Source organism: Podarcis liolepis, assembly GCF_965112155.1.
Source record: "Podarcis liolepis genome assembly, chromosome: 13".
NCBI lineage: Eukaryota > Metazoa > Chordata > Lepidosauria > Squamata > Lacertidae > Podarcis > Podarcis liolepis.
This window is the reverse complement of record NC_139573.1, coordinates 36,742,325-36,886,017: the sequence shown is the minus strand read 5'-3', so window position 1 is coordinate 36,886,017 and position 143,693 is coordinate 36,742,325. Positions and strand designations below refer to the sequence as shown.

General features: G+C 46.7%; 2 protein-coding genes across 7 annotated transcripts; both read left to right on the top strand.

The window, feature by feature from the left end:
- Positions 1–30,898: 30,898 nt before the first annotated feature.
- On the top strand, positions 30,899–122,518 carry MEOX1 (mesenchyme homeobox 1). Of its 2 annotated transcripts, XR_014518152.1 has the most exons (4): positions 30,899–31,641; positions 39,563–39,759; positions 42,109–44,183; positions 122,507–122,518. XR_014518152.1 is itself a non-coding variant. In XM_083470276.1 (3 exons), the coding sequence occupies exons 1-3, from the start codon at positions 31,188–31,190 to the stop codon at positions 42,229–42,231; spliced, it is 774 nt and encodes a 257-aa protein (XP_083326402.1). In that variant the 5' UTR covers positions 30,899–31,187; the 3' UTR covers positions 42,232–45,077. The 2 variants fall into 2 exon arrangements, 1 of the variants encoding a protein (XP_083326402.1); XM_083470276.1 differs by lacking the exon at positions 122,507–122,518 and having other exon boundaries at positions 42,109–45,077.
- Positions 102,872–142,150, top strand: ETV4 (ETS variant transcription factor 4). 5 transcript variants are annotated; one of them, XM_083470026.1, is made up of 13 exons: positions 102,872–103,129; positions 104,226–104,327; positions 104,477–104,573; positions 107,041–107,088; positions 122,722–122,775; positions 124,153–124,276; positions 125,367–125,441; positions 127,626–127,876; positions 135,603–135,677; positions 136,529–136,597; positions 139,340–139,509; positions 140,583–140,684; positions 141,615–142,150. In XM_083470026.1, exons 2-13 carry the CDS (start codon positions 104,268–104,270, stop codon positions 141,828–141,830), a joined length of 1,341 nt encoding a protein of 446 aa, XP_083326152.1. In that variant the 5' UTR covers positions 102,872–103,129; positions 104,226–104,267; the 3' UTR covers positions 141,831–142,150. The 5 variants fall into 5 exon arrangements, with proteins under 5 accessions (XP_083326152.1, XP_083326150.1, XP_083326151.1 ...); XM_083470024.1 differs by having other exon boundaries at positions 124,150–124,276; XM_083470025.1 differs by lacking the exon at positions 102,872–103,129 and adding an exon at positions 103,623–103,643 and having other exon boundaries at positions 124,150–124,276.
- The last annotated feature ends 1,543 nt before the right edge of the window (positions 142,151–143,693 follow it).

Here is a 143,693-nt window from a genome sequence, read left to right as displayed (position 1 = left end):
CCAATAACAACCCCCTCCAAAAGCCAAATTTTAAAAGGGAATGTTGGATGTTGATCAGGTCAACCAAGGCCTGGCGCCTAAAGGTGTGTGATGAAGGTGCCAGGCGAACTTCCCTGGGGAGAGCATTCCACAGATGGGGAGCCACTGCAGAGAAGGCCCAGTTCTTGGGTTGCCACTCTCTGGACGTCTGGAGGAGGGGGCACACAAAGGAGGGCCTCAGAAGGTGGTTTCAGGGTCCAGGTAGGTTCATATGGAAAGAGGCGGTCCTTGAGGCATTGCGGTCATGAGCCGTTTATTGCTTGACCAAGGTTGAGAAAGTGGACTGAAAGGAGATGATTAAATCATTCATGTATGCAACAACAGCAGCCAGAATCCTATATGTGCAGAAATGGAAAGAAGGGGAAAGTCCCATCCAAGGAAAAATGGCTTTTAAAACTAATGGACTATGCAGAAATGTCAAAGTTGAGAACCAGACTAAGGACAGATCTACACTCATTTTTTTTATCGTTAAGGAAGCGTTAAGGAATGGTATAGATAGGGTTGCCTTATTTCGAAAAGGCCGCTTTTTGGAAATTGCCCCCGGACATCAAACCCGCCTTTGAAATCCCGGTAATGTCTGGGAAAATCTGGACGTATGGGAGCCCTAAGATAACCATATGGACACACGAAGTTCTGCTTTTCACATTCAGAATGCACTATTAAAATGTGATACTGGAGGGTGCTGCAGAACAACCAGCAACCAGCAGTAGGGAGACAGCCATTTTGATGGAAAAACCCCCAAAGGTAAGAAACACTTTATTTTACCATTATGCCTTGTGATGCTTTAGAGCAGCGGTTCTCAACCTGTGGGTCCCCAGATGTTGTTGGACTACAACTCCCATCATCCCTGAGCTCTGGCCTTGCTAGCTAGGAGTGATGGGAGTTGTGGTTCAACAACATCTGGGGACCCACAGGTTGAGAAAGGCTGCTTTAGAGCGATATATCTAATATCGTTCTAATAACGTTAAATAGGCCCATGTAGATCCAAGGCATGAACTTTTTATTGAAGGGTGGACTACTTGAGAAAGTTATCATAGTCAAATGAAATCGCAGGCAGGATTCAAAATATTAGCAGCGGAAGGGAAAGGATTATAATTGTAACAGAGGAAATATGTATTAGATAAAAGTTATGCTATGTGATGCAGTAGGAAAAGGATGGGAATGAAAACACCTGGGTGGTGAGGCTAGGAAGCCAAATTGTTAGTGGAAATAAGCATTGAAGCCAAAGTTAATTTGTTTAGGAGTCTCCCTACCTGTGGATCCTAGCAATGGACATTCAGACATGCAGGTCGGCCGAGTGGGTAGATGACGAGACTCTTAATCTCAGGGTCATGGGTTCAAGCCCAACGTTGGGCAAAAAGATTCCTGCTTCGCAGGGGGTTGGACTAGATGACCGTTGGCGTTCCCTTCCAACTCTACAATGCTATGGCTCTATGAAGCATCCTGCCTCTCTATCTGTGTTCCTAAGGTCCAGGAAATAGGTAGCACACATTGGAAAAGTAGTACAGTGGTACCTCGGGTTACAGACGCTTCAGGTTACATACGCTTCAGGTTACAGACTCCGCTAACCCAGAAATAGTACATCGGGTTAAGAACTTTGCTTCAGAATGAGAACAGAAATCATGCTCCAGCGGCGCAGCAGCAGCAGGAGGCCCCATTAGCTAAAGTGGTGCTTCAGGTTAAGAACAGTTTCAGGTTAAAAACGGACCTCCGGAACGAATTAAGCACTTAACCCGAGGTACCACTGTATCTCCTAGGACCATAAAGATGTTACAGCACACTTTGGTTAGCACACTTGCTCCTCTGAAGTTCAGAAGCAACTTTCTCCAAGGTGGAGAAGGCAGCAGACGCCGTTCTTTGTCTCCCTGTTTTATCCTCACGTTGATCCTGCGATCCTAAATTAAACTAAGAGATGGTTCCTGGACCAAAAACACCCAGGGAGTTCTGTGCTAGATCTTCACGCCTGTTTTATGGTGCGTGGGTGATGGAAAAAAAGAGGACTGTGTTGTGTCTCTGATTTTTGTGCACAGATTCTCTTTCCGAAATCGAGACCGCTGGGTCATGCATACATTACGTTCTGCCCTTTATTCCCAGTTTTTCCTCCCATTTGCCTGTTCTGCTTTTCCATCCACACTGCAAAATCCATTCCTCAGAAACCCAGCGCCACGTTCTTTTGAAACTTCTGATTTTTTTTGGTCTTCTTCCTTGAGGCCATCCACGAGGCCCACAATGTAGCTGGAAATAGACACCTCTTCTCTAACCGCTGGCAGTCCCAAACCATGCGCCTGTCAAACCCCAAATTACAGGGTTTGGCTGCTGTGGGCCTCCATCTGCGGCTTTGCAAGCAGGATTTGCCACCAATGCGAAGTGCTCTCCTGACTTGCCTTTGCATATATGCAATCACAGGAAATATTTCGCCGGTCTCTCATTGTCCAGGCCTGCCAAGTGGAGGAAACCAATGGGATGCACTTAAACACCTCCTGTTGACCACACAGGCTTTCTACCCCATGACCCAAGAAGATGACAACACAGCCAATGAGCTTCCTAGAACCAGGTGCCCTGCTGAAGGAAGTGCTTATACAGTGGTAGCTTGGGTTAAGTACTTAATTCGTTCCGGAGGTCCGTTCTTAACCTGAAACTGTTCTTAACCTGAAGCACCACTTTAGCTAATGGGGCCTCCTGCTGCTGCCACACCGCCAGAGCACGATTTCTGTTCTCATCCTGAAGCAAAGTTCTTAACCTGAAGCACTATTTCTGGGTTAGTGGAGTCTGTAACCTGAAGTGTCTGTAGCCTGAAGCGTATGCAACCTGAGGTACAATCCAGCTGGAGAGCTTTGCCTGGCCTTACCTCAGGCATAGGCAAACTCAGCCCTCCAGATGTTCTGGGACTACAACTCCCATCATCCCTGACCACTGGTCCTGTTAGCTAGGGATGATGGGAGTTGTAGTCCCAAAACATCTGACAGGCCGAGTTTGCCTATGCCAGCCTTACCTGCTCGCACCTGGTGAAGCGGCCTTAGATGGGAATCTGCCTTCCCATTAACAAAGGTATTTGGACTAGGGATGGGGAGAAATTTGATCCAATCCACGTTTAAAGCTGAATTGCATGTTCTCCAACAGTTCTCTGATGGAAATAAGGACATCCTATTTCAGGCATAGGCAAACTCGGCCCTCCAGATGTTTTGAGACTACAATTCCCATCATCCCTGACCACTGGTCCTGTTAGCTAGGGATGATGGGAGATGTAGTCCCAAAACATCTGGAGGGTGGAGTTTGCCTATTTCATACCCTCCACCATTTCTCCAATGAAAAATAGAGTCACCCCCTCCAACATTTCTCTGATAAAAATAGGGACGTCCTATTCCATATCCTTCAACACTTCTCTGATGAAAATAGGGATATCCTAAGAAAAAGCGGGACATTCTGGGTTCAAATCAGAAACTGGGATGGCTTCTGTAAATCCGGGATGGTCCCTGGAAAATAGGGGTGCTTGGCGGGTCTGGAATTGATCAAATCCACACTTTTCCAAACAGAATGGGAACTGAAACACAACCATCTTTCAAAATTCACACTTATTTGAATTTTGAGCATATCTCCCACTCTTACATATTAACCTTATCTGAGACTAAGTCCCGTTGAATTCAGTGAGACTTGCTTCCAACTGGAAATGCATAGGATTTGACTGCAAATCTGTTTCACTTGAGTCCCATTGAAATCAACAGGTCAAGTATATCCCATAGATTTCAGCTGGAATGAAACATAACCATCAGTATGGATCAAACCCATAGGAAGAGGGCATGCAGAGTTTCTTGCCGAATGTGAAACATCAGATTGTCTGAACAGATCTAGAACTCAGCCTGGCCTGCACATATTAGAATCATAGAATCATAGAATCATAGAGTTGGAAGAGACCACAAGGGCCATCGAGTCCAACCCCCTGCCAAGCAGGAAACACAATCAGAGCACTCCTGACATATGGTTGTCAAGCCTCTGCTTAAAGACCTCCAAAGGAGGAGACTCCACCACACTCCTTGGCAGCAAATTCCACTGTCGAACAGCTCTTACTGTCAGGAAGTTCTTCCTAATGTTTAGGTGGAATCTTCTTTCTTGTAGTTTGGATCCATTGCTCCGTGTCCGCTTCTCTGGAGCAGCAGAAAACAACCTTTCTCCCTCCTCTATGTGACATCCTTTTATATATTTGAACATGGCTATCATATCACCCCTTAACCTTATTAGTAGAAGATGGTGGTAGAACGGATTCTACGACTTCAAACTATAGGTGTGAGGTGTTTCTTATTTGATCCCAGAATGTCCCGCTTTTCCTTAGGACGTCCCTATTTTCATCGGAGAAATGTTGGAGGCTGTGGAGTTATGCAATCCCGGAGCCAAGGAGTTACTTTAGTTTAGTCTAGTTACTTTAAACAACCTTTAGAAGGCAGCCCTGTATGGGGAAGTTTGATAAGGTTTGACATTTTATTATGTTTTTATATATGTTGGAAGCGACCCAGAGTGGCTGGGGCAACCCAGTCAGATGGGCTGGGTATAATAATAATAATAATAATAATAATAATAATAATAATAATACAGTGGTACCTCAGGTACTTAATTCCTCAGGTACTTAATACCTCAGGTATTAATACCTCAGGTACTTAAGTACTTAATTCATTTCGGAGGCCCGTTCTTAACCTGAAACTGTTCTTAACCTGAAGCACCACTTTAGCTAATGGGGCCTCCTGCTGCCGCTGCGCCGCCCAAGCACAATTTCTGTTCTTTTCCTGAAGCAAAGTTCTTAACCCAAGGTAATATTTCTGGGTTAGCAGAGTCTGTAACCTGAAGCATATGTAACCTGAAGCGTATGTAACCCATGGTATCACTGTAATGGAAAAGGAAGACCCTTTTTTCATCAGAGGAAGGTTGGAGGGTATGGCGTAAATTGGAGTTTTCATGAGGACGAAGCAGCTTTTAACTGGATCAAATAGCTGACCCCACAAACAGCAAGATAAATCGTCTCCTCTCCTGTCCACTGAAGTGAAATACCGCCATCTAGAGCCTACATTCTGTAACATCCAAAGGAAGCTATTCACCGGCACAGAGGCAAGGGGAATCCATTGCTTTTAGTTACTACAGTTGTACCTTGGTTCTCAAACTTAATCCGTTCCGGAAGTCCGTTCCAAAACCAAAGCGTTCCAAAACCAAGGCATGCTTTCCCATAGAAAGTAATGCAAAATAGATTAATCCATTCCAAACTTTTAAAAACAACCCCTAAAGCAGGTTTTCACATGAATTTTACTATCTAACCAGACCATTGATCCATAAAATGAATGCAATAAACAATGTAGTGCAGTCACACAGTCTATGAATCAGTAGTTGAACTGGGTTCCACACAGTCACAAAAACAAAAAACACAAAAGCCACAGAAATAAAAACACAAAATAAATAGCAAAAACAGACAGACCTCAGCGCAACACTCAAATTGGAAGCGTAACACTCAAAACGGAGCATGTTCAGCTTCTGAAAAAAGTTTGCAAACCAGAACACTTACTTCCGGGTTTGCAGTGTTTGAGTTCCAAGTTGTTTGAGTACCAAGGAGTTTGAGAACCAAGGTACCCCTGTACTGCCTTTTCAATGTCTCCCCTTCATAGCTTTCAGTACCAAAGTGGGTTAGGACTACAGTGGCACCTCGGGTTAAGAACTTAATTCGTTCTGGAGGTCCGTTCTTAACCTGAAACTGTTCTTAACCTGAAGCACCACTTTAGCTAATGGGGCCTCCCGCTGCCACTGCGCCGCTGCTGCACAATTTCTGTTCTCATCCTGAAGCAAAGTTCTTTACCCGAGGTACTATTTCTGGGTTAGTGGAGTCTGTAACCTGAATCGTCTGTAACCTGAAGCGTCTGTAACCTGAGGTACCACTGTATGTCCAAATAGAAACCGTGTTAAATACACATAACTATCCCTGCAGTCATCTGTGGCCATGATATGGTTATGCAAATTTTAAAAAAGGGCATTTTTGTATCCAGGGTGGACTTAAAATTCATGAACTCCCTCCCTTGCCCCTGCTCAGCCAAGACACCCCAGAAATTCAGTAAGGAGCACCCAATCTCTTTGAAAACTGCATATGCAACAGGCATAGTAGCTAAACGTATAACACAGGATTTACTCCTGGATCAAACTGCCCTTTACATAGAAAAACATTCTTGATCTCCCAACTTAAAAAAGAAAGAAAGAAAGAAAGAAAGAAAGAAAGAAAGAAAGAAGGAAAGAGGGAAGGAAGGAATGCAGACATCTCTGGTGGTGGCAGACAGTTTCCCTGGACCACTAGCAGAGGGGGAAATGGATGTTTAACCATCTCCCAGTAAAAACCACTGCCATTGTCTTTCCCTCCAGTTTGGGGGGAGGGAGATTATCCTCCCCTTTCCCCACTGTCCCTGCTGCAATTGCAAATACAGTGGTGCCCCGCAAGACGAATGCCTCGCAAGACGGAAAACCCGTTAGACGAAAGGGTTTTCCGTTTTGGAGGTGCTTCGCAAAACGAATTTCCTATGGGCTTGCTTCGCAAGACGACAATGTCTTGCGAGTTCCTGCTGGGTTTTTTTCCTCCCCCCCCCCTTAGCTGCTAAGCCGCTTATCAGCTGATCCGATCAGCAGATAAGCCGCTAAAAGCCGCTAAAAGCCGCTAATAGCGCTAATCCGCTAATCCGTCAATGGGCTTGCTTCGCAAGACAAAAAAACCGCTAGACGAAGAGAATCACAGAACGGATTATTTTCATCTTGCGAGGCACCACTGTAAACTCCCTGCCATCTTGCTCCAGCAAACTGCCTTTTGGTTAAACAAAAGATGAAGAAACACCAGCATCCTCAGGGAGATTCAGTAGCCAGTTTTCTGCATGAAGCGCAGTTTGGCCACAAGCATTCTGTTATGAGAAAAACTGTTCCCTTTCCCTTATGGGGTATTCCGGAGCCCGTACAGAGTCCTTAAGTAGGTTCCCTATAGGTAGGAGAAAACAACAGAGGCTAACCAGAATATATTGAGAAGCAAAGCGGCTAGTAAGCCTGATTTTTATTAAATGAACTGTTGCAATGGGGACCCCACTCCCCACACGCAGGACGGAGGAGGGACCCTGAACATTGGTGCGCAAGCCCTTATATAGACTTTTGAAATTGCCCACCCTGTAGCCCAAGACCAACCCCCAAAACATCATACATGCAACACAGAAGGAGGCGGTCTACAGCAGAAATCCTGTCTGCCAGGATACCTGATAATGGTCACTGATGGCATTACCTGGGCAGCCGGATCATTCTTTTGTGTTAATACTTTAGATCCTGAGTCCAGGTCACAGGCTCACCCTATTCATACACAAATACGCCCTTTAAGGTAGGATTTGCAAGCAAAAAGACAATGGGAAGACTTTCCCCATTTGCCTCCCTTACTGCAGAGGAATATCTGAGGTCATTGGGAGCGTCAAAATGGCTTTAGGATTGCTCTCCCATTCTATTTCAGACACGTGGTTCATGTATTTAGATATGTGTGCATTTATGAATATTTATTCTATATTTGAGACTTGAAAATTCTTATAACATTATTATTACATTTGTATATCACCCTTCATCTGTTGCAGTTATCTAACTGAGACATTACCAGAGCATAGACCATGGGTAGGCAAACTAAGGCCTGGGGGCCAGATCCGGCCCAATCGCCTTCTAAATCTGGCCCACAGATGGTCCAGGAATCAGAGTATTTTTACATGAGTAGAATGTGTCTTTTTATTGAAAATGCATCTCTGGGTTATTTGTGGGGCATAGGAATATGTTCATTATTATTTTTCCCAAAATATAGTCCAGCCCTGAAATATACTCAGAGTCGAGAGTGGATTTCATGTTCTTTATTCAGCTCATAGTGGTGAGGAGGAATGGAAGTTCCCCCAAAGTATCTGCTTTATATACATTATTTACACAATGGGCTGCACGTGATTGGCTAATTCTGGAATTCTCCTGTAAGCCAATCAGGTTGTGGATTCACTTCTATCTGGAGCTGGATTGGGTGGCTCCTGCAGACCAATCTTATTGCTGCATTGTTCTAGGACCAATCAGACTGCTGCATTCTGAATCCTATTGTTCTAGGACCAATCAGACTGCTGCATTTTGGATCCTATTCAACTCAGTACATAACAGGCTCCCCCACAAGGTCTGAGGGACAGTGGACCGGCCCCCTGCTGAAAAGGTTTGCTGACCCCTGGCATAGACAATAGATAGGGCAGAGCTTCCCAAACTTTTCATGTCGGTGACACACTTTTTAGACATTAGGTGTGTGTGCATTTATGAATATTCTATACTTGAGACCTTGAAATTCTTATAACAGTCCCACAGGGAGAATCCTGCAACCGAATCGGTAGCAGCCAGTGCACATTCAGACAGTTAGGCAGGAAGGTCAATGGTGGGGGGAGCCAGAGCCAAAGGCGGCTAGAGCACCGGTGGGCCCAGCCCATTGCTTGAGAAACAATGTGCTAGTGAAAATGTAAGAATTAGAGACATGCCGACTTGACTGCTCTGCTTTGCAGAGCCAGCACTGTTACTGGTGAAGTATGGCACCCATGTTACAGCTACAGGAAAGCAGTCTTTCAGCATGATGGCACCCACACTTGGGAGCTCTGCCTATTGACATCAGGTAGGAAATCAATCTTTGGAACTCCCTGCCTATTGACACCAGGAAGACATTTTCACTGGGTTCTTTTTTGGTGCCTGCTCAAAACATTTTTGTTTTTCAAGCAGAATTTGACAGAAGCAACCCTCGAGTACCGCGTTTGACAGCAAACATGACTATTCATTTATTTTTTAGCTGGGGCAATTAGAATTAGATCTACCATCTGACTAACCTGTTTGATGCTGTCAGAGCTGCTCTCAGATCCTAGCTCACAGAGGATCACGCTAGCCAGCGTTCACTTTATAAAAGTCTTTATTGATTTACAGTTTCCATTTCCAAGCTGCAGCGTGCAGCTCTACGTCTTATAAGCTAGACCGGCGAAGCTCCGTCTGAGTCTCCGCCCCTTGTACACCAACTTAATACCCTAGCCTTACTCCACCTTTTCCGCCTGACCGTTCTCCTCTGGGTCCCTCTGTCCCCCGTGGTCTCTTCCTTCCTGGACTCTTCTGACGCTCTGTTGGTGACGCTGGCCCCGATTTCCAACTGCTGCCCTCTGAACCCTCTCTGGACCCTTCTTCCTGGGGTGTCCCCCTAAGCTCCCCCCTTGCTCTGGCCACTGGCGCTCCTTTCTGTGAATCTTCTGATTCACTGGACAGGCTCGGAGATCTCGGGTCGTCGTCGTCACTCATCTTTTCTTCGGACTCCTCCCCCTCGCTCTCTGTTTCCTCCCTTGCCCTCGCCTCTGCTCCTGAACCCCTGACAGATGCCTAGTAAAGAAAGCCCAGGGATGAGGGTGGCGCTGTGGGTTAAACCACAGAGCCTAGGACTTGCCGATCAGAAGGTTGGCAGTTCGAATCCCCGCAATGGGGCAAGCTCCCATTGCTCTGTCCCTGCTGCTGCCAAGCTAGCAGTTCAAAAGCATGTCAAAGTGCAAGTAGATAAAAATAGGTACTGCTCCGGCGGGAAGGTAAACGGTGTTTCCGCGCGCTGCTCTGGTTCGCCAGAAGCGGCTTAGTCATGCTGGCCACATGACCCGGAAGCTGCACGCCGGCTCCCTCGGCCATTAGAGCGAGATGAGCGCCGCAACCCCAGAGTCGGCCACGACTGGACCTAATGGTCAGGGGTCCCTTTACCTTTACCTTTAAAGAAAGCACACTCGTCCATATGTTGTTGTTTTTTGTGGTCAAGGACAGTTATTCACTCTTTTATTTGTATCGTTGTGAACTTTCAGAACGCATTTTGTCTAGTCAACCCTCTAGCTATATCTGTATTTTATTGTATCTGATTCCTTTGCTACAGTGTGCAGCAGACGCAAATAAAGATTTTATCTCTCTCAAACATTTTTGTTTAGGCAAGTCTATCCAGCCACATCAATGCCAAGGAGCTTTAATCTTTTTTATTGTTAATTTTAATGACCTTTAAATGTTTTAAATCGGTTTTTAAACTGTTGTTATTGATGATTTTAATATTTCTTGTAAACCACTTGGAGGTTTTACAACAATCAAGTGGCATATACATTTTGTGAAATAAAATGAAAGTTTCCCCTCTCATTTTTTCCATAGAGAAGTGCGGTATCTGTCCTAGATTAGAAAACCATTTACTGAGAGCACAAAGCAGTCTCTTGATGAAATTGCCTTCTTTATCCTTCTTCTTTATCCTTTTCTGTGTGTGTGTGTGTGGAGGGGAGAATCAAGATAATTATTCCACACTATCTAGGATGCTGTAAATCATCTCTATGCTCACAAAGCAATCCAATTATTATCCAACATTTTCTCTTAATTTTCTCAAGTATCTTCAGTGGCACAAATGCACAAAGCCTCTGACCGGTCTACAGGCAAATTAGTAAATTGCCTTTATAAAATTTGTGCAAATTTAATCAGCTCTGGGGAGAGAAAAGCTGTTTTATACCAGGCGGCATATGGAGGCAGTGTGGTGTAGTGGTTCGGGTGTCGGACTAGGACCTGTGGAAACTACACACATATTTTAAAAATGCTGTGAAAATGCTTTTTTAAAAAAGTTTTGAAAAATACATTGAGTTTTGTGTAGCTCACAGTTGCCATCTAGTGTCACATTTGTACATTGCACGTTGTTGTTGTTGTGTCATTTAGTCGTGTCCGACTCTTCATGACCCCATGGACACCTGGCACCCCTGTCTTCCACTGCCTCCCACAGCTTGGTCAAATTCATGTTCATAGCTTCGAGAACATTGTCCAATCATCTCGTCCTCTGTCGTCCCCTTCTCCTTGTGCCCTCCATCTTTCCCAACATCAGGATCTTTTCCAGGGAGTCTTCTCTTCTTATGAGGTGGCCTCAGCTTCAGGATCTGTCCTTCCAGTGAGCACTCAGGGCTGATTTCCTTCAGAATGGAGAGGTTTGATCTTCTTGTAGTCCATGGGACTCTCAAGAGTCTCCTCCAGCACCATAATTCAAAAGCATCAATTCTTCGGCGATCAGCCTTCTTTATGGTCCAGCTCTCACTTCCATACATCACTACTGGGAGAACCATGGCTTTAACTATACGGACCTTTGTTGGCAAGGTGATGTCTCTGCTTTTTAAGATGCTGTCTAGGTTTGCCATTGCCTTTCTCCCAAGAAGCAGGCATCTTTTAATTTCGTGACTGCTGTCACCATCTGCAGCGATCATAGAGCCCAAGAAAGTAAAATCTCTCACTGCTTCCATTTCTTCCCCTTCTTTTTGGCAGGAGGTGATGGGCCCAGTGGCCATGATCTTCGTTTTGTTGATGTTGAGCTTCAGACCAAATTTTGCGCTCTCCTCTTTCACCCTCATTAAAAGGTTATTTGCACCTTAGAGCACATTTAAAACATTTTATTTGCAGCTTTGTAGCTGAAGACCAGGGTTTGAATCCTCACTCAGTCATGAAGTTCACTGGGTGGCTTTTTTGAACTGCTGACCCAGAGGAGGACTTGCGGGAGTAGTTTGGCGCAGGGATACTGAAGAAGAGCGATCAGTTCTGATGCTTTATTAAAGAAAGGTGTAGACTTACAGCCTGCCAGGTCTCCTAGGCTTTGCAGATGCAAGACAGGCACCGCAGCAAGGAGAAGGCTTGTCTGCACTCAAGCAAACATTTGCACATTCTTTGTACACAAAGCAGCATACGTTACTTTGCCCAGGACTTCCTTTCACTCCACCTGCCAAGATGAGGGCATAGGATTTACATATAAGCTAAAAAGCCACTCTCTTGGGGCCCCACAAAAAATGTAAAGGAAAAAAACACCTGGATGAACATTTCCAAAATATAAGATAAAAAACAAATAAAATAAAGCCTACATACAGCAACAGTGTTTTGTGTTGTGTAGTGGTGTAGGATGCGGGTGGCACTATGGGTTAAACCACAGAGCCTAGGACTTGCCGATCAGAAGGTCGGCGGTTCGAATCCCCGCGACGGTGTGAGCTCCCATTGCTCAGTCCCTGCTCCTGCCAACCTAGCAGTTCGAAAGTACGTCAAAGTGCAAGTAGATAAATAGGTACTGCTCCAGCGGGAAGGTAAACAGCGTTTCCGTGCACTGCTCTGGTTCGCCAGAAGCGGCTTAGTCATGCTGGCCACATGACCCGGAAGCTGTACGCCCGCCTCAGCCAATAAAGCGAGATGAGCGCCACAACCCCAGAGTCGGTCACGACTGGACCTAATGGTCAGGGGTCCCTTTACCTTTACCTTTAGTGGTACCTTGGTTATCAAACTTAATCCATTCTGGAAGTCTGTTTGTTGTTGACAAAGGACAGCTGGACATATAAAGGGCCCCATTACCTTCAGTAGCTTAGGGTTAACCTAAATCCAGCCCTGGTGGCAATGCCCAAATCTTACAGTTTCCCTTTTCAGGGCTCAGAGCACGTTTCTCCCTTGCATATTGAGGAAAGCATCCACACACAAAAATGTGCACATTAGTGCAAAATCAACTTGGCAAAATGAGAAAAGCTAGGAAGTGGAAGGGGGCAAGCAGAATATAAAATGGAAGAATGGTATAAAGTGTTCTGGGAAATAGCTATTCACGATAAATTAACATGTGCCATTAAGGTAAGACGGGGAATATGCAGGAGAAATGATTTTGGGGAGATATGGAAGGCTTTTGTAGGATTTGCACTGTTAAAACGGAAAGGGCCAAACCATCGCAATAGGTGTTGAAATTCTGGGAGGTTGGATAGTTACAATGGAATGGTCTTGGGGGTGGGGTGCACATTTTTATTCCTTCTTATTTATGATTGTTACTTTGCCAAAACAAAATAATAAAATAAAACATGGAAAAGGGGAAAAAATGAGAAAGTGAGAGAGACCGACATTGACAGGTCCTTCCATCCCTGTGTCTGTGTAAAATGCAGAAGATTGCTCTGTAAGCCTGGACTTCCAAAACCCAATTGCTTTTAAAATCCTTTTCCCAAGCAAAGCCTCTCTAACACCCCCCTTGACATTCCTTGGATGACCTGCCCGGGCTGGAACACCCAGGTTTTCCTCAAGTTTCATTGTAGGCGAAGCTCGCTGGCAACTCTAGATCTTTCCCAGCCCACGGCCTGAGATCCTTTAACGGGAGGCAGTGCCAGAACTCCCAGTCTGGGACTTGGAATTGCAGAGCCAAGCCACAGAACATTTGCTCTGCTGCTGATCCATAGGGACCCACCTCCAGGCCCTTTAAAGTCTCCCATCACTTCACCCATAAGCAGATAGCAGTCGAGCATGAGACTATTAATCTCAGGGTCGTGGGTTCAAGCCCTATGTTGAACAAAAGATTCCTGCAGCGGGTTGGGCTAGATGACCCTAAGAATCAGGAAAGCAGGCTAGACTTTTAAAAAGTCACATTCATCTCTTCTGGGTTTCGCCGCTCACGCATGCGCAGACGCTCAAAAGGACATCACGCGCATGCGCGGAAGCGGCGCGCACGCACAGAAGCGTGTTACTTTCGCTTCAGGATGCGAATGGGGCTCCGGAACGGATCCCATTCGCATCCAGAGGTACCACTGTACATCATTTTAAAAAATAAAAGAGAATTCTCAAACAGGCCAAAGCATTCTAAAAGCAGTCACAACCGTTCTTGGTCTCTCTCTCTGAGAGACAATGGAGTGTGCCCTCTGGGAGCCAAGTCAAACCCACTGCATTAGCAGCACCGAAAGGACCTCTCCAAGGCACAAGCCTAGGCAGGGTGTGTGGACAACAACAAGACCTTCCTCTCGGCCTCGCTGACATGGTCCAAAGGAAAGCAGAGCAATACGTTTGGCACCAGGTTGGTTGCAGGAGTTGCCGGAAGGAGGCCTACAAGGCGCCATCCAACCAACTTAGGGACTCCACTCTGGATCTGAGTAGAGTTAACTCCTTAGCCTTTTCTTCTCATGAAGACATCCCACAAGGCAGCAGAGGTTTAGGATCAGAGTTTCACTTCAGATAAGTGCTGGAGATGCAATGAGGTTGAGGGAACGTTCTTTCATATGAAGTGGACCTGCAAAAGGGTAAAAGAGTATTGGGAAATGATCCATAATGAATTGAAAAAAATGTTTAAAAGTACTTGTCAGGGAACTGACATCAGAGGCACGGGAGAAGGAGAGGGTCTTTGATTCTGCAGGAGAAGGTCCCAGCGCTAGGGGGAGACTCAGCTGGGAAGAAGGGGAAGAGAATGAGTGTAACACCAGGGATCAGGGAGAGCAACGGGACAGGGAGGTGCAGGGGCTCCAGGACTCTGGAAGTTAGCGAAGTTAGCGAGGAGAGCCCAAGCACCCCGCTGCCCACGCCCACCCTGCGCAGGAGACTCCCGCGCAGTGAGAGGCGGAGACGATTAGGCGTCAAACAACTCTTATGTTGGCAACGCTTTAAGAAACGCCCACAGACAGATTCTACGAGTGACTAAGGGCAGCCACGCTGAGATGGGCTGTGCAGTCCGGAGGGTTTAACCAGGCAATCTAATGCTCAAACGGAGCAGGATTACGCACGAGTAACTCCCAACCACTACAGTACTTTTCCAAAACAAAACAAAACAAAACAGAGGCCGTTTTGTTGGGGATAATTCAGACTGAAATTTACAAGTGTCAAAAAAGGTTATTTATGTATGCCACTACTGCGGCCTGTGTTGTGTTAGGCCCCCAAATGGAAAAGGAGTGAGGTCCCAACCAAAGAAGAATGGCAACTTAAACTGATTGAATATGTGCAGCTTGTGGACCTAACGTATAGAATAAGAGAACAAGAAGAACATGCATTTGAAGAAGATTGGAAAATGTTTTTTGACTGTATGGGGGGTGGGAATTGTGTACACTTGAAAACGTTGGCAGCATTAAGATAAATTCAACAGTGTAAACAAGTTTTGATGGATGTAATAATGGAATACTGAATGGTATAGTTTATGTAAAATATGCAGGGATTTATGATATGCAAAATAAACCATGGGAAGAGAAGGAGGGAAGTAATTGATATTTCAAGGTTGCTTAAATGAATATTGTAAAACAGAACATTTAATAAAAATTACACACACAATTTTATTTATACCCCGCCCTTCCCAGTTTAAAAACCAGGCTCAGGGCGGCGAACAGCAAATATAAAACATTGATTAAAATGCAACTTAAAAACAGCATAAAACAGCATAGAATACAACATAAAATGCAGCATCAATATCAATAAAATTCAAAAATTCAGGGGTCATTATTTTTTTTTGAGGGGGGAACCCCAGTCAGTCAAATTGAGCCCCCCTGACGATCGTTAGCGTTTTCTATGGGGAGGAGGTTTGGAGGCCAAAGCGATTGGGGTTTATGCGTGAGGCAGTCACATCCATTATCTTCATATCTCCACATTAGACATTTCATTATGTCTGTCCTTTTACTCTCTCTCTCGCTCTCCCCTCTCTGCTCAGAAACACGGGGATAATGATTTCTCTGAAGTGATGGCTTTAATGGAAGTGACCCATATGTCTCATTAATCAAGTTAACATCATTCTGTTAAAAAAAATAAAAATCTGGGTTCGGTTTGCCAATGTTATGATCTTCTTTTCAGATGTATTTTTAGCAAATGTTCCAACCATTACAAAAAAAAGAAAGAGGGGGGAGGGAGAGGAAACATCCACCACATTTTTATTTTCCATCTCCCTTGCTTGAGTCTCTTTGATACAAATAGTTCAGTTTTTCCTGCCCTCTACAGCTCTGTAACAAGAGAATTGTGGGCGCAGGAACCTGTTTGGTCTCTTGTAAAAGGTCAAGGTCAAGGACCCCTGGACGGTTACGTCCAGTCAAAGGCAACTATAGGGTTGCGGCGCTCATTTCGCATTTAGGTCGAGGGAGCCGGCATTTGTCCACAGACAGCTTTTCGAGTCATGCAGCCAGCTTCTGGCACAACAAGACACCGTGACGGAAACCAGAGTGCAAGGAAACATCGTTTACCTTCCCGCCACAGTGGTTACCTATTTATCTACTTGCACTGGTGTGCTTTCGAACTGCTAGGTTGGCAGGAGCAGGGACCGAGCAACGGGAGCTCACCCCGTCGTGGGGATTTGAACTGCTGACCTTCCGATCGGCAAGCCCTAGGCTCAGTGGTTTAGACCACAGTGCCACCCGCGTCCCTTGGCCTCTTGTACGCACCAAGGAACCCCCCGTGGTGAGGGGGAAGGGAAGCTGCTCTTCTGCACAGCCTGGATAGCTCAGTTGGTTAGAGTATGGTGCTGGCAATGCGAATGTTGCAAGTTCGATCCTCGCACGGGATGGCTGCATTGCAAGGGAGTTGGGCTAGACAATTCTCTTCCAACTCTACAGTTCTGCGATTCCAAGAGCTGCCACACGGCAAAATCATTGAGTGGGGTTCATCTGCATAGCGGTACCAGGTTACAGGATGCTGCCCACGTGACAGGGTTCGGATAGCCAGAGAGAGAGGCAACGCCGTGTGCAGAAATCCGGCTTGTATTTCCTGGCTTAGGGCAAATGGAGTAAGAGGAGACAAAGAAGGTTGGCATGTTGCAGGCAGGTGTGGCATGAGTGCATGGAATCCTTTTTTAAAATAATAATAATTTTTGTTTTGTTTTTGTTTTACAAGTTTATAATTATAATCATACCACATCAAATCCATGATTAAGATATTCCTCCGAATCTCTGGGCTTCCCTGCTTCCCCTCCGTAGGTTCTGTCATCACCCTTTTTCTGCTGCATCTTTTTCCAATAACCCAAATATTATTTTTTTTTGTAATCCCATTACAGTGGTACCTCAGGTTAAGAACTTAATTTGTTCTGGAGGTCTGTTCTTAACCTGAAACTGTTCTTCACCTGAAGCACCACGTTAGCTAATGGGGCCTCCTGCTGCTGCTGTGCCGCACAAATTCTGTTCTCATCCTGAAGCTAAGTTCTTAACCTGAGGTACTATTTCTGGGTTAGCGGAGTCTGTAACCTGAAGCGTATGTAACCTGAGGTACCACTGTATGTCCATAGTTCTCGTAACATTACAAGTGTTATTGCAGACCTGCTAATGTTTTCGACTGCTTGCAGTGGTCTTCTAGGTAAGTTACAATTTTTTCCCCATTCTGTATTAGAGTTTTGGTTTTCCTGGTTTCTGAGCTTTCTGGTCCGTTTTGCCATTTTGAGAGCATGGACCACATCAGTGAGTCCGAGAGGGGTGTCTTGTCGTCTGGGCAGCCCAGGACCTCCAGACACACTGGCCAGACTTGCGCCCTGGGGAGGTCACTATTAACATAGCAAGAGCAATGCAGGAGGCAGCAGTTATGAGTTACTGGTTTCTGCAGCTGTGGCAGACGCCGTGATTCTCCAGCCATTTCATTGCACCTCCAGAAGTGCACTCCATTGTTTCTCGAGACTGGCAGATGCCAACTGGGCCGGATTTAGGTTTGGTGAGGCCCTAAACTTCTGAAGTTAATATGGCCTCTTATATGTCCAGCTGTCCTTTGTCAACAACAAATTGTCGTTGTTTTTTGTGTTGAATATACAGTGGTACCTCGGGTTAAGTACTTAATTCGTTCCGGAGGTCCGTTCTTAACCTGAAACTGTTCTTAACCTGAAGCACCACTTTAGCTAATGGGGCCTCCCGCTGCCGCCCTGCCGCCGGAGCCCAATTTCTGTTCTCATCCTGAAGCAAAGTTCTTAACCTGAAGCACTATTTCTGGGTTAGCGGAGTGTGTAACCTGAAGCGTATGTAACCTGAAGCGTATGTAACCCGAGGTACCACTGTATGATGTATTGTAATTTATGGACCTAGTAGGTATCTAAAGCCATTTGCACATAACAAAATATGTATTTTATCAAAGTAATTGTTGAACTGAAATACAATTAAGAAGAAGTATTTTAATAGTGAAATAATTATTAAGTTCTAACTTAAAACAATTGGGGGCCCATTACTTACATCATAGGAGCCTACACAACACAAAACAGAAACTGGGACGGCTACTGTAAATCTGGGGCTGTCCCAGGAAAATTGGGACACTTGGACAATCTGGAGTTGACCAAGGATGAATCCAACCTGTAGGTCAAAAAATGTCACCTACAAACACACCTTAGAAGACTGAATCTGAACGCTTCGTTGCAAAATGATTTTGGGAGAAAATGATGGTTTCCCATCCCACTCTGTCTCACACTGACTGAACTAAATTGAAACCCCCCTCACTCCCCCCCCCAGTCCACCAGACATTGCCTCCCTGCCTAGACGGTCAGATGCACAAAGGAGTTCAGCTGTTTTGTCTTGAGTCACCAAAGTCTGGAAATCTTCCCCACATGCAGAAAAAGAAATACAATAATAATCTCAGCCCCTCCTCCCACAATTACAGAATAGGACAGAGTCACTCAGTATTAAGAGTGCATTTTGAAATCTGATAGCGGTTGACTAAGCCAGGGGAGAACAGGAGGCCTTTTGGGCTGCAAGACAAAAACCATTATAAAATCCAACAGCTGGGAGGTGAAGTCAGACAAAAATGAGCCCTGAAATAAACCCCACTTCCTGGTGGAGGAGAATACATACGCTCTGGAGCGTCTTACTTAAGGAAAGAGCGAGGGGGCGGGGGGAATATGCACGCCACCGGCCAATTTTTACATGACTCGCACCTGAAAGACTGCAAATGGAAGCTTAAGCAGTCCACACTCCATCCTGTGTCCTGTTTGGCTTAATACCTTCGTTTCTGCACTTCCTAGGCCTCCCTCCCCAGACTGATTTTTTGTGTGTATGTGGGTGTATTGTGCAATATGCCATTGGCTGTGTACACCCCAAAGTTTTAAGTGCATGTGGGTCACGCAGATCCAATTTCTCCATGTGCAGATCCGGCCGAACACAAATGCTTTCAGTTGCCCCGGTGTTTTCCATCCAAACCATAGCTGTCAACCTTCCCTTTTTTTTGCGGGAAATTCCCTTATTCCAACGCCATTTCCCGCTGCTTCCTGCTGCTATACTGGATTGTTAGATATCCCGTAGACTGTCCCCGGAACAGGTGAGGCTGCTGATCCCTTAATTTCGAGGCTGCTGATCCCTTATTTTCAAATCTGATGGTTGACAGCTATGATCCAAACCTGTGGGTAGTGCTTAAATGGGAAGTATTCACACTGCACACTGTTACCCCCAATCAGTTAGTACTCCCTGAGTTTTGAAGCCTAAGGTGAATTGTGGGCATGCACACAAATATTTGTTTACCTGTGTGCATGGCAATTTTTTTTAAAACTGTGATACCAAGCTTTCCACTATACCTGGGATGCGAGTGGCGCTGCGGTCTAAACCACTGAGCCTCTTGGGCTTGCTGATCAGAAGGTCAGTGGTTTGAAACCCCGTGATGGGGCGAGCTCCTGTTGCTCTGTCCCAGCTCCTGCCAACCTAGCAGTTCGAAAGCACGCCAGTGCAAGTAGATAAATAGGTACCACTGTGGCGGGAAGGTAAACGGTGTTTCCGTGCGCTCTGGTTTCTGTCACGGTGTCCTGTTGCACCAGAAGCGGTTTAGTCCTGCTGGCCCCATGACCCAGAATGCTGTCTAGCGTACTTTCGAACTGCTAGGTTGGCAGGAGCTGGGACAGAGAAACGGAAGCTCATCCAGTTGCGGGGGTTCAAACTGCCAACCTTCTGATCAGCAAAGCCTAAGAGGCTCAGTGGTTTAGACCACAGTGCCACCTGCATCCCATTTTATTGTGCTATAGCACAACACAAGCAGGGCAAAACAAGCAAGCAACCAGAGGATTTGTGGTATGAAAAGTTACATGATTTCAGCAGGAAGCTGATTTCAGCGATTGAAAATGAAGCAGTACGTCTGCCCCAGAGCTTTTGCAGGAGAAAAACTTCTTAGAAGCGGGACTGTGCATGACGGCACCAATACCATCATAGCCACAGATTATCATGGATGTGCAAGGAAAAAGAAATTTGGAAGTGCCCTTGGTATGTATCATCAGTGGCGTAGCGTGGGGGGTGCAGGGGGGGCCGGCCGCACCGGGCGCAACATCTGGGGGTGGGAGCGCTCGCACTCGCAGCTCTCTGCCCCTACCTGGCTCACTCACTCTCTCTCACTGCAGTGCTGGCTGTGCGAATCCGATCCGAGCCGCTGGGTCGCCGCCCACTGTGGAGGGGGTGGGTGCCAGGCGTGCGGTGCGGAGAGAGAGCGAGGGACTATCTGGGGGAGGGACAGTGCAGCGGCCGCCCAGCGCAGCGCTGAGTGCGGGAGAGAACCACACCAGACCAGACCAGGCACCAGCAAGAAGAAGCTGGCAGCGGCGGCCGGTTAGGGGTTAGGGGGCGCAAATTACTTGCCTTGCCCCGGGTTAGGGGGCGCAAATTACTTGCCTTGCCCCGGGTGCTGACAACCCACGCTACGCCGCTGTGTATCATGACCAGGAGTGGCAAACCAGGCAACTGTTTAGGGTACCAAAATCCTAGGGATGCCTAACTTGGCTGCATCATATGAAAGTTGGATTGATTGTATCTGCATTTTACTTTTTAAACTTTGCACGCAAGCCACCTTGCATAATCATCATGAAAAGAGGATAGTGATTTGCATGTATATGTATAGACACACACTTCATACCCTCCAACATTTCTGTGCTAAAATAGGGGTGCCCTATTTAATAATAATAATAATAATAATAATAATAATAATAATAATAATAATACCTTGTCCATCTGACTGGGTTGCCCCAGCCACTCTGGGCAGCTTCCAACATATATAAAAACGGAATAAAACACTAAACATTAAAAAGCTTCCCTATACAGGGCTGCCTTCAGATGTCTTCTAAAGGTTGTATAGTTACTTATCTCCTTGACTCCATACCTTCCAACATTTCTCCAATGAAAATAGGGATATCTTAAGGAAAAGTGGGGCGTTCAGAAACTGGGATGGCTTCTGTAAATCCAGGACTATCCCAGGAAAATAGGGACATTTGGAGGGTCTGCACACTTGTAAATATCACCATTATTTAAACAGAAATATAATGCATTCCATCATAGTGGGGAAGACGCCAGTGGACTCGAGTGCTCAGCTTGCAGAACTGGTGCTTCAAACTTCTGGTGGGCAACTTCTGAGCACCTGCTCTCTCCATTGTAGTTCCTTATACAGTGGTGCCTCGCAAGACGAAATTAATTTGTTCCATGAGTTTTTTCGTCTAGCGAATTTTTCGTCTTGCGAAGCACGGTGTCGGAAAAGTTTTGGAAAAGCTTCAAAAATCACCAAAAACTCAAAAAAGGCTACCACACCGCGTTCTATGAGTTGCTCCTCGAAGTCAAGTCGCAACTGTATTAATGGTGTTAAGAAAAAGGAAACAAACTTGCAAAAAACGCAAGACGTTTTCGTCTTGCGAAGCAAGCCCATAGGGAAATTCGTCTTGCGAAGCAGCTCAAAAACCGCAAAACCCTTTCGTCTAGCGAGTTTTTCGTCTTGCGAGGCATTCGTCTTGCGGGGCACCACTGTACAGTGGTACCTTGGGTTAACTACTTAATTCATTCTAGAGGTCCGTTCTTAACCTGAAACTGTTCTTAACCTGCAGCACCACTTTAGCTAATGGGGCCTCCCGCTGCCGCCATGCCGCCGGAGCATGATTTCTGTTCTCATCCTGAAGCAAAGTTCTTAACCCAAGGTACTATTTCTGGGTTAGCGGAGTCTGTAACCTGAAGCGTATGTAACCTGAAGCATCTGTAACCCGAGGTACCACTGTATTTAAACCAATTTGGGACTAGACAGCCCTTCAAACAGAAAAATAAGGAGTGTCCTCCTTTATAAAGGAGTGCCCTCTTGCAGGAATCTCAACTAAGGCATCCGTGACAGACAGCCATTTGATACCTTTAAAACAGAGGAAGCTAGGGGACAAGGGCAGATTGGAAATGAAGTAGAATGTCTACCCCAAAACCTTTTGCAGGTACAAACAGTATACCTGAAGGAGCGTCTCCACCCCATCATTCAGCCCGGACACTGAAGTCGAGCTCCGAGGGCCTTCTGGCGGTTCCCTCCCTGCGAGAAGTGAGGTTGCAGGGAACCAGGCAGAGGGCCTTCTCAGTGGTGGCACCCATCCTGTGGAATGCCCTCCTGCCAGATGTCAAGGAAATAAACAACTATCTCACATTTGGGAGACATCTGAAGGCTATATAGGGAAGTTTTTAATGTTTGATGTTTAATTATGTGTTTAATATTCTGTTGTGAGCCGCCCATAGCGGCTGGGGAAACCCAGCCAGATGGGCGGGGTATAAATAATAATAAATTATTATTATTATTATTATTTGCATGTGACCGCCCCAATAGCGTCCTGAGCACAAATCATCACAAATGCACAATAACAAAGGATGCCTGGAAATATCCTTGTTTCTTTGCTCTCTGTTCTCCAGCGAAGAAGACCCTCTCATGAACCTAAACTGTATTTCCATGTTTCCTGTGACTTTGGGGGTGTGGGAGGAGTGGAGAGAGAAAGGGAATTATAAACCCAAGCACATTTCATCAGCGTCGGAAGCAGTAATCCTGTGCGATAAGACGCACTGCCATAAAATTAGCAATATAGAAATATGATGTCAGAAAACTTAACAAGAGCCAAAGAGATCAGCTTGGGGTTGGAAGGGAAAGCAGGCGAGGATCCGGTTGTGGATGGACTTGGGAAACGGAGCGTTATTCTTTTCTAAGAAAATGTGGGGTTCTGGAGTGCTGAACATGCTGGGGGGAAGAAAGAATATTCAGGATCTCCCAGAATCTGAAAAGCAGCCTTTTATAAACTCACTCCGTCGCCTTAAACAGGACATTCCCATTTTCAGTGCCACCCCATCTGTCAAATGTTGATGATGCTACTGACTTACCTTGCAGGGTTGCTAAGAGGGTTGAAACAAGATATAGTTGTATCTCAGAAGTCGAATGGAATCTGTTCCGGAAGTCCGTTCGGTTTCCAAAACATTTGAAAACCAAAGCGCAGCTTCTGATTGGCCGCAGGAAGCTCCTGCAGCCAGTCGGAAGCCCAGTCAGATGTTCAGCTTCCAAAAGAATGTTCGAAAACTGGAACAGTCACTTCCGGGTTTCGATCGTTTGGGAGCTGAAACGTTTGAGAACTAGGCTGTTCGAAAACCAAGGTACGGCTGTAATGCCCAGGAACCACTTGGAAGATTTCAAAGCATTCTGTAAATGCTGAAGTATTGATACTGAGAAATGCTGCCTACAGCTGAAAACGCTGGCAGCATGACGATAAATTCGGCAGTGTAAATAAGTTCTGGTGGATGTAATAATGGAGTACTGAATGGTTTAGTTTACGTAAAATATGCAGGGATTTATGATACGTAAAATGAACCATGGAAAGAGAAGAAGGGAAGTCACTGATATCTTAAGGATGTAGAAATGGGTGCTTTAAATTGTAAAACAGAAAATGTAATAAAAATTTTATTTATATATATATATATATAACTTAATTAAGTAATTAAGTACTTAACCTGAGTGGTACCTCAGGTTAAGTACTTAATTCGTTCCAGAGATCCGTTCTTAACCTGAAACTGTTCTTAACCTGAGGTACCACTTTAGCTAATGGGGCCTCCTGCTGCTGCCGCACGATTTCTGTTCTCATCCTGAAGCAAAGTTCTTAACCTGAAGCACTATTTCTGGGTTAGCAGAGTCTGTAACCTGAAGCGTATGTAACCTGAAGTGTATGTAACCTGAGGTACCACTGTGTGTGTGTGTGTGTGTGTGTATATATATATATATGATACTGAGAAATGCTAACAAGTGGCAGGGACACAGGGAGCTGCGATATACTGAGTTAGCCAGGCGCCAGCAAACTTTTTCAGCAGGGGGCCGGTCCACTGTCCCTCAGACCTTGTGGGGGGCCGGACTATATTTTGAAGGGGGGGGGGGAAACGAACGAATTCCTATGCCCCACAAATAACCCAGAGATGCATTTTAAATAAATGCACACATTCAACTCATGTAAAAACATGCTGATTCCCGGACCGTCCGCAGGCTGCATTGAGAAGGCAATTGGGCCGAATTTGGCCCCCGGGCCTTAGTTTGCCCACCCGTGAGTTAGACCATTGGTCCATCAAGATCAGTACTGTCTACACTGATTGGCAGCATAACTCTGAGTTTTCATACAGGGGACCCTCCCAGCCCTGCCTGGGATGGAGCCAAGGGCCTTCGATACCCAAAGCAGGTGCTCTACTAACTGAGCCCTGGAAAGAAACCGCAAAGGGGCATTCCTCTTCCCTTTGCTGTGAGCTTTGCCTACTAACAGAAAAGCAAAACAAACCTTAAAGGGCAAGCTTTGTCACATACAAACACACAGGGAACGCCAAGCCAGGATCTGGCGTTCACGCTTGACCAGAAGAACGACTTCCATCTGTCCTGCCGTGAACGCGGGAGATGGTGACTTTTCGGAGGTTAAAGGTGTCTATCTCTTAATGACAAATTGCTTTGCGCGAGTAAGGAGGAGAGGGGGAGGCCGTTTCTCCCTCCTGCCCCCCAACCACCCCCCAGAGAAAAGCGCTGCCCCCCTGCAGAGGAGATGCCTGACAACAACAGCTGTGGAAGGGGTCATGGCCGGAAGGGGTCACGGGTTCCCATTACTGAAGAATGTGAACTGCCCTGTGTAGCCCTAAAGAGAAGCATAGGGCGGCAGAGGACATGTGTGTTTGTGTTTTCTGTGGAATGGCGTTTGCTCTGATTCAGGGGTAAACAGTGAGTTTTCCCAGGGAAAGAAGCAGGGAGAACACATACCCTCCAACATTTCTCTGATGAAAAACCTCTTGGACCAGAGGCGTCGTCTTCGCAAGGTGATCGAGGGGCCCCAGTGTGATGTCCTGATGTTAAGCGATGTTCTGATGCTGTGTGCGCTGTGCCAGTTTTACGTACAGTGGTACCTCAGGTTACATACGCTTCAGCTTACAGACTCCTCTAACCCAGAAATAGTGCTTCAGGTTAAGAACTTTGCTTCAGGATGAGAACAGAAATTGTGCTCCGGCGGCGCGGCGGCAGTGGGAGGCCCCATTAGCTAAAGTGGTGCTTCAGGTTAAGAACAGTTTCAGCTTAAGAACGAACCTCTGGAACGAATTAAGTACTTAACCCGAGGTACCACTGTATAAGCTAAACAAGCTATAGCTGAGGGCCCCACTGTCTTGGAGGCCCACAAAAAAATTAAAGGAAAAAAACACCTGGATGTACATTTCCAAAATGTAAGATAAAAAACAAATAAGATAAAACCTACATACATCAGCTGTGTTGTGTGTTGTGTAGGCTCCTATTTGATATGTGCAAATAGCTTTAGATACCTATTAGGCCTCATCAAATTACCATATAGCATATATTCAACACCAAAAGAGTGACAATTTGTTGTTGACAAAGGACAGCTGGACATATAATGGGCCCCATTACCTTCAGTAGCTTAGGGCCTCATCAAACCTAAATCCGGCCCTGTGTGTATGCAACATCTGAGGAGCCGGGTGGGTGGGCGTGGAGCTGAACGCCCTCTGAACATTGAGGAGGCCTGGCCCCTCCAAAAACACATTGGGGGGCCAAAAGTGCCTCGGCACCTAGGAGTTGGCACAGACATCTCAGACCTTTGCCTAGAAAGCATGGGCAAAGCGGGAGAAAATACAGGTCAAGCAGCAGGGTGGACGAGCCTGATGTTGCATCAAAGCAAGCACTATACCGCATGTTCCAGTACATTTCTGCTTCACTTTTCTTACAGCAAAAAATCCCAATCAACTATCGTCATCCTCCTGGCGTTGCAGCGATAAAAGTGCTAGCACATTTGCAAAGCTAAGCAGGGTCCGGTATGGTTTCAAATTGGATGGGCGACATCCTGTTGAGATTGCTGCTTTGCGGGGGGGGGGGGTGTTTGGATTGGATGACCCTTGGGGTCCCTTCCAAGTTACAGAGTCATAGAGTTGGAAGAGTATGTGATTAAATACCACCCACAAATAGCGACAATCTGGAAGTGCCCTTATTCTCTCTGTGTGATTAAGCCCCTGCATTCAACACCCTCTTGTAATACAGATAATGTTTGTCCCGGGGTGGCCATAGGGCTCAGTTAGCCCTTTTTAAAAAACAACAACAAAATAATTGTTATTTGATTTTACAAGTATAGTCATACCTCGGGTTACAGACGCTTCGGGTTGCACGATTTTGGGTTGCGCACTGTGCTGAACCCGGAAGTACCGGAACGGGTTACTTCCGGGTTTCGGCACTTGCGCATGCGCAGAAGCGCTAAATCGCACTTTGCACATGCACAGAAGCACCGAATCACAACTTGCGCATGCGCAGATGCGGCGCTGCGGGTTGCGGACGCTGCGGGTTGCGAACGTGCTTCCTGCATGGATCACGTTCGCAACCCGAGCGTCCACTGTATAGAATTATAACAATACAAAAAACATATCTGTATTTAGAGATTTCTCCGAATCTCTGGACTTCCCACCTTCTCCTCCATGGGTCCTATTGTTAACTTTTTCAACTGCATATTATTTAGTAATCCATATTTTATGTCTCTCCATTTTGCCCATAGTATTTGCTACGTTACAAGCGTTATTGCAATCCTCCTAATCTTTCCTTCCATCTGCTTACAGTGGTCTCCCAGGCAGTGGCGTAGCATGGGTTGTCAGCACCCGGGGCAAGGCAAGTAATTTGCGCCCCCTAACCTGTGGATTTGCGCCCCCTAACCCTAACCCCCAGAAGTTGCGCCCGGTGCGGCCGACCCCCCCTGCACCCTCCACGCTACGCCACTGCTCCCAGGTAAATTATAAATTTCCCCCCATTCTTTATTAAAGTTTTGGTCTTCTTGGTTCATGAGCTTTCCAATCAGTTTTGCCATTTCGGCGTAGTGCGTCAGCTTGGTTTTCCATTCCTCTCTGGTAGGGACCTTGTCTTCTTTCCATCTCTGGGCAAGTAGCATCCGCACGGCTGTCGTCGCATACATAAAAAATATTTCCTGCTTTGGAATCTCAGTCCGTACAATCAGTTAGCCTTTTTGTGTGTGCAACCCGGGCCATGGAGAAGCTTATTCTCCTAATTTCTGCACACCAAGGCCTTGGAGATCGTCTTGTCTAGATCCCTGCCCGATGCAAGGATATTGACAAAGTCTTGGGAGGTGTGTTTTGCTGGTCAGTGGGCAAGCCTATTAAGGATTGGTTTTTGCTGGTCAGGGAAGAGGTGACTCACGTCAAAGATCCTTCCCAGGGGCAGAGGTCAGGCGATGAGCTCCTGGTTCCTTTCAGATCCATTAATCTCGTTTGGATGGCTAGCAAGAGCGGATAATTCAGGGCACCTCAGTCGGCAGGGCATGAGACTCTTGATCTCAGGGTCGTGGGTTTGAGCCCCATTTTGGGTGAAAGATTCTTGCATTTGTCCTAGATGCCCATCGTGGTCCCTTCCAACTCTGCAATTCTATGAGATTCTATCATTCTTCCCTTGTTCTTGACTCCACTTCTTGGATTGCCCCGGGGCTCTCCTCGCCCCAACCTCCTCTTCTAAGCCCCTGTTTACAAAAACAGACACGACCTCATAAATCAACTATCGATGTCTTGCCAGTGGGAACCATTTGGCGTGAGAATCCCAACAGAGAAGGAAAACAGGTTGTGTGAGGTTTATTTATTTTTTATTTTTTTATTTTCAGGTTCAGCCACAGAGGGCTCAGCTTGGGACTACAGTGGAACCTTGGGTTACATACGCTTCAGGTTATAGATGCTTCAGGTTACAGACTCCGCTAACCCGGAAATAATACCTCAGGTCAAGAACTTTGCTTCAGGATGAGAACAGAAATCGTGCTCCGGCGGTGTGGCGGCAGCGGGAGGCCCCATTTGCTGAAGTGGTGCTTCAGGTTAAGAACAGTTTCAGGTTAAGAACGGACCTCCAGACCTCCAAATAAAAAGTACTTAACCCGAGGTACCATTGTACAACTTTTACGCTGCAGATTGAATATTGCGGAAGGCAGAGAGGTCAGCGGTCACTAGAAGAATCAGGGAAGAGTTGTGGTCCCCTGCTTGCTGCCTTTGTGATTTTACTTGGGTAGCATTGCTGTTTGATTGCTCTTGCAGGATCAATCCTTCCCCTGCCCTCCCAGTTTTGAGAATGTTCTCTCCAAAGGGATATGAAAAGAGTTCATATAACACTTGTAGGGAGGGTTGCTAAATTCTGATTTTAAAACCCCCAAAAACGGGCTCTCCAAGCAGGGACAGGAGCTAGAGCTACATTTAAATTGGACATTACTGGCTTTAGGATGAGGACAAGCAGTTTAAAAAATACTTCTCCATATAATTTTCAGCAATAACACACATCATTATGCAAGCTTTACCCCCGCAGGTACATTTTTATACATACAGTGGTACCTCGGGTTACAGACGCTTCAGGTTACAGACTCCGCTAACCCAGAAATATTACCTCAGGTTACTTTGCTTCAGGATGAGAACAGAAATCGTGAAGTGGCGGTGCGGCGGCAGCAGGAGGCCCCATTAGCTAATGTGGTACTTCAGGTTAAGAACATTTTCAGGTTAAGAACGGACCTCCAGAATGAATTAAGTTCTTAACCCGAGGTACCACTGAATTGCTTGGGTGGAGAATCGGACTGCGAAATTTGGAGAAGTGAATTTCAACGGGTGGCTGTGTTTCAGTGTTTGCATACTGGTTTTAGGAAGTGTGAATTATGTAGGTTTGCCTTGAAATGTGAAATAAATCAAATTTCTCCCCAGTCCCTAGATGGAAACAACATTTCCCCAGTACAGTTAGCATCTGACGGGACATAGTTTTATAGCTCAGGCTCATGAAATATTGGCTAGCGGTCAACCTTAATCCGCAAGTGATTTGCACAATATTCAGTTTCCAGAAAGCGAGATGTTGCGTCTCAAATGTACCTAGAAGCTCATATGAAATATTGTATTCTGCGCATGCTCAGGAGCTAGGGTGGCACAATGGCTCAGTGCGTAAACAGAAGGTTGGTGGTTTGAGTCCACCCAGGAACAGCTGTGGGCAGGAATACTGCATTGCATGGGGTTAGTGTATAAGGTGATGTTTTTTCATAAATCTCTTTATTCAAAAATTGGGGGTTGTCTTACATATGGATGGTGAATCCATAGGGGTTCAGTTTCGGGTCTCGGGCTCTTGAAATATGGCGACCTCCACAAACCCAACAACTTTGAACTTTGGCCAACTTCCCTCAAAAAAGCTCAACAGCTCTGGGCGACCTCCCTACAAAAAGCTCGACGTTGTTCCGTTTGATGTTTAAAATATTGATTTCTTAAATTTGGGTTTAAAAAAAATAGGGGCCCGTCTTATACAAGGGGGCATCTTATATACAGAAAAATACGGTATATCTAAATTTGCACCTATTTAAGGTAGCATATGCAAATTACATGCAAATCTCAGTCCCATTTCGTCCTCTTGTTTGGAGACGCATAAGTGACTACCCTAACAGAAGCTCTTTTCTTTGTGTGATTACATTAGATTTTGTAAGGCCAAACTGTAGCACTGCCGGCAAATGCTGGGGGACTGAGCCCTCAATCCAAGTATATCCCGCATTCATTTGAACAAAGCCGCAATACTTCCAGGCTTATGAATTCAACTCAGGGCTCTTAGCGAAAGAATATGAGTTCAAGGGTTTATGGATGCTTTAATGAATGCTTCTGGTTTGGGTAATGGTATGACAAAGGATTCAATAAAACAGTTATCCAGTACAGAAACATCCACTGAATTTAAAATGCCTTTGTAAGATAACCAGAAAAGAAACTTAAGCATATATATATATATAGGATGTCTGGACGATTAAGTCCAGTCAAAGGCGACTATGGGGTTGTGGCTCTCATCTCGCTTTCAGGCTGAGAGAGCCGGCGTTTGTCCACAGACAGCTTTCTAGGTCATGTGGCCAGCAGGACTAAACCACTTCTGGTGCAACAGAACACCATGACGGAAGCCAGAGCTCACGGAAACGCCATTTACCTTTCCGCCACAGTGGTACCTATTTATCTACTTGTACTGGCATGCTTTTGAACTGCTAGGTTGACAGGAGCTGGGACAGAGCAACGGGAGCTCACTCCATTGCAGGGATTCGAACCACCAACCTTCTGATCAGCAAGCCGAAGAGGCTCAGTGGTTTAGACCACAGCGCCACCCGCGTCCCTTTTTGGCAAGTATATAGGCTGCACACACACAATACCTTTAAAGGGAATTTGAAACACATTTCCGCCCTCAAAGAATTCTGGGTACTGTAGTTTCTTAAGGGTTGCTGGACATTGTGACTCTATGGGAGGTAAACTACGGTGCCCAGAATTCTTTGAAGGAAAGCAAGTGCTTCATACTCAGCTGGAGCCATCACGGCTAGCAGTCCTTGTTAGCCCAAACCCTCCGTGTAGCAATTAAATTTACAAAGCAACTCAGGATTTCCGCTCTGCAGCTTTGCTTAGACCACTCCTGCAGTCTTTGCGCTTCACTCTCCGCATAAGCTTTCAAACTTTTAGGTCACGCCTTGAATTTTTAAATATCTCCCCTCTTTACCTGACTTCTCCTTCTTATCTTGTCCCCCTTTGGACTGGCTCGTGGATCCTTTTCTGAAAATGGAAGACGAAGGGTTTTCTTTACCAGGGCAATAAAAATAACTCCAGTGTGTGAGAAGGAAACATTAAACCCTCCTTTTGTGTGCGTGTGTACATTTCTCTCCCGCCCCCTCTACAAAAAAAAAAAAAAGTGGAGACAATGTTTCTTTAAAAGTCTCCATCTGCAGTTCCCATTAGATGCGCCTCTAAGGTTTCGGGTGATTAATAGCTTGCATGCTTGGCTTGGGTTGGAGGGGTTGTGCATGCAGGTTAAGTCCTCCCCCTCGCTCCTCTCTCACATTTCCCTTCCTAAGCTTGTCACTCACACCCCAGCAAAGTATTTAAAAAGTGTTTTCTGGGCTTCAGCACTTCACAGCAAGGAAGCTTCGGGCTTCAAACGCAACAGATGTGAAGTTTCTCCTGTGAAAGCTATGGAGAATTCTGCAGGGTTTCCCCTCACCGGCAAAGCCATGGCGGCGAGCTGGAGAGCTGTCTAGCTGCAGAGGACCGGTTTCTTTTCCTGGGCAGAAAGTTAGACCATCGGGCTCCCTTTGCAACTGCGTTTGAAGAGCATCTCAAGAAACAAGGCACTCCTAGATGGATCCACCTGCTGCCAGTAGTTGCATGAGAAGCTCTCACCCGACCAATGCGCTCTGGGGCTGCCTGCGAAACCAGCATGCCGAAGGTGGAGGGACCGTTGGGCCACACCATTACCCACAAGCCCCCTTTTCGTTCCACCACAAACCGGACTTTGGCATCTACTCGGACTTCTCCAACTCCTGCCTGGCTGCAGCCCCCCAGAGCCTTCCCCGCGACGAGCGAGCTTTCGACGAGCACCACTCTTCCTTCCAGCACCCAGTGTGGCATTTTGCAGCCGCCGAAGGCAGGCGACGTTTGGCGGCTGAATTGGCTTTGGTCTCTGGAGAGCCAGAGGGCAGCAGCCCAAATGTGGTGGATGGCGCCATTGGCACGAGCGAAGACTACGTCCTGGCAGGGAACGTGGTGAGCGAAACGGAAAAGAAGACATCCAGAAGGAAAAAAGGGAGCGCAGGTAAGGTGGCGTTTAAGAAGCCTAGACTGGTAGAGTTATGTTTCCTCTGAAGGGGCAGGTTCATAGCTTGAGGGGTACTCCTGGGTCCTTTGCTGTTGCTCGAGGCTCAGGTGGCCTGGAGCGCCTTCGGCTGGTGGCCCAGTTATGCCCCTATCTGGACTTTGTTTGTTTGCTTAGTCGCATCCGACTCTTCGTGACCCCATGGACCAGAGCACACCAGGCACTCCTGTCTTCCACAGCCTCCTGCAGTTTGGTCAAACTCATGTTGGTAGCTTTGAGAACACTGTCCAACCATCTCGTCCTTGTCGTCCCCTTCTCCTTGTGCCCTTCATCTTTCCCAACATCTTTTCCAGGGAGTCTTCTCTTCTTCTGAGGTGGCCAAAGTATTGGAGCCTCAGCTTCAGGATCTGCCTATCTGGACAGGGATAGCCTAACTACTGCTGTCTGTGCTCTGGTAACCTCAAGGTTAGATTACTGCAGTGCGTTATACGTAGGGCTGCCTCTGAAGACGGTTTGGAAACTTCAGCTGGTGCAGAATTCACCGGCCAGGTTGCTCACCGGAGCAAGATGGTTTGAGCATATTACACCGATCCTGGTCTGACTGCCCTGGCTACCAATTAGTTTCCGGGCCAAATTCAAAGTGCTGGTTTTGACCTACAAAGCCTTAAATGGCTCAGGACCGCAATACCTCAAGGACTGCCTCTTTCCATATGAACCTACCCAGACCCTGAGGTCACCTTCTGAGGCCCTCCTTCGTGTGAAGAAGGCTCTTCTTCGAGAGGTATGGAGGGCAGCAACACGAAAACGGGGCCTACTCTGCAGTGGCTCCCCATCTGTGGAATTCTCTCCCCAGGGAGGTTCACCTGGCGCCTTCATTATACACCTTTAGGCACCAGGCAAAAACGTTCCTTTTTAACCAGGCCTTTGGTTGATCCAATTTACATCCTATGCCCTTTTAAAATGTGGCTCTTGGGGGGGGCATTATTGGGTTATTGTTTTTATTTTGAGTTTATATATTGTGATCTGTTTTGTGAACCGCCCTGACACCTCCAGGTATAGGGCAGTATATTAATAATAATAATAATAATAATAATAGTTGGAAGGGACCCAATGGTCATCTAGTCCAACCCCCTGCAATGCAGGAAACTCAGATAAAGCATCCATGACAGATGGCCACCCGACCTCTGCTTAAAAATTTCCAAGGAAGCAGCCCCCAAATATATAAATACCAGTATCTATGTGTGAGTCCAGTTATGCATCACAGAAAAATGTGGACCACAAAAAGACACAGATTTGCATAATTTACATGCATTTGCTAGTTTATATGTAGAGATGCGAATTTAGAAATGATTACTGTGATTTGAATAGAAATACATCTCACCCTGGCAGAGAAGACAGTGACCCCATCTGCCTGCTCCATCTGCTGTCCACCTCAACCCACAAACAGAGGAATTTGCCTCATACTGTCAGACCACTGGTCCATCTAGATCAGTACTGTATACAGCGTTTCAGACTTGGGGTCTCTCCCAGCCTTTCCTGGAGAGACCAGGGATCGAACCTGCGGCCTTCTGCTTGCAAAGGTGTGTGATCTGCCACTGAGCTACACCCGTTCCTCTGATTTCCCTTCCTGTAGTTCTTTATCTTTAAGGTGCCCTTGGACTGGACGGTCCTTCAAAGAGAGGGCTGTTCTCTGTGAAGTAGGACACATGGCCACTCTAGTATCTATTACTGATTTGTTTTCATCTGGTCCAGGAACCTTCCTTTCAAAAATAAAATAAAAGTTATTTTAATCCATTTTTGCCTTTAACGATTACCATCGCAAATGAATCATAATCATAAACAAATAGGCTTCTCTGAATCCCCTGACTCCCTTCCACCCCTTGTTACTCTTTTCCAACTGCATCTTATAATGTTCTCTATATTTTCTTAGTACTCCATTCTCACCATAGTTCTCGCTACATTGCAAGTGTTTTCTAAAATCCTGCCAGTGTATTTAATTGTTTACACAGTGTTCTTTTAAACACCATATTTTTCGCTCTATAAGATGCACCAGACCACAAGACGCACCTAGTTTTTGGAGGAGGAAAACAAGAAAACAAATATTCTGAATCTCAGAAGCCAGAACAGCAAGCGGGATCACTGCGCGGTGAAAGCAGCAATCCCTCTTGCTGTTCTGGCTTCTGGGATAGCTGCGCAGCCTGCATTCGCTCCATAAGACGCACACACATTTCCCCTTACTTTTTAGGAGGGAAAAAGTGAGTCTTATAGAGCAAAAATACGGTAACTTATAAATTTTCCCCCATTCTTTATTAAACTTGTTATCTTCTTGATTTTTGATCTTCCCGGTCATTTTCGCCACTTCGGCATAGTCCATCATCTTTGTCATTCTTCTCTTGTAGATACTTTATCTTCCTTCTATCTTTGGGCAGAAACCTTCCAAACAGTTTGGAATGTAGACAAAAAACTCTCTGGCATATTAATCATGGTGATGGTGAAAGGAAACAAGACATCATAGAACAAAGATTAAGCAAAACAAGTGGTGGGAAATGCACTGAAATGAATTCCAAGGTGGGGAATCCTGCAGTCCTTCAGATTTTGCCGGACTCCAACTCCCATCATTCCTGACTGCAGCTGATGGGAGCTGGAGTCCAAGAATGTCTTGAGGGCTCCAGGTTCCCCCAGCCCTGGCTCACCATGGAACTACAAGATTTCAACAGGCCCATCTAAAAGCCAGTCATAAGAGGAGGTGGACTAACGAGCGTCTTGGGGGAAAGGGAATTCCACAATGTGGACCCCTACATAGCTGTCAATGTTTCCCTTTTTTAAAGGGAAATTCCCTTATTCCGAATAGGATTCCTCGCAAGAAAAGGGAAACGTTGACAGCTATGGTCCCCTACAGAAAAGGGCTCTTTCTGGCAGCCCAGCCAGCCAATTGGATGGCAATGGGAAGCAGAGCAAGGCCTGCAGTGTCCAATGGACCACAAGGGGTGGGCCGGTTCCTGTGAGAGAAGGTAGCCCTGCCCGGCTTTGGACTGGTGTTGATATTGAGTCAAAGCGACCGGGCACCTCTTCGCGACAAACTGAAACAATTCTGAAATGGATTTCAAATGTGATGGCTTCTCTCCCACTAAGAGTCTTGGAAAGTGTAACTCTGAGATTATGCTCAGGTGTCCTTTCTAGAAGGTTCTAGAAAGGCGAATCTTCCTCTGTGAAATAGCTGCCATTGCAGATGTTGTTTCACATCGTGGAGATGATTGCAACTCCAGATTTTGCAGACAGCCATAATAAAGCACAGAGTTCGGTGTATGAGCCAAAGGAGCAAGGAAGGAAGGCAGGCGCTTGGATTATCTAAAATAAAAACATCCCTGATTCCTTCTGGAGATGAGAGTGTGACCATCTCCAGCCTGCAGTCATTACAAATAAGCTTCCCAGGTTGCAACTCAAAGGTGGTGTGTAACGTCCTTTAAATGTCACATGTTTTCAGGAGACCATGCAACCTTGGCTGCCCCTCCCCTCTTTTCCCATTGGTCTCCTTCCTTGCCTACTTCCTGTGACTCCTTTGGGATGGAATCAGATTCCCGCTTGCTATAGCAGGCCCAGGAAGAACGTGGGCAAGGGGACTAATGGCTGAGGAACCAGGTGCTGCTGGACTACAAGTCTCATCTTCGCTGACCATTGGCCATGCTAGCTGGGGCTGATGGGAATTGGAGTCCATCAACATCTGGAGGGCTGCAAAGCTTCCCCATCCCTGGGATAATGCATCAGCAGGACCAACAGCTGCACCATCCTACAAAGCCTCATGAATCATCCCCACCGGAATATGAGACATCCCTAGACCACAACTTGGCAACTCTAGTTACAGTACTCAACGCACACAGATAGATGCTGAGGTTTGAGCATGCCTTGAAAACATGCCTTCTGGCCTGGAAGTTCTGCCAGGCAGGTCAGGCAAAATGCTCAAGCAATGCATTAGATGCCCTATCAGAATTGCGTAGGTCTGTTGAATGACGGCATCTGTCTTAGCTACATGGACAACCACACCTTGCCCCATAGCCTTTGAAACAATGCACAAGGAAGCACACGTCTAGCTTCGAGGCAAGGAACCTGGTTCTTTCAGGGCAGAGAAGACATTATCTCTTCTGCTGGCATCCAGTGAAGGCCCTGCAGAGCTGCTGCCAGTCAGAATAGGTGCTATAGGGAAGGGCTGGCATGAGCCTTGGGGAGCCCTGGCACGACCCGTTGGCATTGCTGCCTCCATGGCATTACCACCCTCTCACGCCATCATAAAAACACAGGACAAACTCTTCTCTCCCCTAATAAGCAAAAGCTCTTTGAGGTGAATTTTCATTACTCTGGGAGAATAACACCAGGAAACTAAAGATAATAACAATCACCACATCATAGTGGTAATAAAATAACAGCTTAAGACAGTGGTTCTCAACGGGTGTGGCATACCACACCGATGGCCAGAGAGGATGGCAAGTGTGGCAGGAAAATTCATCAATATTATATTTTGGGAATGATTCATGTTCTTACGTGGCTGTGTTGTTTTATACAGTGGTACCACGGGTTACAGACGCTTCAGGTTACAGACTCTGCTATCCCAGAAATAGTACCTTGGGTTAAGAACTTTGCTTCAGGATGAGAACAGAAATCGTGCGGTGGCAGTGGGAGGCCCCATTAGCTAAAGTGGTACCTCAGGTTAAGAACAGTTTCAGGTTAAGAACAATTTAAGTTCTTAAGCCAAGGTACCACTGTAGTTTCTGGGTGTCCCACGATCATATTATAAAGTTGTTGTGTTCCAGCACATGCTAAGAGTTGCTTCTTTTTGTTTCCCAAAAAGAAAACTGGCGTGCTGTGAGCAAATGTTTATTCTGAAAATGTGGGCCAGAGAAAAAAAAGTTTGAGAACCACTGGTTTAAGACAACAAATCTGAGTAGGCTTAGAGAAGTTCTACGAGCAGGTAAATTTATTTTTCTCTAGCAGTAAAAATAGCAGCTGGTTGTGTGTGTGTGTGTGTGTGCCGGAAAGAAGTCAGAGAAATGCTACAGGAAGGAAGGGGAACCAGTGGCGTAGCGTGGGGGGTGCAGGGGGGCCCGGCTGCACCGGGCGCAACATCTGGGGGTTAGGGTTAGGGGGTGCAAATCCACGGGTTAGGGGGTGCAAATTACTTGCCTTGCCCCGGGTGCTGACAACCCACGCTACGCCACTGAGGGGAACCTATTTTCTCAGGTTCTGTTGCTCCAGTTCAATTCAGACCCTGGCCTCCTGGCAATGCACAGACACCTGATTTAAAACAGAGTATCAGGAGACCCAAACGTTAATCCTTGATCCAATCATGGGTTTCCCACACCAAATGTAGTCAGAACCCAATATGCCCTCACAAATGAGAAGTGGCTCAGGAATCTTGCAGTGGCAGGTGACTGATGTCCCCACAGTGCCCTGGACCAGTGCAGGATTTGGGCATTGCGGGGCTGTTCCAATGAATGGAATGGGTGGGGGCAGATTATCCATCACTTTTGTTGATGCTACTGCTGCTCACGGCCACCATCACTGTTGGGAAGCCTGTTTGCTTCAGTGGGGTGGGGTGGTCACCGTGGAAAGGCTGGGGCCTCCCTCACACCCGGCACTGTCCGTGAATTAGGTCTGGTATAAGGCAGCGTTCTTTGTTCCTTCCTAAATTCAATCCTTCCTCCTGGACGGAAAACACATGCAGTCATTTTCAGGGGATTTGGAGGCTAGATAGCATGAGCGGTGGTATCGTTTAATCCAGACCTGTACTGCGGGCCAGGAAAATACAGCCAGCAGCTCCCTGTGAGGCCCAAAAATGTTGCGGCTGAGAGGACGGTTTAGGCAGAAATCCCAGCCCAGGACCTGCATTATGTTAGAGGAGTGTTCTGCAGACAAGAGCGTCGCTTGACACTGAACTTGCTTTTGGGTCTCCCCATGGCATCTGCTTGGCTCTAGATCAGCGGTTCTTAACCTGTGGGTCCCCAGATGTTGTTGGACTACAACTCCCATCATCCCGGAGCTCTGGCCTTGCTAGCTAGGAGTGATGGGAGTTGCAGTCCAACAACATCTGGGGACCCAGAGGTTGAGAAAGGCTGCTCTAAATGGACCATTGGCTTGATCTAGCAGGCTTTTCTCATGGTTGAGTTTGAGTTTGAGACCGATCCTGTTCTGGACACTGAGATTTGGTTCTGTGGGATGGGTTGAATAGGTAGGAGAGGATATATGAATTGCAGTTTATCCCTCCAAGCACCCTCGTGTGTTGGGTTGATCAGACTTTCAAAATCCTGTCCTTGGCAGCAAAACCAGAAGCCTAGGAATTAGGCTGCAAAGCCTCCTTTGAGCAAATCTAGCTACAAAGCAAGCTGGCTTCCCCCTCCTCACAAAGCTTGAGAATGAATTAGGCAACAATCTGGGGAACAAGTTCAAAAATAAGATTTGCTTGCTCTATAATGATGCATTGGTCCACAGCAAAGGCAGCAGTAAAAACTATGCAGGCAAAATACTTACATTTGCAGCATAACCAGTCGTAGTATTTGCCTATCAGCAATACAGCTCTGTGGATTTAACCCCTTCTTATGCTAACTAGCAAGAATACGCATTCTTGCTCGTTAGCGTAAGGTTTGGCTGCTAATCTCCCTCAGGTTCTGGAATATGTGCAATCCTGATGATGAAGAAAATGTATTGAGCCATAGAAGAGGGCCCTTCCCTCATCACCAAACATACCAGAGTGAATTCCCCATACGAGAGCCGCATACTGGGGGACTGAGAAAGTGGACTACTAAACCCACCTTCATCCCGTTCTTTAACCATCTTGATTTGTGAATGCTGGCTAAGACAGGAATGAGGAACCTGTGTCTGGACTATAAATGCCATCATCCCTGGCCACTGGCCATGCTGGCTGGAGCTGATGGCATGTTAAGCCTGTTAAATTCGATAGGACTACTCTGGGTAAAATTTAGCTGCATGCTACTCCCTGTTTTCCACCTAGAGACCCTACCAATGAACTGGGAATGCTTGATCTTTGCATTTCTTTCATTATTTAATAATGTATTTATTGGATCTGTATGCTGCCCTTCATCTGGAGATCACAGGGTGGTTCACAGCATAAAAATACAAAACGAGAACACAAAATACATAATAAAAACAAGAACAGAAACCAACAAATATCCCCCACACAAATACATGTAAAATGACATAGAAGGTTAATTGGCCAAAGGCCTGTTTATAGGGAAACGTTTTCACCTGGTGCCTAAAGATATGTAATGAAGGCGCCAGGCGAGCCTCTCTAGGGAGAGCATCCCACAAATGGGGAGCCACTGCAGAAAAGGTCCATTCTTGTGTTGCCGCCCTTCAGACCTCTCGTGGAGGAGGCATATGAAGGAGGGCCTCAGGTGATGGTCACAGGGTTTGGGTCGGTTCATATGGAGAGAGGCAGTCCTTCAGGTGTTGCGGTTCTTGAGCCATGCCAATTCTCTTTCCTCTAAAAGGTAAAGGTACCTCCTGACCCTTAGGTCCAGTTGTGGATGACTCTGGGGTTCCACGCTCATCTCACTTTACTGGCTGAGGGAGCCGGCATTTGTCCGCAGACAGCTTCCGGGTCATGTGGCCAGCATGACTAAGCTGCTTCTGGCGAACCAGAGCGGCACACAGAAACGCCATTTACCTTCCCGCCGGAGTGGTACCTATTTATCTACTTGCACTTTGATGTGCTTTTGAACTGCTCGGTTGGCAGGAGCAGGGACTGAGCAACGGGAGCTCACCCTGTCACAGGGATTCGAACTGCTGACCTTCCGATCGGCAAGACCTAGGCTCTGTGGTTTAGACCACAGCGCCACCCACGTCCCTCTCTTTCCCCTAGTAGGCTCACTTTGCTTCCACAAGGAATGTTTCTGTCCTTTCCCTCTTCCAGAAAGCCAGGACACAGGTGGCGGGGGCAGCAGCAGCAGCACAAAAGCAGAAGTCAGCAGCTCCAAAGCAAGGAAGGAACGCACCGCCTTCACCAAGGACCAGTTGCGGGAGCTGGAGGAGGAATTTGCACACCACAACTACCTGACGAGGCTCCGGAGATACGAGATTGCGGTCAACCTCGACTTGACGGAAAGACAGGTGAAGCTCCTCTACTCCAGCAGCCCTTTGAGGCTGGGTAGCCTCGTCTCCAGCTTGGGCAACAATGCCTGGAGACAATGGTGGAGAGAAGAGGGAAAATATTGGGTGAATGTTCATTTGCTACCTGCTCAAGTACAGTGGTACCTCAGGTTAAGAACTTAATTCATTCCGGAGGTCCGTTCTAGATATAGGGTGCCTACATTCTGCATGTGCAAATGGCTTTAGATACCTATTAGGGTCCATAAATTACCATATAGCATATACAGTGTGCTCGGAAGTGTACTGGATGTTTAAACAAGTACAATGGTACCTTGGGTTAAGAACTTAATTCGTTCCGGAGGTCCGTTCTTAACCTGAAACTGTTCTTAACCTGAGACACCACTTTAGCTAATGGGGCCTCCCACTGCCACTGTGCCACTGGAGCATGATTTCTGTTCTCATCCTGAAGCAAAGTTCTTAACCCAAGGTACTATTCCCAGGTTAGCGGAGTCTGTAACCTGAAGCGTCTGTAACCTGAAGGGCCTGTAACCCAAGGTACCACTGTACACTGATTCATTTACCAAACAAAAAACAAAAAACTGCACAATCTCAAGGCCTATTCACCCAACACAACACCTTATTAATAATAATAATAATAATAATACCACACCCACCTGGCTGGGTTTCCCCAGCCACCCTGGGCGGCTCCCAACAGAATATTTTAAAAAGCGACAAAACATCAAACATTAAAAACTTCCCTAAAAAGGGCTGCCTTCAGATGTCTTCTAAAAGTCAGGTAGTTGTTTATTTCCTTGACATCTGATGGGAGGGCGTTTCACAGGGCAGGTGCCGCTACCAAGACGGCCCTCTGCCTGGTTCCTTGTAACCTCACTTCTCGCAGGGAGGGAACGGCCAGAAGGTCCTTGGAGCTGGACTTCAGTGTTGGGGCTGAACGATGGGGGTGGAGACGCTCCTCCAGGTATACTGGGCTGAGGCCATTTAGGGCTTTAAAGGTCAGCACCAACACTTTGAATTGTGCTTGGAAACATACTGGGAGCCAATGTAGGTCTTTCAAGACCGGTGTTATATGGTCTCGGCGGCCACTCCTATGTAGAATCACAGAGCTGAAAATGGGAACGTGAATTTCAGGTCTGCTCTTTTTCTCATTTCACCAGCCTTAAACTCAGTTCTCCACATTTGCATCTTACTCGGGGTTCAGTTCCCAGTGTTCCACATATTCACAAAAACGGCATGTACCCAAAGTCTTTGAGCTGCCCCCAAGGCTAGTGGCTGAGGGGAAGAGAGGGAATCCTCAGTGCTTCCAAGCTCTCTGCCTTGTTTGCATTTACAGTGGTACCTCCAGTTGCAGACGGGATCCGTTCCAGAGGTCCGGTCGGATCCTGAGGTTTCTGCAACCTGAGGACCGCTTCTGCGCATGCGCAGACTGCTTCTGCACATGCACGCCCGGCGAAACCCAGTAAAATACTTCTGGGTTTGCCGCGCGTGCATCCCGAAGTTTACAGAACCAGAGGGTTTTGTAAATGGAGGTATGACTGTAATTGGCACAATTACAACCAGTCTGTCTTCAACTGTGTATGATTGAAATGGCGCAAGTTAAACAAGTGTACAGTGGTACCTCAGGTTAAGTACTTAATTCGTTCTGGAGGTCCGTTCTTAACCTGAAACTGTTCTTAACCTGAGGTACCACTTTAGCTAATGGGGCCTCTTGCTGCCGCTGCGCCGCCAGAGCATGATTTCTTTTCTCATCCTGAAGCAAAGTTCTTAACCTGAGATACTATTTCTGGGTTAGCGGAGTCTGTAACCCTGAAGTGTATGTAACCTGAAGTGTATGTAACCTGAAGTGTATGTAACCCAAGGTACCACTGTAAATTCAACAACTATTCAGTGCAGATTTCTCTCAATACGAACATTCTTGCAAGCAATTTCCCTTAATGTGATGCATGATTTATATTCACTAATACAGTGGTACCTTGGTAGTCAAACGGCTTGGCTCCCAAACAAATTGGCTCCCAAACACCGCAGACCCAGAATTGCGAACATTTTCTGGAAGCCGGACGTCCGAACGCGGCTTCCAATTGAGTGCAGGAAGTTCCTGCAGCCAATTGGAAGCCGTGCCTTGGTTTTTGAACCTTTTCGGGAGTCGAATGGACTCCCAGAACGATTAAATTCAAGAAGCAAGGTACCACTGTACATGCAGTCTTATGCACACTCGACCCTAGCAGGTGCAAATTTTGGGGGGGACATGTGGGTAGAGAACCGCGTTGCAAAATTCGGAAAAGTGTGAATTTGCAAGGGCTGTGTTTTGCATGCGTGTAAGCTCACCTTAAGCCTCTCCCTCTTCTTGCACAGGTCAAAGTGTGGTTTCAGAACCGCAGGATGAAATGGAAACGTGTGAAAGGTGGGCAGCCGGTGTCACCCCAGGAGCACAGCCTGGAAGACATGGACTCAGCTGCTTCTCCAAGCTCAGAGTAGCCCTGTACACAGTGTCTCAGAAGGCCTGGACCAATCTCTTGGCATCATCACAGCCCAGATCGTCTGCTCTCTCCCTAAGACTTTGCAAGAGTTGGCTGAAGAAGGAGCAGTTTCGGAAGAGACTTGGCCTTGCTTTCCCAGGTAGATCTGGGCTCTCTCCTTCCCTCTTATGTCTGACGGAATTGCTTTTCACAAGCCACCAACAAGGGAAATCAAGGCATGGATGGCATCCCAATCATTCTAAGACTGCAGACATGACACTGTTAGAACCATGAAGCGAGCATGTACGTTGTGTTTGCTCCCAACTTAGCATCCCTCTCCAGGATCACATTCTGGAAAACAGCAACAAGCCGACGTTTCGAGTTTGCAGCAGAAGCAGGCTAGACCACCCAGGAGGTCACCGAAAAAATCTTACAGCCGGTCTCTCAAGCTCCCCAGAAGAAAAAGTGTGCATATAGAATTGCCTTAGGCAGTTTCAAATCCCACTGCGAAGTGTTATAGATCGCCCCAGTACTATATTATCTTCCGCCATTAAAAGAAATAAAATGATCAGTCCTTGCCAAGGGCTGGACAAGAATCTGCACTCCCAGAATGTGTCAAGAATTGCCACTTTCTTGCCTATGATTAATAGGCTGCTTTGTTGCTTGGAAGCGTGTGCTGTGAATTTTGATCCCTGCTGCTCACCACACCTCCCTGCAAAAACCACTTGAAGAGCTCAGATCTCTCTCAGTAATTACGGGGCAGCTTCAGTGGTACCTTGGTTCTCAAACTTAATCTGTTCCGGAAGTCCATTCCAAAACCAAAGCGTTCCAAAACCAAGGCACACTTCCCCATAGAAAGTAATGCAAACGGTTTAATCCGTTCCAGACTTTTAAAAACAACCCCTAAAATAGCAATTTAACATGAATTTTACTATCTAATGAGACCATTGATCCATAAAATGAAAGCAATAATCAATGTGCTTTACTATAAAATAAGATGGTATTGTAGATGATAAAAAATAAAATTATTATTTTTTCTTACCTGCACTGATGATAGTCATTGTTTGGATGGGGGGGGGCTTTTATCCATTTCCGCAGCCATACATTCAATCAATCAATCAATCAATCAATCAATCAATCAATCAGTAGCTGAACTGGGTTCCACACAGTCACAAAAACAAATTAACCGAAAAAGCCTCAAAAACAAGAAACACAAAACAAATAGCAAAAACAAACGCGCCAAACTTAATCCGTCCCGGAAGTCCGTTTGATTTCCGAAATGTTTGAAAACCAAGGTGAAGCTTCTGATTGGTGCAGGCACCCCGGAAACAACAGCCAACAGTGTTTGGACATTCCGCTTCTGAAAAATGTTCGTTAAACCGGAACACTTACTTCCGGGTTTTCGGTGTTTGGGAACCAAGGCGTTTGAGAACCAAGGTACCACTGTACTTGATTGTGCAACAGTTCTGCAGATTTGGGGGACTTTGCATTTTGATTCCTTCTCTTGGTGGTCCTGTCCTTTCCCTGCTTCTAACATAAAACTGACGTCTATATACAGGAACTGAGATGGCACTGTACTGATAAATTATAAAAAGGAGGATTGGGTTTGTTCATAGGTGTCTGTAGCCTGCTTCTGTTTGTGACATGAGCTGGCCAGTGCGGGGGTCCCTCTAGGCTGGTGTTTTACCGCGGTTGTATTCTGCAATACATTTCTGACACAAGGATAGTGTGCTACACAATCACAGAATTGCCAACCTGGAAGGGGTCCCAAAGGTCATCTAGGCCAACCCCCTGCACTGCAGGAAATTGCAGCTAATGAGCGGTGGGTTTATTCTGCTCTAGTTTGTTCCGGCGATGCTTCCCCAATGCTATGATGCTATCCCTGTCCGGAAGGGGCTATAGGGCAACAAAAGCGGAAGAAAAAGTAAACTAGAAAGTTTGCGGTGTTAAAAGTTGTGGGATTTCCGCAGTGTGACTGCCCAGTGCTGGATTTACGTATAAGCTAAGCAAGCTATAGCTTAGGGCCCCACTCTCTTGGGGACCCCCCCAAAAATTAAAGGAAAAACAACTGGATGTACATTTCCAAAATATAAGATAAAAAACAAATCAAATAAAACCGACATACAGCAACAGTGTTTTGTGTTGTGTAGGCTCCTGTGATGTAAGTAATGGACCCCGCCTGTTAGCCTGCTCCCTAAAATACCACTGGTTTGCTCATTTCTAACAGCGACAATTTGTTGTTGACAAAGGACAGCTGGACATATAAAGGGCCCCATTACCTTCAGTAGCTTAGGGCCTCATCAAACCTAAATCTGGCCCTGTGACTGCCCCAAAACTTGTGCCCAAACAGTATTGAAAGCAGGATTGTGTGTAATAATAGCATCGTGCACGCAGATCACGAGTGCACCGTAAAAAGGATGTCTGGAGGGGCCCTGGCTATTTCTGGTGCAGAGAACTTGTCTCATCTTTGAATTTGTCGTACCATTTGCTGATTCGGATGCTGCTTTAGTCTTGCCACATAACAGATCGCTTTGTCGCACCTCCACCAGTCTGCTTGTCGGAAGGCTTAAAAATAAAATAAAATAAAACCTAGCTTGCTGGCCACAGGGGACCACCGGAGAGAGCAAACCTGACCATCTGCAGCTCGCTCTGTTGCTTGCATGGCATCGGAAAACCAGAACCGTCCCTGGTCAACGTCAGCCAGGGGTAGGTACGTGTTGTGCACAGAAGGAACAGCAGGAAAGTGCTTAGTCGGCAAATAGCGTGGGATGACTCATGCAAGCAGAGATGGGATTGGGAAGCCAATAAGCCCCAAGGGTCACTGCTAGCTTGACCCAGGAGGAAATTACTTCCTGACCACAGAAGCATGTCAGCCCTGGAGCATGAGCAAAGCAAATGGGGGGGGGGAGGAAATGTAATGGGGTGAGTGCTCTGCGTACTACCAAAACCTGTCTCTTGTTGTAGCGGCCACAGGATGCTCCGGGGGTAGTCAAGGTGGTGCCCTCCATATACTATAATAATAATAATAATAATTTGTTATTTATACCCCGCCCATCTGGGTGGGTTTCCCCAGCCACTCTGGGTGGCTTCCAACAGAATGTTAAAATACAATAATCTATTAAACATTAAAAGCTTCCCTAAACAGGGCTGCCTTCAGATGTCTTCTAAAAGTCTGGTAGTTGTTTTTCTCCTTGACATCTAGTGGGAGGGCGTTCCACAGGACGGGTGCCACTACCGAGAAGGCTCTCTGCCTGGTTCCCTGTAACTTGGCTTCTTGCAGTGACGGAACTGCCAGAAGTCCCTCAGAGCTGGACCTCAGTGTCCGGGCAGAACGATGGGGGTGGAGACGCTCCTTCAGGTATACTGGGCAGAGGCCGTTTAGGGCTTTAAAGGTCAGCAGCAACACTTTGAATTGTGCTCGGAAACATACTGGGAGCCAATGTAGGTCTTTCAAGACCAGTGTTATGTGGTCTCGGCGGCTGCTCCCAGTCACCAGTCTAGCTGCTGCATTCTGGATTAGTTGTAGTTTCCAGGTCACCTTCAAAGGTAGCCCCACGTAGAGCGCATTGCAGTAGTCCAAGTGAGAGATAACCAGAGCATGCACTCCAAGTCCCACCAGCCTTTAGCCAGCGCAGCTGTAAATGCAATAAAACACAATATATCCCACCTTTCCCCACAAGGAGCTTAAGGTGGCGTACAAAGAATTGCAGGGGGACCCGGAGGGTCATCCAGACTGACCCCCTGCAATGCAGGAGTCTTGGCTCATTCCTGGCGCTCCTCCTGCAATCCCCACAACAACCTTGTGAGGTGGGTCAGGCTGAGAGGCCAGGACTGGCTCAAGGTCACCCAGTGAGTTTCAGGGCCAAGTGGAGATTTGAACCCTGATCTTCCACGGTCTTTGTCTGACACGCCAAACACTACACTGTGATGGGAATTTTGAGGTCTTAGATGTATGTTAAATGTTCATAAGTGTACCAAGCAAACACGTACATAGATATAATAATAATAATAATAAATTTTATTTATATCCCGCCCTCCCCAGCCGAAGCCGGGCTCAGGGCGGCTAACAACAATAAAATAGTGCAACATTATAAAAACATCATAAGAATTAATTAAAATCAAAATTGATGGCAACCATAAACTAAAGTATTGTAAAGATTGCCAAAGGAGGGAGTCAGGCTGTGCCCTAACCAAAGGCCTGGTGGAACAGCTCTGTCTTGCAGGCCCTGCGGAAAGATGTCAAGTCCTGCAGGGCCCTTGTCTCTTGTGACAGAGCGTTCCACCAGGTTGGAGCCGCAGCCGAAAAAGCCCTGGCTCTAGTTGAGGCCAGCCTAACCTCTCTGTGGCCTGGGACCTTCAAGATGTTTTTATTTGAGGACCGTAAGTTCCTCTGTGGGGCATACCAGGAGAGGCGGTCCCGTAGATACGAGGGTCCTAGGCCGTGTAGGGCTTTGAAGGTTAAAACCAGCACCTTAAACCTGATCCTGTACTCCACCGGGAGCCAGTGCAGCTGGTATAGCACCGGATGAATGTGATCCCGCAGCGAAGACCCCGTAAGGAGTCTCGCTGCGGCATTCTGCACCCGCTGGAGTTTCTGGGTCAGTCTCAAGGGCAGCCCCACGTAGAGCGAGTTACAATAATCCAGTCTGGAGGTGACCGTCGCGTGGATCACAGTGGCTAGGTCAGGGCGAGAGAGGTAAGGAGCCAAGCTTGGCGGAGATGAAAAAATGCCGCCTTTGTTATAGCTGCAATCTGCGCCTCCATGGAGAGGGAGGTATCAAAGATTACACCCAAACTCTTAATGGACGGTGCTGGCACTAATTGCACCCCTGCAAGAGATGGGAGTTGCCCCCTCAATCCCATATCGTCCCGTCCCAGCCAGAGGACCTCATAAACCACATGTCTGAAAACCCCACAGGAAAAAAGTCCTGAACAAATTGACCTCAATTATTTCTCTGCAAGGTCCAAGTAGGAAACTTCCCCATTGTCTTTTTCCTTCACAAATCCTGTCTTAAGGGCACATTTAAAATATGAATTGGGACACGGGTGGCGCTGTGGGTTAAACCACAGAGGCTAGGGCTTGCTGATCAGAAGGTCGGTGGTTCAAATCCCCGTGATGGGGTGAGCTCCCGTTGCTCAGTCCCTGCTCCTGCCAACCTAGCACGTCAAAGTGCAAGTAGATAAATAGGTACCACTCCGACGGGAAGGTAAACGGCGTTTCTGTGTGATGCTCTGGTTTGCCAGAACCGGCTTAGTCATGCTGGACACATGACCCGGAAGCTGTACACCAGCTCCCTCAGCCAATAAAGTGAGATGAGCGCCGCAACCCCAGAGTCGTCCGCGACTGGACCTAATGCTCAGGGGGTATCTTTACCCTTTACCTTTAAGATATGAATAGGGTGTGAGCCTGTGACCTGACCCAGGAGCTAAGTATTTATCATTACAAAAGACTGGTCAGGCTCCCCAGGCAATCCAATCAAGTAAGCAGGGTATCCAATCAAGTAACCTGCTGGACAGGAGATAAACAACATTCAAATTTCTGTTTTAGACCACTTTTTCTGTGATGTAGGAATCTGGGGGGTGGTCCTTGGTTACACCCCTTCTGTGATGTATGTATGATGTATGGAGGGGTGGTCTTGAACTCCAGGGCAGGGAATTAAAAATGTCTATGCATGCCATTGTTCTGGGTTCCTCTTCCCACCTGCGGGTGGTGAGTGAGGACCTTGTTGCAACAGATCAATAAAGATCAGGCTTACTAGCTGCTTTGCTTCTCAATATTCTCTGGTTGGCCTCTGTTATTTTCTCCTACCAATAGGGAACCTATGTAAGTACTCTATATGGGGTCTTGGATACCCCATAAGGGAAAAGGGGCGGATTTTGTTTACAACAACACCATGCTGGCTCTCAGAGGTACATCATTACCTGGAGGGCACCACGTTGGCAACCTCTGCTCTAAAGGAAAGCGAGGGGGTGGAATGCAAGGGCATAATCTGAGCCAGAGCTCATCCCCATCTTCTGTTTTCAGGCTGGGACTGAGCCCTGAGAACTTCGCATTACTGCCAGTTCGACAATTGAAAAGCGACTCTGCCAATTTTTCTTCGATCCTTTGCCCAATAGGCAAGAACGCTTCACAGGAAGCCTCCGCCCCCGTCTATTATTATTTTGTTTCCTCCATTTGCTTCCAAGCAGGTCCACAGTGCCAGCAGGAGGAGAGTCCCAGAGGCTGGTTGCGGTTTGAGCTCCAGCCCCTCACTTTTGAAAGCACAAGTGAAGTCCTGGGAGCATCGCTTTAGCTGCATCTCTCTGCCTGTGTGAGTTTGAGCCCAGCTTCCTTGGGGATATTCCAGGCCTGCTCCCATAGTTTTCTTCTTTTAGGCTGCTGGAGATGTGAGGGAAAGCATGCATATGCAAGGTTCTGGCCAATCGCTCACTAAGGGACAAATCCTATCTCTCCACCACCATCCCAGACTGGGGGGGATTTATTGTCGCTGATGGATCTGCAGCCCTGCCATGCCTGGGGTGGAAAGGTGGAAGCCACATCTGGCACAGAGATCAGTCCATGTGACAGCAGCAGGACTATCTCAGGAGTCAATGGATCCTAGACCAGCTCAATCCTGGACTCAGCTACGTTAGTAAAAAAAAAAAAAAGAGGCAGTGTTTTGAATGCATTATGAACATTCAACACCAGATGGTGCTGGAGGGCAAAAAGAAATTCTTTGCCATTTTCCATAGTGGTTTTTTGTTTGTTATTAAAATTTGATTTATGACTTATTTATAGTGGGGGTTTCCTCCTGCGTGCAGATCCACCCCCTGTCTCCAGCAATAATAGGGATAAAGAAACCAAAAGAGATCGCAGCTGAGACACCAAGCCCCAGAACTTAACTACAGAATGGCAGGAGTGCCTCTGAACATATACAGAGTGCCTTTCGTCTTCCACCCCACCATCCATTATCCACTTAATATAACTAGAATGGTAATAATAATTTTAACATTGGTAAACTAAAGGCAGCTTCTCCTTTTATCATCCCAAATAACAATTGATTTAATTTGAAGCATTTTATCTTGCCAGATAAACTTTGACATTAACCTTTGCCCTTTTAAAAACCTGAACAGTATTTAATATATGATGATAGATTTTTTTAAAAAAGACAATCTCTGTAACATAAAGATTTGCTTTGGCATCGACACCAAACTGCACCACTGAAATTTAATAATAATAATTTCCCTATTTTTTCTGTTAGAGAATATCTCTCCTAATAACCATTCATAATTGTTCTTACATACATAATTCAAGATTTTTTTTTAACCCTATCCCCAGCTATTCCACTGGCTTGCTCCTGTCCCTCCAGTAAACCAAGGTATAACCAATTTCTTCTTTTAGCTGTTCTTGTTGAATTTATTTTTATTCCCAAAATTTTTGGTGGCCTTTTGGCCTTTAACAACAACAGCAGCAATGTACCGCTATCCATTTAAAAGGCAAAGGAAAATCTGTTTTGAAAGAACTGCTCTGGGGAATAGGGCTGGAGTGGAGTTTGGGATGCCTGAAGTGTCAGACAGTCAGCAGCTGTGAACTGGCAAATTGTTTCCCCTAAACTTGATCCATATAGGAAATTGTAAATCTGCGCTAGCCAAAACAGAGGAGGTGCCATTTTGGCAGGGGGGAGGGGGGCAGCGGAGAGGGGAATCCCCTTGCCAGACACACGTTTCCCCATTTCAGGATACGTTCTGTGAAACAGGTCAAAAACGTTCTCCCATTCAGAACCAGGGCTGGAATCAGATCCGGCCCGGGACATTTTGGCACCTGAGGTAAAGCCATAGCTGTCAACTTACAGATTTGAAAATAAGGGAACAGCAGCCTCGAAAATAAGGGATCAGCAGCCAATATAAGGGATTTTCTGGGCACAGGTATGTTCAACTTCTGAGCCCCTCCGAGCCAAAGGCAGAAAGCCCAGCCAGCAGCCAAACGAAGCCTCAAGCGGTGGTTCCCACAGCGCAGCAACCCAGCAAAGGGGATGCAGCAAGGAAAATCACTATCACCTCTCCGCTGGGAAGCGCTGAGCAAAGGCGAGTCCCCAGGCAACGTGGCCGATTTGATCAGCACAAGGCATGCAAGCTCCACCCCCCCAGTCGTTCTTAGACTCCTTATTGGGTGAGCAACGCAGTCAAGCAACACAGTTGGCGCCTCCCTCCTCCCTGGCTGGCAGGGAGGGAGGGAGAGGAGCTGCTTCCTTTGAAACCTGGGAAATTTAAGGGACATCATCAATAAGGGGCAGCAGCGGGACACGGCGCTGGGATAAGGGAGTTTCCCGCCAAATAAGGGACGCTTGACAGCTATGGGTAAAGCACAAAATGGCGCCCTCCTCCCTGCCAGGGAAGAACCAGCGAGTGAGGATCTACATCAGGAACAAGGGGGCGGAATAAAGATCTACATGGGGATCTGCTGCCTCTATGGACCCCAGCGCCTGAGGCAGTCGCCTCACCTTGCCTCATGGGCGGGCAGGCCGGCCCCGGCGGAATTATTGATGTCCCTCCCTCAGATTTGGCTCTGTTGGCATCATCTTGGGCAGCCTTATCTGACTGGCTACATGGTGCCCTGATGCCCTCACCCCTCATGGGGTGCCATGGGAAGGAGCCAAGCGATGTGGGAAAGGCCTTTCAGATAACCATGCAAGCGCCCCTAAAATCTGCTTTTCCCACTGAAAATACCCCCTCCCAACTGGCTCAGACCTGGCCACAGCTGAGTTGAGTATTACTACTAGTATGCCCTTCACCATAAGGTCCCAGGATGGGCTACAACAATATAACAATGCAATATTAAAATCAGTTTTAAAACATGCGATCAGAACCATGTTGTTGTTGTTTAGTCGTGTCCAACTCTTTGTGACCCCATGGACCAGAGCACGCCAGGCACTCCTGTCTTCCACTGCCTCCCGCAGTTTGGTCAAACTCATGCTGGTAGCTTCGAGAACACTGTCCAACCATCTCATCCTCTGTCGTCCCCTTCTCCTTGTGCCCTCAATCTTTCCCAACATCAGGGTCTTTTCCAGGGAGTCTTCTCTTCTCATGAGGTGGCCAAAGTATTGGAGCCTCAGCTTCAGGATCTGTCCTTCCAGTGAGCACTGATTTCCTTCAGATCAGAACCATAGTTTGGGTTTAAACATCTCCCTCTCTCAGGTTTCAATGGGGTACAGAGAAATGTGTATCTTTATAAAATGGCAGTGCTTGTGACATTTGAGGGATATACATATCAATGAAGGGCCTTTGGGACTGAATCTGCCACCCAGACTGCTCATTGGACCTCTCTGGCCAGAGAGAAATATAAGAGGCCTTCCTCTGTCAGACAAGACTTGCTTGAGCAACAATGAGCTCTCGAATGTTTTGCATGTGTGTGTTCTTACTTTTCAGCCCTGATTTGCCCATGGATACCAATTGCTTCTTGGTCCTGACATCCGGCTTGCTCTTTGACCTTGCCTCTTGGTTTGTCCTTTAGTCCTGACTTCTGTCTTCTCCTATGGCTTCTGCTTCTTCAGCTCACCTCAGACTGCCCACCCCTGGTCTCATGGCTGGCCCAAGACATTTTCCTGCCTGAGGAGACAGACAAGATGACACCCCCCCCCTTCATTCCATGTACAGAATTATTTCTTCTTCTTCTTCTTCTTCTTCTTCTTCTTCTTCTTCTTCTTCTTCTTCTTCTTCCTTGGCTACAAGTGATCTTCCATAAACATGGTTTTAACAGTGAGTCCGTAAGTGACTATGGAGGCCAATTCTGGATCCACACATCCTTCCACAGTGGGGACATTGGTTTCCGGGCAGGAGTTGATCATTTGCCAAGCGTGCCCTCCTCTTAGCACGTTTCTCCCTTACGTCCTGAGTTCGAGCATCTTCAAAGCCCATGACACCTTTGGTAAAGGCTGTTCTCCAATTGGAGCGCTTTCAGGCCAGTGTTTCCCAGTTGTCAGTGTTTATACTACTTTTTTAAAGATTTGCCCTGAGAGAGTCTTTGAGCCTCTTTTGTTGACCACCAGCATTACACATTCCGTTTTCAAGTTCGGAATAGAGTAGTTGCTTTGGAAGACGATAATCAGGCAGCAGAGGGACAGACATGCATATCTCTGTGAATCTGTCTCTCTTAAAACCAGTGGCCACCAGCACACCTTGTGGCAGTGAGTTCCCTAGGTTATGTAGTGCCATATATGTATTATGCCAACCCCTAAGCTCCTGAAACAAATGTTGGGATGACAGATATAGGAGGCAAGAAATAATCCGTCGTAAATAATAACTGCTGGTTCGGATTGTCTTCCATAGAGTAGTTGCTTTGGAAGACGGTAATCAGGCATCCACACAAAATGACAGTAGTACACAGACAGTAGTACACAGAGCCAGTGTGGTGTAGTGGTTAAGAGCGGTAGATTTGTAATCTGGGGAACCGGGTTCACGTCTCCGCTCCTCCACATGCAGCTGCTGGGTGACCTTGGGCCAGTCACACTTCTCTGAAGTCTCTCAGCCTCACTCACCTCACAGAGTGTTTGTTGTGGGGGAGGAAGGGAAAGGAGAATGTTAGCTGCTTTGAGACTCCTTCGGGTAGTGATAAAGCAGGATATCAAATCCAAACCCTTCTTCACAGATGTGGCAAAAGACTTGACGCAACACCATCACCATCCGATCGCAGAAAATCAGGATGAATGCTCATCAGATAGCCAGTGCTATCTGAACTCCACACCAGTGAATGAGGCTGAATGCTCATGAAAGTGGTTTTCTGGAAGCGGTCTGTGTTGAAGGAAAAGCTGGAGGTACTGAGTTCGAGTGCACCTCTAGTCAAAGACGGCTCCCTAACACAAGAATTTCACACAGAACCAAAGCCTGGCTTGGCAGTGTCCCCCGGCTCAAAATGTAGAGGATGTTTTCAATCAAGAAAGTGAGCTCGGGGGAAAATGCTGGCCTCCAATGGCGGTTTGTAAAACCCAAATCCGAAGCAGCTGCTGCTTGGAGGACCCAGAGAAACAGAGTTTCATCCCCACCCTCCCTCAGGCTCCCGCTACCGAGATTTCGGAGGGTCTAATTGAAAGAGCAGGCCTGGTGCTGTCAGCATTACAAGCTGGTGAAAAGCCTCCGGAATGGATACCTGCCGGTGAGCGCATTGCTCGCCAGTTTCGGAGTCACAAAGGTGTCCAATAAAAACACGATGCTTCCTTTTCCAGGAGGCATTACTTAAGTGGATCTGACGGCATTTCATCGGGGAACTGAGCCGGTAAGAAACCGAAGGCGGACGGTTCCGTTTTCCTTCGGTGCACTTTCGAAACCTGTGACACATCCCGTGGCAAAGTTTGTTTAATCCACCTGCCGATCGCTTCTCCTCCTTGCTTTCTCCTTGACCAGGCCTGAGGCAAAGCCCTTGATGAATCTTAACCCGGCTCCACAACAGCCAATTGTCTCCTGCCCCACCAAATCCCTCTGATTTCTTCCACTCATCCTCCCTCTATGCCCTGAGGGAGGGAGGAGGAAAGCGTGGCGCTAAGGAACACAGCGAGCATGACAGAACATTCCAGAAGCTGCGCGTCCCTCAGATCCCCCTCCGCCAAGAAATAAAATAAAAATGGCCGCTCTTTTTATCCAGCTGAATTTGTTGCCCTTCTGGGATTGGGAAAACGAGTCCCTCCTCACCCGGCGTAATATGTCTGGATGAACTACAATCATATGACACAACATTAAATTACTCCTTCCTCTCGGTTTCCTTTCCCTGAGCAGTAATGGATGCCAGAGTACGTCAAGGCAGACAATACTTCTTTTGAGCTGGGGTGGATCTGGGTCCGGAGAGCAAAACTGTTCCAGAAGGGGAGGGGTTGGGGCAGGGGAGAGGAAATTAGGCAATGTTTTTGCAATGCAACCTCAAACCCACTCCATTTATTTATTTTTTTGTTTTCAAAAAACCCTGCTAAATGGTGATTGACTGTCCTAGGGAGTTAAGAAGTACAGTGGTACCTTGGGTTACCTGCGCTTCAGGTTACATATGCTTCAGGTTACAGACTCCGCTAACCCAGAAATAGTGCTTCAGGTTAAGAACTTTGCATCAGGATGAGAACAGAAATCGTGCTCCGGTGGCGCAGCGGCAGCGGGAGGCCCCATTAGCTAAAGTGGTGCTTCAGGTTAAGAACAGTTTCAGGTTAAGAACGGACCTCCGGAACGAATTAAGTACTTAACCCAAGGTACCACTGTATTGCAAGACCCACATGGCAAGTGATTCAACGAGGGGGAGTCAAATTGCCACCTCTTGCTTTGGGGGAAAGGTTATTTCAGCTCCATTTCCTTTCCAGGGCAGGAGCCCAAGGGGGAACTGTGCTTGCCCTCCAACATTTCTCTGATCAAATTAGGGACTTCCCATTCTATAATAATGATGATGATGATGATGATAATTTTATTCTTTATACCCTGCCCATCTTACTCAGCTGCCCCAGTCACACTCTGGGTGACTTCCAGCATATATAAAAACATAACAAAGCTTTTTAAAACTTCCCTATACAGGGCTGCCTTCAGATGTCTTGTAAAGGTTGTCTAGTTACTTATCTCCTTGGCTCGGGGGTCGCATGACTCCATACCCTCTGACATTTCTCTGATGAAAATAGGGGCGCCCTAAGGAAAAGCGGGACATTCCAGGATCAAATTGGAAACTGGGATGGCTTCTCTAAATCCAGGACTGTCCCTGGAAAATAGGGACACTCGGCGGGTCTGAGCATGTGATCCAACGATTTCCCTTCTTTGCTTTTTTCTGTGCCAGCTTCTGGATTTCCATTAGTGTTGCGTATGGGGTGGTCAAGTGGCACACTATACAGAGGACGTTCCTCTATTTGCAGTGTGCAGTTTGAAGGGACACGGGTGGTGCTGTGGGTTAAACCACAGAGCCTAGGACTTGTTGATCGGAAGGTCGGTGGTTCAAATCCCCACGACGGGGTGAGCTCTCGTTGCTCGGTCCCAGCTCCCGTCCACCTAGCAGTTTGAAAGCACGTCAAAGTGCAAGTAGATAAATAGGTACCACTCCAGCGGGAAGGTAAACGGCGTTTCCGTGCGCTGCTCTGGTTCGCCAGAAGCGGCTTAGTCATGCTGGCCACATGACCCGGAAGCTGTATGCCGGCTCCCTCGGCCAATAAAGCGAGATGAGCGCCACAACCCCAGAGTCAGCCACGACTTGACCTAATTGTCAGGGGTCCCTTTACCTTTACCTAGATGGGTTGGTAATTAACTGTTGAATGTTCTCCACTCTAGTCATACCTTCAATCCCAAACGCCTTGTGACTCGAACATTTTGACTCCCGAACGCCGCAAACCCGGGAGTGAGTGTTCTGGTTTCTGAATGTTTTTTGGAAGCTGGCCATCCGACGTGGCTTCCGCAGCTTCTGATTGGCTCCAGGTATATTGTTGTTAAGTCATTCAGAGCACATCATCTGTAAAACCTTGAATTCAGCCCAGAGATTTATCAGCAGGCATGGGCGATTCTTTAAGAACCAGAACACAGTTCTGATAGGTGTCAGAACCTGTACTTAACCATGAAGTAGTTAGTGCCACACTTTTTAACAAAAACAGAAAGTGCTGGTACTGCTGCTTCAAAATAAGAGTGGCTCGCTTAAGCATACTTTTATTTGTTATAGGAAAATCCTTGGGCTCACTTGGATTACCAAACAAAGACACCAGCCAGGAATATTGGAGCAAAACAGCAGCCAGTAGGCCTGGTCTTTATTTTAAAGGACTGTTGCAACAGGGCTTCTACTCACCACACGGGAGAAGCAGGAAGAAGCCCAAAACAAAGGATGGCTCCCACTTTTATCAGTTTTACAAAGATACCCACAACACCCCTAAAATTACGTCAGAAATACATCAGAAATACATCACAAATTGGGAGGGTCTGGTGACAGAAACCTGAGCATCAGGCTTGCCCCCCCCCTTCCCTTGACCTCCACCTCACACCCATCAAGTAAGACAAAAGAAATATTTACAAGTTCCTGGTTTCCCAGGCCAAGTTAATCACACCTCTTTGTCCCGACCAAGAACCTGTTGTAAATAAAAATATGCCCTTTTCCCTTATGGGGTATCCAAGAGCCCATATAGAGTCCTTACATAGGTTCCCTATTGGTAGGAGAAAATAACAGAGGCCAACCAGAGAATATTGAGAAGCAAAGCAGCTAGTAAGCTTGATCTTTATTGATCTGTTGCAACAGGGTACTCCCCTCACACGCAGGAGAGGAAGAGGACCCAGAACAATGGCCTGCAAGGCCTTATAAAGACTTTTGAAATTCCCATCCTCTAGATCAAGACCACCCCCAGAAACATTATGCATACATCACAGAAGGGGTGTAACCTAAGACTACCCCTCAGATACATCCCACCTACATCACAGAAATTTAAATGTTGTTTTTCTCTTCTCCTTGTTTATCTCCTGTCTAGCAGGTTACTTGATTGGATTTTCTGGGGAGCCTGGCCATTCTTATGTAATGCTAAAATACTTATTTCCTGGGCCAGGTCACAGGCTCACACCTTATTCAAACACAGATTAAAGGAAGAGACAATGGGGAGGCTTTTCCACTTGCAGAGAAAGGATTTGGTCAGTTTAGGAATCAAAATGTGCAGTTATGAACATTACTATATATCTAAAACCATAAAATTCCTATCACAATATTCCCCCCTTTGGGGCTAGAATTTTTCTTAAAAAATTTTGCCCCACAAATAATAACATCGTATGTTGTAAATGGATGTGTTTGTATAAATATATCATAAAAATAACACATGTTGCGTTTTGCTACTAAATTACTTGTGGCATTCTAACACTTTGGGAGAGACCATTTACTCAATAGTGTTCTATGCTTTACACCTAGCAGGAAGGTAAGGTCCACTAATGACTGAAAAGTGCAGTTTGCTTCCCCCCCCCGCCATTTTTGTGTTCTCAGGTGTCAAGGTAGCTCTTCTGTGGTCTCACACTGACATAGTGCTACAGCAACACATCCTGTCTGTTGAATCCCCTCAGGGCTTTCATTTAACCATGTCGCCTGGCATTCACCATAGCTGGCACAGGTTTGGGCATCTCGTGAGGGAGAGGTCTTCGCCTTGGCCTTTAGCTATGGGATTTTATTATAGGCTGTGGTCTCGCACAATGGGAGGTTGCTCACTTGCACTTAAAGGACCAAAAAGCTAATTGCAGCCTGGATACACTTGCCCAATTCAAACTGAGTCCAATTTGAATTTATCTTCTTGCCCCATGGTTCTCAACTTTTCTGTTAAAAGAAAACCATTCTTAACAAGGGCAGTTGTCCAAATAAGTCAATTTAAGTCTATAAGGGATCATTCCTGCTAAACCAAAGCATATCCACCTTCATGTACATGGTGTTTTATGGATCCAGAAGTTTGTCCTTGGCAAAGCGAGGTTTAACACATTTTAAAATGGATAGGGAAGATTGGCATAGTGCCAGGTGGGACAATGTGGTTATAAATTGATCTAAACATTGGACTACACAATAGTGTGAGCTATTAGAAAGTATAAAATGCATGAGAATTCTCCATTGGTGTGTAAGCAATAAGACATTAAACATAAAAACAGTTACACACAATAAATTGCCCCCCTTTGTGGAAATCACACTGTCAGACACATTTCAACATTCTTACATAATAACACATAATACAAAACAAAATAATTAAATATCTGTTGCATATCTTGACACAATTGTGATCTTTTACGTATGTATCTTTTGAATCCTGGAGCAGAGGCTTGAGATTCAAGTGAAAAAATGTCCTTGCAATTCAACTCCTCCCCCCTTTGTCAGCCCCCCCCCCCCCGTCAGTCTATAGCCTTTGAAAGAGATAACTGTGGGCACTTTGAAAACTCTGTTGTTGCTGGTCTTGTGATGGGTTGACTGAGTTGAGGGGTTGTTGCTGCTCATCATTGCACATCTGTAGAAGTGATATCCTGTAAGGGGCAGGGTTTTGGGGTGACTTAAAAACACAGTTAGACAAGAAAGGGGCGAAAGGCAAAAAGGATGTCCTCCAGTTTCCATGGGAAGCTGCAAATAATAACAATCGTAGTGGATTAAACATTTTATTCATTATCACATTTCCATATAATTACTGTTATTATCTGCTAAGTTTGTTTGCTTTCCTTCACTTAATTTTTGTTGTTGTTGTTCTTTTCATATTATAAAATAAAAAAAATTACTCCACATGTATAGAAAGAGAACTGTAAAAAATACAAAGGTTAAAAAATAAAAAGAAAGCAAAAAATTAGATTACCAGTTAGATGAAAATGGACTTGACACAAAGACATCAGATTCAGAAAATAACTATTATTAAATAGTACAAAGATATTATCAAAACCACACATATTACTACTGGACTGAAAAAAAAAAGGGAAAACAATGGGGAAAACTTAAAATTCACCATGTGCTATCCAATAAAAGAACTTCATGAGACTGACTTTCAACATGTGATGAACATGTCCCCAAAGTAAAACACAAACACACAAAATGAGCTATGAGGAACCAAAAATAAATAAATGCTAGGACACACAATTAATAAGTAACCTGAAGTAATCTGTTTTGGCATTCTAACATCCCAAATGAAAATAAAAGTGTTTCTTGATGTGACATCATCAGCTGTAATGTTAATACTGGGAAATGAGTTAATACCAAGAAAAAATGAATGGCAATTTTAAAGTTGTGCAAGTAACTTGCACTAGCCAAAATGACAGAATTAATAAATGCTCAGGCAAAAGGTAAACAATACCATTCCACAAACAATGTTTGGTTGTGCTTCGATTAATTTCATATATATAATGGAAGAACTGATAAAACGAACTTAATAAACGAAAACAAATTATTTGTAACCTAAAAAAAATGTCAAAGCCACAAAGAGAAAGAAATCAACCAATATAGCAGGGATTCAGACTTGTTTTGCTGAACAGAAAGAAAGTGACTGTTTGGCTTTTAGGGAAGAAAGACAAAAGAGAAACAAATGCAATTACTTTTTATAGAGTATTTAAATCACTGTTTGCATCCCCTCATTATCATTTGTGCTGTGGGAGAAAAGAAAGGACACTCTGTTAAAAGGGAAAATTATTTCATGTGAGAGGTCTGTCAGGAAATGCTGTTCCTAAAATGCATAGGCATATACACACACACACACACAAAAAAAACTTATAAAATTTAAATTCCATTGGGAGGCGAACCTTTTGTCTTACGTAGCCCCTGGAGCAAGACATTAAGGGTGATTTCCTCAATGGTTCCAAGTTTTACATAAGGAAATTTGTATAGGTTTCACGCTCTCCAAACCTCTCTCTCTCCCCCCCTCCTTTCTCTCTCTTCTTTAGCTAATCTGGCCTCTGTGCATGTGCAGAGTTCATGTCTCAGCAAACGTTTTATACTATTGAAATGTTGCATCTTTTGGCTCAATTAGAATAAGGAAGGGAAAGGTAAGGGGTAGATTTTAAAAATAGGGTTAGATTTTAAAACAAAAAAGAGAAACTCAGCAATTTAAGTATTCACCAAAGCTAGCAATTTCAGCCCCAGCAAAAGGAGTGCTTCCTTTATGTACAGGAAAGGGCTATCATTATTGGTCATTTTATCTGGTCATTCGCGGAACAATCAACCGCTCTCTTATTTATGAGTAAAAATGGCCAGTCAGAATTCATAGGATTTTTTAACATTCTCAGTCATTTCAGCCTTACCATTTGCAGACAAATTATCCTGCCCTTTATTTACAGGATTGGTCAAGGCGCATTCTACTTGACTATATGAATTTTTATGTGCTTAAACTTTTAGTAGACTTTTAAGTTTGATTTTTAAATAGACAAAATGATAAACACTGTAATCACTTAAATGCCTGATATCACCAGTTCTGCTTCAAACATCACGAGCAAATCTGGGCTGAATTTCAACACATCAGCTACAAATTGGGAAAGTTGAAAGGGACCTGGGGTCATCTAGTCCAACCCTAAAATACAGGGTTCATAGCAAGATTTGTACTACCAGAAACACACACATTCACCTCTCACCTTTAAAAACAAAGAGCAAATCTGGGCTGGATTTCAACTCATCAGCCACAAATTGGGAAAGTTGAAAGGGACCTGGGATCATCTAGTCCAACCCTAAAATACAGGGTTCATAGCAAGATTTGTACTACCAGAGAGACACACACATACTTATGTACACAGACACAACTGGGGAAGAGACCACAAGCCATGCGCCTATCATGTACTAAGGAAGAGGAAAATAAAAGTACCCAACCCTTTTAGCAGATCTTGAAGCTAGTTTGAGTGAGTGTTTACTTCCTTAGACTAAAGAGTGAAAGTTCCTAGATAAATTATCTTTAAAGACTGAAGTGAACATTTTTCCTAAGATAGGGAGAGGATCTCTTATAAAGCATAGTTAAAACAGCCATAGTTTGATTTAAAAGGAATACAAAAGTGACAATTTTTCCTGAACTTGCAGAGGAATAGTAAGCCTAATCTATGCCCCCCCCTTTGCAATTTCCTTTAAAGGAAGCTTACTCGGGAGTAAATTTACCTGGCACAGAATAAGAAGGAGAAGGGGAAAAAAACCCCTGAAAGAGACAGAATGAAACAGGGGGGGGGGGGCATTTTCTAAGAAAAGAGGCCAGGACGTCTTATAGAGACTGATACCAGGAGCCTTACAATAACTCTTCTGTCCAACCAGATCAAAGTTAAAACTGGACTCAGATATTTTTCTTAGAAGGAACACCATACTTTCATAGGCATATGCTTAATGAAATACATACACTGCATTTTAGCTTGAGAGAGCAGTTGGCTCAACTAGGCTTTTGCAGCAGAAACATTAGGTTAACTTAGACTGGAACACAGGTGTACTCACAAACTCAAAAGTTACAACACAACATCATTTACCATTAGACTTAAAATCACCCTCCCCACTGAAACTAGAGAAAGGAGGTGGGGTAATCCTCCTTTCAGAACACAAGTAGCACGTATACAGGATTTTACCACTTGGGAGAAAAACTCTCTTTTAGAGCCTCTCTCAAATAACAAACATTTGCACACTTCATTCTCCATTTTGTCTTGTTTTTAAGACTGATAAGGTTCAACATGGCTTCCTTAGATTTAGAATTTGGAGCAAGCTTGCATTTTTATTTTAGATGGCACATTTAAGATAAGCAGCTGCTGGATGTTGCCTAAGTACAATTTAAACACAGGAAAAACGTTTCTTAAACACAAATTGAAGGGGACTGTCAGAGTCCAGGCGGGAAGTAAGCACCAACTGGGCTTCTTTCACGCCAGGGGTCTGGGGACTATTTTTCTTTTGACTGAGGTGCACCCATTTTCAATTAAAAGGGTTTTGGACCTGGGCAAAACTCCGAAGGGTCCGGAAAAGGGGAAACCTGGACAAAAAAAAACTTGGGGATACCTGGACAAATCTCCGAGGGGAAAACTTGGGGATACCTGGACAAATCTCCGAGTGGAAAAACCTGGGGATACCTGGACAAATCTCCGAGGGGAAAACTTGGGGATACCTGGACAAATCTCCAAGGGAAAAAACCTGGGGATACCTGGACAAATCTCCGAGGGGAAAACTTGGGGATACCTGGACAAATCTCCGAGGGGAAAAACCTGGGGATACCTCACTTAATCTCTATTCTACAACTCACAGCAACCTCCCTGCCTTTTACAATCTGACTCAGAGTCCCTACTGAACGCTTGCACACTTGCAATGCCAGATTGAGACTCTGGAATATGAAAGATGGAAAGGAATTCAGCGCCCTTGTGTTCTCTGTTCACAGGTCATTTCTAACAAAGATCGCCATGGCAGAGGTGCGGCTGCGCTGGAAGTTAGTTTTCAGTGCAGAAGAAATTGCACAACCTTTCTGGGCAAAACTCCGAAGGAATAGGTTGGCATAAAGAATTAAGTGGAAGAAATCACACACAACCTTGTGCCTGGGCATACTCCGAAGGGCTAGGGCTGGTGTTGAGATCGAGAGGACAGAAAGGAGAAGGCAATTTTTTCAAGAGTTAAAGTGAGGAAAGAAGTAAGGATTTGAGAAGTATAGGTTTGCTGTGGTTTGAAGAATCCCACCCCACTACCCATTTTTCCTACTCATACTCACTTCGCAAGCGCTGTCCTGGTGATTCCGGGATCTCTTGACTGGTTGTTTAAGGCCGGCCTGATCAAGCTTTGCTTCCTCTGGTTAGCCCCGCTGAAACTCCAGTTATTTCCAGATCCTGGGACCGATGGAAGACTGGTTATTCCTCCTGGCAAACTGCCTGGTGCGCGCTGGATAACCAGTCCTTCCTCGCTTCCAGAATCCGGGTAACCAAAAGTCCCTTCGTGGTCGCCATCTGTTGTAAATAAAAATATGCCCTTTTCCCTTATGGGGTATCCAAGAGCCCATATAGAGTCCTTACATAGGTTCCCTATTGGTAGGAGAAAATAACAGAGGCCAACCAGAGAATATTGAGAAGCAAAGCAGCTAGTAAGCTTGATCTTTATTGATCTGTTGCAACAGGGTACTCCCCTCACACGCAGGAGAGGAAGAGGACCCAGAACAATGGCCTGCAAGGCCTTATAAAGACTTTTGAAATTCCCATCCTCTAGATCAAGACCACCCCCAGAAACATTATGCATACATCACAGAAGGGGTGTAACCTAAGACTACCCCTCAGATACATCCCACCTACATCACAGAAATTTAAATGTTGTTTTTCTCTTCTCCTTGTTTATCTCCTGTCTAGCAGGTTACTTGATTGGATTTTCTGGGGAGCCTGGCCATTCTTTTGTAATGCTAAAATACTTATTTCCTGGGCCAGGTCACAGGCTCACACCTTATTCAAACACAGATTAAAGGAAGAGACAATGGGGAGGCTTTTCCACTTGCAGAGAAAGGATTTGGTCAGTTTAGGAATCAAAATGTGCAGTTATGAACATTACTATATATCTAAAACCATAAAATTCCTATCACAAACCTAATCCATTCCTGGTGGTTTGCCATTGTCCATGGGATGACTGCCTGTCTGACATCCATTTGCCAGGATGCCAGCGATTACCTCTTGTGCAAGAGGCTGCTGTGTACGTGACCCCAGGTTTCACGGATTATGGGCGCCTACATCCCAGAATCCCCGCTTCTTAAGCCATTCCTTTCCTGAACAGAACCAAGTTGGAATGGTGCAAATCCATACTGGAGCAATTTTATTTGACTTTCTAAAAAAATTCCCAGGGAGCCAGTACGTAGATACACTTATCAGTGAATTGTTACGCTTGGTAATGTGCAGCAGAGGCCCTTTGAATGTTGTTGTTGTTTAGTCGTGTCCGACTCTTCGTGACCCCATGGACCAGAGCACGCCAGGCACTCCCGTCTTCCACTGCCCCCCGCAGTTTGGTCAAAGTCATGTTAGTAGTTTCGAGAACACTGTCCAACCATCTCGTCCTCTGTTGTCCCCTTCTCCATGCGCCCTCAATCTTTCCAAACTTCAGGGTCTTTTCCAGGGAGTTTTTTCTTCTCGTGAGGTGGCCAAAGTATTGGAGCCTCAGCTTCAGGATCTGTCCTTCCAGGGAGCACTCAGGGCTGATTTCCTTCAGAATGGATAGGTTTGATCTTCTTGCAGTCCATGTGACTCTCAAGAGTCTCCTCCAGCACCATAATTCAAAAGCATCAATTCTTCGGCGATCAGCCTTCTTTATGGTCCAGCTCTCACATCCATACATCACTACTGGGAAAAACATAGCTTTAACTATACGGACCTTTGAAAAGAGATAGGAAAAACTGTAATGAAGTGTTTTGTGATTGCGATAAGAATTTTAGAGTCTTAGATATATAATAAATGTTCATAAATGTACCAACCAAGCACGTACATAGATCAGCACAGGTAGACAGACCTGAAACCATTTTTGATTCCCAAACTGACCAAATGTTTTCTCTGCAAGGAGGGAGAGGGTCAGGAAACCTTCCCATTGTCTCAGGAATTGGGAAATCACCATCTCAAAGGGTGACAGACTACCAGGAAAGGCAAACAGATAAGGCACTATCAGATAACCTGGCAGACAGGAAAAACAACAACACTTTTTCTGTGATGTATGGGGGAAAGGGCAGATTTTTGTTTACAAAATGGGGACACTTTCCGAAGTGATTGTGTTGATTTTGGTAGTCGGGTGTTTGTGTGTGTATGTTATGATATGATATCTGCTGGAGGGGCAAACCCCCCCTCCCAACCTTTACATAAATTCCTGCAACATATTAAACAAAAACTTATCATAACGTTTTGTTTGGCCCTCTGTTCCCTTCTCCAGGTGTTTATGGAAGCTAAATATTAACCAGGGCTTAACTGTCTGGGCTGCTGTTAGAAGAGACCCAGCAGCTGGGATGCAGGAGCCAGGATTTGTGTTGAGAACACTCAGGGGACGCAGCGAGGAGTCGGAGCCAAGGAACAAAAACCAGGAGTCTGAACATAACCCAAACACGCCGAAGAGCCAGGAGAACCATTGTTTGCCAGACAAAGCCCCAGGACAAACAGGAAGCCCTGAAAACATCTTTCTGTCTAGGTGAGGGACCAGCAGTCCGCTTGGGTGGGCAAGGCCAGTGCGGACTCAGCCAAGAACACCTTGCCGCCCAGGAAGGTGCTCCATGCTGCAGTTCTGGTAGCTCGCCGCAAGGGGTAGCTGCACAGGGAACTGAAGGTTCCTGGTTCAAATCCCAGCGGCGTTCTTGGAACTGGGATGGTGTTATCTTGATTCTAGTGCAGAGGCAGGAAAGCACGACGACGCCCTGCTGGGCGCTTACTGGGATAGTGGGTGTTGCCACAAATGTGTTTTGAGTTGCAGCTGCCCTGTGGGAGCCAGATCCATTGAGCAAGACTAAACAATCTGAAGCTGGATGGAAAAGGAACCGCAGTTCAGAAATGGACACCAAGCGCCACATTCAGAGCCGGCAAACGCCATGCAACTTAGGCGTAGAAGGATTTGCCCATTTCACTTCTCTCGGCCTCTTGTTTTTCCAAGTCTTAAATTCAATTCTCCACATGTCTGCAGCGACGTGTGTGTGTGTGTGTGTGTGTGTGTGTGCGTGCAGTGGCGTAGCGTGGGTTGTCAGCACCCAGGGCAAGGCAAGTAATTTGCTCCCCCTAACCCGTGGATTTGCGCCCCCTAACCCTAACCCCCAGATGTTGCGCCCCCCTGCACCCCCCACACTACGCCACTGTGTGTGTGTGTGCAAGTGTGTGTGTGTGTGTGTGTGGTTGCTCAAGAAACTTATTCAGCATTTTGGTGCAAATTTCTCCTGAGACACATGCAGTTTTGACTAATGTGCGCATTTCTGCAAGCAACTTCTAATATGGTGCAAATTTGCATGCTATTCCCCCCCCCATGTCTTTGTTTTCATCTGTACTTTGCCCTAAGGCAGGGGTCAGCAAAGATTAGACGATGCTGCACCAAAGCAATTCCCACACTGCCACATACAGTTTTCCAAGACTTATGGCAAAAAGTCCGGTCTTTGGGGGAATCAGTTTTGTTGTGCAAGATCTCCTAGTCAATTATAATCAGGTGGCACGAATTTGCTGGTATTCAATTGAATCCCACTCGAAAGTAGTGACAGACTGGGAGTGCCCTGTACTGCACACTGTTTAAATTGTGTTTTATATTTTTTTTATGAGGTTGATGATGTTTTATGGAATTGTATCATTACCTGCCCAGAAACCTTTGGATGCTGAGCAGGGTATAAACAACCTAAGTAAATAAATCAAGCATCTTGCACAAAATCCCACTGCTTCCTTCAACCTGCCCAGAGAGAGAGAGCTCGTTTTAGAAATTACAGCCTCTATTCCCGAAGTCACTGGAAAGACCAGACTCCCCCTTTCCCTCTCCCCTCCCCTTAGATATGAATCTGTCTTATCGTATGACTGTCAAAGGCTAATGTTTGGTTAAGAGGGGCAAAGGTTAACGTGCAACAGGTGCTCGCATATTTCTAGGGAGAACCGATCTGCTCAAAGCGTGCAAGGCTCAAAATCCAGGGAAAATATTAGTTCTTCACTTGAAAGAAGGGAAGCCGCCGCCACTATTGAGAGAGGGGGTGTCCAGCAGAAAGACTGCTCACGTGATCTCTCATGACACGAGTCCCCTTCGGTCCCTTCTCGTAGAGAGCTTTTTAGAAACATTTGGGAATTCTTTTCAAGCATGCCTATATTACAGACATGTGTGATGTAGGCAAAGCCACATTCTTGCATCGGCAAATCTGCTTGGGTGACTTACATGCTGCCAGTTATGACCCGTGCTGGAGAACTTGCTTTGCATTCACAAGGGACCCAGCTATGCAGGTGCAAACAAAATGTTTCAAGTGCATCGCAAACTGCAATATACAGATGTGACACTAGATGGCGATGCTGAGCTATGGCAATTTCAATATATTTTTCAAAACGTTTTAAATGAAAGCATTTTCACAGCATTGGTTTTTATATATGTGTGTGTGTAGATTTCACCAAGGTCTCCATTCGTGGATGTCTCCAACTAGCATTGTGAAAGAGCCCAGTCTGAAAGTTTGGAAAGCCACCGCCAGTCAGTTGAGACCTAGCTAGATCAGAGATTGGAAACCTTTTTGGTTCGAGGGTCCCATACCCTCACAGAGAACCTTCTGGGAGCTGCATTCTGCTGCTGGTGGGCAGGGGATAGATCTGACTCTTATGAACTAGCCATAGGCTGCATTCCAGCCATACAGCTGGGCTTGCTGCAGGGTGTCTTCTCCTGATGGACTACCACTGGAGATAACTGGGGATGGAGGTCTGGGATAGCTCAGATAGTAGAGCATGAGACTCTTAATCTCAGGGTTGTGGGTTCAAGCCCCACATCAGGCAAAAGATTCCTACATTGCAGGGGGTGGACTAGATGATCCTAGTGCTCCCTTCCAGTTATGTTTCCGAGCACAATTCAAAGTGTTGGTGCTGATCTTTAAAGCCCTAAACGGCCTCAAAGGCCCAGTATAGCTGAAGGAGCGTCTCCACCCCATCATTCAGCCTAGACACTGAGGTCCAGCTCTGAGGGCCTTCTGGTGGTTCCCTCCTAGCGAGAAGTGAGGTTGCAGGGAACCAGGCAGAGGGCCTTCTCGGTGGTGGCGCCCGCCCTGTGGAATGCCCTCCTGTCAGATGTCAAGGAAATAAGGAACTACCTGACTTTTAGAATATATCTGAAGGCAGCTGTGTTTAGGGAAGTTTGAAGTTTTATTTTGTTTTTAATACAGTGGTGCCTCGCAAGATGAAAAGAATCCATTCTGTGATTCTCTTCGTCTAGCGGTTTTTTCGTCTTGCGAAGCAAGCCCATTGAAGGATTAGCGGACTAGCGCTATTAGCGGCTTTTAGAGGCTTATCTGCTGATCGGATCAGCTGATAAGCGCCTTAGCGGCTTAGAAAAAGGGGGGGGGAGGAGGAAAAAACCCCAGCAGGAACTCGCAAGACATTGTTGTCTTGCGAAGCAAGCCCATAGGAAATTCGTTTTGCGAAGCACCTCCAAAACGGAAAACTCTTTCGTCTAGTGAGTTTTCCATCTTGCGAGGCATTCGTCTTGCGGGGCACCACTGTATTCTGTTGTAAGCCGCCCAGAGTGGCTGGGGAAACTCAGCCAAATGGGTGGGGTATTAATTATAATAAATGATAAATAATAATAATAATAATTATTCTAGGAACCGGAGACTCTCTGGCTAGGGCCCCTTCACTGAATCTGGGGCAGTTAGATGCGAAGATGGGGTTCGGTATTGAAACAAGGGTTCAGATTCACACTGCCCACATTCTGTCATGTGTCTGTGGACGTTCCCAGAACCCTTGCAAAACAGGACACTTATGCACGGTGATGCAGTGTGCTTTCTGAGTCCTGGTTTCAGCCGAATGAGCTCACCTGAGACCTCCAAGTGCCCTTATTTTAAATCCGATACGTCGGGGGGTTAACAGTCAAAGATCTTGCCCATCTAGACTACCGGTGGGATTTCCCACTACTCTCCAAATGCATTGCGCTATTTAAGGAGAGAGCCTCTCTGGGTCTCCTTTTCCTTTCTCCCCCCCGTCTGTGCCGGTGGCTAATATGACATTGCCTCAACCACTAAATCATGCCGGGACTTGACTCCTCGCACCAGAGGGGTGCACGTGTGTGTGGAAGATAAGACCCTCCTCGAGAAAGAGGAGACATTTCCCTCTGGCGAGCCAGGCGTCCCACACAGGCCAAGGTCTCTGCAGCTCCGACGAAGAGTCAGGAAATGCCTTTCCTCCATTTTCACAATTCCAACACTGGAGGGGCTTCTGTCTGGCTGGGGCTTGCCAGGGACCCCGGGAAGTATTCCTCTCTCCCACTTCTCCAAACACCGCCCCCCCGGACACCCGCTTTTGGGGCGGCATGTCTGAATCACGGCGAAGCTGTTTGCGGTATCTATTGCAAGGCTGAGCACAGGCAGGTGCAAACTAAGCCTTGCGGTTTCCTCTCCTCGGGTGCGTGGTTTTATTTCTGAGGTAAAAGGGAACAGTTCTGAGTCAGCCTTGGGCCTCTACCCTCCTCCTCCTCCTCCTTCAAACCCTTTTCTCTCTCTCTCTCCACAACAGCCAACGATCGATCGTTTCATTTCTCTGGGCCTGCCATTTCTCTGAGAGGCAATGTGGCGCAGTGGTTAGAGTGTCAGACTAGGAATGTTGGCTTTTTGCAGTATAGTAACGCTGCAGAGAGCTTGCTGGGGAGAGCATGCATTAAAAAGAAAGGACTCAAAAATAACTTAAAGGTTTTAATAAGAAAAACAAAAACTCCATTTACACTAAATACATCAACAAACCAGACCCAACCACCAACCCATCCCCCAGGGTAATGGGAGAGCTAGATGCTGCTCCTTATATACTACACCCAGATGCTGACACACCTTAATCAAATACAACTCAGCAGCACCTGCTATGTTACACAGCTGTAAAGCTGGGTCTCGTTATCTTGCTCTGGCCCTTGCTCTGGCCCCTTAAAGACATACACATGGAGTGGAACAATGATGAACCTTTACATTTAAAGAAACCATTCAACATTTCCCCTGCGGTTCATCATTGTGGAACAAAAACATAAAACATACTTTGTACATGTTTTTCATGTGTAACCTTTGGAAGTGCTTCTTGTAAACTGCAACCTATAATGTTTGGTATGTTTAAGGTACATTACCACTCTCTTAAGAGCAGAGAAACATTGTGTAGTGGGCTTTTCTACATTGTGATGCATCTTTTAACAAAAGCTTAACTGCTTCATATTTTACACTTGGTGAATAACACAAATCATAATCTTCGCCTGGAATTTGTTGAAAGCCCCTAGCAACTAGTCTTGCCTTGTACCTTACAACTTCATTTTTGTCATTCATTTTAACTCTATAAACCCATTTTGAATCAATAAGTCTCATATCTGGGGTTTGTGGTACAAGAGACCAAGTGTTATGCTCTTTTAAAGAAGCTATCTCAGAGTTCATAGCTTTATACCAATTTACAGCTTGGTGCATAGGTAAATTCTGAACATCACTGTAGCTTTTTGGTTCAAAAACCGCCTTATTGGCATACACAGCATTAAAATGTTCATCTGCAAATCGTTGTGGTTTCTGCCTCTTTCTATCTGAACGTCTCAGTCCGGAAGGAGAGTTAGACTCCTCAGACTTAATGGGACTAAGTGAACCACTAGTTTCAGGTTGTAAATCATCACTGACAGTTTGAAGAGGTGCCTGTAGGCTAAGCTCACGGTCAGAAAACTCAAGAGAATCTAACCTCCCCTCAGATGCCTGTGACTTTAAATCAAACAAATTATCAGATTCAACAGGCTTTTTGTCTTTCCCCATTAATTCAGAAGCACCATTTCCTGCTGCTGCTGCTCCTGCTTCCTCTTCTTCCTCAGTATCATTTATACCATCAGTATCTTGGAAAACAGCAACCCCATTCCAATTTACAGTTTGTATCATGCTTCTGGTAATATGAAATTTGCCAGTTGCTGGTATATAAATTCTGTACGCCCCCTGCTGGTAGCCCATTAATTTTCCCTGAACACTACGTTCACCCAATTTCTGCTTAGCAGGATAATGCATAATTACATCTGAACCCCAAATACGTAGGTATTTCAGATTAGGGCGTTTTTTAAACAACTTCTCATAGGGAGTGACATCTAAACCAGAATGATAACTGCGATTTCTAACATAACAAAAGGCATGGAGTGCTTCAGCCCAAAAGTCTTTGGGCAGATTAGCATCATGTAGATAAGTTTTAACCCCTGCCTGCAGGTCACGCTGCACAACTTCAACAAGCCCATTTTGCCAGGGACTTCGGGGGCAAGATAACTCATGAGTAGTCCCCTGCGCTTCCAGGAATTTCTCAAAATCTTCAGAAACAAATTCCCCACCCCGGTCAGAAAACAGGTTCTTAATAGGTTTGTTAAAGTGCGTTTTTACCCAGTTGCAAAAAACCTTGTACTTCTCAAATGCTTGGGACTTCTCAGCTATTGCATAAGTCCAACAATATCTACTATACTGGTCTATGAGAGTAAGCCAGTACTTAGAACCTCCTAATGAGGGTGGGAGTGGCCCAACTAAATCACAATGTACACGCTCAAATGCCTCAGTTACTTTTCTATCTGAGCACCTGCCCTTGCGTGCAACCTTAATCTTATTCTTGCAACAGGATAGACATTGCATAAAGAATTTGCATGGTTTTAAGTTGAGGCCATTGACAATATTCTGTGTCTTAATTACATCAGCAAAATTCAGGTGTCCCAGAATTCTGTGCGCCATGTGGACACACCCAGAATGTGGTCTTACATTCCTCAACCCCTGGCTTGACTGTGCTACTCTGCAATTTATAGGCGATTGGGAGTAGGTTCGAAAATACAGTCTATATAAACCATCAGATTCCCGGGCATACAATATACGTTTGTTCCCCTCGAAAAACTCACACATTGACTTTAAGAAACGCACAGTTATGCCTTGACGAGCAAAACACCTTACTGATAATAAATTGTCCATTGACGGGCAATAAATGCAGTTCGCTATTGTAATGTTTAAAGAGTCAAGTTTAACAGTACCCCTGCCAAGCGACTGCAAGACTTGTGAATTGGCTAAATGTACATTACCAATTTCCTCTTCGAAAGAAATAAACAAGCTTCGATCATTGCAGACGTGCTGAGATGCTCCTGAGTCGATAACAAAAGACTTCCACTTGGCATCTTTAATTCTTTTACGATCTTTAGTCCGAGCGTGAAAAGCTCGCGGCTCGTTTCTGTCTCTACTATACGATGCCGGCTGTTGGGCTGACGACCGTGACTGACGAACAGAAACAGGCTTGGGAGTACTTTGCTTTCTTTTGGATCTGCAGTCCCTTGCAAAATGTCCTTGCTTATTGCAGAACCAACAACGCTTTGCAGCTTTAAATGCAGTTGTATCACCACAGGTTTGCATATGGCGTTCCTCATTCTTTCTGGAAACAGGAGTGCTTATGGCACAAACCTCCCTTCTATCCAACTCGCCCATTAATCTTGCCGTTACCCCTTCCACAGTTAATTGTGCTGGTGGAACAGCAGATATCTGGCTAGCTATACCATCAAAGTCCTCATTAAGGGAACAAAGGATGATAAAAACATACTGAATATCAGGTATCTCCATGTCCCTTCGAATTAACTCGCCGCGTATTGCCTCCAGACGTCTCAAGTGTGCTGCCAAATCACCACCAGGCTGCAACTTCGTCTGGTACAACTGCTTGAAAAAGGTCAATGCAGACGCTGACTCTTTTCTAACATGCACTGCTGCAAGACTGTCCCACATTTCTTTGGCAGTTTTCTTATTTCTTATATAGACTACTTGCTGGTCGCTGACTGCCAAATTAATTATCGCCCTGGCTTTTGCATCTCCTTTCGACCAAGCATTAGTTACAGGGTCAGGAGGGTCATCAGTTACATAGGTCCATACTTCTCTAGAGGTCAAAAGCGCCTCCACCCGAAAAGACCATAAACTATAGTTCTCATCTGTCAGCTGTGGGAAGACCAGAGCCTTCTCAGCTTCAGGAACCCGGTCAACCATTCTGGATATCTTCCAGACCCACAAAAACTACGCTAACAGGAGAGGGAGTTTTCAAACCTTTCTCAGAGTCCAAAAATATGCAGTCATCCACTCAGCAGCTGGGCCCATAACCAAAGATGTTGGCTTTTTGCAGTATAGTAACGCTGCAGAGAGCTTGCTGGGGAGAGCATGCATTAAAAAGAAAGGACTCAAAAATAACTTAAAGGTTTTAATAAGAAAAACAAAAACTCCATTTACACTAAATACATCAACAAACCAGACCCAACCACCAACCCATCCCCCAGGGTAATGGGAGAGCTAGATGCTGCTCCTTATATACTACACCCAGATGCTGACACACCTTAATCAAATACAACTCAGCAGCACCTGCTATGTTACACAGCTGTAAAGCTGGGTCTCGTTATCTTGCTCTGGCCCTTGCTCTGGCCCCTTAAAGACATACACATGGAGTGGAACAATGATGAACCTTTACATTTAAAGAAACCATTCAACAAGGAACAGGTTAAGTGGGTTATGATACACTGGGCAAAGGAACTGGGACATAATATTCAGATGGCAGACTGGGAAAGGTTATGGAAATCAGATTTGAAATTTACAGCATGTTGTACATTGAAATACAGTGGTACCTCGGGTTACAGACGCTTCACGTTACAGACTCCGCTAACCTAGAAATAGTACCTCGGATTAAGAACTTTGCTTCAGGATGAGAACAGAAATCGTGTGGCGGCAGCGGGAGGCCCCATTAGCTAAAGTGGTACCTCAGGTTAAGAACAGTTTCAGGTTAAGAACGGACCTCCAGAACGAATTAAGTTCTTAACCCAAGGTACCACTGTAAAACTATATGAAAATGATTTACCAGTGGTATTTGACTCCTACTAAGATCGACGAAGAATTGATGCTTTTGAATTATGGTGCTGGAGGAGACTCTTGAGAGTCCCATGGACTGCAAGAAGATCAACCCTATCCATTCTGAAGGAAATCAGCCCTGAGTGCTCACTGGAAGGACAGATTGTGAAGCTGAGGCTCCAATACTTTGGCCACCTCATGAGAAGAGAAGACTCCCTGGAAAAGACCCTGATGTTGGGAAAGATGGAGGGCACAAGGAGAAGGGGACGGCAGAGGACGAGATGGTTGGATAGTGTCTTCGAAGCTACAAACATGAGTCTGACCAAACTGCGGGAGGCAGTGGAAGACAGAAGTGCCTGGCGTGCTCTGGTCCATGGGGTCACGAAGAGTCGGACACGACTAAACAACTAAACAACAACAAAAGTTAGCAAAGATGTATAGGACAAGTTCAAATATCTGCTGGAAATGTAAAGAAGAAGAAGGTACCTTTTATCATATGTGGTGGATGTGTAAGGTAATAAAAGCTTTCTGGGAGATGACATATAATGAAAGGGAAAAAATGCTTAAACGTTAAGAAACCAGAATTTAGGAATTACAGGTACCAATATTCCAAAGGAGCACAAAAGACTCTTTATGTATGGAACAACAGCTGCCCGGATGCTATTAGCCCAGAGTTGGAAAGAAATCCCTATCATAGAAGAATGGCAAACCAAGCTGATGGACTACGCCAAAATGGCAAAACTGACTGGAAAACTCAGAAACCAATAATAATAATAATAATAATAATAATAATAATAATAATAATAATAAATTTTTATTTATATTTTATTTAACAAGCAATTTATTCAATAATTCACAGAGAGCGCCAAAGGAATGCAGCCTTCCCTAATACAGTAGAACCTCCGGTTAAGAACTTAATTTGTTCCGGAGATCTGTTCATAACCTGAAACTGTTCTTAACCTGAGGTACCACTTTAGCTAATGGGGGCTCCCGCTGCACCGCCAGAGCATGATTTCTGTTCTCATCCTGGAGCAAAGCTCTTAACCCAAGGTACTATTTCTGGGTTAGTGGAGTCTGTAACCTGAAGTGTCTGTAACCTGAGGTACCACTGTAATGGTGTTGCTCCAAGTAAAGTCCCGCCCCCCTACATTTTCCCCTATTAGACGTCACTCCTGTGCTGGTTAATCTGACTTTTCTGCCTCTGAGCTCTCTGTTGTAATACCCTCAATGCCCGCCTGGTCCTGGGAGAAGGGGGGGGGTCAGGAATGCATTCCAAGGTCACTGAGTCTGTTGGCTGTCTCTCCCTGTGCTGGTCCTGGGGGGTTACCATGCGGCAAGGTCCGTGTCCAGTCCGGGGTCGAGGGTGTGGTGTGTAAGCTGTCCGTCAAGGCAGAAGCAGGGTCCAAGGCAGGGAGTCAGGTGAGGTCAGGAACTCTGGCAGGAGAGCAGGACAGGGTGCAGGCAGGAACAGGCTACCAACAATGTTGCTCCAGCAACCTGGGACTGGGGCTGACTGGCTTTTATCTGCCCTGAGGCATAGGGCGGCCCCGGTCCACTGGTGACTTGCCTCTCCTGGCCTGGAGGCGAGCACTCCTCCTGCAGGAACTTAGTTCCCTCTGCCTCTCTGCCCTGAGCCTCTGCAGCTCAGGAGAGGCTGGAGGGTTACCAGACCCAGAGGCAACCTCAGCTTCCTCTGACGAGGCTGAGAGTGGAACACCTGCAGGCAATGGGTCCTCCATCACCTCAGGGGCCAGAGCAGACTCAGCTGGAGCCTGCACCTGAGGATCCAGCATAGGTGAGGACCCTTCAGGCTCAAGCCCCAGCCCCGGCTCAGCTGGTTCTGGAGGCAGGGACTCCTGTGCAGGCTGGGATTCCTCAGGTTCAGCCTCTGAATCCGAATCCCAGGCCATCACACTCCCCTGGTGCTTTTTCTTCTTCCTGCTGTTCCTCCGCCAATATTTCCCAGCTTCTCCCCTCTGCAGCCTCTGAACGATGCCCTTCTTCAAGCCACTGTTCTAAATCTATATTGTCCTCCTGTTCTCGGGAAGGTTCAGGAGAAGGGGGGGCACCTAGGGAGGGAGGCACGATGCTCGCATGCATGACGTCGGCCCCCCCCATCACCCTCGCAAGCTGGTGCCTCTGGCCCTAACTGTTCCCTTGCGGAAAATTTCATTGCATGCCACTGTACACCACCCTAACCTCCTTGGAGACTGAAATGCAGCAAATAAGCAAACTTGTAACATTCCCCCAAACTCTCCATCTCACTGGACTGTGCTCCTCTAGACTGAGCATTGGTCCTGGTTTTCTTGCCCAACATTTACACAAAGGTCAGACTATGACCGCATGCACACCATCCCGTAAAGCTCACCCTCAAAGAATCTTGGGAACTGTAGTTTACCACCCCACACAGAGCTACAATTCCCAGAACCCTTGTCAAACTGCAGTGCTGAAGTTTCTTTGGGCAGGGGGAAGATGGGGTTTAAATGTGTGTACATAGCCATACTGAGCATTCATTCTGATTTCTTTGCTGGGTGGTGATACATCTTCTTGTTCATTCATTCATTCCTCCCACACTTCTCACCATGTTTCCCCATCACTTTCCTAACTGCAAAAAGTCAGTCTTATCTGTTTTGAAAAACTGGAGGGCTGACATTCTTCTTTAGCTAATTTGTAGGGTTTTAAAAGGGGGCTTTATTAAGAAGACAATGTTGGGTGGACAATAGAGAGAAACAAGCCTACTGTATATAGAATCTAGTCTACCGTGTATAAAGGTTAAAAATAACCTTTGTTGCTCCACCTATTTTTGCCTCTGGCCTCGCCCACCACTTCTGAAATATACTCAGAGTCGAGAGTGGATTTCATGCTCTTTATTCAGCTCATAGTGGTGAGGAGGAATGGAAGTTCCCCCAGAATGTCTGCTTTATATACATTATTTACACAATGGGCCCCAGTGATTGGCTATTTCTGGGATTCTTCTGTAGGCCAATCAGATTGCGGATTCACTTCCTCCTGGAGCTGGATTGGGTTGTTCCTGTGGACCAATCAGACTGCTGCATTCTGGGTCCTATTGTTCTAGGACCAATCAGACTGCTGCATTCTGAATCCTATTGTTCTAGGACCAATCAGACTGCTGCCTTTTGGATCCTATTCAACTTAGTACATAACAACTTCCATGTGGCCCTTGAAAAGTCACCTAACAGGGAATGTGGCCCTCAGACTGAAAAAGGTTTCTTATCCCTGTTTCAAGGCATCACTGAAACAAACGAATAAACGAATTTCAAATGGAGCAAAACGGAAAACTTTCCCCCCCAAGCAATTCTGCAATGCTGCCAGATTTGTGCAGAAACCATAGCCCAGAAGCACTATTTTATTTTTCACCGGGTCACCTATTCCTGCATTTAAAAAGGGGCCTAAGGCCTCCCTGACATTAGGGACGTTTTGATCTCTATTATTCACACGTGGAAAAGAGCAGCTGCAAGGAAACAAATGTGTGGGATGCTCTAAAAGCCGCAGCCTGGATAGAGACCCTTGGCTCCAAGGCTGCTCCTTCTCCAGATGTTCACGGAGCTGTTTGTTGCTTTGCCATCTCTTACAAATGCCAGGAAAAAAAGAGGGAAAGAGAGAGAGAGAGAGGATGTAAAGAAGCACTTGGAAAACAATGCGGGTTTATAACATTGGATTTGGACGCAGACGGAATCCAGGAAACTGGCGAGAGAATCACTTTCCTGGCCTGGGACAGGCATCATTATAGGCAGCAAAATTAGTTCGTTTTCCTCCCAGTAAGAGAAATGAGCCAGGAAGAAGGAGGATGTTGCTGCAAAGTACCTACATTTCTAGTATTCTAAAGAGGGAACGGTGAATCTGTCAATTTCGATTTCCCTCTGCTTCTCATTTTCCTAATCTTAAATTCACTCTTCTACATTTCCCCATCCGTTTGTTATATTTTGAAGTCCTTGTGCAAAGCCATCAGCATTTCCATGCGAATTTTCCCCTAATAGACACATTTTTTTGCATGCAAATGTGCCCAATTTCTGTGTGCTATGTTCCTTAAGAGTTGCAATTTTTATGCACTCCTTAAGGGTTGGAGAACAGCACCGCAAAATCTTGAAGATCCATTTCCAGGCTTAGACAGCCAAGGCAGGACACATGTTCCAAGTGACTAGAACAGCTGGCTGCCCATTTGTCCCCATTGTCATCTACAAATGCCAGACTGTATGAAAGCCCATTGCGTATTTTGGTTGGCTCACGGTTGATCAAACCCCTGGTGCTGAAACGTGGGCTGGAATTCTTATTTTTTCAGTGAAAACTGAAGGAGCAACATGTGTTCCGCCTTGGTTTTGTGGACATTTTAAAAGCATAGGTCACCGTCAACCCGCATGACTCAAGCAAGTGAGCAAAGCCAACTGCCACAGGAGAATGAAGGGGCACCAAGAAACTGCAGGAAAGTTGTGCTTGGTGGAACATAGGAAGGTGCCTAGACAGCATTTTAAAAAGCAGAGACATCACCTTGCCAACAAAGATCCGTATAGTTAGAGCTATGGTTTTCCCAGTAGTGATGTATGGAAGAGAGAGCTGGACCATAAAGAAGGCTGATCGCCGAAGAATTGATGCTTTTGAATTATGATGCTGGAGGAGACTCTTGAGAGTCCCATGGACTGCAAGAAGATCAAACCTATCCATTCTGAAGGAAATCAGCCCTGAGTGCTCACTGGAAGGACAGATCCTGAAGCTGAAATTCCAATACTTTGGCCACCTCTTGAGAAGAGAAGACTCCCTGGAAAAGACCCTGATGCTGGGAAGGATGGAGGGCAAAAGAGAAGGGGACAACAGAGGACGAGATGGTTGGATAGTGTTCTCGAAGCTACGAACATGAGTTTGACCAAACTGCGGGAGGCAGTGGAAGATAGGAGTGCCTGGCGTGCTCTGGTCCATGGGGTCACGAAGAGTTGGACTCGACTAAACGACTAAACAACAACAGGAAGGTGCCTTATTGTCATGAATTGGCCGGATGTAGAGGAATGGTGGGAGGAACCAACCAGCTGGGGAACCCCCAAGGGAAGAAGGCTAAGAGCCCAGGGAGTGGTGGTGGGACAATGATGGGTGGTCACAGGGAGAAGACTGGAAAGAGGAGGAGTCGGAAGCTGAAGCGGCCACAGGATTTAGTGAGCGGGGAGAATCTGTGGCAGACAGAAGCCTAGCATCAGAGGCAGAAGCTGAAGCAGGAGAAATGGGGGCGGGGCTAAGAGGCAGAGAAGGCTGGCTGCTGAAGAGTCACAAGTATCTCCCCCTCCTGCTGCAACAAGCTTCCCTCTTCTCTGGTCTCCCAGAACCAGGAGAGACATGAAAAGGGTGGAGGGGAAGTTAGCTTCACATGGGCACAATCTCAGATTACTTGGGAAGGGCCCAGGAGATGAGGAGACTTAGGCAGCTCTGGGAAGGTGAGGAAAGGAGATTCCGACTAAACATACGGAAAAACTGATAGTAAGAGCTGTTCAACAGGGGAATGGTCTCTCTCGGGAGGTTGTGGACTCTCCTTCCTTGGAGGTATCTAAGCAGAGGTTGGGTGGCCATCTGTCATGGATGCTTTAGCTGAGATTCCTGCATTGCAGGGGGTTGGACTAGATGACCCTTGGGGTCCCTTCTAGCTCACAGTTCTATGATTCTCCAACCTTCAGTCTCCACAACCTTCAGGCTTACTGGAGAAGAGCGGCTGTGGTCATTGGGCCTGGCACTCCTGAGCAGATTCTGTTTCTTCCAGTAAAGAGTTAACTTCATGTAATCCGTGTGATTTATTGCAGGCTCGCTCACGACACTTATACAGGATCAGAGCACTGGTCCAGCCAGCTCAGTACTGTCAACACTAGGGGGATTTCAAGCTGGGGATTGTTCCCAGGACTACCTGGAGAAGCTGAGGATTGAACTTGAGACCTTCTACATGCGAGGCCAAAGCTCTACGGCTGAGCTACAGCCTCTCCTCCTAAATCGTGTGTGTATAGTTCCTTTGTGGCCCTAAAGGTATATCAAGCGCCAAGCCAGAAGGTGTCCCGTTGCTAAGTGTGCTGACGGCCACTTCAATTCTGGTGTTATGCAAAAGCCTTTTCGGTGGTCCTTGTGCAGCTGAAGGAGGCCTTCCCCAGCCGTCCCGAATACAGCATCAGCTTCCCCCCAGAGCTGCACAGCCCCATCTTTCCTGTTGAATTCCAGATGGATGACATTTTCCTGGCTGTCGGAATCTGCTCCTGGCAGCTGCTGCTGCAGCAAGTAGCAAACACTTCTTCCTCTGAATCATACTAAATCAGGGTTTGAGGTTTCATCGGCTGAAACCTACAACCGATAAGACTCTCTGGGCAGGAGCTGCTTTTCTGTTTTTAAGGGGGGGGGGGGAGTTGGCATTCGCCAAACGGAAACCATGACTTCATCCCTGAGTAAGCCAATCTGGAAAGCCCCAAGTCCCTTTGTTTACTGGGACCGGCCAACCTCTGGGTCGGGACCATCAATGGATGCTTTGCTGTCGCATGACATAGTATAGCCCTTTGACTTCTACATAAACCAAGGTTGAAGGGCAAAAGAATATCCTACTGGATCAGGCTCATTTAAATGGCTTCGGTCCAGTATATCTGGAGGAGCGTCTCCACCCCCATCGTTCTACCTGGACACTGAGGTCTAGCTCCGAGGGCCTTCTGGCGGTTCCCTCACTGCGAGAAGCCAAGTTACAGGGAACCAGGCAGAGGGCCTTCTCGGTAGTGGCGCCCGCCCTGTGGAACGCCCTCCCACCAGATGTCAAAGAGAACAACAACTACCAAGCTTTTAGAAGACATCTGAAGGCAGCCCTGTTTAGGGAAGCTTTTCATGATTGATGTATTACTGTATTTTAATATTCGGTTGGAAGCCGCCCAGAGTGGCTGGGGAAGCCCAGTCAGATGGGCGGGGTATAAATAATAAATTATTATTATTATCCAGCATCCTGCTCCCACAGAGTTGGGGAAAACCAGGAAGCAGGATTTGAATGCAAGAGCACTCTTCCTTCCTGTGGTTTCCAGTGAGCGGCGTTCGCAAACATGGCTGCCTCCAACTCACATACACCTCTGGGTGTCCTGATTTTCCAGGGACAGTCCCGGAATTACAAAAGCCACCCCAGCTTCTGATTTGAACCCGGAATGTCCCTATTTTCCCTGCCAGCTTCTCCAGCTCTGAGTTGAGGGAGGAGAATGAGCCGGTGCTTCTCCTGAGTGGCGGTGGCAGCAGTGGTGGCTGCGAGAGAGCGTCCTGTGGCCTCTCCATGGCCAATGCTGCCGGCCTCCTTCCTTGAGCAGCTTGTAGCAGCCGCTGGAGAGTGGACAAGGACGAGGAGAAGCTGCCACTGCGAAGGCCCAGCCCTGCGTGACATGCCAGGTCTGAAAGGTAGGCAGTGTTGGAGATTCCATTCCACCTTTGGTTGCAGACATGGGATTGTTGCGTGTCACATGTCTGTTTACATTCCAGCACAGACTGCTGGGTCCCGTGAGCGGAACTTCCGCTCTGTGTATAGCTTTTGTTTTTGACTTGGACTTAGAAGGTTTTAACAATGTTGGACTTAGAAGGTTTTAACAATGGACTTAGAAGGTTTTAACAATGTATTTGGATGGCATGCATATTTATGGTATGACAAGGTCAAAGCACATAAAGCATTCAAAAATCACATTGTCAGGAAAGCATTGTTTAATGTCTGGATAAGAAATAAGGATTTATTTGAAAATAAAACCCCAAGGTGGTTGTCACCGATGGAAGCGAAGGCTCAGAAAAAGCTCAATATGGAGGCCAAATGGCCGAAATATTGGGAAATTTTGGAACAAGAGGGAGACAAATTGAAATTGCAGAGTTTTGAAAAATTAAAAAACAAAGTGCGAGACTGGCTTCATTATTATGAAATAATGGAGGCATACAATTTGGACAAGAAAATTGGATTCCAGGTGGAAAAATCAAAATTGGAAACAGAACTGTTAGAACCTAAAACAAAGATTTTGTCAAGGATGTATAACTTGCTGTTGAAATGGAACACTCAGGATGAAACTGTGAAATCTGCTATGATTAAATGGGCACAAGATGTTGGACATAACATTATGATGGCTGACTGGGAACAGTTATGTACCACAGGTATGAAGTTCACGGCATGTAATGCCTTAAGAGAGAATATTATGAAAATGATATACAGGTGGTACATGACCCCAGTCAAGCTTGCAAAAATTTATCACTTGCCCGACAATAAATGTTGGAAATGTAAAGAAACTGAAGGTACATTCTTTCACCTTTGGTGGACGTGCCCAAGGATTAAGGCTTTCTGGGAGATGATTTATAATGAAATGAAAAAGGTATTTAAATATACCTTCCTGAAGAAACCAGAGGCCTTTCTCCTGGGCATAGTTGGCCAAGTGGTGTTAAAGAAGGATAGAACTTTTTTTATGTATGCCACAACTGCAGCAAGAATACTTATTGCAAAGTACTGGAAGACACAAGATTTACCCACTCTGGAAGAATGGCAGATGAAGGTGATGGACTATATGGAATTGGTGGAAATGACTGGCAGAATTCGAGACCAGGGAGAAGAGTCGGTGGAAGAAGATTGGAAAAAGTTTAAAGACTATTTACAGAAATATTGTAAAATTAATGAATGTTAGAATGATGCTGGATAGAAATTAAGTGGTTTTTAGCTGTAACACTATAAGGGAATATGAAAAATGGATTACTAATAGGTAAAAATTTAATGTTACAATATTTTAAGATTAAAGATTAGGATAAATAAAGAGGGGAAGGCTTTGCTGAACTAACAAATTGAACTGGAATACAAAAAAGGGAGGCGTGAGGAGGTCCAGGAAACAAGCTAATGAAAAATAAGTAATGGAACGATTGAGTTGTTTTTAACTGTTTTTTTTCTTCTTCTTCATTTTGTAATATTTTGGAAATTTTAATAAATATCTTTTAAAAACAACAACAAAGAGTCGTACACAACTGAACGACTGAACAGCAACAGGTTACCCTAAACTCGGTACAGGAGCCTCTACGAGGGATGTGCTGGCAGGTGAGTGTGGGACCGAGTTGTGAGGTTTGGGTCACATGAACCCAGCTGAACAGAATTTGGAATAGCTACAAGTCTCTTCATGCCCCTCTACTCCCCCAGAACACCCATTTTGGGGAGGCTTAATCCAGCATAAATTACACTGACAGCGGTGCCAACATGAATAAAATATTGGGGAGGTCAGGTGAGCCCTCGGCCCCTAGAAATTGGCTCCTATGCTGTCTGATATTCCAGTGTTATCTCTGGCTGAGCGGCTTTCACTGGTGCAGCCCTGGCTCAGCTGAGAAAGCTCAAGATCCACTGCGTCCAAAACCTATCCGGGTGGGTCTTGGGTTCGAATTACGCTGCTGGGCAATCTAAAAATTAGCAAAGCTGCAACGGTGAAAGGTTAGGCTTTTCCAGCGGTTTGGAGCAAAGGGTGGAGCAAAGGGACTCTTCCTTTCCTTTTTTAAAATAAATCCCAAGCTGCAGCCTGCGACCCCAGAGACCTTCCTTCTCTCCCAGGCCTGCTGTTGCTGCTGAGTTCATCTGGTCTCTTTTCATAACTGCATCCACCCGCTGCCCCAGCTCAGCAGGCAGTTTGGCCTGTTTATTCAGCTGCTAGGAGTGGCGGTGCCCTGGGATCATCAATCATGTAGGTTTTGCTCTCAAGGGAATGGGGGGGGGACCGTAGGGGGTGGCAGGGAAGGTTTAAACACAGCCCTGGTTTACACATCAGCCCAGAATCTAAGACACACACACCCCGGCAAATTCTGGCTGCACAATTAAAGGCGATTTGGAGCTCTTGCACAACAAATTTGCTCCCCCTCCACCAAATTGGACTTTTTGCAGTAAGGAAAGTGATGAGGGCGGCGGGAAAACACGCTGGGAAAATGAGGGATAACACTTGCTTGACGTAACGTTAGCCTCCCTGACAACCAAATAAGAATGAAGGTTCAATAAATAGCTGTCGTCATTTAACCTCCCTGCAAATCAAAAGCGCAAGCAAATGAGGAGGAACGCTCAATAAGCAGGTGGTCTGGAAACAACCGGGAATTCATTTGTCAAAATCTCCTTTGGTTTCTACACTTAATTTGGTTGTTCCTCTTTTCGTACTTCTGAGGGCGTTTCTTTTTTTCCTGCTGCTGTTTTGAATTGCTTTACGTTTTGTTAATTATAGCGTTTATCTAATGGAATGGATTCTTCTGCATTGTGTTTATCTCTTAATCTTGCCGGTGGTCTTGGATGGCTTGTGCTAGAAAGGGAGGGAGGAAATATTGGAAATAAATCAATATAAATCCTCACAGCCAAGGGCGCTGGCTCCTGGGGGCCAAGGCACTTTGGGGCCCCTCAATCTTTTTTATTTGTTTGAGGGGGCTGGTCCCCCCCATGTTCAATGGGCCTTGTGCACAACGTCAGATATTGTGTGTCATTACGCACGAGTCAGGACGTCACATGAGGTCCCCTCAATCCTCCGGAGAGTCTGGCGTCTCTGCTCACAGTACCTCTGAGAGAGAGAGGTCTGAAATTATCCCTGTTTTACAGATGGAGAACTAAGGCTGAGGCAGCAACTTATGAGGGGCCACACAATGTTACTGCAGAGCAGAGGTGGGCCATAAACCCAGATTCTGGGTTGCCATGACCTTCCAAATCTAATACATCTGTATTTTTTAACAGTATCCGATCCCAAATCCAGCATAAGCAGGACGCTTCATAATATAACTTCACATCTGGCAGGGAGATGCCGCCTCTTTCTTTGGAATCTATCAGTAACTTATATTTCATTCTTGGCTTTCCCCCCTGCCAGATACATTTAGATATTGTTTTTTGCCATTCTTTAAAGTGCCCTGCCCCACTGATCACAGGTATTGATTGAAACAAAAATAGCATTCCTGGTAGCACATTCACTTTTATAGCCGATATCCTTCCCCAAAATGATAAATTCATCCTTCCCCACACCTGTAGGTTTTTATTTATTTATATTTTTTGCAGTTAACCATAACCCTAGGTATTTGAACACCACTGTAATAAACTAAAACCTGCCCTTATTCCCTTATGGGGGACACAAGAGCCCTTATAGAGTCCTTTGTAGGTTCTCCATCGGTCGGAGGAAAAAAACAGAGGCCAACCAGAGAATATTGAGAAGCAAAGCAGCTTGTAAGCCTGATCTTTATTGGACTGTTGTAACGGGGTGCTCCTCTCACACGCAGGAAAGGAGGAGGACCCAGAACCCAGTGGCGTAGCAGGGGGGGGCCACCCGCACCGGGCGCAACACCTGGGGGTTAGGGTTAGGGGGCGCAAATCCACGGGTTAGGGGGCGCAAATGCACGGGTTAGGGGGCGCAAATCCACAGGTTAGGGGGCGCAAATTATTTGCCTTGCCCGGGTGCTGACAACCCACGCTACGCCACTGCCAGAACCAAGGTGTGTCCGCCCTTATATAGACATTTTAAATTGCCCACCTTGGAGTCAAAGACCACCCCCAGATACATCATACCTACATCACAGAAAGGGCGGGCTAAGGCAGAAACCTGAGTGGGTTGTTTACCTCCTGTCTGGCAAGTTACCTGTTAATGTTTACTGGATTGATACCCTGGGGAGCCTGGCCAGTCTTTTGTAATGATAAGTACTTAGTTCCTGAACCAAGTCACAGGCTCACCCTATTCATACACAGACCTACTCTCAAGACAGCATTTGTGAAAGAAAAGACAATGGGGAGGTTCTTCCATTTGACCTTGCAGAAAAAACACCTGGTCAGCTTGGGAGTCAAAATGGCTTCATGGCTGCTCTCCTGTGCAGCTTCAGACATGTGGCCTATGTAAACCTAAAGCCATCTATGTACACCAAAATCGTGAGTTCAACAGCGGGTGAGATTGCCAGTCTTTCCCCCCGGACACCTGCCCCTTTCTGTTTCTTTTTTTTAAAAAAATTGCCAAAAAAGCTGAATGTGCATAAGTTAAATGTGCTCTAATTTCTTACCTACCTGTCCCTGTCTGCTTCCTGTCACTTCCGATGCTGCCATCTCACGGCGACATATCACATAGCACCCTAATGTAATAGAACACTTGGTGTGACATTTGTCTAAAAATGTTTAGACTCTAAAAGCCTGGAGGGCTTAGGGCCAAACTAAACGAAACGTTAGGAGAACCATGATCAGATATGCATTTTTGAAAAGAAGAAGTTAAAAGCAGCCACAGGAGGGAGGCTTAGTTTGGGACTGCGACACCAGAGATGGGAGAAATGTTTTAATTCTTTTCAACGTCTTGCTTTCCTGACCTAAATTTTAACCCCTGCTGCTATTTTGCCATGTGGGAAACGCCTTCAATGTATTCTGTGGGTACCTGTATATTTTCCTTGGTAGATGCTTGTGATATTTAATATTTTATTGATTTTTGTTAAAAAGTGCAAACATGTGGGGGGTTTGCTGTTTTGTTGTTTCTGCTTTAACTATTTATTTGTGCTTTTATCTCATGCCTGGCGGGCTCTGGTCCATGGGGTCACGAAGAGTCGGACACGACTAAACGACTAAACATCATCTCATGTTTTTATCTTGTGAATTGTCTTGAGATCTTTTGATCTTTATTAATCTTGATTAGGGTCGCAGCATCAAACACCAGCCGTTTTCCTAGGCATGCCCTGCCTATTTATTTCTTCTCTGCAGAGCAGAGATGGGGAACCTGCGGCTCTCTAGATGCTGTTGGGCTTCCAGGCATCAGCCCCAGGCAGACACATGGCCAACCAGTCAGGGATGATGGGAGTTGTAGTTCCAGTAACATCTGGGCTGTGCTACAGGTTTCCCATCACTGCTGTATAACTGTGTGTGTGTGTGTGTGAGAGAGAGAGAGAGAGAAGAAGAAGAAGAAGAAGAAGAAGAAGAAGAAGAAGAAGAAGAAGAAGAAGAAGAAGAAGAGAAGTAGTAGTAGTAGTAGTAGTTTGGATTTGATATCCCGCCTTTCACTCCCTTTAAGAAGTCTCAAAGTGGCTAACATTCTCCTTTCACTTCCTCCCCCACAACAAACACTCTGTGAGGTGAGTGGGGCTGAGAGACTTCAGAGAAGTGTGACTGGCCCAAGGTCACCCAGCAGCTGCATGTGGAGGAGCGGAGATGCGAACCCGGTTCCCCAGATTACGAGACTACCGCTCTTAACCACTACACCACACTGAGATGGAAGGAAGGAGGTAAAGTTAAAGTTAAAGGTAAAGGTAAAGGTAAAGGGACCCCTGACCATTAGGTCCAGTTGTGACCGACTCTGGAGTTGCGGCACTCATCTTGCTTTATTGGCCGAGGGAGCTGGTGTACAGCTTCCGGGTCATGTGGCCAGCATGACTAAGCCGCTTCTGGCGAACCAGAGCAGCGCACGGAAGTGCCATTTACCTTCCTGCCGGAGCGGTACCTATTTATCTACTTGCACTTTGACGTGCTTTTGAACTGCTAAGTGGGCAGGAGCAGGGACCGAGCAACAGGAGCTCACCCCATCGCAGGGATTCAAATTGCCAACCTTCTGATGGCAAGCCCTAGGCTCTGTGGTTTAACCCACAGCGCCACTGGGGTCCTTATTTAGTGGCAAGCACAGCAAACAAAAGTGGGGGTGGATATGACTAGCAGGCCAGCTGGGGTCACCCAAGGGCCATATCCGTGCCGTGCGTCCACCTCCAGTCTGAATTCTGCCCCCTTCTCCAAAAACCGAAAAGGAAAAAGGTACATTGAGAAATGAGCGCCAGGGCTCCGGAGAAAACGGGTGGAACTTAGACATTTGGACAGTACCCTCTTGTGGACAACCCTGGGAAATGCAACATTATTGGGTCTTTCCTGCGGACCAAGCCACATAGCACCTGCTTTTCCAATGCCCTCTCCAGGATGGGTGGCCCAGAGTGCTTCCTTCTTCCATTGAATGCAGTCTATTCTTTCCCTTTTTAAAATAATTATTTTGACAAAGCAACAATCATAAATGGACAAGAACAGAAACGTGAACCCCAGCCCCCAAGACCATTCCATTGTAACTATCCAACCTTCCAAAATTTCAACACCTCTTGCGGTGGTTTGACCCCTTTCCGTTTTAACAGTATGAATGCCATCTAATGAGATACCCTCGCCCCTGGATGCTCTAAGCCAGGCATAGGCAAACTCAGCCCTCCAGATGTTTTGAGACTACAATTCCCATCATCCCTGATCATTGGTCCTGTTAGCTAGGGATGATGGGAGTTGTAGTCTCAAAACATCTGGAGGGCTGAGTTTGCCTATGCCTGGTTTGCCTGGTTGGAAGCAGAGGGAGCTTTCAAGTTGTCCCTCATTTCCAGTGGGATTTCACCAGATACCCTGGTTCTCAAATGCCAAATGCGGAAAACCTGGAGTGTTTCGGTCTTCAAATGTTTTGCAGAAGCCGAACATCCGATGCGGTTGTCGGCTATTGTTTCCGGGGCACCTGCACCAATCAGAAGCTGTGCCTTGGTTTTCAAACATTTCAGAAGTCAAACGGACTTCCAGAATGGATTAACTTGGGCGCTTTTGTTTTTGCTATTTATTTTGCATTTCTGTTTCTGAGGCTTTTTTGGTTAATTTATTTTTGTGTGGAACCCAGTTCAGCTACTGATTGACTGATTGATTGTGTGACTGTGGAAATGGATAAAAGCCCCCCACCCAAACAATTAGTGCTGATAAGATATATTTTTTAAAAAATAATTTTTATCATCTACAATACTATCTTATTTATTTTATAGTACAGTACATTGATTATTGCTTTCATTTGATGGATCAATGGTCTTGTTCGATAGTAAAATTCATGTTCAATTGCTGTTTTAGGGGTTGTTTTTAAAAGTCTGGAACGGATTAATCCATTTTGCATTACTTTCTATGGGAAAGCGCCCCTTGGTTGTGGAACGCTTTGGTTTTGGAACGGACTTCCGGAATGGGTTAAGTTTGAGAACCAAGGTACCACTATACTGCGAAACTCAGGATGCGTGATTCTAGTCGCTCGGGAGGCCTTGTGCAACACAAACCCACTTTCCCCAAAAGTTCCGACTTTTTGCAACCAGGGAAATCAGTGGGGAAACGCACCAGACACTGTGAGGCAACAGTTGGCTTGGATGCAACATCCCCACACCTTTCTGCCTACAAACCAGAATGAAGGCTCACTCAATAGCCAGCATTGTCTAACCTCCCTGCAATCAAATCAGAACAAACACAATTGATAAACAGATCGTCTGGAAGTGCCCAGAGAAGAACAGGGGTTTTCCTACGCCAAATGCACCTGTATCGGCAGCTCCCTGGGGCTCTGAGAGTTAAAAGCCTGCTTGCGCCATTTGGTGGCTCCTTTCCAAAAGAGGTTGCTGTTAAACCAAAGGTCCCCCCATTGCTCACTCTCGTTAATAGATTTCTCCCATTGATTTCTCCCTTTATTGACTATCACTTCCTTTTTCTGCAGGGGAGCTATTAGCTGGGTCGCTGATCCACCGCAACTTAAAAGGCCGTCCATTGATTGGGTTTTATTGGCGGCTCCTCCAAGTGTGTGTGCGTGGTGTGTGGTGCAGGAACGTCGCTAAAGACCCAAACACCCTTGGCTAAGACACTGGCTGCCTCCCCACCTGCTCACATGGCTGGCGTGTGGGACTCTCTTCACCATGGGCAGACCGCAGGGCTGGATTTAGGTTTGATGAGGCCCTAGGCTGCTGAAGGTAATGGGGCCCTTTATATGTCCAGCTGTCCTTTGTCAACAACAAATTTCCGCTGGTTTTTGTGTTGAATATATGGGTTAAACCACTGAGCCTAGGGCTTGCTGATCAGAAGGTCGGCGGTTTGAATCCCTGCGACGGGGTGAGCTCCTGTTGCTCGGTCCCAGCTCCTGCCAACCTAGCAGTTCAAAAGCACGTCAAAGTGCAAGTAGAGAAATAGGTACCGCTCTGGCGGGAAGGTAAACGGCGTTTCCATGTCCTGCTCTGGTTCGCCAGAAGCGGCTTAGTCATGCTGGCCACATGACCCGGAAGTTGTACGCCAGCTCCCTCGGCCAATAGAGTGAGATGAGCGCCGCAACCCCAGAGTCGTCTGCGACTGGACCTAATGGTCAGGGGTCCCTTTACCTTTTCCTATATGTTATATGGTATTTTATGGACTTAATAGGTATCTAAAGCCATTTGCACATGTTGCCATGCAACCAGTCCATGCAGAATGTAGGCACCCTATATATAGAAAGGAGCAAACCAGTGATATTTTAGGGAGCAGGCTAGCAGGCGCAGCCCATCACTTACGTCATAGGAGCCTACACAACACAAAACACTGTTGCTGTATGTAGGTTTTATTTTATTTGTTTTATAGCTTATATTTTGGAAACGTACATGCAGGGGTTTTTTTCTTTAATTTTTTTGGGGGGCTCCAAGAGAGTGGGGCCCTAAGCTATAGCTTGTTTAGCTTATACGCAAATCCGGCACTGGGCAGGCACCTCCAGATGGTGAAAATGTCGGGTGCCACTCTGGCACCTGGGCATCAGCACTTGTTAGCAAGTAGCCAATAAACAGGTGCAAAATGTGCCTGGTGGATTTTGAATGCCGGCTTTACTCCAGGGGACCTGATTGCACCTGAAAGCTACACAACCCATTCACAAATGTCTCAGTGTCAGGGGCTGGACTGAGGAGGAATAGTGGGAACTGCCGCCCCCGTCTTCCTGCACCTTCCTGAGAAGCGAAGGACAGTATAGATTTAGAACAGTGGTTTGCAGAAGGCCGTAGATCAGAGGCTACAGAGGGGAGGAGCTGGGAAATATTGGGGGAGGGACAACAGGAAGAAGAAGCACCACCAAGGGAGAGACAGCCGACAAACTCAGTGTCTCTAGAAAGCATTCCTGACCTCCCTTCTCCCAGGACCCGGCGTGCATTGAGAGTAGTAGAACAGAAAACTCAGAAGCAGAAAGCACAGATCAGCCGGCACAGGGGAGTCGTAGAATAGGAGGGACTGAGAGGGTGGGACTTTACTTGGAGCAATGACATTATCTAAGAGAGACTGCAGTTCTTAGTCTCTCTCTGTGAATACTGAATAAAATACCATGGTACGAACGTCTTGTTTCCCCATTGTGATGGCCTGGGACTCAGGCTCGGACTCTTCACCTGATCCTTTGCCTCAGGCATCATCTGAACCAAGTCTGGGGCCTGATCCTGAAGAGTCCCAGTCTGCACAGGTTCCCCTGCAACAAGCATCAGCTGGGCCAAGTCAGGGGCCTGAGCCTGCCCTGGCTCCAAATGCGGGGATCACCTCATTGCCTTCAGCTGGGCCATCACTTACAGCTGCTCCACTACCGGTTTGGTCAGGGGAGGCTGAGGCGGCCCCTGGGTCTAGTGACCCACTGACGTCTCCCGAGCTACAGAGACTGAGGTCTGAGAGAAGGAGAGACCTGAGTAATCGCAGGAGGAGTGCTCGTCTTTGGGCGAAACAGGGAGGTGAGTTCACTGGGGGATCAGGACTGGCCGCTACCCCGACAAAGATAAAAGGCTGTTGGACCCTGCCCCAGGTTGCAGGAGCAACATTGCTGTATGCTAGATCCTGCCTGAGATCCTGTACCTGTCCTTGCCTGGTTTCCTGCCTCGTGTCCTGCCTTGGCCCTGTAGGACTGACTCCCAGCAGAACCTATGGATTCTGGACTGGTCCTGGACCGTGTTTCACGGGTTACCCCCGGGTCCAGCACACCCATTTCTGGCTGCCAGCTGTGAGGAAGGGGGGTCAGATTCCCTGAAGCCTTGGCACTCAAGGAGTTAGGAACTGCCCTGGTTTGGTGGGTCAGATCAAAAGCCCTCAAGAGTGGCACACCTGTTGCTCCCCTGATGCTCTCCAGCAAGGTGTGATAGTAGTGTCCACCCATTTTGTGTTTGTCCTCAGCAGTTGGCCACTAAGGATATACTGGCTTGACAAATGGAGATCAAACGTCTATCTTTCCTGCCCAAAAAACATTGAGAAAAACCTCAGAAATGGTATGGGGTGTTGTGGTGGTCACACAGGGTCCCCGACGTTTAATGGTCTATGCCACCACTGTGCTCCCTTCCCTGCTGCCACCAACCCGTTACTCTCTGGTAAGACACTGAGTCCAGACAGCTGTTAAAAGTGAACCAAAAAACCCACAAGTTTGTTTTACAAACATTAACAAGTCTATGGTTTCTCAGATAATATTCCTGTCAGTATCTTAACTTTAGTTTCTTTACTGGCCTTTACCTTCCTAATACCTTCTGACTGATTATCTCAACTGTTTGACTGACTCCTCTTAACAAATTCTCTCACCCTCTCACACCAGACTAGCCCAAGCCACAGACTTATCTTCCCTCTCTCGTCTAACTCCAGGCTGCCTTCTCAACCACCCTAACTCCTCCAAAAAAACCCTCTGTGCTTAAAACCTTATACACAGTTAACGCTGCCCCTTGGGTTCCCATTGGTTAGTCATTTTACAATTAGTTAACCCTTTCCTTATCAACCCAGTATGAGGTCACACACCTAGGAGGGCAAGCACTACTGGTGTTTTACTGAATAAACCACGTTTGGAGTCAAGAGTGTTTAATTTTTGTTATTTATTGACCCCACATCCTGCTTCGCCAAGGCTCATCTTCTGACATGCCCCAATCCATCAGCCTCCCTTCCCTGCACAGCCAAAGCACAGATTTATTCACACACAGTACACAACCTTAGAACTATCGCAGAATCACAGAGTTGGAAGGGACCTCGAGGGTCATCTAGTCCAACCCCTGGCAAGGCAGGAAAGTTTTAAAGTGTGCAACGTTGTATTGTGCTTTTCCTATATTTGGTTGGGAGCCGCCCAGAGTGGCGGGTGAGCCCATAATCAGGGTGAACCTTGACAACAGCAGTGATAGGGGATAAAATGGTAGGCGAGACAGTGCTGAGTTTACAACAGAAGTGGGGAATCAAACCATTGTCTCTATTCAGACCCAAAAGAATAGTTGAATTTCTGGATGGATTGTAGTTCAGTAGTAGTAGTAGTAGTAGTAGTAGTAGTAGTAGTAGTTATTATTATTATAGTAGTAGTAGTAGTAGTAGTAGTAGTTATTATTATTTGAATTTATATGCCACCCTATACCTGGAGGTCTCAGGGTGGTTCTCAGAAAAGATCACAATATATAAAATAAAAATAAAAACCAAAACCCAATAATACCCCTGCAAAGAGCCACATTTTAAAAGGGCATAGGATGTAAAAGAGATCAGCCAAAGGCCTGGTTAAAGAGGAATGTTTTTGCCTGGTGCCTAAAGGTGTGTAATGAAGGCGCCAGGTGAACTTCCCTGGGGAGAGCATTCCACAGAGGGGGAGCCACTGCAGAGAAGACCCCGTTCTCATGTTGCTGCCCTCCGGACCTCTCGATGAGGAGGCACACGAAAAAGGGCCACAGAAGATGATATCAGGGTCAGGGTAGGTACATATGGAAAGAGGCGGTCCTTGAGGTATTGCAGTCCTGAGCCTTTTGGGTGTGTTTTTTTAATGAATAAAACTTTATTTAGAATTCAACAATAACAAAGAGGGGGGGAAACCTCAGTGGTTGCTACATCAGACCATGACAGTCAACCAATTTAAACATTTTATAAATACTACTAAAGAAGTTACATAGCATCACTTTTAATTTACTGTGGTTTTCATAAAACACTTTTATCTCTTTGTCTTTTTCATAGCATATCGAAAAGAGAAAGACCAAGAGAGGAAACACAAAAAGGAATAGAGAAAAGGAAGAAGAAGAAGAAGGGAGGGGGTGGAGGTAAGGGAAAAAGAAAAAGGGAGGAAGAAAGAGAGAAAAATAAAATAAAAATAAAAAAGCAAAACAAACATATTTGACTTCAGATTAGACTCATTGTATTATTATTTCTACAGTTTTTTCACACACTGTTCCAAATTATTATATTTTTCTTTGTTTTCATCATATGTCCAGAAAAACATTATATTTGTTGTTTTACAAGGATCATTCTGTTTCTGCTAGGAGATGCTTGTTATTGTAATACTTTTCCAAATATACTTTAAAGATTTTCCTGAGCCGTTTAAGCTTAGTTTCATGCAGGAGTTTCTCTTTGAAGCACCCTTTTCAAGTATGTCCACCGCTAAGATCAGCCATCCTGCCAGATTGCCGTGTTCTACTGATTTATGAATCCCTGCTAGATTTGCATCTGTTGATTTGTTTGCATAGGGTCTAGTCGCTTTGTCCTGTGTAGAATGCTATGGCTAGCAGATGACGCCATATATCACTTTGGAAGGTATTGACTCAACAGCCTTTATTGTCAGCGGGCTTCCAGATCCCAGGCTAAATCCGTAAGGCTGTAGAAGGCAGCATTTCGCCTGTCATTGAATATATATCTTGGAAGATATGGGTCTCTTTTGACACCTCCTGCTCCCTCCCCTTTGCCCCACCTCCAACAGCCAGGCAGAAATCCCGGAGGTTTTTTCGTTTTTTTGTAAAGTCACTGCTCTTAGTTCAATTTCCTCCTGTCTAATTAGGCGGTGCTTCCTTTGAGCCAGGGCTCATTTCCAGAGCGGACTTAATTCCGATAGCAGGGATCAGATCGCAAACTGCATTTTGATACTATCTGGACCTCCCCTCGCCCTGTGGGCCAAGTGGAGCGAGGCAGTGCAGGGGCTGTTTAAGAACAGCATTAGTTTGTTTTTAAAAATCAAACAACTAACTCCCGTATTTTTCGCTCCATAAGACGCACCTAGTTTTTAGACGGGGGAATGCAAGAAAAAAAATATTATTTAAAGGGAGCGCACAGCAGAGCCTGTATGCATCCCAGACTCTGCTCAGCGCTCATTTTCACGAGCCGTGTGGAGCGTGTGTGCGGCGCTTGCAGGCTTTTCCCCGAGGAGGGAGAAGGGCAGCCCGTCACTGACGCTCCACGCGGCTAATAATAATCATAATAATAATAATAATAATTTATTTGTACCCCGCCCATCTGGCTGGGTTTCCCCAGCCACTCTGGGCAGCTTCCACAAAGACCAAAAATACACTAAGATGTCACACATTAAAAACTTCCCTGAACAGGGCTGCCTTCAGATGTCTTCTGAATGTCAGGTAGTTGTTTATTTCCTTGACATCTGGTGGGAGGGCGTTTCACAGGGCAGGTGCCGCTACCAAGAAGGCCCTCTGCCTGGTTATCTGTAACTTCACTTATCGCAGTGAGGGCACCCACCAGAAGAACCTCAGTGTCCTGGCTGGATGATGGGGGTGGAGATGCTCCTTCAGGTATACTGAGCTGAGGCCATTTAAGGCTTTAAAGGTCAGCACCAACACTTTGAATTGTGCTCAGAAATGTACTGGGAGCCAATGTAGGTCTTTCAAGACCGGTGTTATATGGTCTCGGTGGCCACTCCCAGTCACCAGACTAGCTGCCGCATTCTGGATTAGTTGTCGTTTCCGGGTCACCTTCAAAGGTAGCCCCATGTAGAGCGCATTGCAGTAGTCCAAGCGGGAGATAACCAGAGCATGCACCACTCTGGTGAGACAGTCTGCAGGCAGGTAGGGTCTCAGCCTGCGTACCAGATGGAGCTGGTAGACAGCTGCCCTGGACACAGAATTGACCTCCGCCTCCATGGACAGCTTTGAGTCCAAAATGACTCCCAAGCTGTGCACCTGGTCCTTCGGGGGCACAGTTGCCCCATTCAGGATCAGGAATATGATATAGAAAGTGGCTGCCTGAGCCAGACCCACCTCACTCACCACCAATTTGCCACCCCCCAAAATAACCCCTCCTGCACCAGGTGGTAGGTAGCATGTTCTTTTCCTTCTCCACCTTGCCATTCAAGGGATGAGATCATGCCCTGAGACCTCTGCAGTCTCAGCCACTCCTTGTTCAGTTCTTTTGGGGTTTTCTACCTCGGTGCCCTCCTTGCGGGTTACATGCAGGTCAAGCAGACCCCTGCAGCTAGCAGGACTTCACCCTCCTCCACTCACCAGTTGGTGAGCAAAGGGTTCAAGCTTGCTGACTTTTGCTCTGCGCATGTCTTTGCCTGCTGAGACCAGGCACATGCAGCCAAAGAAGAACGTGGAGCTGTTTAAAAGCCCTTTGGCAAAGAACCCTGTACAGTGGAACCTCGGGTTGCGAACGTGATCCGTGCGGGAGGCATGTTCGCAACCCGCAGTGTTCGCAACCTGCAGCGCCGCGTCTGAAGAGCGGCAAACCATTGAAGATGACCCTAGGTCTGGCAGACCGTCGACGAGCAGAACGGTTTCAAATGTCGACAGAGTTTGTGAGTTATTGATGCGGGATCGGCGTTTGTCCGTCCGAATGATGGCGGAAGAATTGCATATTCCACGTGAAATTGATACTGAGGTTACTGAGTTGTCCCACCCTCCATGTTCTCCTGAACTGGCCCCACCGGATTTCTTTCTTTTTCCAAAACTGAAATCTGCACTGAAAGGGCACAGATTTCCCAACATTTCACACGTCCAAGCTGCTGTGACGGGAACTGAAAGCAGTATGAAAAGAGGACTTCTCCATAAGTTTCCAACAGTTCTACAAACTTTGTCAACAGTGCATTGTATCAGAGGGGGCCTACTTTGAAGGCTTGTAAGGCATGTATGTTCGAATGTCTCTCGCTGTCTGATTTCTGTGACCATTCACCAAACTTTCCGGTTGCACCTTGTACAAACATAGACCCGATTGCTCCTCAGACTCAGGAACGATCACAGTGCCATTTGGAACATTTTGGTCTGTCACTTTGATAGCTGCCTCTTGTGTCATCTCTCAGCATCCTCAGACTACAGTTCCCGGGACTCTGTGGAAGCCATGACTGTTGAGAGTGGTGTAACACTGTCTTAAATGTTTGAGACCAGAGCTACAATTCCCAGCACCCTTAATGAACTACAATTCCCGGGACTGTTTGGGTGAAATCTTGTACTTTAACTATATGGTGTATATGCAGTCTCTCTCTCTCTCTCTCTCTCTCTCTCTCTCTCTCTCTCTCTCTCTGTGTGTGTGTGTGTGTGACAAAATGGTTCCTTTTACTCTTCTGTGTGTACATTACTGTACTTTCTAACACGCCCCCCCCTTCAGCCACGGTGATTTTTCCCTTCCTCGCCTTAGCGCTTCCTGAGCCGCGGCCATTTACTGCTCCGCTGCCCCTGCCCCCAGTCCAATCTTACAAGATGGCAATCAATTAACGGCGCACTCCATCACAATAAAACCATTGCCCACCCTGAGATAACTCTTTTTAATTGTTTTCTTACATTATAACATTTTGAGAGAAACTTCGGCGGCTGTAAGTTATGGCATTTAATCTCTCAAAGTGCTAAGAATTTAATGGCTTCCTTCCTGCATGCAAAGTGCCCCCAACACGACTCCCACTCGGAAAATTATATCTATATAAAAGGGGGGACTTGGGAGGAATAGTAAGAGGTGGCGCCCTGCAGTCAAAGGGGCAGTGGAGTGGGGAAGGGTGCTGGGCTCAGAAGCGCCAAGGGGGCACGTCACCCACTTGTGGGGACCCCAAACTCTGGATTCCCACGATGGCGATGGTGCTGAGCTCTCGTATTTATTGCAGGGGTGCAGGTGGGAAGATATTGCCTTGCAATATGTTATCAGCAGTGCCTGATGCTCAATGGTACTGGTAGGGCAGAAAGCAAGGAGACTCTAAGTTGGCAGAACCAAGGACAGGCTGTGGTCTAAACCACTGAGCCTCTTGGGCTTGGCGATCAGAAGGTCAGCGGTTTGAATCTGCATGATGGGGTGAGCTCCCGTTGCTCTGTCCCAGCTCCTGCCAACGTAACAGTTTGAAAGCACACCAGTGCAAGTAGATAAATAGGTAATGCTGTGGCGGGAAGGTAAACAGCGTTTCCGCACACTCTGGTATCCATCACGGTTTTCCATTGCGCCAGAAGCGGTTTAGCCATGCTGGCCACATGACCCGGAAAGCTGTCTGTGGAGAAACGCCGGCTTCCTCGGCCTGAAAGCGAGATGAGTGGTGCAACCCCAGAGTCGCCTTTGACTGGACTTAACCGTTCATGAGTCTTTTACCTCCCCCTTTTTTACCTCTCTTGAGTTCTGCAATGGACAAACCTAAGACTAGGGACGATGAAACAGAAAGCCAGGGACCCCCCCCCCTTGCCATATTGCTTGGCAGTAAGAAGGCAGGTGGGGATTGGGGGAAAACAAGGTTGGTGAGGTGGTGACCCTCATGGTAATTTACCCTTGATTATTGATTTTCCACATTTTCCACACAAAGAAAAAAAGAAAAAACACAACAGAACACGCAACAGACAATAAACTAAACACAAAAGAAAATTATTACTTCAAATACCTAAATCTCTTAACATTGATAACTGACTTCCTCGAATCCCCTCTATCTGAATTTCATTGTATCACCTGTTTAACAGTTCTCCAACTTCATATTTCTAAAAATATTAACTCCAATTTACCCTTGATTATTAACAGTTCTTCAAAACCAGCCCAAGCTGTGCGTGAAAAGACAGGGTGTACATTACACATAACCTCCAATATTTCTCCCAAGAAAATAGGGACATCCCATGATGATGATGATGATGATGATGATTATACCCCACCCATCTGACAGGGTTGCCCCAGCCATTCTGGGTAGCTTCCGGCATATATAAAAAACATAATAAAACATTTTTAAAAACTTCCCTATACAGGGCTGCCTTCAGATGTCTTCTAAAGGTTGTCTAGTTACTTATCTCCTTGGCTCAGGGTGTGTGTGTGTGTGTGTGTGTGTGTGTGTGTGTGTGTGTCGCATAACTCCACACCCTCCAACATCTCTCCGATGAAAATAGGGACGTCCTAAGGGAAAGCGGGACATTCTGGGATCAAATCAGAAACTGGGGCAGCTTCTGAAGAGGAGGTTAAGGGGTGATATGATAGCCATGTTCAAATATATAAAAGGATGTCACATAGAGGAGGGAGAAAGGTTGATTTCTGCTGCTCCAGAGGAGCGGACACGGAGCAATGGATCCAAACTACAAGAAAGAAGATTCCACCTAAACATTAGGAAGAACTTCCTGACAGTGAGAGCTGTTCGACAGTGGAATTTGCTGCCAAGGAGTGTGGTGGAGTCTCCTTCTTTGGAGGTCTTTAAGCAGAGGCTTGACAACCATATGTCAGGAGTGCTCTGATGGTGTTTCCTGCTTGGCAGGGGGTTGGACTCGATGGCCCTTGTGGCCTCTTCCAACTCTATGATTCTATGATTCTATGATTCTGTAAATCTGGAACCGTCCCTGGAAAATAGGGAGGGTCTGATTACATGGCATGGAGATATAGCCAGCCTATATTTACATTTACACAACCGGATTGCTGAAATGCACTCTATGCGGGATGTCTGTTGCGCCTTGTGTGGAAGCTGCAGTTAGTGCAGAATGCTGTGGCACGATTGCGGACAGGAGTGAGGCCTTGTCAGCACAGAACACTTGTGTGCAGAGAACTGCACTGGTTTCCGATTTACCACCGAACCAAACTCAAGGTTATCATTAGTGTATAAAGCCGTTAACAACTTGGAGCCAGTTTGCCTATGAGAGCGCCTTACCCCATTGTGTGCCCATTGGCCGCTTTGAGCGGAAGAACTGGCACTTCTACGGGTGCCAAGTTCCAATTCCGCCTTTGCAAGAACTCAGCCATTTCTTGTGGCGGCACCTGCACTTTGGAACTCCTGCCGATGGAGCAGGCACCTTCACTGCACTTTCCCCAGTGCCTGGTAAAAATGTTTGTGTTTAAACAAGCGTACCCAGATGCTTAGAAAGTTGAGGCAATTTTAAAGTTTTTGTTTTTATTAAAAAATCTTTTGTGTGTTTTAAAGCACGGCAGTGATTCACCCCCTCGATGTCCTTGCTTTAGCTTTTTGTAAACAGCTTGGAGGTTTTCTTACAATCAAGAAGTACATACAATTTTATGGAATAAAATAAAACAAATAAATCCAGGGTGGGGGGACTTTAGACCTGGGTCAGGCCTCCCTGCCTGACCCTTGGGACTCTTGTCCAGGCCCCACCCACTCCCTAAGCCCCACCCACTTCCTTGGCCCCACCCCTAAAGGCCCTTTTCTACACCCTCCTCTCCTGTTTTTTGTTCAAATTGCAATATGCTCTTGATCTGTGATACTACTTCTTGCTTGCCTGGAGGGAGAGATGAGCGCATTGGTGTTCGCAGAACATCTGACTGAACATCAGTTACTGTACAAAGGGAAATCTCATCTCTTTTGTTCCACCTGGCCCCACCCACCACCAGAATGCGGCCCCTGGAAGTTTGCCAACAGGGGTATGCTGTTTGCATGGGGTCATGTTGGAGACCAGACGTATTCCCACATCCCGAGCTTCAACTCCTAGAATAATACAGTGGTACCTTGGGCTAAGTACTTAATTCGTTCCGGAGGTCTGTTCTTAACCTGAAACTGTTTTTAACCTGAAGCACCACTTTAGCTAATGGGGCCTCCTGCTGCTGCCGCGCCGCCGGAGCACGATTTCTGTTCTCATCCTGAAGCAAAGTTCTTAACCCGATGTACTATTTCTGGGTTAGCGCAGCCTGTAACCTGAAGCCTCTGTAACCCGAGGCACCACTGTAATGCACTCAAGTTCTCTGAGTGTGGATCCTTGCAGAACCATAACAGTGCTGCCCACCACACGAGAAGGAAATGTTTGCAGGACTCAGGGAACTCACACACAGCCTAGGTTGGAGAGATGCAAAAAGGGGCAGAAAAAAACCTCTAAGGTTGTGCCCCCCCAAAAAACCCCCCAGAGAAGTGAGCATGCTGCTCAGCCCCAGAATGCTGCCTGGGAACAGAATGGAGTATTCTTGAAAAGGGCATGATTGGGACCCGGAGAGGGAGAACTATAATATTTTGTTGCAGGTCTCGCTTGTGCCCATTCCGCCCCCCCTTCATTTCTCCTGCAAGACCTGCCCATTTTCACTTAAGGTTGCACTGCTATGTGTGTTAGTTTTCCGAGTCCTTCAACAACAGGGGAGCATGAGGACCTGCAGTTGCCATAAGGAATGTGACTGTGCAGAAGTCTGCTGAATATTGCTTTGGCACTAAACCCAACCTCTCTCCCTGCATGCATGCCTGCACTTCTGTTCAAGCCCCTTTTCACTTTCAGTGACGCATTGCATTTCTTTTGAAGCTCTTTCCTCCCCTGGGGTGCAGCCATGGCTTTGCGATGGAACCGTCAGCAATATTTTTAAAATTGAAGTATTAAGCAGCAACCCCCCCAAAAAAACCCACTCCTATATGCCATTTATTTGTACATTGCTTTTCTGTGCTTTAAAGGTAAAGGTAAAGGGACCCCTGACCATTAGGTCCAGTCGTGACCAACTCTGGGGTTGCGGCGCTCATCTTGCTTTACTAGCTTCCGGGTCATGTGGCCAGCATGACTAAGCTGCTCTGTTGAACCAGAGGAGCGCACAGAAACACTGTTTACCTTCCTGCTGGAGTGGTACCTATTTATCTACTTGCACTTTGATGTGCTTTCCTGCTAGGTTGGCAGGAGCAGGGACTGAGCAATGGGAGCTCACCCCGTCACGGGGATTTGAACCGTCGACCTTCTGATCAGCAAGTCCTAGGCTCAGTGGTTTAACCCACAGCGCCACCCGCGTCCCTTTCTGTGCTTTACCATGTCTCAAACAGTTTGCAGTACAGTGGTACCTTGGGATGCGAACGGGATCTGTTCAGTAGCCCCGTTCGCATCCCGAAGCGAACATAACCTATGTCCGCGCGTCTGCATGTTTCGGCGCTTCTGCGCATTCGCGTGATGTCATTTTGACGGCCTGCGCATGCGCGCGCAGCAAAACCCGGAAGTAACACGCTTCGTTACTTCCGGGTTGCCACGGAGCGCAACCCGAAAATGCTTAACCCAAAGCGTATTCATCCCTAGGTATGACTGTATAGTGATACCTTGGTTCTCAAATTTAATCCGTCCTGGGAGTCCATTCAACCCCCAAAATGGTTTGAAAACCAAGGTGCGGCTTCCTATTGGCTGGAGCTTCCTGCACTCAAGCGGAAGCCGCGTCGGACGTTCGGCTTCTGAGAAATGTTCGCAAACCAGCACACTCACTTTCGGGCTTGCAGCGTTTGGGAGCTGATTTTTTCAGGAGCTAAGCCGTTTGACTATCAAGGTACCACTGTAATGCCCTATGTTGCTCTTAGCATCTGTCTGTCTTGAGAGACAATAGTGCACATCCAGGGATGAAATCAGACTGGTGCAGAATCACAGCGCCTGCTGTGGCTGCAATAACTCATAACTACTGTTTCCCATGTTGTTTCTGCTGCATTAGCAGCCCTGAAATGACCTCCCTGGGGCGCAAGCCTGGGCAGTGTGTTTGGAGGTCCTGGGCTGCCCAGACGTCAAGACCCGCCCCCCGCCCCAGCCTCGCTGATGCAGTCCAAAGGAAAGCAGAGAAATATGCGTGGCACCAGCTTGGCTGCAGAAGGAGGCGTGCAAGGCACCATCCAACCGTCTTGAGGTCTCCACTTAGATGTCTATGATATGATGATATTCATGAATGACTGAATTCAGGGTGTATGAGCAATGGTAGCTCTGGGAAGGGAATAGGGATCTCCTAACAACTTTCGGCACCCTTAACAAACCTCAGCTCTCAGGATTACCTGGGGGAAGCCATGGTATGATATTGACCTAAATATATGGCACCTTATATAGACCTGTTTGCTGAGCACAAACCCTGTAACAAGTCAAATGGGCCTATGTATTTATAATTATACACTGGTACCTCGGGTTAAGTACTTAATTCGTTCCGGAGGTCCGTTCTTAACCTGAAACTGTTCTTAACCTGAAGCACCACTTTAGCTAATGGGGCCTCCTGCTGCTGCCGCGCCGCCAGAGCACGATTTCTGTTCTCATCCTGAAGCAAAGTTCTTAACCCGAGGTACTATTTCTGGGTTAGCGGAGTCTGTAACCTGAAGCGTATGTAACCTGAGGTACCACTGTATACTGTATTTTTCCGTGTATAACACAACCCGTTTTTGGGACTCCAAAATGAAGAAATCCCCCATATGCACTATCCGTGTATAAGACGACTCCCAATTTTAAACTTGGGGGGGGGGGGGAAATATATAGTTTTATAAATGGAAAAATACATTATTTTATTGTAGTAGCCTGACCTGGCACTTTGCAGTAAAGCATAAGGAGTAAAATAAAGTGTATGTGGAAAGAAAAATTGAAGCGCCTTTGCTTAAAAAAGTGGCATAAAAGGCTTAAAAACCCAGTATTATTAACTATTATAAACAATTCAGCGTTTAGCATATGCAACATAAAGGGATCCCCCCCCCCTTTAAACTGCACCTTCTCTACTAGAAACCCCCCTCCCCGCAAACCTGAAATCCCTAAATAAAATCCCTCCAACTCACTTTTTTTAAAAGGAAGCTCGTTTAGACAAAATTTTCCCAAATACCTAAGCATAACCTATGATGTAGGTTAGTTTTCTTTTATCTACTTGATTCCTGCCACCGTCACCACGCCTCGCCTGTTGACGGGCGTAAAGGGGGTGGTAAACCGATCTCAACGCCTTTACAAACGCAGCAACAGAACCAGTTTGAGGCCTAAAGGAAAGGCGGGAGTAGCCGGCTCCACGGCAGCAGCCCAACCAACGTGCCTACAACGTTTCCCTCCTTCCCCAGCCTTTTATGAATGAACTTTGGGCGCTCTTGTGCTTCTTTTTTTATGAATGGGAGTTTCAGCCGTGAATGAATCTTAGAGAAGCTCGCGCGGATTGGCTCGGGGCGCTCAAGCCACGCCCCTCCCCGGCCGGATAAGGGCGACGCGGAGCCTTGATTGGCCGAGCGTGTCCCCCGCCCGAGGCGGGGGGATTCCGCCCCTCCCGCTCCTCCATTCACAAAGTCAATGAAACAAAGAGAAACAGAAAAGAGTCTGTTTCTGTGAAAGAGGAAACGACTCCCGGGCTGGAGGCGGGAGCAACCTTACTCGGCGCCGTCCCACGAGAAGTAGCGTAGCTCTGTTATCGAGGATCAGCTGCCCTGCGGTGGGGGCCGACTGCAAAAACCTGGACTGACCCCCCCACTCTTTTTCCAATCTCAGGTGAGGGCAGTGCTTTTTCTTTTTGCTACAAAACTATTAAGGGTTACTCTCATTTTGACTCCAGAAAAATCACCATTTTATAGTTCAGATCGGGGAAAATAAATACAGCAAATGGACAAAAGTACAAAGATTCACCAAATGTTTAGGGGTATGCTTCCCCCTGCGCCCCCCCCGAAAAAAAGCACTGGGTGAAGGCGCGGGGAAAATAACTTTTTAAGGCAAATTGGGGTGGCGATGTCGCCTCACGTCGCAGAAGTTTTTGCTTTTTTTTTTTGTAAATTATACCGGGGACGAAAAGGACGTGGGAACCAGCTTTGGGGCCTAGTCCGGGAGGGAGCTGATTTTTGGATAGGGTGTCAGGATGTAGGAAAGATCCGGGGAGGGAGGCGGGTAGCCAAAGGAAAGGGAGACAAATAGAAAAGCGGAGTGCGTGACCAGGGGCGGGAGACTTTCCCCACGCGACCCTGATGCGTGTCTACTCGGTCTCGCTGGGTCCCGTGGGGCTTACTCCCAGGTAAGTGGGCGCAGGCGTGCAGTCTTAGGCTAAGGAAAGCGAAGGAAGCCGGTTTTGAGGAAAGCTGCGTTTTGAAGTGAGGGGGGCGGGCGGGTGTTGAAGTCAAGCCAACATGGGGAGGGCGCATAGCAATCCCGCCCCCCCCCCGGGGGGTGGGGATAAAAGTCAGTAAAGTAAGCAAAGAGAAGAGGCTGGGAAAGGGGTGGGGGGGAATAGGAGGCAAAATCCAGGAGGGAAGAGGGGTGAAGGCTAACAAGGTCCTTATGGGGTTGGGATTAAAAGGGGATTCCAAACTGGGGAAGAGATTAGGATATGCACTTGTTCTCTGTTGAGCACCCTCTTCCTCTGAAGATAGCCTTTCCTCTTCAATTTGGGTATTTCTGCTTGTAGCAGCAAAGAGAGGGTCACTGGAAGGGGCTGTAATCTCACCCTCCTTGCCCTCACCACATACGGAGCAACCACATAATATCACCTGTCTGTATGCAATTCTGCAATCCTTGTATTTTGCTCCGTGTGTCCTGACTGCTGTGGGGCACGATTTTGGTACCTGTTTGTTTCTCCTACATGCAATTCTCCTTGCAGGGTCTGCTGCCGGCCCTCCATGTTGGCGAGGGATTCGCACCCATGACTGATGGGAGGATGAAAGGGTATTTGGACCAGCAGGTGCCTTACACTTCTGCACAGGTGAGCGATGAAGGAGAATCGAACCGCCGGACCTCTTCCCTGGTCTTTCCTTGCATTTTTAGCTTTGCAGCCTGTAGATTGGACTGGAGTTGAGTTGAGCCTCGTCTTACGTAACATGCGTTATTTTTCTTCTTCTTCTTCAAATGCAGAAACCGTCAGGAAATGGCATCCTGGAAGGCAGAGCTGTGATGGCTGCACGGAAGAAATCCATGGATCCAGGGATGCCCCACGTCCCAGACCCCGAAGGTGTGTATGTGGGAGATCCTGGAGAGAAATGAATGTGGGTTATCTATGGGGACCACTTGAATATACCACCTGCGTGAAGCCTGTTGGCGCTGGAATAAAAGGATCCTGATGCAACATCGTGACCTGAAATAATGATATTTTAGTACAGCTTTTGCTCCCGTTTTACAGACTGAGGAACTGAGGCTGAGCAGGAATCCCTTCTCGTGTGACCCCCTAGCTTGTCATGGGTTGAGTTTTCCATGAGTTTTAATGCTCAGTGTTTGGCTTCTCTCTTTTTTTGACACTTCTGAAACTCGCCTGGTTTATCTTCAGTTAATGTTCTTAGGCTTCCCAATGCTGTCATTGCACAGCCTCTGGGACTGTCTGAGGGGGCTGCCTGATGCAATTGCTACATTCCTCCAACTAACAGACTTAGGCAGGACAAGGGAACTTGTAACCTCAATACCATCTGGAGAGCAACAACTCCTTCATGTGCCTTCCCCATTAGAGGTCCAGAGGGTGGCAACACAATAATCGGCCATTTCTGCTCCCTGTTTGTAGAATACTCGCCCCAGGGAGGTTTGGCTGGTGCCTTCATTATACACTTCTAGGTGCCAGGCAAAAATGTTGTTCTTCAACCAGGCCTTTGGCTGATTGACATACAGTGGTGCCTCGCAAGACGAAAAGAATCCGTTCCGCGAGTCTCTTCGTCTTGCGGTTTTTTCGTCTTGCGAAGCAAGCCCATTAGCGGCTTAGCGCTATTAGCGGCTTAGCGGATCAGCTGATAAGCAGCTTAGCGGATCAGCTGATAAGCGGCTTAGCGGATCAGCTGATAAGCGGCTTAGCGGATCAGCTGTTAAGAGGCTTAGCGGCTTAGGATCAGCTGATAAGCGGCTTAGCGGCTTGGGGAAAAGGGGGGGGGGAGGAAAAACCCCACAGGAACTCGCAAGACATTTTCATCTTGCGAAGCAAGCCCATAGGAAATTCGTTTTGCGAAGCACCTCCAAAACGGAAAACTCTTTCGTCTAGCGGGTTTTCTGTCTTGCGAGGCATTCGTCTTGGGGGCACCACTGTACGATGGTCCTTTAAATGTCTTGTGGGAGAGGGGATTATCGGTTTGTTTTCGTTTCAGTTTTCATTATGTATTTTGCACTTCTTAAACTGTAATTTTATGTTGCGAACTGCCCCTGAGATCTACGGATGAAGAGTGGCATACAGATCTAATTGTTATTTTTGTTTTAACTGCGCTGCATCGCTAGTTAGACCACGAGATCAGAAACGTGGGCTGCTTGGAGAAGTTGAGCAGGGTGCAAGCTTACCTGTAGCTAAGCTCTGCTGAATTCACCTGCGTTCCTGTCACTTGTGTGCCTGGGAGCCTCGCCGCAAGATGGGTTAGATGGCTCAGTCAGTAGAGCAGGAGACTCTGAATACCAGGGTTATGGGTTTGAGCCCCACGTTGGGCAAAAGATTCCTGCCTTGCAGGGGGTTGGTCTCGGTGACCCTCCTGGTCCCTTCCAACTCTGTGATACTATGATGATGATGATGATGATGGCGATTAATTGAATTTATATACCACCCTATAACCGGGGGTCTCAGGGCAGTTCACAGAATAAAAGCAAGATATAAAACCACAAAATACCTAATGAAAATAAAAACAACAACCTAATAGCACCCCCGCCACCCAAAAAAACATTTTAAAAGGGCATAGGATGTAAAATCGGATCAATCAAAGGCCTGGTTAAAAAGCAATGTTTTTGCCGGGTGCCTAAAGGTGTACAGTGGTACCTCAGGTTACATACACTTCAGGTTACATACGCTTCAGGTTACACACGCTTCAAGTTACACACTCCGCTAACCCAGAAATAGTACCTCGGGTTAAGAACTTTGCTTCAGGATGAGAACAGAAATCGTGCTCCGGCGGCACAGCAGCAGCAGGAGGCCCCATTAGCTAAAGTGGTGCTTCAGGTTAAGAACAGTTTCAGGTTAAGTACGGACCTCCGGAACAAATTAAGTACTTAACCTGAGGTACCACTGTATAATGAAGGCGCCAGGCGAACTTCCCTGGGGAGAGCATTCCACAGATGGGGAGCCACTGCAGAGAGGGCCCTGTTTTCATGTTGCCACCTTCCGGACCTCTCGAGGAGGAGGCACATGAAGGAGGGCCTCAGAAGATGATCTCAGGGTCCGGGTAGGTTTATATGGAAAGAGGCGGTCCTTGAGGCATTGCGGTCCTGAGCCGTTTAAGGCTTTATTGGTCAAAACCAGGACTTTGAATTAGGCTCGGAAACTAATTGGTAGCCACGGCAGTCGGACCAGGATCAGTGTAATATGCTCAAAACGCCTTGCTCCGGTGAGCAACCTGGCCGCTGAATTCTGCACCAGCTGAACTTTCCGAACCATCTTCAGAGGCAGCCCTATGTATCACGCATTGCTCTCATTCTGCTGCAACCACTCCATGGCCATCATACCCTGTCCTGTTCCCTTGCAGATCTCTTCCACGACCTGAACCAATTTCAGGAAACCTGGCTGACTGAAGGTAAGGCTGAGCTGTTGGATTCCTTCCACTGGCCAACCCCTTCCTTCCCCTTCCCCTTCATCTTCTTTGGCCACCTCCCCCCCCCCCTTCTGCTTCTAGAGACTTTTGCATATGTAGCTCAGGCTTGGGTAAACTCGGGAGTATGAATCACACCATTGTGTCCTTATTTGCTTATGAAAGGAACTTGGCAGGCCCCCCCCCAAAAAAACTTCCTTTTCCAGAATGGGCCGGTCTGGGACCTACGGTTTGTTTGCTTTAAACTTTCTCCTTCTCAGATCTGAAGATCTGCCACCTGCTTTTAAGCTTTTGAATGAGGCACACTTTGGGAAAAAATAAATTAAAGGCTTCGAGTTTCCTTTTCCCTTTGGCTTGTTAGGTTATGATATCTCTCTCCACTGTTTCTCTGCTTCTCGACTGACGTCGGCCTGGGAAGGGGGAGCCTGTTGATTCCCTGAGAGCCCAATTAATGCCAATAGTAGTTAATTGCAGTTTTGAAGTGAGTTTTTGGCTTCTGTTCTCGGAGACGGTGGATCTAGGGACCTGGCATTTTGAGAAAGGTTAAAAAGGTTAAAAATTGTATTGTTTACTTCACTTACCGTTGTTCTTGGGCAGTGGATCACCCTGGAACGTAGCTAAGATTAAGTCATAATTGCATACCATCGGCACTGATGACAAATTTTTCAAAAGAATGAAGAAAGTGTGTGTTGTAAGGGGGAATTCCACCAAGATGACTCACGGATATGTTCATATCGCTCCAGGAGATTTATCAACTGGGTGCTACAATGTAGCTTGGTGCTTTTTTCTCAGATGTCCAATAATTGCAAGGAAAATAATTTCTCAGTGGAATTGAGCATCTTGAAACACGGCTTCTGTTTATAAATACCTAAAAAGCAAACTCATGGTTTTAGAGAGAATCTTCTCCAAAACCTTCCCCCTTCCATGATTTAGGAAACTATTTTCAAAAGGTTCCAAATTATTTGAGAGTCTGAATCCTAGAAATGGGATAGATTTTGCAAAGTTGACCCAGTACACGCAGGAACAATCAATATGCACGGTGTATTCTGCTTCTGGAATTTCACTTTTCACCCTAAATATATTGCCTAAAGAATGTGCCAGTCCTGTTGGTAGTATGGTCCTTGGTGTATGGAATTGTGACACTGTGTTGTCAGCTCTATTGCAATAAACATAAGGACTAGAACCTTGGGCCTTGCATTTTCGCTTCTGCTTTTTTATTTTTCTTAAAATGCTTAGTATGTCAGAAATTCAGTTCCTGTACTGGAATTCTATGCTCTTAAGATCTGCTGATTGTGTTGGCAGTGGTTTGAGGATATCTGAGAAGAAATGTAGTATCCGTGTTTTGTATTTGTGAAGGGGAGATCTTACAGCTTTGGGGAGGAAGGAAGCTCAGAATCGAAATAGGTTTCGTATGGTGGGTCTTCGGCGAACATATATCTGACAAACAATGGGAGAGGGGGAATGGATTCTGGGTGCTTTTACTTCAGCGTGTATTCCAAAAGTAGGGCCAAAGTTTCCCCATTCCTGACCTAGAGTATTCTCACCCAGAGGATCACTTCCCTCCCTCTTCTTCAGTACTGCCAAAGTTTGCTAGACTCTTAATGTGGTTTACTCTGTATGAGCCTATCCAGCACTAGTTTAAATCGAAGGAGGCTATTTTGGTTCCAGATTGACTAGACAGAAGCACATTCTAGCAACAGAAGCAGAGCTTTGCAGCACCCAAAACGCCAGGCTGTGCCTTTGCTTGGTATCTTAAGGTCCATGTGTGTACATTTCACACATATATGAGATGAACCCCATGCACTTGGAACTGAAACTTCCAGGGATTTGAAAGAGGAAACTCAAACTTTCAAAGAGTTGCAACTCTTTGCAGCTCGGTCACATCGAACTTACAAAAGAAAAGAAAAAAAGCAATTGCCGGAACAAAATAGCGATGCAACAAAGACACGTGGATTCATCAGATTTGGGGAAATTGTGCATGTCTCTGGGGAACAGGAACAATTGGAAAATACAGATTCTGGATAGTGGGTTAGGCCCTCAGAGGAGGGCTGCCCTCCCCACCTGGAAGTGGCAAGACATACAGACTGAGAAACCTTTAACCGGATCTTTCTGGATATGCTGTGCAAAGTGGGAATAACAGCCCTCTGCTAATTGTGGATCCTCTGCTAATTGTGGAGGGTAGCTCTTTGGAAGGGACATGGGTGGCACTGTGAGTTAAACCACAGAGCCTAGGACTTGCCGATCAGAAGGTTGGCGGTTCGAATCCCTGCGACGGGGTGAGCTCCCATTGCTCAGTCCCTGCTCCTGCCAACCTAGCAGTTCGAAAGCACGTCAAAGTGCAAGTAGATAAATAAGTACCACTCCGGCGGGAAGGTAAACAGCATTTCCGTGCGCTGCTCTGGTTTGCCAGAAGCAGCTTAGTCATGCTGGCCACATGACCCGGAAGCGGTCCGCCGGCTCCCTCGGCCAATAAAGCAAGATGAGTGCTGCAACCCCAGAGTCGGCCACAACTGGACCTAATGGTCAGGGGTCCCTTTACCTTTAGCTCTTTGGAAACAGTTTGTGGAATGCAGCTGCCATCAATATCAGAATCTACAGGGGACTCAAAGAATCACAGAGCTGGAAGGGACGCTGAGCGTCGTTTAGTCCGACCAGTGTTCAAAATTAGCCATGTGCCTATTGGCCACTTGTGATCAAGTGAAGATGCCCGGGTCACCAAGATGTCCCTTGACATCTCCACCATCTGGAGGTACATGCCTGGGGATCCTTGGATCTAGACTGTTTTCACGCACTAATGCTGTAGAATGCTATCCGTGAGATTTTACCTGCGCAATCAGGATGAATTACAGGAACTAAAATGCTTTTCCCGTGCGGCCTGAGCAGGAGCAGTGAACAAGGTTATAGTGAATTGTTGCAGCTTATCTTACTTACTCCACCCTACTGCTGTGCTCTGAGTTGTGAAAAATATTCTTAATGTTATGAATGGTCCGTGTCACCATTAAGATAAAGAGGTTGGAATCGGCCAATATATACAGGGCCGGATATAGGTTTGATGAGGCCCTAAGCTACTGAAGGTAATGGGACCCTTTATATGTCCAGCTGTTGTTTGTCAACAACAAATGTCGCTGTTTTTTGTGTTGAATATATGCTATATGGAAATGAGCAAACCAGTGATATTTTAGGGAGCAGGCTAGCAGGCAGGGCCCATGACTTACATCATAGGAGCCTACACAACACAAAACACTGTTGCTGTATATAGGTTTTATTTTGTTTTTTATCTTCTATTTTGGAAATGTACATCCAGTTTTTTTCCTTTAATTTTTTTTGGGTCCTCAAGAGAGTGGGGCCCTAAGCTATAGCTTGTTTAGCTTATACGTAAATCCGGCACTGAATATATATGTGGACTGTCCCTGGATAAAAGTGACTTTTCTTCTTGAATTTCTCAGGGCTCTTAACCTAGCTCAAGGTGGTCATCTGAACTAGCCAGATATTTAACTGATAATCCATCCCTGCCAGTCCACCATTTGAAAAATAAGACTTTAGAGCCGACTTGCTCCAAAATGGCAGCTAGACATTCCCTTTCAGCGACTGCAACCTTGGTTTACAGAGCCATTTGGCCCCTAGCTTATATAACTGAGTTTCAAACACATGAGTCCAACCAGCTATGATGCAACACATGTTCCCCCATCCAAGTTGAACCCATACTGGACCTTGCTAAGCTTTGCAAATGTGCTAGCAGTTTTATTGCTGCTCCACTAGCTGAGCTCTTTTGCCGCTCCCCAGTGAGATTCAGACCCTGCCCAGCAATGTTGTGCCAGAGGACAGGCCCTGAGACAAGGGCATGGGGAGGGCTGTGGGGCCAAGGCTTCGACCCCCAACACAACAGTTAAACTCTGCGATCTCAGGTTTCTTGGCCTACATTGGAACTTCGGCGACAGGCGATGGCTGCATCTCTTTTCATAGAATCATAGAGTTGGAAGAGACCACAAGGGCCATTGAGTCCAACCCCCTGCCAAGCAGGAAACACCATCAGAGCACTCCTGACATATGGTTGTCAAGCCTCTGCTTAAAGACCTCCAAAGAAGGAGACTCCACCACACTCCTTGGCAGCAAATTCCACTGTCGAACAGCTCTTACTGTCAGGAAGTTCTTCCTAATGTTTAGGTGGAATCTTCTTTCTTGTAGTTTGGATCCATTGCTCCGTGTCCGGTTCTCTTTTGACAGGCTTTGTTCTGGGATGGTGTCAAAACGAGAGTTTGCTGGGAGCTGGCTCGGGGAATGCAGCCGATCGAATGTTAGTCGGCGTTTAGCTAGTCTTGAACGTGCCTTTTCCGCCTCCCGCTCAGCTGGGGTCGTGTGGTCCAGTCTTACCTCTGGGGTGGGTGGGGGAAAGTGTGGGAATTTTATCTGGGATCACAATGGCTTACAATCATAAAGGGCATCATTGCACAGCCGATGTTGTGATTTTTATTTGAGTGATGTGAGCGTGTTAACAGACTCTGAGAGATCCCTGCATGACAGCCTTGTAAATTACACGGAAACCACAGTCAATGGGACTCCTAAAGTGTACAGGAGCAATAGCATTGAAACAAATAACAGTGCTGCATTTCACAAGAGTAGTGCATAAAACACTTGTGAAGTAGATATAGTATGTGCAATTTTTTTAAAATAGCCTGCATTTCCATGCTGGCTGTGGAAGAGGGAAAGTCCTTTCCAACACAGCCAGTAGGTTAGTTAAAAGAAAAGCCTTCTGCCAAGTGTAGTGGCTGGAGGTGTGTGACAAGGCGATCTGTTACGAGTGGCAAGGCTATGTTCAAACCAGCAGTTTTGATTTGTGACGGATATTTATTAGCTCCTATATTTGTAATCCCAACATTGGTTTCAGGAGCTGCGGGTGGGACAGCACAGAGTTAACATATGGAACTCACTGCCACAAGGTGTGCCGACGGACACCGGCTTTCATAGAGACAAATTTACAGAAATATGCATGTCTGTCCCTCTGCTGCATTTCAACGCTGGTTGTGGAGAAGGGAAGTTTGGCAGTGGAATGGTCTCCCTCGGGAGGTTGTGAACTCTCCTTTCTTGGAGGTTTTTAAGCAGAGGTCGGGTGGCCATCTGTCATGGATGGTTTAACTCAGATTCCTGCATTGCTGGGGGTTGGTCTGGATGACCCTCGGGGTCCCTTCCAATGCTATGATGTTCCGCTTGCCTGTGGTTACCAGGCGAGCTGTTAAATAAAGCTGCTCTTTGAGAAAGAGGTCTGTTGCCTTATAGTGGGCGGCGGGCAAGATGGAAAGACATGACTATAATAACCTCTTTGTTGGATCAGAGCAAAGACTTGTCTAGTCCTGTGGCCGGTCATAAGCCTCTGGAAGCTTTTTTGCAAGGCAGGATGAGAGAGAATAATCCCCCATTGCTTGCCTCTAGTATTTGGTGTTCTGTCTTGGATCATGAAGATTCTATGTAGGTATTGGAGGCAACAGCCCTTGATTTAGGCTCCATGAATCTCTCTTTTTTATTTTATTTTATTTATGATTTTCAGTTATATACTCGGTTGCAATTTAGCTGATTGTGTGTGTGTGTGTGTGTGTGTGTACACGTGGGGCCAATTGTCCAGTGCCCCCCCAGCTCAAAGGGAGCCTCAGATTGAGAAACTGGTTCTTTTTTTGTCATTTCATTTCACAACTTTTTGTGTGTGTGCCTTGGACCAAAATGCGTTGGCCTGTTTGAAAGCAGCTGATCGCTTTTTAAAGGAACCCTCCCTGCTTCTTAGGCAATGTAGTCTCTGCTTCTTGGGTATCCTGCTAATTTTTAGCCTGTTGCAGATGTGGATTCCCTCTCCTCCTGCCCATCTTTTCCTGATTCATTATTTTATATTTTGGAGGATTGCTGGCATCAAAAACACATCTGACGGAGTCCTGTGCAGGGAAGGAACCGCGGCTCAGCGGTGGACCGTTTTCTTTGTGTGCAGAAGGTCCTTTCTGAGCATCTCTAGTTGAGAAAGGGATTGGGTAGCGGAAGAAGGAGGAAGACCTCTGTATGGAGAACCATTAGCAGCCTTGAAGTGCTTGATGCTGGGCTAAGTAGACAAAATCAGCCTGGCTCTGTATAAGGCAGCGCTCTGTGCTGTTAAGGTAGATGTTCCATCTACCCTGGATGAGCTTTCCGGGCTTCTTGGTTGCTTGCCAGTCAATCCCAACGTCTGCTAGAGAGGAATAAATTTGCCGTCTCTAGGAGGAAATGTTGAGCTCTCCTACTGTCTGGCCTCGTTCAAATGCTTTGGCCGGGACGAATGAAATCATGGCATGTTAGATGTCTTTCCAGCCTTGGCTTGAGGATACGCAGAGGTGGTGAGTCCTTTTTTTTCACAAAACCAATCGATTATCTGTTTTGATTTAAAAGGCGGGTCACTTTGATTTGAAGTTGGGACCATAAGGCTACAATCCTAGGCATGCTTGTTTTGTTAGTACACTTGAATCTAGTGGTGTGTTGCTTCTAGGTAAGCGAGCTTGGTATTTCACCCAAACTCTGGTTTTTAAGGAGATCCATGCAGAAGATGTGGTTGGGATCTGATCATCCGCTCTGAGACCCCATAGCTAATTCTCCCCTGGCCTCCTCGCTGACCCAAGTAGGGCTAATTCAGCCAGCTAGCCCTGGTGATTATCTAATGCTTATTAGATGGATTTCCCCTAAATTGATTTCTGAACTTTGAATGTTATTGTTATTCATGTTTTTATACTGTATTTTATGCTGCTTTTACAATTAAGTGTTTTAAATTTGTAGTTAGCCGCCCTGAGCCTGGTTTTTGAACCCGGAGGGGTGGGGTATAAATAAAAAATTATTATTATTATTATTATTATTATTATTATTATTGCCATAGCTCTGCATTTAGAAGGATTCCTGTGGTAAAGCAGGAAGAACTTTTTGACAACAAGAGCTGTTTGACATTGAAACGGTCTTCTTTGGGGAATACAGGGCCGTCTTTACCCAGGGGTGCAAGGGGTGCGGGGCACCTGGGCGCTGAATTCTGGGGGGGGGGGCGCCAGACGCCCGCTGCTGAAGCTGCCTAAGCTCTTAACTATCTACCAGTTATGAAATAATAAATAGTTTTGATCAAGCTAGAAAAGCAAAATACATATATACCTAGGTATTACCAAAATGTACCGTATTTTTCGCCCCATAAGACGCAATTTTCCCCCTCCAAAAATGAAGGGGAAATGTGCCTGCGTCTTATGGGGCGAATGCAGGCTTTCGCTGAAGCCTGGAGAGCGAGGGGGGTCGGTGCGTACCGACCCCTCTCGCTCTCCAGGCTTCAGGAAGCTCTGCGCAACCCTCGGAAGACCGGCTCCGAGGGTTGCGCAGAGCTGCCTGCAATCCCGGGACCAGCACAGCTCTGCCCGGCCACCGGGAGCCGGGGCGAAGGTCCGCCCCGCTCCCGGTGGCCGTGCAGAGCTGCCTGCGGTCCTGGGACCAGCGCAGCTCTGCCCGGCCACCGGGAGCCGGGGGAGAAGCTCCGCCCCGCTCCCGGTGGCCCTGCAGAGCTGCCTGCGCTCCTGGGACCAGCGCAGCTCTGCCCAGCCACCGGGAGCGGGGGGAGAAGCTCCGCCCCGCTCCCGGTGGCCCTGCAGAGCTGCCTGCGCTCCTGGGACCAGCGCAGCTCTGCCCGGCCACCGGGAGCCGGGGGAGAAGCTCCGCCCCGCTCCCGGTGGCCGTGCAGAGCTGCCTGCGCTCCTGGGACCAGCGCAGCTCTGCCCGGCCACCGGGAGCGGGGGGAGAAGCTCCGCCCCGCTCCCGGTGGCCCTGCAGAGCTGCCTGCGCTCCTGGGACCAGCGCAGCTCTGCCCGGCCACCGGGAGCGGGGGGAGAAGCTCCGCCCCGCTCCCGGTGGCCCTGCAGAGCTGCCTGCAATCCTGGGACCAGCGCAGCTCTGCCCGGCCACCGGGAGCGGGGGGAGAAGCTCCGCCCCGCTCCCGGTGGCCCTGCAGAGCTGCCTGCGCTCCTGGGACCAGCGCAGCTCTGCCCGGCCACCGGGAGCGGAGGGAGAAGCTCCGCCCCGCTCCCGGTGGCCCGGCAGAGCTGCCTGCGGTCCTGGGACCAGCGCAGCTCTGCGCCCCCATCCCGAGCGGGGCGCTAAGTCCCGCCCCGCTCGGGATGGCGGCAGAGAGCTGCCTGCGTCGCGGGACCGCAGGCAGGTCTCTGCCGCCATCCCGAGCGGGGCGCTAAGTCCCGCCCCACTCGGGATGGCGGCAGAGAGCTGCCTGCCGTCGCGGGACCGCAGGCAGGTCTACGCCGCCATCCCGAGCGGGGCGCTAAGTCCCGCCCCGCTCGGGATGGCGGCAGAGAGCTGCCTGCCGTCGCGGGACCGCAGGCAGGTCTACGCCGCCATCCCGAGCGGGGCGCTAAGTCCCGCCCCGCTCGGGATGGCGGCAGAGAGCTGCCTGCCGTCGTGGGACCGCAGGCAGGTCTACGCCGCCATCCCGAGCCGCTCGGGATGGCGGCAGAGAGCTGCCTGCCGTCGCGGGACCGCAGGCAGGTCTCAGCCGCCATCCCGAGCGGGGCGCTAAGACCCGCCCCGCTCAGGATGGCGGCACAGAGCTGCCTGCCCTCCCGGGACTGGTGCACTTCTCCCCATCGCCAGCCCCACAAGCTCGGGGGACAGCGGGGAGGCAGAGCGTGCCTTCCCACTGTTCCCCGACCTGGTTCTTCCAGCCCCGCACCTGGGGGGGAAATAAATTTTTTTTTCTTTATTTCCCCCCAAAAAAACTAGGTGCGTCTTATGGGCCGGAGCGTCTTATGGGGCGCAAAATACGGTATACTTACTGTTTCACTAAAGGACTTTCGACTTTGTGCGCTTGCTTACCAAAGACGCGCTTGTCATTCACGACGGGGCAGTGCACACGAAATTAACTCTTACATCAAAATACTATGTTACATATTGTATTGAACTGCTTTGCTATGTTTCTCCTAAGTAGGTGCCTAAACAATACTTATAAGTTTAAGTGTGGTGGTGTATACTTATATAATATATAATATAATTTATTATTTATACCCCACCCATCTGGCTGAGTTTCCCCAGCCATTCTGGGCAGCTTCCAATACTTAAGTATAAGTGCATTGTGAAGAAATGAGAAAATAAAAAAGTTTGTTTCCTTTTCCTCTCTTCTTTTATAAACAAGAGATTAAGGCGTAAGTGTGGTGTCCGACTAAGCATAGTAAAAGTTAATTTGGGGGCTAAACTAAATTTGGGGGTGCTGGGCAGATATTTGCACCCCGGCGGCGCATATGCTAAAGACAGCGCTGTTGGGGAATAGTGGACTCTCCTTCCTTGGAGGTTTATAAGCAGAGATTGGGTGGCCATCTGTCATGGATGCTTTAGCTGAGATTTCTGCATTGCAGGGGGTTGGAGTAGATGACCCTTGGGGTCCCATCGAGCTCTATAATGCTGGGGGGAGGGGGAGGAGGTTCTGCTAATGCAATGGGACTCCCCCTTTTCCTGTGTGCCCTAGGAAACTTTTCTGAGGACTCCAGAGGAGGTCAAAGCTCTGTTAAGCATGCCAAAATCTGCTGTGCTCATGAAGCAGCAGTGTTGGGTAAAATGGTAAATATGCAAACTGCCCAGATTGAAAGCCTGTACCAATTTCTTCCAGAAGCAGAACATAGGTTTGAGGTCTGCTGAACCCTCCAAATCTCTGCTCTCAGATTGTTCCTGACAAATCTGGGTGAACTTTCAATGCCAACCTTCTCCGTTATTTGTTTCTGCCCAAGATTTCTTCCAAAAGCTGATTCCCACAGTGGAAAATATTGCATCCAGAGAAAGGGCCTAGGATTTGGCAGACATGGTTTTTTTTTCTAGATCCCCCTTCTTAAGCATGTGGTTTCAGGAGTCATTCTTGAGATTTGTTAATTCAGAATGCTTGGTGATGACAATAATAAACTCTGGGGGACATTATTTTTCAAGTCATCTTACATGGGGGAATTTTAACACCCCGTGTTTTGTAAATGACGTTAAAAAAAGAATGGTTAGAACGCAGACCTTCGAGCTGAAAAGGGCTTCTTCCCAGAACACATATTGCTTCTTTGCAACATTCAGGAATGACATGCCGGGAGAGAAGGAAGGCATTTGTAAATATTGTAATTTTTTTTGTGGCGGGGTGGGGTCTTCCTTCAACTCAACTGTCCTGAGTGAGGCAGATTTCGCATGTGGGCCTCCTGTTTCTTTATTTTGTTTATTTAAATCCTTTTAAAAAATAATAATAATATTCTGCATTTCATCGAAAAGACTTAATAGTTTTCTGTGCATTAGCCTGATTCGATTTTTCCGCTCCCATGCAATGGATACAGGACTGTCTCTTCTCATTTCTCCCTCCCCCCCCAAACATCATTTGAGTTTGATTAGGCTGATGGTGTTTCCCAAAAGTGAGCTTTTGCGAGGATTTGAACCTCCCAAAACCAAATACAGTATTCTAACTCTTCTGCTACGGGAGGCTGCCAATTACTTTAGATTCTTTCAGGCTTCTGGCTCGTGAAATCTACTCTCTCTCTCTCTCTCTCTCTCTCTCTCTCTCTCTCTCTCTCTCTGTGTGTGTGTGTGTGTGTGTGTGTGAGCCTACTAGAACCTTGAGATCCACCAATCAGAGCTCGATGCAAAATACTTGCACTTAGAACCAAGCTATTCTGATCCCAGGAATCTGCTCGGAGCGCCAAAACTGAACAGAGCTCACAATCCTTCAAATCTACTCCTAGTATCATTCCTTGCTTCCTTCACTTCAGTAGTATAATGCAGCATGGATGGGAATTATTTTGTTGGCGTTAAACATTTGGGAGTCAGAAATCGTTGCTTATCTACTTCAAATTAGCCAGAGATCTACAGCTAGATCAGGATCTGTCTTCTGCCTCTCCCTGCTATAAGGTACATTCAGAGCTGTGAACCTGTTTCGTTTCTGTGTTTTACGTTCACACCTGCTTTTTCCTGGAATGGCAGCTTATGCCTTGTATTTATTTATTTTTAAATCGTGCTTGATTGGCATGACACACCTAGTAGATGTCCATATGAAGTCATTACCTTCCATTCAAATAATACTAATGAAATGGTGCCCATCGGTAAACGCGATGAGCGGGTGCTGCAGTTGCCCAAATGTAGCGTTAAAAATAAAAAAAAAGATAAAAGCTCTGATAATGGAAGAGGAGGGGCTGAATAAAGGAGATTGCGGGAACAGTTTTGCAATTGATTCCACTTCCCAGGGAAGTCCGGGAATGGTAGTTGCTTGAGGAATGGAGGTCCACAGTACAGTGGTACCTCGGGTTACAGATGCTTCAGGTTACCTACGCTTCAGGTTACATACGCTTCAGGTTACAGACTCCGCTAACCCAGAAATATTACCTTGGGTTAAGATCTTTGCTTCAGGATGAGAACAGAAATCCCGCAGCAGTGGTGTGGCGGCAGCAGGAGGCCCTGTTAGCTAAAGTGGTGCTTCAGGTTAAGAACAGTTTCAGGTTAAGAAGAGACCTCCGGAAGGAATTAAGTTCTTAACTTGAGGTACCACTGTATTCCTTGGGGGAAACCACGACTGTGTAAAGTGGCATGATGCCACTTTAAATGTATAGGGTACAGAAACCGCTTAGAAGGGTGCCGTCACATTTTGCTGTATAACTTTCCTTCTAGTGGGGCTACTGTAAACTGACCCTATAATCCTTGGGTGTAGGGCAGTATACATAAATTGAATAACTTTCAATAATAATACCTACTACCAGACCCTCCGAATATCCCTGTTTTCCAGGAACAGTCCCGGATTTACAGAAGCCGTCCCGGTTTCTGAGTTGATCCCAGAATCACCACTTTTCCTTAGGACATCCCTATTTTCATCAGAGGAATGTTGGAGGGTATGGAGTTATGCGACCCCTGAGCTAAGTAACTATATAACCTTTAGAAGACATCTGAAGGCAGCCTTGTATAGGGAAGGGGTTGTTTTAATGTTTAATATTTTTTTTATATAGTCCTTTTTCCTTGTCTTTGGAGAGGCACTGCCAGCGACTGTGGACAATAACTGTCTGACTTGGGAGAAGGCAGTGTCCTATATTTGGTATTCCATTTTCAGTTTTCCAGCTTCCCCCCCTTTCCTTTCATTAGTCCAAGCCAGGTCGAAGTTGTGTGGAATATCCCTTTAATTCAGTGCCATGTGGAAGGCATTAGAAAGCACCAGCCTCTCAGAGAAGTTCTATTTATACTACGCAAGCGGAAACAAGACATGCATATGAAAGAAACATGAATTGTCCAGGGATGGGGTGGGGGTGGCTCAGGGAATTGAGACTGATGGATTTAAAGTGCAAGTGAAACCGGGCAGTGGATTGCTTATTTTTATCATTTCAGAGATATTACATCATTTTATGTGACATGGTAGCATTTTAGAGCTATCCCTGGTAAAATAATAATTTGGTATGACTTGTTCTTGGCCTGCTACCCTAGATCTGCTTTGTTGGCATCTTTCTGCCTTGAGAGACAATGGAGTGCGCTTCTGGGGGTGGCGTCAAACTGCTGATGTCCTGCTCCTTCTGGGGTAGTTTGTCACCTGTGAGCCAGTGTGGTGTAGTGGTTAAGAGTGGTAGTCTCGTAATCTGGTGAACCAGGTTCGCTTCCCTGCTCCTCCACATGCAGCTGCTGGGTGACCTTGGGCCAGTCACACTTCTTGAAGTCTCTCAGCCCCACTCACCTCACAGAGTGTTTGTTGTGGGGAAGGAAGGGAAAGGAGAATGTTAGCCGCTTTGAGACTCCTTCGGGTAGTGATAAAGCAGGATATCAAATCCAAACTCCTCCTCTTCTTCTTCTTCCTCCCCACCCTGGACTCGGCTCTCACCTGTGGCTCCATATCTGTTTACCTGGGTGTCTTCTTCTTTGGCGATCACTCGTAGCCGAGTAAAATTGTCTTCCATGAACACGGTTTTAAAAGTGAGTCTGTAAGTGACTGTGGAGGCCAAATCTCGATCCACACATCCTTCCACAGTGGGGACATAGGTTTCCGGGTGGGAGTTGATCATGGTGAGGGTTTGCCGTGTGCCTTCCTCTTAGCGCGTTTCTCCCTTTTGTCCCGGGTTCGAGCGTCTTCAAAGCCCATGATGCCTTTGGTAAAGGCTGTTCTCCAACTGGAGCCCTCACAGGCCAGTGTTTCCCAGTTGTCGGTGTTTGTACTACATTTTTTAGATTTGCCTTGAGAGAGTCTTTAAGCCTCTTTTGTTGACCACCAGCATTGCACTTTCCATTTTTAAGTTCGGAATAGAGTAGTTGCTTTGGAAGAAGATAATCTGGCATCCACACAACATGACCAGTCCGACGAAGTCGATGTTAAAGAATCATGGCTTCGACACTGATGATCTTTGCTTTTTCCAGTACACTGGCATTAGTTCACCTGTCTTCCCAAGTGATGTGTAAAATGTTTCGGAGACACCGTTGATGGAATCTTTTGAGGTGTTTGAGACGGTGTTTATAAGTCGCCCACATTTCACGAGCATACAGTAAGGTTGGTAGCACAATAGCTTTGTAAACAAGCATTTTGGTTCCCCTGTGAATGTCCTGGTCCTCAAACACTCTGCACTTCAGTTGGGAGAAAGCTGCACTCGCAGCTTTCCCTGGGAGTAAACCTCGTTGAACTCAATATATAAGGACTGTGCTGTCAAATCCCCTAACCTAGCTTGGGAAACCTAATGGAAGACAGAGAGTGATCACAGAACAGATAAAGGCAGGAGATCCCTTTTCACAGAAGCCACTTAGCTTTTAGCATTGGCTATGTGTGCATTCAGCTGCCTTTTTGCAGTGAATAGGCTGCCCATCCCTGGTGCGATATAATCTGCATTCCTACCAGGGCACTGCCACATTTCTTCCTCTCATACGACATCCCTTTCCTGGCTTCCTCCACATTTCGATATCCCCATCTCTTTGCCATCTTGCAACAGTATATTACCACCCTGTTCTTGTTCTTAGATCCACTGGTGAAGGAAGGAGGGTGCGGTGGGTGCAGCACGTGCCGGGTGTCATCCCTGGGGGGGGGGTTTGACATCACTGCCCCGCCCCCCAGGATGCTTGTTGTGGGCAACGCCCCCCTGGGATGCTCACCCCGCCCCTGCGGACGGCTAGCTCCGCCCCTGGGTGCACAGACCTCATTCCCCTCAGGGAGCTATACAGTGGTACTTCAGTTGTCGAATGTAATCCATTCCGGAAAACCGTTCGACTTCTAAGATGTTCAACAACTGAGGCGCAATGGGTGGTTGGCAAAATCAATTGAGAAAATTGAGAAATGTGCTTCGGAAGCTGTTCAACTTCTGAGGCGCGTTCAAAAACAGAAGCATTCAATTCTGAATTTTTGGCGTTTGAAAACCGAAATGTTAGGCTTCTGAGGCACTCGAAAACCGAGGTACCACTGTAATTCCCTGGAAAGGACTGACGCTTGAACCACTTTGGAAATTGTAGCTCTGCGTGGGGATCTGGGGTCTCTAACAACCAGTGTTTGAAATTAGTCAGGCACGTTTTGTGTTTAGTGTATGTCCAATTGCGACCACGTGGAGATCTCTGGATGCCGGGCTGGCGACTGGGGAAAGCAAAATGTCACCTAGAGAAGGTTCTGAAATATTTTCCTCAAAGCTTGAATTAAGTTTCCTTCTGCATTGTTTAATTTGATGTGTTGTAAACCGCTTTGAGATTTCTCCTTTTAAATATAAAGTGGCATAGAAATGGCTTGTTGGTTTTTGAATGTCTGAGGTAGATTTTTTTCAATTTCGTTGTTCTGTATGGGACAATGACAATAAGGATTAATGTATAAATGAGCAACAGCAGCAAACATCAATGAAAAGAAATGGCGCTTAGACAATCTGTGGTGGCGACGGCAGCCTAGGTTTAAGGTACTGAATAAGTTATATCCCTGAGTTTCTAATGCTGCTAACAACCCTCAGCACCCTTAACAAAAACTACAGTTCCCAGGGTTCTCCTTCTCCCGGTTTATCCTTACAGCAACTCAGTGAGGCCGAGAGACGGTGAATGCCTCAAGGTCACACAATAAGCTTATGGCCGAGTGGGGATTTGAACCCCAGTCTCCCAGCTCCTAGGCCAGCACTCTAACCACTATGCCACACTGGCTGCCACCAGCAGCTTGCTCTGGCTTGCCTTATCTCTTGCTGCTTGTACCTTACTGTGGTCTGGATCCCTTGGCTGCGTGGCGCTGCTCTTTTGTGGCGTCCTGTCTCTTGAGCTGGACCAAGCTAGCCTGGTCTTCTATTGCAGCATCGCCCCAAGCGCTAAGAGATCGGTGCTGCACAGTGGGAAAGGAAGCAGAGCACCTGAGTTTTTGATCCTTCGGAGGGAGGAAAACAGCCAGCCGTGCTAATGGGCGAACTCTACTGGGGGGGAAAAGATTACGTAGAAGTGACTGGAGTCCCAAGGGGGAAACTGGCTCCCGTCTCCTGGCAGTGATCCTTTTCCCATCGTCTCATGTGCAAGCTAGTTCTCCACATCCCTCCCCCCCCACCCCACCCCCGCCACAATCCCTGCTGCCTTATTTCTTCTGGAGCCTGGTTTTAATAGAGCGCCGAGTTTGATGCCAAACGTTGCTTTCTCTTCTCTCTTGCCCTTTTGCAGCTCAAGTTCCAGACAGCGATGAGCAATTTGTGCCTGACTTTCATTCAGAAAACTGTAAGTACTTTGGCTGGGGAGATGGCGAGGAGGAGGAGGAGGAGGAGGAGGAGGAGGAGGAGGAGGAGGAGGAGGGGAAGGTAGGGCTTTAGTGGGAGAAACCAGAAGGTGATGCAAATGTCTGGAACGCCAGCATGCCTGATCCCTTTCGCACAACCGGCATGCGCTGAACTGGGAAGTGGGGAACCTCAGGCCTGCAAGTCAGATGTAGCCCTCAAAGTCCCTCTGCCTGACACCCATCATGCTTTGCACCCTCCTTGAATGCTTTCCCTCCTGCCCCCACCCCCATCTTGAACTCTGACAGTGCTTTTGGCATTGTCCAGGGCAGCTGTCTACCAGCTCCATCTGGTACACAGGTTGAGACCCTACCTGCCCGTGGAATGCCCCGCCAGAGCGGTGCATGCTCTGGTTATCTCCCGCATGGACTACTGCAATGCGCTCTATGTGGGGCTGCCTTTGAAGGTGATTCAGAAACTACAACTAATCCAGAATGCGACAGTGAGACTGGTGACTGGGAGTGGCCGCCGAGACCATATGACACCGGTCCTGAAAGACCTACTTTGGCTCCCAATACGTTTCTGAGCACAATTAAAAGTGTTGGTGCTGACCTTTAAAACCCTAAACAGCATCGGCCCAGTATACCTGAAGGAGCGTCTCCACCCCTATTGTCCAGCCCAGACATGGAGGTCCTTCTGGTGGTTCCCTCACTGTGAGAAGTGTGGTTACAGGGAAGCAGGCAGAGGGCCTTCTTGGTAGTGGCGCCCTCCCTGTGGAATGCCCTCCCATCAGATGTCAAGGAAATAAACAACTATCTGATTTTAGGAGTCATCTAAAGGCAGCCCTGTTTAGGGAAGTTTTCAGTGTTTGATGTTTTATTGTGTTTTTAATATTCTGTTGGGAGCCGCCCAGAATGGCTGGGGAAGCCTAGCCAGGTGGGTGGGGCAGAAATAATAAATTATTATTATTATTATTATTTGGCTTTCCTGGATATAGGCTAGAGAGGGAGATGTAGAAGTTAGCCTGCTGTACAAAGGGAGTAAACCCTACATAAATCCAAAGTAGCACCCCTGAGATGGTTGGATGGTGCCCTGTACGCCTCCTTCTGGCAACTCCTGCAGCCAAGCTGGTGCCAAACGTTTTGCTCTGCTTTCCTTTTGAGTGAGGCTGAGAGAGCCCAGGACCTCCATACACACTGCCTAGGCTTGGCCTTCCGAATGTTGGGACTACAACTCGCATGATGGCTGGCCACGCTGGACTAGGGCTGATGGGAGTTGGAGTCCGATAGCTTCTGGAGAACCACGGGCTCCCCAACCCAGTTATAATGCAGACTCTTTCCCGTTGGAAGGCCTTGATGACTCGATTTCCTTTTCCCAGTAGCCCTTCACAGCCCCCCAGCTAAGATCAAGAAGGAGCCCCAGAGCCCATGTTCGGAAGCAGCGGGGTCCTGCCGGCGCAGACAGCCTTACCAGTACCGTAATGGGGAGCAATGCCTTTACGCCAGGTAATGTTTTGGGTGAGTGGGTTCTAACCCATCTCCCCTGATCTCACATTCACCTGAAGCACACCTGTCATTACGAGATGTGTTTCCAGTGTTCCTTGAAAGCGTTAAGAATCGATGTGCTTGCAATCTGTCCGTACAGTGGTGCCCCACAAGAAGAATGCCTCGCTAGACGAAAGGGTTTTGCGGTTTTTGAGCTGCTTCGCAAGACGAATTTCCCTATGGGCTTGCTTCGCAAGACGAAAATGTCTTGCAAGCTTGTTTCCTTTTTCTTAACACCGTTAATACAGTTGCGACTTGACTTTGAGGAGCAACTCATAGAACACGGTGTGGTAGCCTTTTTTGAGGTTTTTGGTGATTTTTGAAGCTTTTCCAAAACTTTTCCGACACCGTGTTTTGTTGATTTTTGAAGCTTTTCCAAAACTTTTCCGACACCGTGCTTCACAAGATGAAAAATTCGCTAGACGAAAAAACTCGGGGAACGAATTAATTTCGTTTTGCGAGGCACCACTGTATGAGGATTCTACTGACTCGACCTTCTTCAAGTGGCCGGCTAGCAAGATATGCCCTGTTCCTGGTCACTCCATCCCACCTCTCCCCAGAAACAGCCAGGCAGCATTCCGTGCCCACTAAACATACACAGTCCTCATTGGGTTGCTTTGGAGATTTCCCTCCCTCCCATCCATTCCCCCCCTCCCACCACCTTTAAGGGTTCCTCCAGCCCAATACTTTTTTATACTGCTGCAAACTTCAAGGTTTCCCTTGTCTGCTGATACTTTCCTCTTGTGCATGGGTGGTGCTGTTTTGGCTACCAGGGTGGATAAAAATCAACGATTTAAAAAATAAATAAATAATGGTTTAAATCAAGTCTTACTGACTAGTGATTTAAATTGATTTGATTTGAATCAAATCCACCCTGTTGGCTACGTAATGATCTGTACCCAGAGAATGAGGTCGCTAAGAAAAATGAGCAACTGTTTGAGAATCGCACCAGTTACCATGTGTCAAGGTTATGCTGGGATAAGTGGAGGAGGTCAGTGGGAGCAAGAAAGATGTATATCCGTCTGCAACTGATGCTTGCGTATTTTTCTAGGCAAGAGTCAAACTTTGTGAGCTCCCACAGCCTACCCCAGGCTGCGCCCGGACGGGCATACCTTATGGAGCACAGGTGAGCCACGGCATTGAGCAGGTATTGTTTCGCAATGCATCCCAACCAATCCTGGAGGCTCAAGCTTGACCTCCCAGCCACCAAATGCCAGGAGTCCTTGAAAGACTTAAATGTTTCTGTAGGGATGGATTTAGACACTAGGAGAGGATATATTGCCTAGCTGTTATCCTTCCTTGCTCACATTAGCGAGATCAGCAGAGTAGCATCCTTTGCAGGCTAGGGCTCTAGTGGGCCTCTCGGGAAGAGGGTGCTACACATGTGGTTCAGTTGCTTTAAACACTACCAGCTCCTGAGCTAAGTAGTCAACTGGATCGCTAGTGGGTAGGGCAAGGAGGGGGAAGCTGTGGTCCTCCGGCTATTGCTGGTCCACAAATGGCCATCAGTGGGCAGACACTATGGGAGTTCTAGTCCAACAACAGATGGAGAGCTGCAAGTTCCCCATCGCTTGGGCAGGGTCCCTACATTTTAATTTTTTTTTAATTTTTAGTGGCTGGGGCGGGGAAAGAGCCCCCTGAACCTTGACTCTTATTTCAGAAAAGCTTTACCCTACTTTTTGGTTGTGTATATTTTATTCTTCTTATATTTCTATATAACCTTTTCTTCCAAGGAGCTCAAAGTGGAGCACATGGTTTTCCTCCTCTCCAGATGCTGTTGAACCACAGCTCCCATCAGGCCTAGGAAGCCTAGCCAACGGCCAGGGATGGTGGGAATTGTAGTTCTGCAACATCTGGAGGGCCAAAGGGTACCCCACATCTGGTGCTGTGGTCTAAGCCACTGAGCCTCTTGGGCTTGCCAATCAGAAGATCGGCGGTTCGAATCCCCTTGACGGGGTGAGCTCCCGTTTCTCTGTCCCAGCTCTTGCCAGCCTAGCAGTTTGAAAGCACGTCAGTGCAAGTAGATAAATAGGTACCACTGCGGAGGGAAGGTAAACGGCATTTCCGTGCGCTCTGGTTTCCATCATGGTGTCCCGTTGCACCAGAAGCGGTTTAATCATGCTGGCCACATGACCCGGAAAGCTGTCTGTGGACAAACGAGATGAGTGCCACAACACCATTTGACTGGACTTAACCATCCAGGAGTCCTTTACCTTTACCTTTACCTTACATATATTAGTCTTAGAGGTTTCACAACACTCTCTGTGTGTGTGTGACGGGCTAACACATTGCTCCCCAGAACGGGTTAATTTTAGAATGCAAATAAACTTCCAGGAAGCTCCTCTGCCCCATCCCATAATCCAAACCCAGCAAAGAAATGGAGAGACAGACAGAAAGACAGATATAGAGATCTTCAGAGCTGAGCATCGTGTTCACTTTTCACTTCCAATGCAAAACATGCCTGCAGGCTATCTGTGAGTGCCCATTTTTCCGGGGTATGGCTAAACCCCAACTAGTCTCGGCCTGCTCCCGACCAGTTAGCCTATTTGGCGCCTTCTCAACCCGGCATGCTGGAGATCAGAAACTTGGGCTGCTTGGAAATGTTGAGCAGGATGCAAGCTAACCTGCAGCTAAGCCCTGCTGAATTCACCTGGCATTCCAGACTCCGGTCGTTCACATGCCTGGGAGCCTTTGCCACAAGATGGGCGATAGCTCTGTCGGTAGAGCAGGGGGCTCTGAATCTCAGGGTTGTGGGTTTGAGCCCCTTGTTAGGCAAAAGATTCCGGCATTGCAGGGGGTTGGACTAGATGACCCTTGAGGTCCCTTCCAACAGTTCTGCCATTCTACAAAAGGGTGGTGGCTGTACACTCACATTGCTTTGTATGGGGGAGCTGGCCAGCTTGTATAGTCTTATCTTGGTTTTTAAACAGCTTAGTTCTCAAACATTTTGGCTCCTGAACGCCGCAAACCCAGAAGTGACTGTTCCGGTTTGCAAACTATTTTTTGGAAGCTGAACGTCTGACAGGGTTTCCTCTGATTGGCTTCCTGCAGCCAATCAGAAGCCGTTCTTTGGTTTCTGAACGTTTTGGAAGTCGGACAGACTTCCGGAACGGATTCCGTTCCACTTCCAAGGTACGACTGTAGTGCGTTTCTTAAATCTTAGCTTTCGCTGGAGGCCTTTTAAGCAGAATGCCTGTAGTTGCACCCAGCGCCGGGCGCAAGGGGGGGTGAGACTAGATGATCACCAGGGTTCCCTCGAAGTCTGTAATCCTGTTATTCTATGCCCATTGTCTTTCTGTCCTCCTCCCAGCTCCTCGTACCAGCTGCGCGGCGAGGTGGGACAATCCTTCCCCACCTCTCAAGCCTTGGGATCGGACGCCCCGCCGGCATATCAGCGCCCGCTGTCTGCCCCATGCCTCCCGTACCCAGCCCAGGGCTTCAAGCAGGAGTTCCACGACCCAATGTACGACCAGGCAAACCCGCTGGGGGCCGGTGGCAACTCCCGATATGCAGCAGGAGTGGTGATCAAACAGGAGCAGATGGACTATGCTTTTGATGCAGGTAGGCAGTGAGAGAGTCGGGCTGAATTGTGGGGTGTGTGTGTGTGTGAGAGAGAGAAATGAGATACTCTAGTACAGGGGTCTGCAACCTTTAAGACAAAAAGAGCCACTTGGACCCGTTTCTGAAGAAAAAAACAAAACTGGGAGCCGCAAAACTCGTCATTATAAAAATAACTTTTTTGTCACTTTTTATTATTATTTCTTTGTTTGACCCCTCAGAATTACTCCTCCTCATAGAAATAAACGTTAAATTAACAAGTTACCTTTTCTTGTGTGTGTGTTCTTCACTCCCCTTCAAAACAGTGACCAGCGTACCTGCCCCCTTTCAATGCAGTGACCAGCGTACATGCCCCTTACAATGTAGCAGGCGGGTGGGCAGGAAGGTGATGTTGGGACGGTGCGTGACTAACACAAGCACCGCCCCCATGCGATGTCACAGTCAGTACAGCGCCCGCCACAGTGGGGAGTGTTGGGGTGCACAATGCACCTCCTCCCCTCGCTAGTATCCGCCCCGGAGCCGCGGCAAAGGTGTAAAAGAGCCACATGCGGCTCCGGAGCCGTGGGTTGCAGACCCCTGCTCTAGTACATTGGTAGGCAAACTAAGGCCCGGGGGCCGGATCTGGCCCAATCGCCTTTTAAATCTGGCTCACGGATGGTCTGGGAATCAGCCTGTTTTTACAAGAGCAGAATGTGTGCTTTTATTTAAAATGAATCTCTGGGTTATTTGTGGGGCCTGCCTGGTGTTTTTAGATGAGTAGAATGTGTGCTTTTATTTAAAATTCATTTCTGGGTTATTTGTGGGGCATAGGAATTCATTCCCCCCACAAAAATATATAATCTGGCCCCCACAAGGTCTGAGGGACAGTGGACCGGCCCCCTGTTGACAAAGTTTGCTGACCCCTGCTCTAGTATTTTTATTCAGCACAGCGTATCAAAGCCCATTAGCCCTGCAGAGTCGTCTTTGTGGGGCCCCTCTTCTGAAGGGTGGGGTGGGGTTGGGGTGTCATGCACAGAGCACCCAAAACATGGAAGTGGTCCTTTAAAAATAATATATTTTTTAATGCTTTTCAGGTTTATACATTTCACTAATTTACAATCATTTTAACATTCAAAACTTGACTTCCTTCCCCCCTCTTTCTGCAGTTCCGTAATGTACCTTAATGTACAATCACATAGCCCATTTTGTGTGTGTTTTTAAAAGCTGCATTTTCTTAAGCTATTGATTATGTTATGGAAATGTACAAGCTTTTCGGGTTCATAGAATTCTTCATCAGCCAACTATAACTTCAATGAATCTTGAAAGCTTGCAGCCTCTCATCCCACACTCAACTGCTTCCCCAAACTTATTGGTCTTAACCGTCTCAGTATTCTTCTACTTTTGGGGCAACAATGACAAAATAAGCCTATCCAACCTTCTTTCTTTCTTTCTTTCTTTCTTTCTTTCTTTCTTTCTTTCTTTCTTTCTTTCTTTCTTTCTTTCTTTCTTTCTAGAAAGCCACAGGTCACTTTCAGCCAGGTTGCACCTCTCCCCCTCCCTTCCTTTCTTTGACTGAGAGGCAATCTTTTCTTTCTTTACTCATTTCCTTTTACTTCTCAGCCTGCAATGTTTCTGTGCTCAGTTTCATAGCTTGCAAGCTAATGAGCCTGTGAGATGTGATCAAAAGGTGGCGGCTGTTCTTTAGGCAAGCCTACCCTCCTCTCTTGCGCGCATCTCACTCTGAAGGGATAGCTTACGCACTACAAGATCTCTGAATAAGTTCTTCCAGGACCATCTCCAGCTACAAACCTCCTACAAACCTATCCCCTGCCCTGGATAAACGAAACCCTCTCCAGTGAGATTGGTCCTCTCATTCAGTTTTTTTCAATAGCCTTCTAAGACCAGAGTGGGGATCAAATTGGGCTTTGACATTTATGTATCTATGCAACAGTTCCACTTAATCGTACTTTATTTTTTCTTTTCTTTTATATGATTTTTGTTACGTTTTCTGTTTTGCAATTTTAAATACAGTGGTAACTCGGGTTACAGACGCTTCAGGTTACAGACGCTTCAGGTTACACACTCCGCTAACTCAGAAATAGTACCTCGGGTTAAGAACTTTGCTTCAGGATGAGAACAGAAATTGTGTAGCGGCAGTGGAAGGCCCCATTAGTTAAAGTGGTATCTCAGGTTAAGAACAGTTTCAGGTTAAGAACGGACCTCCAGAATGAATTAAGTTCTTAACCCGAGGTACCACTGTACTTGTTTAAACATCCAGTACACTTCCGAGCACAATTCAAAGTGTCGGTGCTGACCTTTAAAGCCCTAAACAGCCTCAGCCCTGTATACCTGAAGGAGCGTCTCCACCCCCATCATTCAGCCCAGACACTGAGGTCCATCACCAAGGGCCTTCTGGTGGTTCCCTCCCTGCAAGAAGTGAGGTTACAGGGAACCAGGCAGAGGGCCTTCTTGGTGGTGGCACCTGCCCTGTGGAACGCCCTCCCAGCAGATGTCAAGGCAATAAGCAACTCTTTTATTTTTAAAAGAAGGCGGCCCTGTTTAGGGAAGTTTTTAATGTTTGATGCCTCATTGTTTTTAATATTCAGCTGGAAGCTGCCCAGAGTGGCGGGGTATAAATAATAAATTATTATTATTATTATTATTATTATTTACAATATCAATGACTTCCCTTCTTCTCTTTCCATGGTTCATTTTGCATACCATATATCCCTCCATATTTCACATAAACTAAACCATTCAGTATTCTGTTATTACATCCATCAAAACTTATTTACACTGTTGAATTTATCTTAATGCTACCAGCGTTTTTAAATGAACACAATTCTCACCCATATATTCAGTAAACATTTTCCAATCTTCTTTAAACGTATGTTCTTCTTGTTCTCTTATTCTATATGTTAAATCTGCAAGTTGGACATATTCCATCAGTTTTTAAGTTGCCATTCTTCTTTAGTTGGGACCTCACTCATTTTCCATTTTTGGGCTAACGAAACATGGGCCGCAGTGGTAGCATACATAAATAGTCTTTTTTGACACCTGGGAATTTCCCTCTGAATTTTCCCCAACGAAAAGGGACTCTGGGTTGTGTGGTTTGGGGTTTTTTTTTTGAAAGGTATTTTAAAACATTTTTTTTCCAATTCATTGTATATACAATTCAATGTATATCATTTCCCAAAACTCTTTTACCCTTTTACAAGTCCACCACATATGATGAAATGTACCCTCAACCCTGTTACATCTCCAGCACTTATCTGATTCGGACTTAATACATTTTAGCAAGTCTACTCGGAGTTAGATCGGTAAATCATTTTCAGGTAGTTTATGTATCTATTCAATTGCCCCACTTAATAATACAGTGGCACTTTGGTTCTCAAATGCCTCGGTACTCAAAACAACTTGGAACCCAAACACTGCAAACCCGGAAGTAAGTGTTCTGGTTTGCGAACCTTTTTCGGAAGCTGAATGTGCTCCATTTTGAGTGTTACGCTTCCGATTTGAGTGTTGCGCTGAGGTCTATCTGTTTTTGCTATTTATTTTGTGTTTTTATTTCTGCGGCTTTTTTGTTTTGTTTTTGTAACTGTGTGAAACCCAGTTCAGCTACTGATTGATTGATTGTGTGACTGCAGTACATTGTTTATTGCTTTCGTTTTATGGATCCATGGTCTTATTAGATCAGGAGTAGGCAAACTAAGGCCCGTGGGCCAGATGCAGCCCAATCGCCTTCTCACTCCAGCCTGCAGACGGCCCGGGAATCAGCGTGTTTTTACATGAGTAGAATGTAGAACGTGTCCTTTTTTAAAAAATGCATCTCTGGGTTATTTGTGGGGCCTGCCTGGTGTTTTTACATGAGTAGAATGTGTCCTTTTATTTAAAATGCATCTCTGGGTTATTTGTGGGGCATAGGAATTCATTCATATATTTTCCCCCCAAAATATAGTCTGGCCCACCACACGGTATGAGAGACGGTAGACAGGCCCATGGCTGAAAAAGGTTGCTGACCCCTGCGTTTGATAGTAAAATTCATGTTAAACTGCTGTTTTAGGGGTTGTTTTTCAAAATCTGGAACGGATTAATCCGTTTTGCATTACTTTCTATGGGAAAGTGCGCCTTGGTTTTGGAAACGCTTTGGTTTTGGAACGGATTTCCGGAACGGATTAAGTTTGGGAACCAAGGTACCGCTGTACCATTTCTGTGTACAAAAAGAAACTGGCAACCCTTTCATCTGGCTGGAGACTTTTATCTGGCCTGTGAGGTTGCCGGGGTTTCCTTTCCATCCACCCCCTTGCTTAAATTGCACCTTCGCTTTTAAGCTTATCAAACCCCGACGGCACGCAGTTATTCCGCTCCAGGGTGCCGTGACATTTTGTGACCTTCAAATACTAGCAGGGAGGGAGTGAAGAGGCGCTGCTGTGCTTCTTCTGAAGGCCTGCCATTGCGTTACGTTGCATAACCTCGAGCCGCCTCCCCCCCCCCCCCGTCTGCCTCTGCTTCATGGCAGGGAGCCCTCCTGTTGCTGAATGGAGCAGAAAGGAATTTCATTCACAAAATGGAGGCACAGGAACTGGGCTCTGGGCTGGCGGGGTGTCGGATTACAGCAAGGCTGCTCTCCTTATGGGCAGCTGACATCAGTGCACAGGCTGGTAACCGGAGCCAAATCTTGCTTGGCTCAAAGCCCAGAGGGAAGAAAGTCTGGGCATGCAACTTCTGACTCCCCGAGGCGTCAAAATGCCTGGGTAGAACAGGGGCTTCTTTGGCTGCCAGAGAAGCCGGAAGAAAAACCAGCCCCCTCTTTCCGGCAGCCTTTAATTTTCTCCACGGGCAGCCTTTAAAGGCTTTTCCTGGGCTGCCCCATCCTCTCCGCTGAACCTTGCAAAACCACAGGCTGCTTTGGGGAGAGTAGTCCCACTTACCAATGTTATAAGAATAAACTGCTGCTTTTCCCTTATGGGGTACCCAAGAGCCCATATAGAGTCCTTATGTAGGTTCTCTATCGGTAGGAGAAATCGCGTCCTCCCTAAAAGAGGCCACGTGTTGCAGTGAGACCTGGGGAGCGACCTCCTGTGTTGTGGGTGGGTAAGATTGGACAGCCACAACACCTGATTGGTAGGTCCTTCGATGTTGGGTTCAATCTAGCCAATGGGGCGCAGTCCAAACGGTTCAAGGGACCTATTTATGCCCATGCATGTGACCCAGAGCTTCCTCTTTTGGCTCGTGCATTCGGAACACCTGCCCACCTCTCCTTCTTTTAGGGCATTTTACGATTGACCTTTGTGATTGTCTGTCATTGGGACAGGGGCACGACAGGAATTTCCCCCACTTGGCTGATTGGCTGTTGCCATTGGGGTTTCACCTGCCGCATAGCAAATCATCACAACTTGTAAGGTTGCAGATAGGCTCTGGTTCAGGTGATAGGGATGGGAGAATGGTCTCACCATCCCTATGTGAAGGGTATTCCGTTAAAGGAATCCAGGGACTCAGCTGGTTTGGTCAAGCCCTGAGAGGGGGTTGTGCCCGTGCCTGAGTCCAGGGGGGCATCTGGGTGGTGAACATAGTCTGTTCCCGGCTTTTCGCCTACCCAGGTGTTCATCCTCGGCTGACCTATGCTGGTGCCCTGGGTCAGCGCTGCCTGCAAGGGTGCAGGGAACTAGTTGAACCAGAGCCTGTGCAACCACTCACCTTCTGCAATCAATAAAGTTGTGGCCTAAATTCTGCCAAAAACCAAAACTAAAATTTGAGTCAAGTGTGTCTTTATTTAGGGGGGAGGACTCTGGGTCTGAACACGCAAAATAACAGACACCAACCAGAGATAATAATAATAATAATAATTTATTATTTGTACCCCGCCCATCTGGCTGGGTTTCCCCAGCCACTCTGGGCGGCTTCCACAGAAACCAAAAAACACTAAAATATCATACATTAAAAGCTTCCCTGAATAGGGCCGCCTTAAGATGTCTTAAGAGAATGTTGAAAAGCAAAGCAGCTAGTAAGCCTGATCTTTATTAAAAATTGTTGCAACAGGGTGCTCAACCCCACCCCACCCCGCCGCCCACATAAGACCTTAGAATTCCTATAACACCAACTTTTAAACATTTAACCCATGCATTTGAAATACACTGTTGTTCGCAGCCGCGTTTTAGTGTTGGGTTTTAATGCAGGAGGCGGGGCAGGCTTGTGGGGCAAAAAGAACTTTTGCTTAATAGGGCATCGTCTTGCATATTATGCAATTGTATCTGAAGCATTTTTAGCCATTTCGGCATAATCCGTCAACTCGAGCTGCCATTCTTCTCTGGTCGGGACTTTATCTTCTTTCCATCTCTGGACCAATAACATCCGCGCAGCTGTGGTCGCAAACATAAATAGTTTTTTCTGCTCCCTTGGGATTTCGGCACTTAGAATTCCTAAAAGGGAAGGCTTCAGCTTTTTAAGCAAAGGTTATTTTAAACATTTTTCTCCCAACTCGTTATATATCATTTCCCCAAATCCTTTTACTACCTTACAATTCCACCACATATGATAGAAGGTGCCTTCTTTTTCCTTACATTTCCAGCATACATTTGAGCCATAGCTGTCAACTTACAGCTTTGAAAATAAGGGACCAGCAGCCTCGAAAATAAGGGACCAGCAGCCTCGAAAATAAAGGATCAGCAGCCAAAATAAGGGATTTTGCTTAGCTTATACAGAAATCCGCCACTGATGGAGCCATGCTGCTTTTGCTGCGACTGACTCTGTTTTGCAGGGGGTTGGACTAGATAATCCTAAAGGTCTACAACTCCAACCAAAGAAGAGTGGCAGACAAAACTGATGAACGACGTCGAGATGGCAGAGCTTACAGGCAGAATTAGAAACCAGGAAGAGGACCTCATTAATAAAGAATGGGGAAAGTTTATAATTTAGTTGAAAAGCTATTGTAAAGAGTTACATACATTGCTAGGATTGACAGAAAACTTGTAGTAAAAATTTGAGCTATGGATGGACAAATGATTTATAAAAATAGAGTTATGAAAGGGATGCAGAGGGGGAAATCACTACATTAAGATGCTGTACTGGTTGGAGGGTATGCTAAGCAGCACATCGGGGCTGCCGTCATCCTGGTGCAAGGAGTTCCATCGGCTCTTCCCTGCCCGAGAGAGGGGGGGAGGGAGAGAGACTCTTGCCCACGCCACCCGCAAGCTTGGCATGAGGTGGTTGCGGTGCTGCCGCGGCTTCTGAAGCGCCACCCTTCTGCGTTCCTCCGCATCCCCTCCTCTTCCGCCTCCTCAGCCGCTGCCGCCTCCGGCTTCCCCTGGCAGCATTGCAGAAGTCTCTCAAGAGAGGGGCTGCCTGCCTGCCCGCCGCCACCCATCTCCTCACAACGAGCCCCTGAGGGGGAAAAGGGAGAGACAGAGACACGGCAGCTCGTACACGCTTTCTCTCTTGCGGCAGAGGACCCCGAGCCGCTGCTTCCCTCCCGAGCCGGGCGAGCATGAAACCCAGGAAATTTAAGGGACATCATCAATAAGGGACAGCAGCAGGACACTGCACTGGGATAAGGGAGTTTCCCGCCAAATAAGGGACGGTTGACAGCTATGATTTGAGCATGTTTTATACATTTTTGCCTACATGCTGTGAACCTTAAATTCCATAACTTCTCCCAAGCTGTAAGTTGTATATTATACCCAAAGTCTCTTGCCCAATGTATCATTACTGATTTGACCTGTTTGTCTTTTGTATCTTTGTGTCTGTCTTATAGATGTCCCGAGCTGCCATTCGATGTATATGAATGTGGAACCCTTCCCAGGACATTCCAATGCCGACGGCACACTCGGTGAGGCATTTTCCTTGAAGGCCTTTTCTTGTCTGCAAGCCAATATCTCCTATTAGCTGGGCTGTTAGCCGTTTCTCAGTCTACACATGTGACCAGGCTGACTAGTAAAAGGCAGGATTATACACTCAGGAAAGGATCTGTCCTTTGTTTTCTGTACAGTGGTACCTCGGGTTACAGATGCTTCAGGTTACAGACTCCGCTAATCCAGAAATAGTACCTCGAGTTAAGAACTTTGCTTCAGGATGAGAACAGAAATTGTGCAGTGGCAGCGGGGGGCCCCATTAGCTAAATTGGTGCTTCAGATTTAAGAACAGTTTCAGGTTAAGAACAGACCTCCAGAACAAATTAAGTTCTTAACCTGAGGTACCACTATATTTTGAGTTCAGCTGCAGTACATATGGGCCAGTAAGAAAAGCAAGTACTTTCTGAGCATTGCAGAGGTTCCATGTCACACAACCCTGCGACACCAAGGGAATGCATGTGGCGTTCGAAGCTTTTATAGGGGTGAGTGGTTGTCATGTGATCACTCCCAGCCAACCTGGAGTGTTGTGAGGAGCACTGGGACACGTGACCAGTCCCAGCCAATCCGGGAGCACTGGAAAAGAAGGTTCTGCCAGCTAACCCTGGTTGATGATTCAGTCAATCATCCCCCAAACAGGAATGTTCAAGACTCCTACTGCAAGCCAGATCTTTTTTTACGCAGTTATTCACCAAGCAAAACTAAATTATGTTCATTTGGCCAAGCTATCTTTTTGAATCCATGTGAAAAGTTTTTAGTACCCCTCATTTTTGGAATGTGAAAGTTGGAAAAAAATCAGTACGCCCTGCTGATTTGTTCTTTGTTTCCACAGGGTACAGTTATGAGAAACAGGCGCGGCCGTTCGCTGATGACGTCTGCGTCGTCCCTGAGAAGTTTGAAGGTCAGATACGCAATTGCCCAGGGTTATATGAGCTGCACCACTGGGCACCCACCATCTTTTCAAAGGCTGCCTGATTGAGCTAAGGAAACGTTTTGCATGAATTCAGTATTCTCTAAAACAAAAAAATTAAAGAAATCTGAACCAGAATGTCCAGCTATGAGCCACAGCTCATAATCCCTCCATATGAAGAAAAGCCCAAGTCTTTACAGCCTTGGAGATTTGCGGCATTTAAATGCAGGGCCTTTTGTCTTGTGCACGTTTCTGGTAAGGAAGCAAATCAAACCTTGTCATCAGAACCGGAGCAATGATCTACATCGTCTTGCCCAAAGCTGAAATCTGCCTTCCTCTCTGAAACTTCAGGTGGAACTAGAACTGGAAAAATTAAATTTGAAATCCAGATTATAATAGGTGTGTGTGTGTGTGTGTGTGTGTGTGTGTGTGTGTGTGTGTGTTGGAGCAGGGGTCTAGGCCATTGCGTCATACCTCATTGATGAGAAAAAAGGGGGTGGGCATCTGGGGAAAAGGACTTTGGCAATCCCAACCGCCAAGGAGCCCAATGTGTTTTGAAAATACAGTGGTACCTCCGGTTGCAAACGAGATCCGTTCCGGAGATCTGGCCGCATTCCGAGGAATTCGCAACCGGAGGACCGCTTCTGCACATGCGCACAGCACGTAGAACGCTTCTGCGCTTGCACGTGCTGCAAAATCAGAAAAATACTTCCGGGTTTGCTGCGTTCGCATCCTGAAGTTAAACGTGAACATAACATACATATCCAGAGGGATAAGTAAGCGGAGGTATGACTACGTAATTTTGGCTTTAGGGACCACCCCCAGAACGTAACTCTGGCATAAGTTGAGAGTTGCCTATAGACTTTGTGCTGGAGTTATTTTATATAAGGTAAAATTCTTACTCTCTTCCAGGGCTTAATTTGAAGCAAGTCTTAGCTCGGGTATCTGCCTTATTGCCAGACTCTTATCTGCCCTGCAATATATGAAGTAACGTGGAAAACCTGCAACAAAATGTTGCAGTGTATCTCCATCTTCTAATGGGAGCGCTCCTATTCCGGGTACCAGCTAACCACACTGGTTTCCAAGAAGGTCCCTCTGTTCTCTCTTCCACCCAGCCACGATTTTATAGTTTTCTTTTCCAATGGATGTTCAGGGCTCCATGCTACTGAGTCCCCCTGGGGCTGTTTTGGAGGTCTTTTGCAAATATTTATATACCTCTGCAAAACCTGGGGTTCCACCAAGCATACTGACACCTGCCTCTTTGTTTGCTTTGGTCTTATTTTGGCTACTTAGCCCTTGGCACTCACCACCTGAGCTTGATAATAGAGGGAGCGATGAACTTTGAGCCAACCTTCGAAATTCGCCAGGCGCCTTTTGCACCTGGCTACCAGCCACTTTGGATGCAGGTGGCGCTGTGGGTTAAACCACAGAGCCTAGGACTTGCCAATCAGAAGGTCAGTGGTTTGAATCCCCGCGACGGGGTGAGCTCCTGTTGCTCAGTCCCTGCTCCTGCCAACCTAGCAGTTTGAAAGCACGTCAAAGTGCAAGTAGATAAATAGGTATCGCTCCGGCAGGAAGGTAAACGGCGTTTCCGTGCGCTGCTCTGGTTCGCCAGAAGCGGCTTAGTCATGCTGGCCACATGACCCAGAAGCTGTACGCCGGCTCCCTTGGCCAATAAAGCGAGATGAGCGCTTATATACTGTCTGTTTACCAGCACAGCTTTTCCTGACTTCATTCCAATCTTCCAATCCGGGCTGTTGTCCAAATTTGTCATTTGAAGTTTAACGACGCATCAACTCCCAAGTTGTTAAATCATTCCAATCCGGGCTGTTGTCCAAGCCTTCCTTTTGAGATTTAATGACGCAGTACCTTCCACGTTGTTAAGTTGTTACTATAGACTGTTGAGCATACTGTTTGCAATATTGCAGTGTCAAGGAACTGTATCCCACAGATATAAGTCATTTGGGGATCGATCAGCCTTCCTGGAGACCACACAATCCCCCCCCCTCCGTGCCCTAGAAGGGCCCCCGCCCCCAGTTGTAACTGAGTTGCAACTCACACAAGCCCCAGCAGGCATGGCCAATGGGAGTTGCAGTTCGGCAGCGCCTGGTGAACTAAAAGTGCCCCACAGCTAATGCCCAGAGCATGCCTCTGCCCTACTACCGAGAAGAAAATGAAAAATTGGAGTTCTAGGCAGAGGTTGATGCCGACACCTCCTTTCTTATTGGTTAAAATAGAGTTAACATTCAGGGTGCTTCTTGTTTTCATTTATTAATTTATTTTTATTTATTGAAAGTTTTATTTACAACATAACATAACCCCCCCAATACAGAAATCCACCCTCATTAAACGTGAACATAACATACAATAAGCATAACATACAACAATACAAACAACCAAATAAAAGACTTCCTTTATCCTGCATCTGGCTTCCTTATTTACTTCTTATAAGCTGTTTCCTTTATGGATAATTATTAAGATTTTCCTAATTATAACTTAAATATCCACAATGTCTCCTGCAGACATTAATCGAAACAAGTCCAGGTATGTATTTTAGGGCACTGTTTTGTGAAGTATTCTCTGCATTTCCCCCATGCTTTTTGAAACTCTTGTCTAGTGTGATCTCTAATTGCCTCTGTTAATTCAATATACTCATAACAGTTTGTCTTGCCATTTCTTTTTTGTTGGCACAGTTTCTTTTCTTGTTTTCATTATGTTGGCTGTGCTTGGCAGGGGACATCAAGCAAGAAGGGGGTGGGTACCGCGAGGGCCCCCCTTATCAACGGCGGGGGTCTCTACAGCTTTGGCAGTTCCTGGTAGCTTTGCTGGACGACCCAAGCAACTCCCATTTCATTGCCTGGACAGGCCGAGGGATGGAATTCAAACTCATTGAACCAGAGGAGGTAGGTCTTGTTTAAGGCTGAATTAATTTTTATACTTCCCACCAAGTTTTGATTCCGGTGCAATTTACAGCGTTTTGTTATCTTCTCCCTTTCTCCTTCTCCAAATAAACTTCGATAAACGTGCCAATGGCCACTGCTGGACAGGGAAGAGCACTCTGCGTGCACTCAGAGGCAACCTTCTCATCAGTCCAGCTAGCTAGTTTGTACCCCCTAAATAAAACCCGGCTTCGATGTTCGAACGTGGTGGGTTTTTTTTTTTTTTGAGGTTCCTTGGCATGGTGTGTTTCGCATTATTGTTATTTATTGAATTTATATACTGCTCTACAATGGTACCTCGGGTTACAGATGCTTCAGGTTACAGACTCCACTAACCCAGAAATAGTACCTTGGGTTAAGAACTTTGCTTCAGGATGAGAACAGAAATCACGTGGCGGCAGTGGGAGGCCCCATTAGCTAATGGGGTAAGAACAGTTTCAAGCTAAGAACAGTTTCAGGTTAAGAACGGACCTCCAGAACGAATTAAGTTCTTAACCCGAGGTACCACTGTATATCCGCAGGTCTCAGGGCGGTTCACAGGATAAAATCAGAATATAAAACCACAATGTAAATAATAATACTAATTAATTTATTAATTATACCCCACCCATCTGGCTGTGTTTACCCAGCCACTCTGGGCGGCTACCCACAGGATATTAAAACATCAAACATTAAAAACTTCCCTAAATGGGGCTGCCTTCAGATGTCTCCTAAAAGTGATTGAGTTGTTTATTTCCTTGACATCTGCTGAGAGGGCATTCCACAGGGCAGGTGCCACCACCAAGAAGGCCCTGTGCCTGGTTCCCTGTAACCTCACTTCTTGTGGTGAGGGAACCATCAGAAGGCCCTCGGAGCTGGACCTCCGTGTCCAGGCAGAACAATGGGGGTGGAGATGCTCCTTCAGGTGTACTGAATAATCAAAATAAAAACAACAACCCAACCCCCCCCGGAAAAAACCCTACATTTTTAAAGGACATAGAATTAAACCCAGCATTGTTTTTCTCTCTGCTGCCCACCTTCGATGGGCACGGCTGCAGGTGGCGCGGCTTTGGGGCATCCAGAAGAATCGCCCAGCCATGAACTACGACAAGCTGAGCCGCTCTCTTCGCTACTATTACGAAAAGGGCATTATGCAAAAGGTTGGTTTTGCGTCTGGAGCGGAGAGCGGTTGACCGGAGTTGAAGATGGGTTGCGCTTGGGTGCAGTTTGGTCCTCACCCCTGAATTCTGCAAAGTCATACTTGGGACTAAGGATAGAGAGGATGATAGCGAGAGTCGCCTCAGAGACTGGTTGTAAGAAGGCCGGCAGGTTGGGGGCTGAATGAGGGCAGACTGAGGTTGGTGGGGCACTGCCTCTCCCCCCCCACACACAATAAATTCGCCTCCACGGCCTGTGCAGTTTGAGCTTAGGAGGGGTGTGAAGCATATGCATGAATAGAAATTATTTTAAAAAACAGCTATGAAAAAGGGAAAAGAGAGAAAGAAGCAGGAAGAAGAAAGGAATCGGAGAAAGGGAAAGGGAAAGAAACAAAAAAGAAAGGGGGAATGAAGCAATAAAGATGCTGCTCAGAATGTTGGGTTCATATATATATATATATATATATATATATATATATATATATATATGCAGGTTTTGGTGTCTTCGGGTGTCTTCCCGTGTAAGAGTTGGGGTGTCTAGGCGACGTTTCGACGAGGTCTCACTCGTCATCTTCAGGCTGGTGCTTTCGGCTTCTTGTTACTGGAACAGAGCAGGATCTCAGTGTTTGAGTTCCTATAAATACTGTTGAGGGGGTGTGGTGTATAGCCTCCAACGTTCTGGGCAGAGAGGAAGTTCCCAGGTTAGTGTGCCTTTTCTTCTTTTGTTCCTTAATTACTTGAGGGATATCTTGAGTGATTTCTTGAGTGATATTCTGAGTACCACTTAGGTGGGTCATTAAGTGTGGATTACCTAAGCTGCCCTGGCACAAAGAACGCACCCAACCTCTGTTCTGGGGTCACCCATGTGGGGTTATTAGCAAGAACCATTTGTTACTGTACTCTTTCTACTCCATTTTCCTCCCTGTCTTAAAGGTGGCTGGTGAGCGCTATGTGTACAAGTTCGTGTGTGAACCAGAAGCCCTCTTCTCCCTGGCTTTCCCCGACAATCAGCGCCCGTCCCTGAAGGCCGAATTCGAGTGGCACGTCAGCGAGGAGGACACTGTTCCTCTGTCCCACCTGGACGAGGGCATAGCCTATATGCAAGATCTCGGGGGGCAGCCGCCGTATGGGAAAGGCTACACCTATTAACTGCCGGCCGAAGAGACGGGTCAGATAATGGCCGAGTTGTACATATATGAAGACGCCTGTCGGTAATCACCAATGTAGAGTATTGCCTTGGCTTTCCTGACGCCGAACCCGGACTGTACAGTGGGCTGCCTTTTCGAGGGGAGGGCAGTACGGTTGCCCAGTACCCAGATCTGGATTCAAATCCTGCCTTAGCCGTGGACTCGCTGGGTGAACTTTGGGCGAGCTGCTTTCATTCCAGCCTCCGTTCCCAAGGACGAGCTTCCTACATCGCAGGGATGTTGTGAGGGCGGGGTCAAATAAAGATTGTAAAGTGCTTTGTACATTATTTTTTGAAAATGCTATCTTGGTTGAGTAACAGCAAGTGTACTCAGCTTGAACCTGGGAGCGGCAAGATCTGCCTGATGAAATGAGAAGCAACCAAGCTAGGGGCTTTGAATCCGCAGATTCCAAATTTAAGCAGCTTCTCTGCGACTGAACGGGTATCTGTGCATGGTTCACAGGCTCTTTGAAGTCGTGGCGACTGGGAGAAAATTTGTGTGGCCTGGTTTTCTCCCTATCCTCCCTTGCGAATAAACATTTGGCACGTAAACACTGCAATTTTATTAATATTTAAGGGTCTTACCTTATTCCAGAAGGGGTCCTTGCTCTCAGTTTCATGCCACAATAACTACATTACTCAGGAGTAAGCCCTGGGGATTCAGTACATGATTGCAGCCTGAAGTGGCTAGTTTTGAAGGTTACACAGAGGGCTGTTAAGAAGGGACCCCATAAATTTCTGGACCTGTGGGGAAAATATTATTCATCTCCCCCAATTAATTCATGCCTACATCTATTTATTTCCAGAATATGGATGAAAGTGGAGGGGATATTAAGTGAGCTGGGACCTAGGAGGCCACGGCTGAAATCAGCCATGGAACTCTATTGTGCGTCCTTGGGCCACTTACGGTCTCCCAGTCTAAGCCTATCATACAGGGTTGTTGTGAGGAAAATATGAGGGGAAGGAGATCCAGGAATGTCGCCTTCAGCTCCTTGGAGGAATGGATAACATTATCATACAGTTTATATTAATAAACATCATAATAAATAAATAAATATTATAATGAATGATAAAAGCCTTTCTCCAGCAGGTCTGCCCCCAATTTTAAATGTGAGGAGAGGGGGCAGTTTTCAAATAATGAAAAAGCCTGACCTAAAGCCACAGAAAAGAAAGAATCTGGGATACATCCAGGCCTACAAACACTGGACTTATAAATGGGTTCTTGGCAAATTCGGTGTGTTGGTGTCTGCTCGCCTGGGTGTGCAAGCAGGGCGCAATCACGACTGCTTAAAAACCCCCAAGGAAGGAGAATCCATGCCCCTATATTACATACAGGGATACGGGTGGCGCTGTGGGTTAAACCACAGAGCCTAGGACTTGCTGATCAGAAGGTCGGTGGTTCGAATCCCCGTGACGGGGTGAGCTCCCATTTCTTGGTCCTAGCTCCTGCCAGCCTAGCAGTTCGAAAGCACCTCAAAGTGCAAGTAGATAAATAGGTACCGCTCCGGCAGGAAGGTAAATGGCATTTCCATGCGCTGCTCTGGTTCGCCAGAAGCAGCTTAGTCATGCTGGCCACAAGACCCGGAAGCTGTACACCAGCTCCCTCGGCCAGTAAAGCGAGATGAGCGCCACAAACCCAGAGTCGGTCACGGCTGGACCTAACATTCAGAGGTCCCTTTACCTTTTATATTACATACGGGTTTTACACACAAAAGCTCTCCTCTGCAGCATCCTGTGTTTTTTGTAACGGAAGTTTGCAAAGTGTCCAATAGTTGTCTTCTCCTTACAAGGAGACCCTAGTGCCTTTTTAAGTAAAACAATGAAAA

Coding starts and splice junctions, on each gene's coding strand:
- MEOX1 (XM_083470276.1), top strand. CDS start 31,188: ATGGATCCACCTGCTGCCAGTAGTTGCATGAGAAGCTCTCACCCGACC. Junction 31,642..39,562: donor AAGGAAAAAAGGGAGCGCAG/GTAAGGTGGCGT, acceptor TCCCTCTTCCAG/AAAGCCAGGACACAGGTGGC. Junction 39,760..42,108: donor TCGACTTGACGGAAAGACAG/GTGAAGCTCCTC, acceptor CTTCTTGCACAG/GTCAAAGTGTGGTTTCAGAA.
- ETV4 (XM_083470024.1), top strand. CDS start 104,268: ATGACTGATGGGAGGATGAAAGGGTATTTGGACCAGCAGGTGCCTTAC. Junction 124,277..125,366: donor GAGCAATGCCTTTACGCCAG/GTAATGTTTTGG, acceptor GTATTTTTCTAG/GCAAGAGTCAAACTTTGTGA. Junction 135,678..136,528: donor CAATGCCGACGGCACACTCG/GTGAGGCATTTT, acceptor TTGTTTCCACAG/GGTACAGTTATGAGAAACAG.